This window comes from Lentinula edodes, assembly GCF_021015755.1.
Source record: "Lentinula edodes strain Le(Bin) 0899 ss11 chromosome Unknown C8R40scaffold_83, whole genome shotgun sequence".
In the NCBI taxonomy this organism is placed as follows: Eukaryota; Fungi; Basidiomycota; class Agaricomycetes; order Agaricales; family Omphalotaceae; genus Lentinula; species Lentinula edodes.
In genome coordinates, this window is record NW_025764389.1 from 1 (window position 1) to 115,769 (window position 115,769).

Here is a 115,769-nt window from a genome sequence, read left to right on the forward strand (position 1 = left end):
CGCGCTCACCCGGAGATCAGATGTGTACCCAAAGAAGGGAGCTTTGAGGGATCAGGTCTTAGCGGGGAGGAAAAGGGTACTCATACCTCCAGAACGTCTGAACGCTACCATCCTCATGAATGAAGACCTCCTAGTAAATCGAGTAAGGGAAGCTTCAAAGGACACGGCTATGATTGAAGCACTGAAGAGGATTGCCCGCAACGAGGAGGAATCTCTTGTTTGGGGGAACGGACTGCTAAAGAGGGGAGGTCGTATATATGTTCCAGACGTTGGACCTCTACGAAGGGAGGTTCTACAGTCATACCATGGCCATAAGTTGAGGGGACACCCGGGGGAGAAATGCACCAAGAAGCTCGTAAATCAGCTGTTTTTCTGGAAGGGGCTGTCCAAAGATGTGAGCTACTATGTACGGAGCTGCCACCTGTGTCTAAGAGCCAAAGCCAGTCGCTCCAAACCTTACGGGAACCTCCGACCACTACCAATTGGTCAACGATCTTGGTCCTCAATCTCCCTAGACCACATCACCCAGCTTCCAGTCACAGCAGGTCCAGAGAAATACGACACCATTCTTGTAGTAGTCTGCCGACTCACCAAACAGGCCATATACATTCCTTGCCATATGACGGATAATGCGGAGGACTTTGCCAATCTATTCATAACACACGTCTTCTCAAAACATGGGATGCCCTCCGACATAACTTCAGACTGGGGCTCCCTATTTGTGTCTCAATTCTGGAGGGAGCTTTGTAGAGTACTGATCTCAGGTGGTGGACACCACAGATCGTCAGTGCAGTACACTGGTGTCATAGCCAGGGTTTTGTCCATCGGTGTGCTTTATTGCACTCAGCCGTGTCTTCATTCTTAAATAAACTTTCAGAGATGTTAAACCACACAACTTCGTAATAACACAAACTACTCACATTCTTTTGATCGATTTTGGCACTGCCGCTCCCGTGTTACCTCCTTCTCAAGACGGTAGTCAGCTTGTACCAAAGCAATACTGTTTAGTTCCTTGCGGAACTTGTGATTATATCTCTCCCAAAATTCTCAAAGCCCATGAGCAGGCTCTGGTCACTTTGGAAGTCGAGGATAGCCAGGACCCTGTATTAACCAATGAGGATGAAGTCTACGGCTTAGAGACAGACTGGTTGAGTCTTGGCGCAATGTTGTACGAGATGGCATTACGAGTCCAAAATGAAATGAAGGATTCGTCCTATGGCGGTTTCAGCGTGAGAAAGTCTTACCTCACCTTCCTTTTTCGCTTTTCACCTTCCTTATTCAACGACTTTTTTCCCCATATTGGGACTGTCACTTTTGTGAGTCACCGTGACATCGTTAGAGATTTTTTTTTCCCATCACGATTTTTGTTACTACGTTACTTTCTCAGGTTTCTTCTGAGTTCACCATCGGTGCCCAAGGGCGCCGGACTTCTTGCCACTCTTTCCCATTCATAAACTTGGGAATGCCACAGATCACCATTTCAGAGTCATTCAAAAAATTACTTGAGGACTCGGTTTTGTCACATGCGCAGCGCGATGGCCCGCCTTCGCACGTATGGTGTAGCCCCCTTTTTTGCAGAAGACATTCGATGAACATATTTGAAGATCATGGATCATCAAGTGAGTCATCAGCGTTGTCTGGATTCTTCGAGATACAGTCTAACACCTTTGGTGTTTTCGTCAGAGGAGTCTCAAATTTAATGTTATTGCCGTTTTCAAAATAGTTGGCGCCTCTTCTCACGACGCAAAAATTGAGTATGAAACGGTGCCCAGCGCGAAAACACGATTACAAGCTCAATTCTCCACGGAATCCTTAGAAATTTAGTGTAGTATGTAGCGATAAGTGGACTCTAGTGCGCCCCATGGTTATTTCTGTAAAAATAAATAAATCACACTACTTGAAATTGTTCGTGATCTCATTCTCTAACCAATGACCCGAGGCCATCGACTATCTGATGACCTCCGAAAAACCATTGTATACCTACGGAAAACATGCAGTACCTTGAACGAAATCAGCCAAAAGTCAAATTGCAAGAAGCTGACTATCCAGCGCATACTGGCAGAGCACCGAAAGACAAATGGGCCTGGTCATGAACTCACAGCAGAGCTTCGAGGAAGGAAGCGTATACTATCTTTTGAGGATCTCCGAGTATGTGCTTTCATGTTGTTGATATAATTCTACTGATCTCATAATTAGTTTGTTCATGGACTGTTAACACATACTCCAGATATGTATCTGGATGAGATTCGTAATGTATTAAATGAACGGTGTGGTGTACTGGCGAGTACTCCGACCCTTTGGCGTGTCTTGAAACTCAGTGGATATACCCTCAAGAAGGTGTGCTAATGGGCCGTGTAATATCTACCTTCAACTTGACAATTCAGCCACTTGCCGCAGATAACAAAAGCTGCCATCGAATGTGATGCACTCAAGCGAGCCCAATTCCGACTAAACTATGCCCGTCTGTATAGACCATGCCAACTCCTCTTTGTCGATGAAAGCTCATTTGATCGACGAACACCATATCGTCGATGCGGTTGGGCTGTCAGTTGGAGGCGGATATATAAAAGTACTTTTTTTGTTTGCGGTCGTCGGTGAGTGTTGATTATGTTCAAGTGTACCCTTACTGATCATTTTATTGTTCTTACAGATATTCACTACTACCGGCCCTATCTAGTACTGGTATTGTCTATGCAAAAATTGTTGAAGGTTCATTCACAGCATCGAGGTTCTATGGGTTCATCGAAACCCTCTTAACCCGTATGCAGCCATTTCCTGCTCCGAAGTCAGTAATTGTGATGGACAATGCTCGTATTCACAAAGATCCTAGAGTTCTAGACCTTATCACATCTCGGTATGCTCAGTCTTCGTCTTATCCTCGCAGTATCATTCAGATCCCTGTAGTGGAATGTGCTATTTTTTCCTACCACCCTATTCACCTGATCATAATCCCATCGAACTTGGATTTTCTGCTATCAAAGCTTTTGTTCAACGCAAGGGAGAGATTGTCAGGCAGGCCATTCACCCAGCTATAGACAATACCTATGTATATTTACACCTCATTTGTGCTACATATTCCATTAGTAGTGATGATGCTAAGGGATTTTTCAATCATTGTGGGTATACCGTACTATGAACTATTGTCCAATACGAGCCTTCTTTGGTAACTTTATACCCATATCCTCCCGAGCGTAACGGAGAAGACGATCACAAAACCCATATGCCATTCCGGTAAATGCTTCAAGGCGTTCACTAGTGAGTCGAACAAGATCATCAAGATCAAAGATCCCTTTTTCAGTCAAGATACCACCATATTGCACATAGCTTGCATTCCGTTTTCCACATTCCACATCTGCATCAACCTTGGGAAGCCAGATGAGTAGCTCTTCATTTCTGGATGGAGATGCCTTGTACGGAGATGATGCAGGAGCTGGAGAGCTATCTGCATGGTGGCGCTTCGAGGAAGAAGTACGTGGAGGGGAATGCTGTCGGGAGCCACAATTTCCATTCATTAGCATCGCGAGAAGCGGTGTGACTGTGCCCACCATTGTCATGGCCTGTGCAATGGCATCAGTAGCTGGAGCGGGTGCCAAAGGAGTTTGCGGAGGAACAGGTGGCACAGATGGTGGTGGTGGCAGTGTAGGAGCATTGCAATGCTTTTGGTGACCAAGCTTTTCACCAAGCCTTGCAAGGATACAGCTTGGTGGATCATTGACTGTTGCCTGGTGTCGGGACTACTGTTGTGAGTATAAGGTAAAGGAAAAGATAGCTGGCACTCACTGCAAGTTGGACCCACGTATTCATATCTTCATCATTGAAACAATAATGATCACCATTAGCAAGGACGTAGCATGCTGTCTGACATGTGTTGCAGTGATTTTTGCCTTGAATGGCTACCAGAATTCCTGCATCAGAATGCGATGCGGGAAGCTGTTCACTTGGTACAGTAGCACTTGATTTCTTCCTGCTCTGAACAAAGTTCAGTGATACGCCGTTACGAGAAAACTGTAATTGATTGATACCTTTGCACAATCATCATTTTCCTTTGCTTTGCCTGTTTCTGTTGGGCTTTTGTCAAAGATACGGATTGTCCACGCCTTAGGTTTTCTTCCACGCATATTCTGTACATGGTCCCAAGCATCCTTGATCAGCATGATCCAGTCTTCTTCTCCTTCAAGCATCACATCAGTTGTCCGGGATTTTGGTTTATAGGAAGGAAGATATGAGATATTTGACAGGAGTGAAAGTCGAGTATTCATTTTTTTCGCTAACTCTTCAATGAATACAGTGAACACAGTGTGAGAGGTTATACCAGTGAGGTTTTGCTGCGAAGATTTGTATGGGACCTCGAAGATGATGTCGAACTTGTCAACACTCCCAACAACCTCATTCCATGCCTTCTTGTTAAGATCATGCAACCCGTGTAACCGTGCCAAAGCCACAAGGTGTCTAAGTGCGGAAGACGAGTGGGACAGTAGTGAAGTTATTAACAACACCGCCGTTATGCCGTTAGTCCCCGGAGAGCGAGAGTAGAGAGAGAGAGGCTAAGTAGCAGCCAGGTCGGAGCGGCGGTATCGCCAATGACGAGGAGCGAACCAGAGGACGTTCAAGTCCTAAGGTCGAGGGGAACGTACTTCGAGGCGTTGAGCCTGAAGACTTAGAGAAGAGTTAAGTTGAGAAGGGAGATCTAAGTTGATAATTAAACTGAGGAACTACAGTAGCGTACAAGCAGTATTTATATCTACGGAGCGGCGCAGCGGGGCGGAGCGCCAGACTAACTACTAGGAGTTGTACGTGTAGTCCTGCAGGGTAAAGTAAAAGACAATAAAGAGGGACTAGAGTGAAAGGGTATGTGTAGCGAGAAAGAACAATAAGGAAGAGATTACAATAAAGGTGGATCTTCGGAATACCGAGCGGCGGAATGGAGGCCCGAGGCATGGGCTTGACAGTATCCCCCTCTTAGGCTTGAGCCCTCGAAAGCCATTAATACCGGGAGTTGATTGGTCAACAAGGAAAAATTTTAAAGGCCGTCAGCATCGGGAATTTGGCCCATCAGTCAGCAGGAAAATTTTCGTAAGCCGTTGGTACCGGGGATTGTTTTAGTCATGCAAGAAAATTTTCGGTGCACCGTAGACCAAGTACAATTCGAAGAAAAATTTTCGCTGGCCCGTGCGCCGTTTTGTCCCTATAAAAAGGGCCAAGATTTTGCCGCTAGGGCCCTAACTTTTTCCAAAAACCCAAGTCCTCAATGTCGACCAGTCGTACTCAAACTCACACCACTTCCTCTTCTACCGCCGGTCCTTCGGGACACCGACGACTAGTACTATCAGTCAATCCCACCGAATCTGCCGATCCCGACTCCCGTGAGGAAGAAGACCTGGAGGAGGATGAAGCCGAGGTCCTGAGGAAGGCACAGGAGAAGGTTCGTCGGATGAAGGAGAGGAAGGCAGCAGCAGCGGCAGCGGCAGCGGCGAAACAAAAAGCCGAAGAGGAGGCAGCCAAGAAGGTAGCGGAGGAGGCGCGAGAACAAGCCGCGGCGAGGGAGGAAAGGAGGAGGAGAATGGCAGCAGCAGCTACTGCCCGCAGTCGGCGAGGATCTTCGCCAGAAGAGACTTCGGGGTCCCCTCGGAGGCCCGTTGTGGAGATCCGGAGGGAGAAGAGCAAAGGGAAAGGGAAGTCCAAGGCCCAGGTGAGTAACAATGTCCTGGTGCTTCCTGCCTTTACTAACGTTCTGAGTTCCAGCCCGTGGATGAGGATCCCGACGACGGCGGAGACGGCGGAGACGACGATGACGAAGAAAACGAAAGGACGCCCTGCGAACGATGCAGGAACAAGAAAATCCCTTGCCAGATGCAGGCTGGCAAGAGGAGTTCAATAATTTGCAAACCCTGCCACGACGCCAAGGTACGGTGTTCGTACTCCAACCGGCCCTTCACAGTCAAGCGAGAGGGAGGATCCAATCCGACCGGCGAGCGCCTGGCGGTCCTTGAAAGTCAAGTAGCCCAGCTCCTCGCCGATAATCGACAACTTCGAGATGGTCAGGTAAAGGCAAATACCTACCATCGACACTTCAACCGCAAGCTGGACTGGCTGATAACGGACGCCGCGAGGAGGAGGAGGACACCCCCTGAATTACCGGAAGCCGGACCGTCGGGATTGTCGAGGAAACGGAGAAGGGTCATGGACAGTGACGAGGAAGAGGAGCAAGAGATGGAGGAAGATGGGGAAGGAGAGGCGGAGGAGGTAGTAGAGGAGGAACCGGCGCCGGCGAAGGCGCAGTCGGAGAAGGGGAAGGAGAGGGCCGTAGAGTAGTGTAACTACGGTCATCGGACATCGGACCTCGGCCCTCCGGCCATGTTCTTGTATTTCTTGTAGTCTTCTTGTTGTCTTCTTGTAGTCCTGCCTCTTCTGTATATTTTTTTTTGAACTTTGTATATAAAAAAAAATGTTCAACGCAATTTTGAAATCGGAGAGCGAATGGGCCGCAAGCGGCGTAAGAAGTAATTAGTTTTGAAGTATAAGTAGCTTAAGTGTGATTGAAGAATAAGTAAAATAGTAACTAAGAAACAAAGTAAGCAATTTAAGAAGGAGAGGTAAACACTCAATTTGCTATCATCGTGTTTACCCTCTAAACACACGAAGTAAACTTCGGCGGAGCATGGCGAAAAAACGGAGGAAAGGAATAAATGTTTTTTGTGTGATCAAGGTCCAGGCTTGTGAGGGTATCGGGCGTGGAATGCCGGTACAAGTTCGTCAGCATGTAGTTCATCAGCAGCAACCCAAGAAAACTCATCGTCGGTACCTTCGTAACCGGCCCACCGAATGTAATAACGTAGAGGACAACGTTTGTACCTTCTGTCCAGCTTGGAGTCAAGGATTTCGGCAACGTTGTACTCCTCTTCACCATCAATTTCAATTGGAGGTGGAGGAGATTGAGTTCGATTCGGGAAAGGGTTCGGCGTAACCGGCTCCAGCTGTGAGACATGGAAAACCGGGTGAATTTGGCGAAGGTAGTCCGGGAGCTTGAGTTCATAAGACAAAGTACCAGGTCGACTGACGACCTTGAAAGGACCAAGATATTTTTCAGAGAATTTTTCAGTAGGACAAGTAGAGCGAATATGCTTAGCAAGAACAAATACTTCAGAGCCGATCGGGAACTCCGGGTGCGAGATTCTTTTCCTGTCAGCTTGTTCCTTGTAACGAGACTGAGCTAACAGAATTTCCTCTCGAAGGAAAGCGTGGAGTTCATCAAGGTTGACGACGAAGTCTCTAGCAAGATCAGACTTCATGTTGACCTCGGGCCGAACGGTGATATTTGGGCGGTATCCTTTGTTAGCGAAGAATGGAGTAATACCTGTGGAAGCGTTGGGAGCGTTGTTATAGGCGAACTCGGCGATCAGAAGTAGCGGCGACCAGTCATCTTGTTGGTAGGAACAATAGATCCTGATGTACTGTTCGAGAGTCTGATTGACACGCTCGGTCTGCCCATCGGCTTCCGGATGATATCCAGAGGTATAATGAAGTTCCATGGAGAGCGCTTTCCCGAGAGCCCGGAAGAACGCCGAAACAAATTCGGAACCACGATCAGAAGTGACATGATTAGGAACACCATGTTTAGAGAAGACGTGAATAACAAAAAGCTCAGCTAATTGTTCGGACGTAATGGTGTCGAAAGTAGGGATGAAAATAGCTTGCTTGGAAGATCGATCCACAACGACGAGGATGGCTGTATAACCATTCGACATTGGCAGTTGCTCAATGAAGTCCATGGAGATGGAATCCCATGGTCGGACCGGAACTGGCAGAGGCTTCAACAAACCGTAAGGCCGATGACGGCGAGGTTTGTTGCGACCACAAACAGTGCAAGAGGTGACATAGTCACGGATGAAGTCTCTGACCTTGGGCCAGGTGTATTGACGATGTACAGCTTCTAGAGTGCGGTTCTGGCCGAAATGGCCGGAGAGTGGATGATCATGAAAGTAGCGGAGAACTTGAAGGCGAAGATCGCCGTGATTAGGAACATAAATACGGTCGTCAAGGCATAGTAGCTTGTCACTACCTAAGCTCCAACGTTCATTGGAAGGATCTTTTGCAAGTTCCAAGCCAACAACGAAGCTCGGGTCGGCGGGAAGGGCGAGGATGATAGCCTGGTGTAGGGCTTCGATATCCATGATAATCGAGGCTCGTAAAACCGGGCCTTCCAAGAAGGTAGCTCGAAGAGACGCAGTGAGTTGTTCGTTAGTAAAGATAGGACGGAAGTTGTGAGGGTTCACTTGGGCGTAACCGATATCCCCCTCTTTAGGGTAGACGTCCCAGCGTCTAGTTATCGAGTCGGGTTTCTCGCCGAGTTTCCCCGGCCGGAAGCGAATGACCATATTGAATTGATGCAAAAATTCTGACCATCGGACCTGTCGGCGGGTGAGAACCTTGGTAGTAGAAAAATACTCAAGATTTTTGTGATCGGTGACGACGTCCACCGGATCACCCGAGCCTTCCAGATAATGACGCCAAGCTTTAAAGGCCTCGAAGATGGCCAGTAGCTCTTTGTCGTGAGTATCGTAATTGAGTTCCGCTGCATGAAGCGTTCTGGAAAGGAAGGCTAGAGGATGAATTTCACCGTCAGCATATTGGATGGAAAGAATGGCCGCAATGGCGTAGTCGGAAGCGTCGGTCTCCACGATAAGTGGGCGATTCGGCTCCCAATGGGCCAGTATCGGCGCAGAAGTAAAAGTGATTTTGAGGTTTTCGAAGGCCTCTTGACAGCTGCTGTCCCAGATCCAGGGAGCGCCTTTTCGGGTAAGCCGAGTCATCGGCACAACGATATCGCTATAATTATAGATAAAACGACGATAGAAATTTGCAAAACCCAAGAAGGACTGAATGTCCTTAACCTTCCTCGGGACCGGCCACTCTAGAACTGTCTGAACTTTCTCCTTGGACATAGTCAATCCGTCAGGAGAAAGAATATAACCCAAATACTCAACAGTATCCATATTGAATTCGCACTTCTCGGGGTTGGCGTAAAGCCGATGTTTCCATAACTGCCGAAGGACTTCCTTAACGTGTTCTCGGTGTTCTTCTGGCGTATCAGAGTAGATTAGAATATCGTCAAGATAGACGATGACACAAACATCGAGCATGTCAGAGAAGATGTTATTAACAAACCGCTGGAAAGCCGCAGGGGCGTTCGTAAGGCCAAACGGCATGACCTTCCATTCGTAAGAGCCGTAACGGGTCCGAAAGGTGGTCTTCCATTCGTCACCCTCAGCGATTCTGACTAGATGATAAGCGTGAGCGAGATCCAATTTGGTGTATATTTTAGCTCTTTTCGGAGCGTCGAGAAGGTCTGAAATGAGTGGGAGTGGGTAACGATCCTTTTTGGTGATACGATTGAGTCCACGGAAATCGACGCAAAGGCGAAGTTTGCCGTCTTTCTTCGGGACAAACAGGACCGGAGCGCCGTGAGGAGAGGATGATGGGGTGATGGCACCAGTAGCCAGCTGTTTGTCAATAAAGTCTTTAAGGGCGACTAACTCCTTTTCAGACAAAGGATAAATACGGCCGAGCGGCGGCGAAGCGCCTTCTTCCAAGTCAATCTTCAGGTCGTAAGGTCTGTGTTCAGGAAGTGAATCTGCAGCAATCTCGTCGAAGACGTCTGCAAACTCTGCATACTCTGCTGGGATGGAAGGAGGAAGTGGAGGGACAGTAGGAGCGGTGGAGGAGCGGTCGGCGGCGCGGGCCGCGACCTCAGAGTGAATAGCACGAAGGAGTATGGGTTCCATACCAGCGTCCTTGCAAGCCCTGTTAAAGACTGCAGCACTCACCAGTGCAATGTCAACCTCGGGAGTTTCCAGCTGAGCAGCAAATTGAGAGACTGTAGGATAAGAATAGATGGGTTCAAAAGGGAATTTAGATGAAAGGGGCTTGGCCCGTAAAGTCCGAGAGCGGGAGCGAGAGCGAGAGCGAGGTGAGTCCCCAGGAGGGGTCTCCAGAATTGTCGGTAGGACCGACGGCGAAAGTTCCGGTAACGGAACAGCGACCTTTGCAACAACAGGGTTGATAGCAGAAGGCACAGACGTCTGTGGAGAATCAGGATGTGAAGTGTTACGGAACGTAATGTTTCGAGATGCCCAGTCAATCAACGGATTGTAGCGGGATAAGAAACTGTAACCTAATACTGCTTTACAAGATGAATCTAAATGAGTAACATAAAAGGGTAATAGAAGCAGCTCGCAGAAGGGAACCGAACGGCAATATTCGCCATATCGGTAATGGGTTTAGAAGATAATGAACCATCAAAAAACGAAGATTAACAGGAGAAATTTTGGTTGTAGGAATAGAGTTCTGAGAAACATAACGAGTATCGATGAAAGAGTCAGTAGAACCAGAATCAACAAGAGTAGGAAATTTGAGAAGAGCAGAGATGGGCTCGGCCGGCGCGGCTGAATCGGATAACGAAAATTCAGTAGTCAAAGATATTACAAGAGATCGTTCAATAGAGGAAAGAGCGGACGCGTTGAGATATAACTCCCCAGGTGAGGTACGAACCTGATCAACGCAGCTCCCGTTTCGTACCGGGGAACAAGAGCTGCGGATTAGTTTTCCGAATCCTCTTCAACAACCTCAATGGTTGCTTCGGGGGTTTCTTCCACCTCGGCAGCGCGGCCCTTCGATTCTCGGGCCTTTCGCTTGTTGCAGTCAGCAATCTGGTGCTTGTCATAAAGTACGCAGCCCCTATCATTTTCCTTTTCTCACCGTCTCGACGCCTTTACTTGTACGATACATCATCCCATCACTGTCAAACTCCCATCGATTACTGATCCATCGATTACTGATCCACCTGACCCATCTTCTCCTTCTATTGGCTTCCGCCACCTTCCTTGTTCCTAAACTGTACAGTATTACATCGTTGTTTCTCGCAGACCGGATTATGTATATATAGCCAACCCTCCACAGCCTGGTCCCTTATCTTGACCTCTCTGTCATTATCTGGGACCAGGTATGTGCTTACTTATTATTACCTATGACTACGATACTCAATATATCTCTGTCATTATCTGGGACCAGCCTGCCGCCATTCTGCTTAGTCGCTCCGCCTTGTTGCCTTGTCCAGTTGCTCCGCCTCACCGTTCTGCTTAGTCGCTCCGCTTTCCCGCTCCGTTAGTCACTCCGCCTCTGCCGCTTCGTGACATTAGGTCAAGATCCATTACTGCACTGACAGCCTACCGATAAGGTTGTCCTTGCAGGGTCTATAGACACCACGTCTTCCCCAGTTCCGCCCGACTCTGAAACACCTGTTGCCAGTATAGACTGCTCCGCACTCCCGCACGCACTTGACCCCAGAGACCAAGCTCACGCCCATAACAACGACGATACTTGGCGCGATTGCCAGTCTCAACCTTGCCCCAACGCCCTTTCGAACTCAATCCGAGAGCCACTCACTGTGAGCAATATAACCTTCCTGCCGATTCCCCAGCCCCGATTGCCTACTCCCATCATGTCGACTCCTATCCCGCCTGCCCCAAACACCTCTGCGGAGGATCTCATGGCTCAGCTCATCAGACAAGTAGCTAACCTTGCTACAGCTATGGAGGAACGCTCATCCTCTAAGTCAAGCATGAACAAACCCGAGGTTTTCAAGGGTAAAGATGGCGCTGAAGCCCGTTGCTTCATGGCTCAGTTCCAGAATTGGGCGTCAGAACAACCGGATCTTGCCAAAAGCCAAGTAAAACTCATCAAGTCCGCCTTGGGCTTCTTCACAGAAAGTGCCGGAGATTGGGCAACTCCCCATCTGCTACATTTCAATGCAAAAAATCCCCCTTTTGGAGGAAATTGGGAGGCGTTTCTGAAGGAATTTAGCCAACGGTTTGAACCAATGGACCCGGGTATGGAAGCCCGTAGCGAGATCAAGAATCTCAGGCAAAGTAAAGGACAGACAGTTGCGGAATTCGCTCAGAAGTTCAAGGATATCGGAGATCGGACTGAAATGTCTGATATTGACTTGCGGGAACGTTTCTTCACTGCATTACTCCCAGAGATCCGACAACACCTCATCACCGTAAACATTGCCCAAGGAATTGCTCCGACTCTGAAGGAGGCAATCAAATGGGCCATATCGGTGGATGTCTACCTGCACGATCCCACCATGACTGGCCGGAACTCTGGATACCCTCCCACGCATACCGCTCATACTACCCCTGCTGACCCCACGCTATGGACATTGATGCAACCCACACCAGTAATGGGAATACTAGGGAGGCATTCCTAGCTCGCATGCGAGGACAATGCTTTGGCTGTGGTGCCCAAGGTCATGTCAAGCAAAACTGCCCACACCGAGAAACCACCTGCCGCTACTGTGGACGCCGAGGACATCTGGAAGCAGTCTGCCAAGACAAATTCATGGGACTCGGACGAGACCGAGGCCGACGCCAACAGATATCCGCTACAGGACCCGCGCCATTCTCCCTATTCCCAAACGAATCCGTCCAAATCGCGTCCTCGACCCCAACGTCTGCTCCTGCACCCGTAGCCGCTACTCCGAGCCCTCCTAACCAGGACTTTTCCAACCAGATTGGTCAAATAAGGGAATTACTTGATCGTGCTAACGCTATGTCCTCCTCGTCCTCTGGCTTTCAACAGGGTTTTTAAAGAGGGTACCCACTTCGGCTGCACCGAGAGTACCCCATAATCAGTTTGTTATGTTCGCTACTTCTTCATATGACTCGCACCCATCATGTACAATATCGTCGATCCGGGAATTAAACTCCACTTCCCCACATTTCCGAATTCATGCGAGACTAAGAGGAAGGAATCACAGTATAACAACTGCAGCCATGGTAGACTGTGGAGCTACCGCCCTGTTTTTAAACCAAGACTTTGCCACCCGGAACCACGTAAGATGTGCACCCCTCCATAAACCAATCGACGTTTTTAATATCGATGGAACACCTAACCGAGCTGGACGGATAACCCATTTTGCACGTCTAGCACTCACAGTGGATAATCAAGAGCGATGGATGGACTTTCTGATCACCAACCTAGGAGGTGAAGACATCATCCTTGGACTCCCCTGGCTACGGAAGGTAAATCCGGAGATTGATTGGGAGAAAGGACGACTTTCAGTAAAGCCTCCTCGAGTAACGATAGAAGAAGTCCCAGACGAGGAGATCTTGTACTCTCATCTAGCTGCCACTCACACAGAAACCCCGATCCTCGAACTCCCGGAACTGGAACCTCCCGCAGAAAACCCCCACATTGAGGTGCCACTAGAAGCGACCCTTGAACCAAGTGAATCAGCAGCGGTGGAAGAACCACCAATACACCGAATTCGAGCCAATCATAAAACTCGCTGGGCATGGGTAAAAGCAGGAATTCTAGAGGAACAGACGGAGGAAGTCTGGTGCGCCGCAGGATTCACTTACTCCCAGCAGCTAGCAGAGGAAGCCAACCGAGACAAACCCGTTAAAACCTTCGAAGAAATGGTCCCTGAGCAGTATCGTGATTTCAAGAAGGTTTTCTCAGAATCCGCCTCCGAACGATTACCTGCCCACCAACCTTGGGACCATGCGATTGATCTCGTACCTGGAGCACCGGCAACCATGCGTACCAAGATTTATCCCATGTCCCTAAACGAGCAGGAGGAGTTGGATCGTTTCCTAGAAGAAAACCTACGGAAAGGCTATATCGTCCCCTCAAAATCACCAATCTCATCACCGGTCTTCTTCGTAAAGAAGAAGGATGGGAAACTCCGTTTCGTACAAGACTACCGGAAACTGAACGAGTACACTGTGAAGAACCGATACCCTCTCCCATTAGTTGCTGACATCATTAGCCGACTTCAGGGAGCCAGATACTTCACGAAGTTTGATGTCCGCTGGGGTTACAATAACATACGGATTAAGAAGGGGCATGAATGGAAAGGCGCGTTCGCAACAACCCGAGGCTTGTTCGAGCCTAAGGTCATGTTCTTTGGTCTCACAAATTCCCCTGCCACGTTCCAAGCACTTATGAATGCTATATTTGCTGATCTCATTGCAGCCGGCAAGGTGGCAGTCTACCTAGATGACATCCTTATCTTCAGTAACGATCTCGAGGAACACCGACGAATGGTACGGGAAGTATTAACCCGGTTAGAAAAGCACGACCTCTACCTACGACCAGAAAAATGCGAATTTGAACAACAACAGATTGAATACCTCGGACTCATCATCTCAGAAGGGGAGGTGAGAATGGATCCGGTAAAAGTAGCGGCTGTTCACGACTGGCCAGTCCCTACTAATCTTCGGGAACTACGAGGGTTCTTGGGATTTGCAAACTTCTACCGACGCTTTATCCGGAATTTTGCCAAAATAGCACGACCTCTGAACGACCTGACGAAGAAAGACACCAGCTTTACCTGGACCGACACTCGACAGAAAGCATTTGATACCCTTCGAGAAGCCTTCATCTCCGCACCGATCCTTGCTCTATGGACACCAGACAGGCCTACTCGAATCGAGGTAGACGCATCAGGCTTTGCCACGGGAGGCGCCCTTATGCAGAAGCAAGACGATGGCCAATGGCATCCGGTAGCCTTCAGATCGGCATCCATGCAGCCAGCGGAACGGAACTACGAAATCTACGATCGAGAAATGCTTGCTATCATTGAAGCACTGAAGGATTGGAGGAACTTTCTAGAAGGACTCCCTCAACCATTCGACATCATTACGGACCATTCGAACCTCGAATTCTGGCGCACTGCACAAGACCTCACCCGCCGACAAGCCCAATGGGCCCTCTATCTGTCACGGTTTGACTTTCATATGATCCACCGCCCTGGCAGAGTAAACACCCAAGCTGATGCTCTCTCCCGCATGGCAGTTCATCATGTATCGGACAGCGATGATAACCGACAACAGACAGTCCTTAAACCTGGCCACTTCGTAAAAATTGCAGCTTCGATCCTACAGAACCCCTTAGAGGATCGTATCCGGAAAGCCTCAGAACGGGAGGCACAGGTATTGGAGGGTCTCAAAACAGTCAAAGAGCACGGACTACAGCGCTTGGCCAATGGGATAGCCGAATGGGAAGAAGACAATGGGTTGGTCTACTACCGAGGTCGAGTATACGTACCAGCAAACGACGACCTACGCACTGAGGTACTCCGTCAATGCCACGACAATCCAACTGCAGGACACCCCGGACTACACGGGACACTCGACTTGGTCAGTACCCATTTCTGGTGGCCTACGTTGCGCTCTTTTGTGGAAAAATACGTTGAGGGATGCGAGGTTTGTGCCCGTAAGAAGATCCAGCGACACCCACGGGCCGTAACTCAACCATTAGATGTACCATCCGGTCTATGGGAAGAGGTAGGGGTTGACCTGATAACACAGCTACCTAACTCCCAAGGCTACGATGCTGTCTTGGTTTGCACAGACCTGTATGGAAAACAAATTCACGCCATTCCTTGCACCAGCTCCATCACAGCCGAAGGCGTTGCCGATATTTACTACCGAGAGATCTTCCGTCTCCATGGTCTTCCTCTTCACTTTAAATCCGACCGCGGACCCCAGTTTGCAGCTAAACTCATGCGATCCCTTCTCGCTAGGCTAGGAATTAAATCAGATCTAACCTCCGGATACCGTCCTCAGTCTAATGGCCAAACCGAACGAGCAAATCAGGAAGTAGAGAAATACATCCGCCTCTATGTAGGACGACGACAAGATGACTGGGCAGAGCACCTTCCCATGGCGGAGTTTGTGATTAACTCACGGACTCATTCTGCGCTAGGCATGTCCCCGTTCGAGCTAACCTACGGCTATCTTCCCCTGTTCAATATCCCAGTGGGCCAACGCAGCGGTATTCCAGCTGTGGATGACCGTATACAGATTCTCCGAGAAGCGCGACAAGATGCCGGAGCTGCCTTACACCTAGGAAAGAAACAACAGAAGGAGGGATACGAACGCGGGAAGCGGAAAGCTCATCAATTTAAAGTTGGAGACCTAGTCTGGCTCAGTGCAGAGGACATTAACCTTCAACTTTCCAGTGAAAAGTTAGGAGATCGACAGCTTGGCCCTTATCGCATTCTGGAGAAAATTGGCCCTTTAGACTACCGCCTTGACCTTCCCCTATCCCTAGATCGCCTCCATCCCGTCTTCCATGTCGATAAACTATACCCCTGGAAAGGTAACTCTAATGGCGAAATACCAACACCACCAGAGCCGGTATACTTAGAGGATGAAGACGAACCGGAATACGAAGTAGAGGAGATCTTAGACAGCCGGGTTCGATGGAAGAAGTTGGAATATTTGGTTAAGTGGAAAGGTTACGACGCAGGGCACAACTCTTGGGAACCCGCAGCCAACCTCAGTCGAGCACCAAAAATTGTTCGGGCCTTTCATAAAAAACACCCAACAGCGGCAAAGCCTTGACCATCGAGGGCAATGGTCATAAGGAGGGGGGTAATGTCATAAAGTACGCAGCCCCTATCATTTTCCTTTTCTCACCGTCTCGACGCCTTTACTTGTACGATACATCATCCCATCACTGTCAAACTCCCATCGATTACTGATCCATCGATTACTGATCCACCTGACCCATCTTCTCCTTCTATTGGCTTCCGCCACCTTCCTTGTTCCTAAACTGTACAGTATTACATCGTTGTTTCTCGCAGACCGGATTATGTATATATAGCCAACCCTCCACAGCCTGGTCCCTTATCTTGACCTCTCTGTCATTATCTGGGACCAGGTATGTGCTTACTTATTATTACCTATGACTACGATACTCAATATATCTCTGTCATTATCTGGGACCAGCCTGCCGCCATTCTGCTTAGTCGCTCCGCCTTGTTGCCTTGTCCAGTTGCTCCGCCTCACCGTTCTGCTTAGTCGCTCCGCTTTCCCGCTCCGTTAGTCACTCCGCCTCTGCCGCTTCGTGACAGTGCTTACCACCGCAGAAGAGACAAAGATTGTTCTTCATCCTTCTTTCCCGTTCGGAGGGAAGTACCTTACCATCTGCTCCTAGATGGTTGAACGCGGGGCGCTGACCGCCGGATTGGCCGGAATTTGAAGAGTTCTGGGGCTTACCATTATTGTTAGGCTTACCACCAGAGAAGGGTTTAGGCTTCGGCGTGAACGGCGCCGAAGAGCCAGATGGCTGAGAGTTGTTTTGCTGGTTAGTAGAACCCTTCTTTGGGTTCCGAGCAATAAAAGGCTTACCAGCCTCACGCTTCTTGGTTTCTTCGCGCTTCCAATAACGGTTGTCAATACAAAGAACTTCTAGACGATAAGCGGCGAGCGTCGCCGGCTCGGGCAACCGCGCCATTTCGTCCTTGATACGTTCAGCCAAGCCTCGTCCATAAGCCCATTTCAGGGCGGCAGAATCCCAGTTGGTGCTAGCAGCCAGGGTGTTGAACCAGATGTTGTACTTCCGGATATTCTCGGTTTCCTTCATCTTAAGGTTACCAAGGGCGTCCTCGGCCTCGCCTTGGGCGTCGTAAACGCCGAAGTTGTCCTGTAGCTCCTTTACAAGGGCCGTGAAGGACGACGTCCAGGCCGGCAGCGAGTCGAGGTCCGGGTCGAGGATATCAGGGACAAACCATTCTTTGGCTGACCCACTGAGATAAGAAAGAGTATAATTCACCTTCCGTTGGTCGGTGAAGTACTTGGGACGGTCATTAAAGACCAGGGCGAGATTGACGAAGAACGTCTTGAGTTTTCGGGGGTCCGAACCGTCGAATACCTCTGGCTCCTTGACTTTGCTCTTAGATTCAGAGCTATCAGAAGGACGGCCGAGAGTGGCGAGGACGGTGCCAAGGGTCTCAATGGAGCCCTTGAACCCCGAGAGGAGTTCCAACATAGCACGTTGCTCGTTGGGGATGTCAGGAGAGATTGGGGAACGGGGTCCACTAGGTCCACCAGGACCGCCGGGACCACCGGGACCACCAGGTCCACCAGGTCCACTGGGGCCACCAGGTTCACCACGCGGTAAACCGCCGGAATCGTCATCCAGATCGTCGTTGTTATTATCGACGCCCGGATCGTCGGGGTCGACAGGAGGGTCTTGATCATCGTGATCACCAGTGTCCAAATCGAAGTGAGGAGGTGGGTCACGAGGAGATTCAGAAGCAGCGCGACGTTGGGGTTGTTTCCCCGTACGGCGGGCTATGGCTTGGAGGATTGGAGAATCAATTCGAGTAGTAGACCGGCCCCAAGCCGGAGCGACCACGGGGGGTTGTCCACGGCGAGGGGTCAGGACTTGAACAGGTTGTCCGTCAGCAGTGTACAAGGTGCTGTACTCAAATTGTTGTTCTTCTTCCATGGCTTCAGGAAGAGTCGACGTAGTAGGAACTGTGGCTGGACCGAAACCGCGATTACGGCGACGTGGTTGACCGATGGCAGAGATAGAGTCGGAGAATGGGGCAAATGATTGAGCTGTAGTGAAGAAAGTATTTTCTTCGGAGTTAGCTCTACACGGGTGCAGCTGAAAGTTAGAAGTTATCTAAACAAGGATTTTGATGCTAAATCTAAACCGATCGAAATAATCTCCGGATCAAATCCTGTCCTACATATGACTATCCTCCACGAGATGGAATAATAGTAGAATTTGTAATAGACCTGTGTGTATCTTGGAGCCAACGTCGAGTCATTCTAAAATTCGCAGTCTATCGCCTTTCCATTCTTCATTATTTGGGTTATTTTTTGGACTTGTGCCAATCAACATATAACACCGCTGCATCTGTGACAGCCCCTAAAATGAAGCCTTTCCAAGATCCTGAATGTAAGTCCTCTCTGAATCCTGCCGGGCATGACACTTCCAATTGATGAATTTATAGTCTGGGAGCCAGGAACTGGCTCAAAGCGCAGTCAATGGTCTTGCTTGGCCTGTGATGACCACGTATGGAGAGATGCAAATTTAGCCCGGCGGCATGAAAATGGGAAAGGTCATCAACAAGCAGTCAAACATCATAGAGAAGCTTCACATTATTCTGCCCCCGATCCGTTTGTCCCTAATCCAGGGACCTCACGCCGTGTGTCTCCGCCACTAGAATCTCTGTTGATGGACCTTTCCGAGGGTCCCTACGAGACCCAAGGTCATGACGAGCCATTCGATTTCGAAAATGTGCAGCCTTCTTCTGATAGGAATACTCAGCCTGTTTATGGCATCACATTTGACCCCACAGAGGATTTCACGCTTCAGCCTTCCGATGTAGAGCGTGGCATGGCACGTTTTGCAGAAGAAATGCATGCCTGGCTTCTTGAAGAGCCTGACTCAGAAAACTCCGAGGATGAAATTGAAGAATGTGATGACCTCGAAGACGACGCATTTGGTGCTTTCAGTCATTATCTTCCAGAATTATGCAGCTCACAAAATGCCATTCACAGTTGGGTATGAATCTGAGGCTGATCATTTGAGATTTGGATCTCAAAGGCCTGCACAACGGATTCGGAATGATCGACCTGAATGGTTTCCCTGGTCAGATAAAGAGGTGTGTATGCATGCATTATCAGCACCACCACTTGCATTCATCCAAAAACTAGAGCTGCATTCTGGATATACTTCGCCATCTTCCCCGATCACTATTTTCTGATGCACAAATGGATATAATCCTTTGGGGTGTTGCTTCCTTTGGTGTTCGGAACCTTCCATCAACTGATGTAGCAAAGAGTGTCGGAAAGTATCTACAGTCTCTCTGCGGTATCAAGACTGAGCGTCAGAAAGGCCCTTTGGGGCATGTATATTACTTGAATGAGCTTGACGGATTGATACGCCAGGTCTGAGATATATCCAAGTTTATTTCTAACAAAAACATCATTGACCATTTTTCTAAAGGAAATGGGTAATCCTGATATACGACCTCACATTCGCCATTACTGTGAAGATAGTGGTCAACATCTTGAACATGCATGGCAAGCGCAAGCTTGGAAAGAGCTTGATCCGACCCTTGCAACACCTATGGTTCGAAAGGGTAATCAGGACTTCTTTGTTCATGAGCTTGCACGCCTTGACAATGGAACCCTGGTTATGCCCTTTCGATGGTTTACACGGAGCTCAGGGGTTCCAGGAGACCAGAAGACGCAAGTTCTGTTCGGATTGGCATGGACTGTCAAAATTGTTCATGTTAATGGCCAAAGTGGCTATATTATTTCCCAGACTAATACCATCCAATTTCCGGTGCATCAACTACAATCATCCTTTCCGTACTTGGTTGAGAGTTGCAACTTGGATCAGATTCCTAGCCCACATAATATTCTTGGTTTGCTTTCTATACTGCTTATCTGATCTGTTGTCCTGATTTATTTGTAGGGATTCTTTCAGAGAATGGCTGCGAGTGTCTTCCTTGGACACTGACTTCCTTCGAAGATGGTTTTGCCAACCACTGGAGAGTGTTGGCGAAGGGCCATGAGGTCTTGACCTTTGCCATGTGGCTATACTGCGACGATACCTCGGGTAATGTCTCAAAAAAGTGGAACAAGCATAATTCGTTCCTATTTACAGCAGCTGGTTTACCTCATGAGCATGTGCATAAGGAGAGCAATGTTCAATTTCTTTGTACCTCGAACCTCGCTCCTCCTCTAGAAATGCTTGACGGAATAACCACCCAACTAGAGTGTGTATACATTACGACCTTCATAACTATTTTGCTTATTCATCCCATCAGACATGGCCAGAAGGAAGGGTTTTGGGTCTGGGATGTTCAAAAGAAGGCAATGGTTTTGATGATCCCTGCCGTTCTTGCGATGCTAGGGGATAACCCAATGCAAAGCGAGTTCTCTTGCCATGTTGGACTGGTTGGGAAGTATTTCTGCCGTTGCTGCTTTGCAAAAGGTCGCGACGCTAATGATGAACAATCAGCTTCTGCAACAAAAGATGTAGCTGACGACACCTCCATTCATTCCAACGCATCAACCGAACAAGAATCAGACTCTGGTGCTGAGAAGAAAGGTGGACGTCGGAAAGAAACCATTCAAGAATTGATCTCCCGGGCTAAACGGTTCATCACGGTATGCATATACTGAAGTATCAATACTGTAATCATCATGGGATCTTTACAGGTTCATGAATCCCGATACCCTCAGAGAACAATTGACACACTCCACAATATGTTCATTACGTCCAGTCAGCTTGGTGGCAAAACCAAAGCCAAAGAAATGACAACAGGAACGGGAGTCAAGGACACCTTCTTTGGACATTTTCAAGATAAAATATTCGCATTTATCAGAAGAATTCCTCATTCGACTCCCACAGAAGAACGACAGGGCCTCGTTGATGACTTCATTGCTCAAAACATACCACCAGAGCCAAGTTGTTTTAGTCCGATCTGGCGTATGAAAGGCAATTCCTTCATAATTTTACTCTTATCACCATGAATAAAATTTAATGTAATTTTAGGCCTTGATCCTCATCGTGACACCCCAGTTGAGATACTCCATGTTATTCTCCTTGGTTTTGTGAAGTACTACTGGCGCGATGCCATAACACGGCTCGATGATCACCAAAAAGAAACACTCAAACATCGCCTCTCTTCATTGGATGTTTCGTCAATGGGTCTTTCTCCTTTGGCCGGGGAAACACTTGTAAAATATGCACGTTCCCTCACAGGTCGAGACTTTCGTGCTATTGCACAAGTTGCGCCCTTTGTTCTTTATGACCTTCTCCCAGCAGAGTGTTATGAAGCTTGGTTAGCGTTGAGTGCACTAATCCCTTTAGTATGGCAACCAGTCATTCTTCATCTTGACACCTACTTGGTATTTTCATCTTATCTATTTGTTATTCATTCTAACCCATGGTCAGGCTACGCTCGAACTGGCTATCCAACGTTTCCTGAATTGTGCTGCACACTGGACACCTCGTTGGTTCAATAAGCCGAAATTTCACATTATCTGTCACCTGCCTATGCATATACGTTGGTTTGGCCCTGCCATGCTATATGCCACCGAAGGCTTTGAATCATTTAATGCTATTATACGTGACCACAGTGTTCATAGCAATCACCAGGCTCCCTCTCGAGATATTGGCAGAGGTTTTGCCCAGTGCAGCCGTGTACGGCACCTATTACACCGAGGGGTCTTCTTCCGGCCTGTTGAAAACCAAGTTGAGCCACACCATCTGCGCTTTAGCGATGACAGCACGCAATGGGTAACAGCTGCAGCTTTGCCCATCGTTTTGGCTCGAACCGGTTTTGGAAAATGGTGCAGCCCTGTTGCCTCTGCTTATGGTCTCAACGTGATTGAAAAAACTGAGCTTCCAATTGGTGAGTAGGCCCTACTCTACCTGGATTTTGAGAGCTAATGCTGCAAGATTCAAGGTCATTGCGTTCACACTAAGCTCACAAAACGGAATCAAACTGTTGAACAGCTACTCACCTCCCAAGTTTTACCCAATCATATTCCTGACGGCCGATATCATGTATATGAACAAGCCATCTCATACACACTTGAACCCTACAAATCCGGAGACTATGTGATTGCTGGGGCCTCAGCAAATATTGATAGCCCCGTTGGTGTGGCTCGTGTGCATGAAATCCTGGTCAATCCCCAATTTTCCTCAGCCACTCTCACTGCCTCAGCTATACTTGTGCAAACGTTCAAACTCGGGCCAATTCATCCTAAATATAAGCTTCACCAACTCATGCCTGCACAATGGGCATTGTTACCTCCACAGGTATGATTACCTGTTTTCGTGTTAAGAATTTGACTGAATGTTTATTATCTAGAACATATTATGTCCTGTTGACACTCAACACAACTGTGCAGGGAACAACTGCGATTTGTCAAACTTTCGTGCAGTTCGTCAAGAACGAGAGCTTACTGAACATCGTTTGCCTCGAACTTGTCACCATAATGACACGGAGCATCAACGGTTGCTCAACACCAACCAAATGCGTAGTGGGGTATTTGTCCAGAGACTTCGTCCAACTATTCCACCATTGGATCCTGATTTGATGATATCCGAAGGAGCAACTCGAGAAATAAAAGCTCAGATGGCAGCTGCCCATAAAGGTAAGACCCGAGCCCAGCCTCTGGTTCGGAATCAGAGTCCTCTGGCTGCAAGGCCTCAAACAGATGCCTTGTCCAGCGGTCCACCTACTAGTAATCCAATCTTGCAGAGGTTTATCGAGGGACAACAGGGTCGACGTCGGGTGGTTACTTGTCAGACATGTGGGCAGCTTGGGCACAACAGCCGGACTTGTGGGAGGAGAGCAGGGGGTGGGATATAAAACAATACATGGAATTTTCAGCCCTAAATAGCCCGATACACACCAAATAATGTACAAAATGAAATAGAGGCTGGTACTTTACTCCATCGATCTGGCGTTCCCCCGTAGCTCCGGCAACAGGACAGGTACCCAGTTTGAGACAAGTGCCGGAAAGACACACAGCTCAAGCACTGTGAGTGGACGTGGTTTGCGAAAGACAAAAACGTTGGGACATAATCGGAAAAACAAGCGTCCATTAAGTGTGGCGCAGGGTGCACATGACATGGTTCACGCGAGTCTGTTTTGTTGACCCGGCGCCTTTGAACTTGCCTTCACTTGTCCTCAAATCTATCCACCTCGTATTTCAGGTTTGTGTCGCCCTCTACCAGGTCTCAGACGCGTCTCGTTATCCTGCAGAAGGACTCGCCGCTGCGTTCACTACCTGGATGTGGCGGCTGAGCCTCTGCAGTCCAACGTTGGACGTGTCTTTCATTTTTGTGTCATCTACATCTTGGCCTGAGCTTATGCGGCGTACACCACAGATATTACTCCCTGATCTGGCTTTTCTCAGCTGCTGATTGCTGCCAGGTGCGTGACCAAGTCTGTAAAGCTTGTATCAATTGCTAACATGCTTCTTCCGCATCTCCATCCACCCTACTCTACATCGCGTCCCTTGCTCAACACCCCATCGACCTCAACGCCGAATCCATCGACCTCAACGCCGAATCCATCGACCTCAACGCCGAATCCATCGACCTCAACGCCGAATCCATCAACTCATTGCCGAACTCGTCGACCTCCAACGCCGAATTCATCCACCCTTCCAAACGTCTCTATCCACGTCCTCAGCGTCTCACAACAAGACCCCTCTCGTGTAGCCTGATTCAGCAGTGGCTCAGAACGGCTTCATGACCTCCACAAGCGCCAGCCTTTCCGCCTGGACGATTTCCGGCAAGACTACGTCGTGCACCTCGTTTGACCATGCGATATCAACAGACGTCCACCTCTCAACACTTCTTGCATCCGTTCATAGCCGCGATGAGCCGACGAGTGAAGACGAGGAGCTCAACAACAGCTCAGTAGATGACCTGCTCTCCGCGTTCTCTGCCGAGAGCCAGCGTGTCTCTCCGGAGCAGGAACCCCGTCTACCACCTGAGGCAGCTTCTAGGTTCACCTCAGCCCGTCCCTCCGTCGAATTTTCCCTCAATCATCTCCCCTATTCCGCCCCTTTCCCTCCCTTTCCGAAAACGTCCCCGCGCGAAACCGCACATGCCTCGGGCAGGCTTCTAGAACCCCCAACCACTCTGTTCCCCTTTGACAACTCCCAGTGCGAAACGAGACGCGTGTCGGGCGGACTTCCAGAAACCCCCTCGGCTCCATGTTCCGTCGAAAAAAGTTCCAACCCCAAACGCCATACCTCTGTTCCAACGAAGCGCCAGCGAAAACGCAAGACGAAACACGCCCCGGACATGGAACCGCAGGCTCCATCCCATGCTCCCTCGCTTCCCTCTCCACCCCCCGCTTCTTCTTCTTCCTCGAAACGAAAACTCGACGCTCTTGATGGATGGCCCTCTCTGGAAGATGAGGCGGAGTCCAAGCAGCGGTACAACAACAAACGTCGTCGTATACGACGGAAGGAGCAAGCGGCGTTGAAGGGGGTCACTCGTGGCCACGAACTGGCTTTCAAGAAATACGTCTTACCAGCCAAGTCTCAGGAGACGGCCCTACGTAGTGAAGAGCTTCCCTTTGCTTCGGGTGGGTACCTCGCCGTTGACAACGCCTTCCATGGTGCACAGGTCCGCCGTGACCTAGAGAGGATGAAGGCTGAAGGGTTTCGGCTGGTGACATCGGAGGACGGGTGGGAGTTTTCAACTCTCCTGAGGGTTTATATTCATTCAATGATTTGTAGAATGTCCGTTCCTCTCACCGACGGGGAAAACCGTATCATGGCTTGTGTGCTCTATGGGTCTTCCAGCAAGAGCTATCGAGATTCAGTTCAGACCATGGCTGATGCAATCCTCGATACGGGAAAGCAGACCAAGTGGAAGCGAGCAGAGAAGAAGCATAAACGCGGGCACTTCCCTGCACTTGCTCGAGGTATTTCATTTGGGAAGGGTCAACCAGAGCCTATGCGGTTGAGTGATGAACGCCAACCCCTGATGGAAGAGCTTCTGCAAATGCCTTGCTTTCGACAAGTTGCTGGTCATCAGAGTGGTGAATAATACAACTACTTTTACCTACTGCCTCACTGACGTATATCACCAGCTGCATTAGCTACGTGGTTCCCGAAGAGCTATCTTGAGCACCAGCGCATCAACCGGGAGCTCGAAGAGAAGCTCCCACACCTGCAACGCAATTTTGACAACAGTGTTTATCAGAGTATGACGGTCAACTTTGGGCCAGCTACATGGACCCATATTCATACAGATTCTATGAACGACGTTCGGATTCCATGTGCAATAACCTCTGGTGGAAAGTACAACTACAAGCTCGGTGGACACCTGATTCTTTGGGACCTCAAGGTTGTCATAGAATTTCCTCCAGGCGCAACCATTCTTCTTTCTTCAGCTCTCCTCCGACATTCTAATTTACCTGTGGCACCAGGGGAAACTCGCATTTCGGTTACTCAGTATACAGCTGGGGGTATCCGACGCCGGTTGGACTACGGAGGAAGGACTGAAGAGGCATTTCAGGCTCAGGATCCTGAGGGGTTTTCTATTGCATGGGCTAAACGCCGTGAAGGCTGGAAGGAGAGCTTACAGTTCTTTGGCACTCTGGAAGAGCTAAAATTGAATGCATTGTAAACCAAGTTTCTAGATACAAACGACATTGTAGATAATATATGAAAGCTTAAACTCTCCATGCCTCGTCCTCAAGTTCGAGCAACTGTTTGGCTACTGCAGTGTGGAACAAATTTGGTTGCTGTTCAGCCTTGATGGAAAGGCCCTCGGCAGTGGACTTCGAGAAAATTTCAGATGAAGGGGTCAGGAGTCGGAGAGACTCTGCCACAGCAACTGCAGGATTGTGCTCATTGAGTAGAATTCTGGCTACATTCCCACGAAGAAGCTTTTCGCGGCCCAGCTGAACCTTCAACTCCTCGATATTTGACAGATATTTGTTGTTCTCAGAGGTGCCGAGACGTCGTTCCAAATCCTCGATGGTCTTCAACTGCTTCAGATGCTGCTCCCTATGCTCGACCTCTGCCTCCATTTGTGATTTATAAAGACGCAAGCCCAACTCCTTTATGACATATACTTGCCTCTTGTTGCGGTGAAGCGAGTCCGAATGAAATTTCCTGTTTTCAGCAATCTCATCCTCTTGGAGCATTAGCTGCATCTGACTTCTCCGCAGATCTTTCTGGGCATGATGAAATGCAACCTTGTACTGGACCATCTTCCGTGCTTTGTGAATGTCATAAACCTCTTTTGATGAGATGGCACGAACAAACTTGTCGAGTTTGCAAAGTCGCTTCTGCTGGGATTTGTTGATGCTTTGCTGAGCACGACAATGGGTACGGAGGTTATGAAGCTCGATCAGTGCATCTTCCAGGTCTAAACAAGAAAATCAGATACGCCGGGCGGATTATATCAAGCTCAATTACCAGAAGGAACAGATGATCTGGGTTTGATATCACTGATTAGGCTCTCAGGCGCCTCAAGCCCAGAGTTGTAGGAGATATTGTCACCATCCATGTCGAAGTCCTCAACATCGAAACCGCAGGTGTCAGCAACAACGCCCAAGTATCCTCCTGAACCTATATCTGCATTTTCAGTGCCGCTACATAATCAAAAAAAGTTAGCCAATCAACTTTATAGCTGTAAGTTTTCCTTACATGCCAGAGTTCGTGAGTGCCTCATTTAATCCAGGATAAATCATGGAGGAAGGCATCTCAAGGACGACGCTGTCATTTATAGACTTGATCTGCTCTAGAGACGGGATAGAGTTGTTCTCATCTCTGAGCTGCTGAACCGGCATCGAGGAGGAGCTTTCGAGAGAGGTTATAACTGCAGAGGACATCACAAAGATTCCGATATGCACTTTGGGCTTTCGCAAGAGTATACGCTGTGCAGTTGAGGCCACGTGTTTTTTGAAACTTGTTCCATTTTCTTTGTTGACTCCTTTCTTTCTGTCTGCCATGTCGCGGCCTGTGTTCACTTTCAGTGACTCTCCTTTTCAACCCCCTCAGCTTCCCATCAATGCTCTACCAAATACACCGAATACTGGTACAGTACGATTCAACACTGCTTCGCCATATGTGTTGCCTCAGCCTCCCATCTCAAACCCCGGTTCACGTCTTCAGACTTATTCTGACTCAAGCCTTGATCATCACGGCACATCGGAAATGCAGACTCCTGGGGTAGAACATGGTAGCTGCGCTTTTTTACCCTCTTTATGGTGCTCAAAAAAATTCACAGGAACATGGGAGGATGAATGTGATGAGCTTAATGAGGACAATACGAGCTACTCCGCTGCGATAGGCCCTGATGAGAATAATTCCAACATAAGTTTGACCCCCCAAAAACGTTCAGAAGGAGAGACCACAGATCTCATGAGTTGGGTGGATGGCATCCAATCTCACTATTCTCTAACCCCAATGCAAGTTCGGGAGCTCAAAGGGATGGTCGCAGTATGAATTTTCATTGAATGCCCTTACGGTGCTGATTGTTGTCTAGATTGCTGGCTGGGTAGAGACGGGACAACTCAAGATAAACTGTCTGCAATATGCAGCGACCTGCCGTATCGAAAACAAGTTCGAAGCGCAGCATACAGATTCAACTTCAGTCAAAGAAGTTGTCAATGGAGCTCTGAAGCAAATCAACAAAGGGTATGAGGTTCCCAGACATGTCAAGGTATTCCTTGTTCAACAGCGATTCATTGACATTGTATCCACTGACACCCACCCACAGGCAATCATTCGATCCATTGCACGGGATGAATGTGCGAAGCCTACACGTCTGAGTTACGGCGACATCATTCCTGCAGTATGGGTAGGTCAACGACGTTTTCATGAGCCATCAGTTTTAACTCTCCTTATGTTAGGAACGTTGCAAGACTGAAGCAGGGCAGCATGAATTTACAGACATATTGGCAAAAACAGGATCGGCCACTGCATTAAAAAAAGAAGCGGAGTCTCTTACAGGAAAAATGCTCCAACAATTCCGAGACGATGCAAGTTTTTGTGACGTCGATATGTTGTTGTATTTGCTAACACATGCTTAGATCTTTGCAACCATTATTGACGAAACCGGAAAAAGGGGGCTCTCAACGCTGGAGCAGGCAACCGTCGCCTTGGTTCAAAAATATGTCCAAGGAGGCTTGGGATCGAGTAATGGGCATCTGTACCAGTTCCGATTTGCTATCCTGGTGAGTTCCCGAGCTCATACTCACATTCTTGCTAATCATAAGTTTTTCAGCGTCGATTTTTACGTGAACGGTGTTGTGAGGAGGATGGTCCAATTCTCAAGAAGCAGAAAAACCTCGCGGGTAAACAAGCAAAGGAGGCTTCATTCTGGGGCCGCGTGGATGCATTCCTTGACGGACTCAAATGTGAATTCAAAAGTAATGACCTCCGGACAGATAAGTGGACGGCGTGAGTGCTTTGTATTGTGTCTCGCCATTTTATTAATCGTGCTTTGACAGATACCTTGTCGAAACTATACAAGAAGATTGGAAACGATTCGGAAACCCGTCACGAGCTTTACCACCCCTTCCCCTTTCCATTGATTCATTGGAGAGCCATTCACCTTCACGCAATGGTGAACCACCCTCGCCGGAAAACTCGACCTCATCGCTACAAAGCAACTTTCGGGAGCCATTACAGACTCTAGCAAACGAGGTCAGCAAACGCAAGCGAGGAGCCATTGAGAAGAATGATTATCTGGCATTCTGATGCCCACATATAGTCCCATATATATATGTTTTGTTCGTTTGTAGTCTGATAACCTTTCAATGCAATCGTTCCATCTTTTTGTGCTATATTGTATACACCAGAAAGCCGGGAAGCTTCGGAATTTTCGGGATTTATAGGAAATGACATGAATCTGCAGTCTATGTTACTTCTATATACTGCATACAATCTATCTGAGTCGCATAGAAGGAATTCATCGGCAGTCTATCAAATGAGTATCTTTCTGAGTATCATCTTTAGATAAGTTCGTGCAAGGATGGCTTTGATCTATTCAACCGAAAGTCTGTGAATCAAAATTCCAGATATCATCAAAAGATGAAATTCTGCCGCGCCTGTGTAGATTGAGCTCGAGTTTTCGGAGGCATAAAAAATGATATGTCAGTACGACGTTAACGGATTGAGTTTAATTATACTGTTAAGATCATGCAACCTGTGTAACCGTGCCAAAGCCACAAGGTGTCTAAGTGCGGAAGACGAGTGGGACAGTAGTGAAGTTATTAACAACACCGCCGTTACGCCGTTAGTCCCCGGAGAGCGAGAGTAGAGAGAGAGAGGCTAAGTAGCAGCCAGGTCGGAGCGGCGGTATCGCCAATGACGAGGAGCGAACCAGAGGACGTTCAAGTCCTAAGGTCGAGGGGAACGTACTTCGAGGCGTTGAGCCTGAAGACTTAGAGAAGAGTTAAGTTGAGAAGGGAGATCTAAGTTGATAATTAAACTGAGGAACTACAGTAGCGTACAAGCAGTATTTATATCTACGGAGCGGGGCGGAGCGCCAGACTAACTACTAGGAGTTATACGTGTAGTCCTGCAGGGTAAAGTAAAAGACAATAAAGAGGGACTAGAGTGAAAGGGTATGTGTAGCGAGAAAGAACAATAAGGAAGAGATTACAATAAAGGTGGATCTTCGGAATACCGAGCGGCGGAATGGAGGCCCGAGGCATGGGCTTGACACTTCTGCAGTTCGTCTTCTATGGAAGAATCATCAGCTTTACCCCAGAAAAATGACAGGTTTCATACCTGTGTCACTTGAAACACCGTCATGATCATCATCGAAGGTGTGTCCTACTCCTTCGAAGTCTTCGAAATCCATTGAGGGTGGGTTATCCTCAGCAGGGCTAATGCTTTTGAATCTTTTCCTCTGCTTCGTCCTTTGTGTAGACACCCTCTGAGAGGTATCTTCGTCCTCCTCAGGTTCACTAGACATATCCTCAAGCCCATACTGTCTCTCGAACTCTCTCTGTTGTAGCATATCTGCCTTGGACAATCCCATCGCCCCAGCAAAGACTTGTTCATCGAGGGTGAGAGGCAGTTGGTCCGCAGTCAGAGGTTTCGATCTACGTGCACGTTGAGCTGTTTGGGATAAGGTTTGATTTTGGAAAGCCATAAGTTGCTCTGCTGCTGCAATGTCTGTTTCGCAAGGGGTTTTTGGGTGCAATATTTGCATCTGTTCATAAGCTGGGGTGCCTTTGTAAACAGGAATTGGTTTGGGTCGTGCTTTTTGTGAAGGAGGGGGAACAGGTGCAGGCCCTGATGAATGCGGCATGTCTAGCTGGCCATGCAAATTGGCCCTACTATTTCTTTGCTTTCGAGTCCCTGTCCCGCCTTTGTTGCCTCGTTTATGGTTACGATCATTTGCCATGGAAAGAGGAGGCAAGCAGGTTGGAGGTTAGTGATTATTAGCCGCTTGCCTCAACATCTCTCATCACAGAATTTCATGCTACTTTTTACATGGGGCGCACTACATGCACCCTCTATGCATATCATATTCGAAGAGCTAATAGAATTGTTCATTATTGTCTCAGTTATCATGTCTCCGAAGCTGAGGAGATGCAAAAATCCTAAGTAGTGTGATTTATTTATTCTTACAAAAATAACCATGGGGCGCACTGGAGCCCACTTATCGCTACATGGTACACTAAATTTCTAAGGATTCCGTGGAGAATTGAGCTCGTAATCGTGTTTTCGCGCTGGGCACCGTTTCGTACTCAATTTTTGCGTCGTGAGAAGAGGCGCCAACTATTTTGAAAACGGCAATAATGTATCCTTATCTGTACAGTATCAAGATTTCCTGCGAAGGTGTGTCACCAGTGTTGACTTGATTTTCCACACTTACGGATTTGCAGGTTGCTTACTGATGCAGAATTCCGCCTCGGTCGAAGAGATTTCGCAGAAATTACTAACCATCCGTTTTTCGTCGGTGTGGATTGGCATACTCTTCCCCAACGTGTGTCTATGCCTTTCATGTCATTCACCGTCATTTCGCCGAACTGAACCTCATGCAGAAACGAAACCATCAAATCTTCATCTTCCGCAGTTCACATACTCAATACCTGAAGCCAAAGTTGATACGTCCGAACGACCATCAGAAGAATTCTCCCAACCTTTCGCATTCTCAGCTTTATTTCAATCTTCGGCAGCGTCATCCTCCCCAGGACTTTCTATCTTTCATGACACTCCCTCATTCAAGGGAAGCGGTCCCCTTTCTGAAAGCAGTACTAGCGCCGCTTCTTTTATCGGTTTCTCTTGGGGACCTACCAAGGATGCTTTCCCGGATGTGCACATGACAGAAAACGCTGAGAACGAGCAACGAAGTCCCACCGGACTATCACCCGCGCCGTTACCCAAGTGGAATAGTACACCTCGTCCTCTTCGTATTCCCTCGGCCTGGCTTACTCCGACTCCGCAAGGACGAAGTTTGCCCCAGCCTATTAGTAACATGGCCCGCCTGACAACCCCTTCGATTCCAAGTCATGCTCACGCGTTCAGCACCCCAGTCCGGCCTACAACCACAGGTATTAGATAATGATAAGTGTATGAACTGGTGAAATGTTCTACAGGTGAAGGTTGGTTTGTGTATCTACATGAATGGATTCAAGGAAAGTGAATGGAACCAAAGGAAGAGCTTAGCAAGTCACCTAAGCAGAGCCAATGTGTCATCACTGACAGAAATTTACCCGCTCTGAGTGTGCCCATTCTTGAATGCATCAATCTGTCGCTCCAGCCTTTCCCTCTCTGCTTTCCACTCTGCCCTCTCTGCCTTCAGCTCCTCTTCCTTCTTCTCAAGCTTGTCCTCCTTCTTGTGGATTTTCATCTCCAGCTTTTCCCTCTCCTCCTTCCGCTCCTTCTCCAGCTTCTCCCTCTCCAACTTCCACTCATCCTCCTTCTTTTCCAACTTTTCCCTCTCCTTCTCCAGCTTTTCCCTTTCCTCCTTCCGCTCCTTCTCCAGCTTTTCCCTCTCCTCCTTCCGCTCCTTCTCCAGCTTCTCCCTCTCCAACTTCCACTCCTCCTCCTTCTTGTCGATTTTCATCTCCAACTTTTCCCTCTCCAACTTCCACTCATCCTCCTTCTTCTCCATCTTCACCTCCAGCTTCACAATATTCTTCTCCAGCTTTGCCTTCTCTTCTTTTATCTCAACCTCCCTTGGCTTCTGACCAAAACTTGAATGACCCTGTACGGAGCTAGAGTGAAATGAGTCAGGGCTTTGAGGCGGGTGCATGTCCGTCAGATCCATGGTCCTGGACTCGTAGGATTGAGACTGCGACCGAGAGTGGTTCTTAGGTCTCGATAAGGACTGCTGGGGAGAGGAAGCTTCCAGACTGGGATTAGCTCGCTAGAGAAGAAACAAAGAAAAATGAGCATACATGCGGGGCCGAAATTTTGCTGGTAAGAGCTGTGCATCGAGCTCGAGCTATCCGTCCCGAAAGAGTCGTGATTTCCAATACTAAAAGGAAAACTACCCCCACTCGAGTCCGTACTACAGTTGCCAGATAGTTGCGAGATTTCAGGTCCCGAGGTATTGTCCGGCGTGTTCACCGTGATAGATGAGAGTGGTGAGTGGCGGGGTGGACGATAACCAGATTTAGATCTTGTGAAAAGATGCGGGGCGATATGGCGAACGACAAGGGACATGCAGCGCGTGACCGTGACCACCCTCGACCACGTGGCCTCTCAATTACGATTTCTCATCCTTTCGTCTGAATTCTCTCCCTCCTTCCTAATTTGACTCGAGTATTTCAACAACGATCTGGGACCGATTCGCAAGAGAAAGAGAAGGTAATTGAACGGATTGGAGATTGGGTCGGATGAGTGACGAGAAGGCGGTACTGAAGGCAATGGGTTAAAGGTTGTGTTGTGGCGGGTTCGCGTGGATTTATCTTGGGTAGCGGGTGCGCTTTGCAGAGGATCCACCTGGGATCCACGAGTCAAAACTGATGCAAATGCTTCAGTTTTATGTCCATTGGAATCAGGTTGAAAACTATTACCTTATCCATTCTACTATCTACAAGCGAGGTGTTATGTAACCTCGCAAGGGTGCGCTAGTTCAAATCGGCTGAATTCAAATTGATTTCCGTCTCGGCTATTGTCGATCTATCCTGGACCGTTTTCCGGTTTAATTTCTATAATCATCCTAAAGCCTGTTTGAGAGCATTGAATCCAATCCGTGTTGCATAAATCACAGTCGATATCTTGCTCTACTGTTAGGTGGGTGTTTGCCAGACAATTTGGCACTATCCTCAGCTAGCTACAGTATCCCGAGAACTCCAGCACTCCGAAAATAAACTGCAGAATCGATGCTTCTTTTCCAGCTCGGCGAGTGACCTCATCATTTGTAATTCAAAAAAAGTTCAGGCAATACTCAGAGTCTCGGCGAACCTGTGTCATTCACCCCCGAACGTTGACCGAGGTAGTAGAAATACCTGATCAGAATGTTTTTTGACGTTCGCAGTGAATCCGTCCCTCTCACCATTTTGGTTTTTCCATTCTCCCTTGGAAATGTCCCACTCGCCAGAGCCGAAGAACCCTGTTGAAAAAGAAACTAGCAGTCAGGCCGTATCAGAGACAGACGCCTCGGCGTCGAACAACGAGATGAAGAAAGAGAGCCCCGCTAATCCAGTACCCTTGGACTTTCCTGAAGGTGGCCTTGCTGGATGGGCCACGGTTTTGGGAGCGTGAGTACCGCATCTTGGCCCAGTTAGGTTGTGAAAAGTCGTTGAACGTACAATAGATTTCTTGTGCAGTTCTGTGGATTTGGGTGAGTATTTCATCCCGATAGTGCTTGTGCTTTTTTCTAAACACTCTGTCAAGTTATTCGGCATCCTTTGGTGTTTACCAAGGTCTGTTGAAACATCCCATGTCCCGCAATCGCGTTTACTTAACTTCTTCGCTCAGCTTATTACACCACGGTATACATCACTAATGAGACCGCCTCTACAATTTCGTGTGTATCATGTTAAACATATACAAGCTGTGTCGAAGGGGCTCATAAAGACTTGATATGAAGATGGATCGGTGGCGTAAACGCGTCAATGTCAATATTCATCGGTTTGGTATCAGGAAGGCTTTTCGACAAAGGATACTTGTGAGTTCCATATTCTCATCTGGTCCATCCATACCTAACGCTGTTTCCTCTATCTGTTAGTTATCACATGGTATGGGGAGGCGCTGTACTGGATATCGTGTGTCTATGGCTTTTATGTCTTGCTAAACCAGATAGCTTCTACCAGGTTCGATGCTGATTTCCTTTTTTATCATGATGCCTCGATTCACCTCTTCCCCTTAGAATTTCCTCGCGCAAGGTCTCGGTTGCGGAATTGCGCAAGGAATGATGTACCTTCCCTGTATCGCCGTCGTATCACATTATTTCAGACAACGACGCGCACTCGCTATGACCATAGTCGCATCTGGATCGTCAATGGGGTCTATCATACAACCTATCATGCTTAATAACCTTCTGAACACGAATGGGTTCAAGACTGCGGCCGTCGCCAATGCTGCTTTGCTCACGGGTATACTGGTCATTGCGTGTGCCCTGATGCGCACGAGGCTTCCCCCTCCGCCTACGTTGATGCCTTTCAAGACCGCTATCATCAAGTTCTCTAAAGATGGAGCCTATGTCATGGGCTGTTTAGGGTTTGTTTTTTTTTCTTGTTTTCGAACACGAGTGTTGATCTTTGTTGCGTAGTCTGATCATCTTTTCCATTGGCTACTACTATCCGTTATTCTACATCCAACTCGACGCCGAGAAACACGGTCTTTCCTCCCACATCAACTTCTACGTCGTGAATACTCTTTCCTCCTTATATACATCATGAAATGAGACTGATCATCTTCGTTGTCTTTTTTTTTCTTTCTTTATCGTTGCGGTTGCAGTTGGTCATTTTGAACGTGTTCAGCTTCCTTGGACGTCTCAGTCCTGGTTTTCTCGCTAACAAAGTTGGTGTGCCAAATCTCATTACGATGGGCATGTTCGGGTGCTCCGTTGTAATGTTAGGCATGATCGGAGCGAAATCTGTAGGCAGCTTCATCGTCATTGCTATTCTCTATGGATATTGCGCAGGAACATGTGCGATTTGATATCTCTGTCCCCCCCTCTAACCCTTCTGATTCTTTTGAATTCACCAGTTATATCTCTTGCTAATCCCCTCCTGGCTGGATTCGCTACAGACCAGATGGAAGTTGGGTGAGTGCTTGTTCAACACGAAGAAGGCTGCCTTCGACCTGCGTTTCCTGTGGCTGATGATTTATTCAGCGCTCGTATGGGCATTGGCTTCACTCTTTCCGGTATCGGTGCTCTAGTCGGTGCGTAGAGCTTGACTCAACACTCTCATTCCTAAAACTTCCGCTCATTTATTGGCGAAACAGGTGGATCTATCGAGGGAGCTCTTCTGACGACCGAGTACGTTTGGTGGAAGCCTGCCGTGTTCAGTGGTGTAAGTCCCTCATCCATTTAATTTCCTTGCTCTGGGCATGTCACGGACTTCGTACCTTATCTTTTTGATTCAAATGACTGATCGGTTCATTTCATTAGGTATTCGCACTCGCTGGAGTAGCCCTCATGGTAGTAATGCTGATCATGATTTACGAGCGCAAAAAGGCAAAGGCAAAAGCGGCCGCTACTGCTAATGCTTCTGAGAAGGCATAAGTTAGGCAAGCGATCCTCGAAATCTTTCGACTGGATTGTTGATATTTTCGACCGCTTTACAAATGGCATACACACCGCATACATATTACCCCTATCTCACAGTACCTCTGCTATACCTTCCGTGCAATTGTATAAACCTTTTCCACCCCCGTGCAAGTACGCTTGCATTAGAATATCTATATAGTCCATAGTCTGTCATACTTTAATTTCGACCCAGATACTTGTATTCGAGACGTGTTTTGCCTCGGGCTGTCAATGACGCGTACTGCTGTGTGTTTGTCCGAGAGCCACGTCTACTTGCCTCTCCCCTCTTATCTGTAATATGCCCATGTCCTGGTGAGACATATTACCTAGTTGCATAATTACAAGGCCCGCGTGTTTCAGATTGTCGGTAGATGGCTGCTGGACATCTGCGATCTGATCTTGCACAGGCGATCCCTCTCCCAAAAGCCACATGGATTGTAGGAGGCCAACCATGTTCAGCTGTGGGTTTATCATGCTGGGATTAGGTTCGGAAGTGACATAAATTTGCACAAATGATTGCGAAGTTTTGAGACAATTGATGAATCACGCCGAAGAATTGGACAAACATTGAGATGTTCATTGGAAATATAAGCAATGACAGGTGTGAATGAGATACGTACTTGCAAGTTCATTAGGCAACTCCCCTGGATCCGTTAAACGTACTGGTACTAGATTTATTCGGTCGGTTCTTTCTATACCACCACCATCACCCCCCCTACCTTCGGCTCCTCCTTTTCTTCACAAAAACCGACCAGCTCCCGACCCTCCTCGTCATCCATCACCCCATCCATCATCATCACATCCATCACATCCACATCCACATCCCCTGAGGAGATCGTATCTTCTCCACTGTCTTGGTGTTTCTTGTCAGCTCGTATTTGTTGTTCATCTCGCGCATCTACATCGCTTCTTGCTTCTCTGAGAAAGGAGGGAATGGAGGATCTCCTTATTCCTCTACCACCACCACCACCACCACCGCCGCCACTATATCGACCAATCCTCGACCTCGGTAGGTACAAAGCCTCGACACGTTCGGGGACTGGGGATAGGTTTGTTGTGTGGTTCTCTGCAGGTGCAGGTGTAGTTGACGTACTAGCAGTGGTAGCACTTGTAGAAGGAGTGGTATCTGTGCTCACAGAACCCCCCGGAGGATGTGTACCGCGAGAAAACTGCCAAACAGGGGCAAGAGGTGGAACAGGAGGAGCGAAGGAACTACGGGGCACAAGGACACCCAAACGCGGCTGTGCAAGAGGGAGAGGGAGCGGGATGAATGATTTTCGGGGGATGGGGAGGGGTACGGAGGATAACGCAGTTGACAATCGTCGCGAGGAGCACGAATTTAACGATGATCGCAAGGGTCGCGAGGATAGTCGGGGTAAGGAGGACCGGGAAGACCGGGACGATGAGATCGAGGAACACGGTAGGGAAGAACGGTGTAAAGACAAATACGAGGGGTTTGAGTTCGAGTTGTGGTTCGAGCCTGACCCTGACCGGGTTCGGGAATGGGTGTGGACACTCAGACGGGTGCGGGATGGACGGGATGGACGGAGGAGACGGGGAGGACGGGAAACAGCTGATGTTGATGTTGATGTTGACGTTGTCCTTAACGTTGATGTCGAGGAGGATGAAGGCAAGGCGGTGTTGGAAGACCGAAAAGGAACAGCAAAATTGAACGTCTTGGACGATGGGACGGTGGGTTTCTTCGATATCGATGAGAGGGGGGTGGTTGCTGCAGGATGCGCAGGTGGAGGGGGTGGGGGAGGGAGTTTATTCTGGATTCGTTGTGCTTTGGAGGCGAAGCTTTAATGTAAAACGAGTAATCAATTAAAAGCAAAGAAGGAAAAAAGGACGTTCGTTGAACTCACTTAACGCTCCTAACGAGATCACCCCGGAACTTAACCCCCGGAGCCAGACATACGATGAGCAGCGCTAAAGAAGTGCCGCCTAGAGCGTCGGAGAGTAGACGCGTGAGGTTGGAGGAGCGGTAGGGGATTCTTGCACCACTCCCCCCACTCTTCTCATTCAACGCCCCCACGACCTGTCCCAACGCCGACAAACTCGTATTAATCGCCGCGCTCTCCCGCATCCTCTGTGGATCGTTCCCCGTGAGGTTGTTGTTCTCTGACCCAGCCAGGTCCAGGAGGTGCAGTTTACCTCTCGCTCCGATGTAGAACGTCAACACCGCGTGGCTGCGGGAGGAACCGGAGTTCAGCAGTGTTGCCCCGGTGGAGCGGTGGCGCACTCCTCTTTGGTAGAGGGTGTGGAACTCCGCAACGGAGGAGATCGGGTGCGTGGACAGGTGGGGGAGGTGGATTGTGTGTCCGAAAGTGGTATTTTTGGGATTGGGATTCGTCCCACGCGATACGGTAGATAGAATTTGGAGTTTCCTCCGTTGAGTGGGGGGTACAAGGAGGTCATAGGGTGCGTCGAGGTATAATTCCAAATATGACATTGAAATATCCAATTCCCCTTCTCCTTTGAACAACTCATCCACAACCATCCCGATAATCCCTTCCTCCCCCTGCATGGTGTGTGTTTTCCCGGAACTCGTCACACCATATGCGAATATTGTCACTGTCGACCCACCCAATACGTTGTTGAGCAGCGGTAACACGTCCCGCGTGAATAGCGCCGCGGAGGTGGAGTGCGGGGTGTACGCAGAATGAAAGGGGTAGTGCTGGGTTTGTTGGGTTAAACTCGATGATGAAGGGTCTTTGAGGATTAGAATTCCGGGTGCGAGGTCGGAGGGTTGGGTGTCGTTCACGTTCTCTTTTTCCTTCTCACCACCACGATGCACATGCGAAACAACACGCACCCCATCATCACACACTTCTCCAGGTAATGGAGGCCGGAGACGTGCGATAACTCGGACTCTTGCGGCTGGGGTTATTGCCATTTGTCACCACGCGACGACGCGAGGGAGATACTAGACCACAAGAGGAGGGTGCCACAGCGCAAGGGAGAGATACAAACAGCGCAAGAGGGAGACGCGATACGACGCGACTGACGGTGTATAGAAATGTCAAGTTGGAGATGAGGGAGGTCGAGAACGCGTGTGTGTGCTCTGTCGCTGCGAAGGGTTTGTTGAGAAAACGCAAGCAAAAGAATAGGAGTGAGAATAGGAAAAGAACAGTTACGGAGTGGAGTGGTTTACAAAAAATTTGAATTATTGAACGATCACGTGTAGTTCACGCCACGCTAATTAAATACAGCTCCACCGTTGTTTATATGTGTACGTGTAGTAGTACAAGTATCATATGCAGCGAAATCGAGAGTCGGTACCCTTCCTTCAGGGCCGATAGATTGCTTTGTAGATGCCTTGGTCGTCGTGTGCGTCGAGTCCAAAAGAGTGGCTTTCGACTCGTCGTCGGCGAGGGTTTGGACAGATCTTTCATCTTGAGACATCTACAACAGAGAAGGGAAAGGAAGGAAAGACTTTGCAAAACCACGCAAGAGACTCGGGGAACTAAATAACTGTCAATGGCGTTGCTGTTCCAAACCCAAGTCAATAGGCGCCACAGGACGGCAACACTGGTCGTCGAACATGTAGCCAGATTTCTTTAATCGAGCAAGGGCGTATATATAACTTTTGGATGCGAGAGAAGACGATGATATGCGGAAGGTAATATGACCCACGAAGAGACATATTTAGGCTTGTAATTGCGATCGCAGTGTAATTGGGCCGCCTGAGGTTGAAGGTGATGAACAACGAATGGAAAGTAAAGCGGGAAAGAATCTCAACGGATGCAAACACAGTCTAGGTCTGACCTCAGTATCTCGCGTCCTTCCTCCGATGTTTACCATGTCCATGCCATGCTATAGAGAAATCAAATAAGTTGGCGTGATTGAAGCGGTGTGAAGATGGAAATCCTTTGGGTCTTTGGATATTTGAATCCTTGTCAATGATCACTCTAGCAGCACAATCGACAACCTCGAGACCTCTCCAGACGTCGCCACGTCCACACGTGGCACCCTATAGGGCTTCCGCCATCTGGACGAAATGAATAGCGGATTTCGAGCATGAACAATGAGGGGACTATTATGATTTTCGCGGTAGTATGTAATAGATAGCGAAGTGTTGAAGCATCGTCGGAAGAAGCACGAAAAGGTCGGACTTGACCGTGTGAATCATCATCCTGAGCTTGTTCTCTACGATGCGTGTACACCTTATAGATGCTTTGACTGGTACGCGGACTGCTTCGTAGCTCATAAGTTTCTTCGAGCGCTAATTAGCCGCCAGAGTCACAGATCGACGAGGCCGTTCCGCTTATAGTCAACACTTTCTGCAACGACGAAGGAGGTTCATGTGGTTTTCATTGATTATCCAAGGCTAGTTTACGGGAGAATACCAATACTTATTTTTCGTAGAAATCGAGGAACTCGTAATGAAATGCTACACCGGCAACGATATCGACATTCTCAAGCTCTATGCGAGAGCCATTGTGCAAGCTGCCAACTTGGTGGGCCATATTTTCGTCACAACTGAAAGGGATCTATGGCCTGCCCCCATGATATCTGCTGCTTTCTGCTGGGAGCCGGGTCAATCTCTTTGGGCAACGTATGTCGGATCTGCTGATCGCTCTCTCCATTTATTCACTAACCTCTTTTGAAGGAAGGAACAACGAGAACTTGGCTTTGACCAACTTTCCGCCGCTATATCTCCGGATACTCGCGCATTTTGGGGGGAGGTTGGAATCTCAAACTAGTTGGCTCTTCGACTGAGTTTATATTCACCGCATAGGTCAAGCAAGTAGGCGATACACTCAAAGCCGAGCACGGGCTCTCCTTAGTATGCTAGGTTAGTTTCATATAACAAGAAACGAGATCAAGAAAAATTCTAGATGCCAACGGATACGTTCTACGTGAATATGCTTGTCACAGATCGCCACTTCCAGAATCGTGGGTTCGGTACAGCAGTCATGAAGGCCGTACTAGCATTCGTACGTCCGCTGTGTTGATATCATCGTGGTAAACTCACAATATCCTAGGCAGCTAAGGACGGAAGAGGGTGGGATGTTGGTCTTATCACTCAGAGTCCTGAAAATGTGCGTGATTCTGCACGGAGGGTCCAGCGTTCTAATTCACTCCGTTTCAGCGAGATTGGTATGTAAGCCTAGGCTTCAAGAACGTGGGTTCTTGCAAAATATCTGCAGAGCCGTATGGCGATTTTGTGACCATGTTCGTTTTTGATCCTTACAAGACTAGGTATGAGGGGAATTTATCTAGCGTGTGTGCCGCCATTCATGCTGTTTGACTTTCGTGGCAGTTGAATGGATGACACGTATACCTGCAATTCTTCGAATGGCCAATACCTGGGTGTATGAAAGGAAGACAGTCAATTACAAAGAACGAGAGAGAACGACCTCCCGATATATCGTCACAGTTTCCATGCTAGTACATTAGTCCTGATGGTCATTCTCTTATCAGAATGTGGCACAAAGAATCCATCGATCTTATGAGAGCAATCCATTCGACTAGACCTCCAATTTGCTTGTGATATAAGAGTATGAAAGCCGCGAGCTCTCTGAAACTTGCTTTCCATCAGTCACACCTACAACATCGACCAGGGTGATATCAAAGCTACGGCTTCTTCAAAACCCCAATGTGATTCTTCAACGCCGCTTTCATGAATGCAGCATATTTCTTTATTAGGAGCCGCAGTAGCTCAAAACGTGGGTGAGCCATGCTCAGCTGATCAAGCTGGTGGTACGTTGAGCATCGTCGTTTTTATAGCCTGTAGTACAGTGTACCAGCGATATGTTAGTCGGGCGACTTTCAAAATTGTTGAATGATTCTTCTATATGTATCTCTCTACACACACCGGAGACGTAGGGTGCGCCAACACCCTGAGAGTTGACAAATGGCAATGCGTACAGCTTCATTTGCAATGGGAAGGAGTTTGTGCTATTTGCCCCCTGTGGAAGCGATTATGGGTGTAAAATCGAAGGTGTAAAGAACACTGTCTGCACTAGACCACCGCTAGACCTCCTGGAGTCACAGGCCATTGGGCTTAAGGATGAACCCTAAATTTCATTTTGACCTCATAATGTCAATGGATACTCCAAGCTTTGATCAGTACTCCAAACTAAAATTTTCCCCCTATTTGCATAGCTATAGCAATCATAGACCGGGTTCACTGTCAAGCAAGCTCAAATTTTCACTCTAAAAAAATTCCTTTGTAACAAACTGGAAAATTACTAAACCGAAGTTTCAATAAATAAAGTTGATGAAATCCACTCATCAATACACCAGCCCAATAAGATGTTGTATCAAATTTTGATCACCCAGAAATTTACTATCAATTGCAGCACAACACATTCCAAACAAAGCTGCAAGCACATCTGAATCATCCCACCGGTGTGATCTTTGCCCGCCAGGACCGTTATAGTTATGCGTTGTAACTGTCAGCTCATCCACACCTGTGCGTAAGACAATGAGGATATGCTCTCCATTTGTCCAAGTGGCGTAATAAGTATCATTGTATATCATCTGCATCAGTTTCAACAGCATAGTAAGTATGCCACAGTCCTGATTGAGATTGACAGACCTGTTTTAGAGCCTTAGTGGCCGTACCCCGCAAGTTCCAATCAAGCACATCAGTTTCACCTGGAATTTGGGCAAATACTTTGTCTTTATGATTTGCATCCTTTGTTCCATTTGAAGGTCCGGAGAGAGCATGCATATGTTCACTCTTATATGCCCAGAATGTTTTAACTTCACAGAGTGCTGCTAAGCATTGCCTATATCCTCCAACATTCAATGCATGATCACTGAATCCTGCAGTATGTTTTCCATGTTCGCCTTGCCCCAGATTGGATCCAATAGTCAAACTCCCCCATCTAGGGTAGTTGAACCATGTTCCATCTTTTTGAACATCACATTGAAGTTGATCAATCACACCATTTTGAGGGTTGGCATGACTTATCATTTGCCAAAAATATGGTGTTTGGGTTTGAAGGAATGACCGTAAATGTTTTGGATACCTTGTCTATCAGGATGTCGACAATGGTGATCACTTGGCTTCCAGGCTTGCTTGGGCTGCTCACATGTAAAAGCAAATCCAGTGGATTAAGTAGCTGTTGTTTGACTTCATCTTGGACCGCTGGTTCACTTTCTACCTCAATATGAGATGGCCTTGTGCATCTTTCCTGATGTTATGCCCACAGACCATGAATTGCATTAATCTGTGGTTCTCGGGAAGGTAGAGGTATCACAGGCAAACAACGAGGAAATTGTCTTGTTGTACATCTCGGACCTGGTGGACCATCCATGTATCCGTAAGATTTTATTTATACTTATTTCACAGTAAATGGAAGACGGGCGGAATTATGCACATGTGATTGCAGGCCACGGTGGCACCTCTAGCCGTGGCAGGGAAAAAATTGGAAATGCGGCGCAGGATGACAACAGCAACGCCGACTTGACTGCTTGGAGCTGGAGCCATCAGACCCATTACATTGAGACTACAGTCGACTCCCTCTTAACCCATACCCCTCCGTGGACGTCCAGACCTATGGGTTATGGGAGAGTATGGGTTTATGGGGTGGTCACACTAAGTGACATACGTGACAATTTGCCTAATCGGGAGCTGTAACACCCCATACATGGGTTATGTTAGCTCAAAATTAGTGTAAATCGACCATTTTATTGGTTTTGTATTGATTTTATGCCAATTGTTTACTTACTGATCCCATTTTGGGAGTATCAAATGCAATGATAGCAATCAAGGTATGGGTTATGGGTAAAAATATAGCGGAGAATACCCCAAAAAGGTATGGATTATGGGGTATGGGAGAGTTATGGGTTATGCATGGCATTTCCCTGCAAACGAGGTCGGTAACCCAGAAAATGTATGGAGTATAAGGGAGTATGGGTTTATAGGGGTATGGGTTAAGAGGGAGTCGACTGTAATGATTTCAAAACAGTAGTCAGAGGATGAGAGTTGACACGGATGTTCTTTTAGATTCGGGATGATCCATCAATTAGCAAAAGGTGATGAGGAGGATGTTCTGATCAGAATAGCAGAAATTTGTCTATCCGCAATGTGGTGTGTCTATTGGTTAAAATTTAAGCATGAGTATTTGGCACTGTAAAGCAGGATGAGACCTGAATGAGACCAGAGTGACCGATTTGCTTGATATACAAATCTGAGTAAATCATTAAGGCAATGACTCGACTACCATTCCCATGGTTCAACAATACAACCAAAGGGAACGTTATCAAGCACTCGGGACAGGTAAGTATTATAGTAAGTTTGAACACCCCATAGATCTTGGGCAGTCCTGTATGCACAGTCCAAATCTACAAGTCTCCATTGATATGACTTGCCAGATATCGGGGATGGGAGACTTGGAATTCCACCTTGTTCTTGGCTCAAAACACAGAGTATGTTGGCATAACGTAGATCATTGTGGATGATGTGTAGGGAAGCTAAATCAGAGCACAAGGTCTCTAATTCAGATCTTGCCCCCCCAAAATGAAAACGGTATGAGTTTAATGTGATGGAGAAGCAGTGTTTATCACGCACTCTGCTCCGTCTGGTAAGGGTTCACCAAGGGTAAGATGTCTGCCGAGCTTCTCGAGGAGTAAAAGGGACATTGGTCCAAAGTCAAAGAAGTCAGTTGAGCTGAGGAGCTGTGTCAAGAGGCAGCCACAGTACCAGCTACACAATCCTTACCGGAACTGGAAAAAGCCATAGCATCTAGGTATAGCAGAGCCTTGTAAGCATTGCAGACCCTCATACATGATTGCTTCTTTGGTCAAATCCTCACTATGGTACTGTCTTGCAAGCTTGACCACAATTGGTGGAATCTGATATCCTAATGTCTCATTCCCAGAGGGAACCGAGCATTCACAGTCAAAGAGCATGCCTGTGCGCCCTGTCGATATCATTTTCCCCAACCGGATATGGAGTGAAAGATTCCCAGGTGGTGGAAGTTTGAAAGGTGGATCAGGATGTGGCTTAAGAACATCTATGTTGTGGGTGTTTTCAGGTTTTTTTGCGTAATCATCATCGAGAATCCCGCTGTCTAGTGATGGAAGGCTTGGCCGACGCAAGACAACTGGTATGTCAGGTCCTTTCCAAGCATCGTTGGTAGTACCGATTTCGCCAGATATAATGATGACGGCAGATACAGCATTGAGGGGCTTACAGTGAATAATGGCGGTCAATACTAGCAACAGTCCAAAAGAACCAAAGACGCACCAAGATATTGCTCATGGTTTCCTAGCTTCGAGATGATGATTGTGGCGAAGAAGAGGAAGTAACCGTCACACGTGATATCGCATGGACAACTTCAATTGGCGAGATGCAAACATTTCAAAACCCATCCTTCATCGTTTACCGTGTGCATTGCACCTTCTGTCAGCCACTAATATTAATTGGACTTCTACATAGTTGCTTCTTTTCTTTTTACTTAACAGCTATTAACCTAAGACTATGGTACTAAGGCGTGGGATACATAGTTGCTTCATCGTCAAGTTTTCCTACATAGCTGTAAATGGCTTCGCCTCTCAGGTGTGACGTGAGATATACTCGGGAGTTATCGAACATCTTTGCAAATGCGGTGAGTCACCAGTCATAATTACCATGCAGTAGCGCCCCGGAGAGATAGACATTGAGTATATCCAACTATGCTAGAACATGGATATGCGAATGAGTGAAATGCTGGTCTGAGAAAATTGACAAGTCCTTGTAGACGGATGAAAGAAGAGTGGAGATCGTGGCTACATGTGTTGAAGACTGTAGCAACAGGCGATTGCGAACGAGATCTGAACGTTGAACACCAATGACTTTCGTTGTAAGCGTTCATGAATAATGATATCTGAGTCGCTTCTCCTGGGATATCATGGGTATACATTGAATACATAGTACATAGGTACCAGCAGCGATCATCAATCACTGCCTCTGAGTTGGAGAAGCCAGATCGCTCAGAGCCACCCAGCTATCCGAAAAAAACTTAGCTCATCTTCAGTCTTTAGTTACATTAAAAGCACGTACCCAATGGACTAACTTCAGGTTTAACCGGTTCAAAACTTCTTCACATGGCTGTGACTCTCCGATTATGATCCGTTTCCATCGTGAAGCGTATGAGAGCCCGTGTTCGGTTTTGGGTGTATCGCCTACTTGCTTGACCTATACAGTGAATCCTTATTAATTAAGTGTTAGATCTAATCGGATCGAAACAATTGCCCCATGTGATTCTGACTACTCTCTTTCAGCAGCGACCATCTGGACTCTTCATTAATTATTGTCCTTATACACACATCTTTTGTAACGCAATGGCCAACTTCTTGGTATGTAAGTCCATTGCTTTGAAGAACCGTACAGGTCACTAATGATCCATCCGCTGTCAGCCACTCAATGCCGTCTCCAATGTTATCATTGTATCCGGCGAGATTGGCACTCCCAACGAAACTTGGAAAGGTCCTACCATACCAGTTGTCTTGCAACGGCAGAGCGTTCCATCTTTGGAAACCGGAGTTCTCGATGACTACGCCACGAAGATTGAGAATCGAACTTTTTCTGACTACTGCAAGCCTTATCCTGATCCACCTTTTGAAATCCCGGCGCCTGCAAATTTGACCCTTCAGATCCGTTTGGGGAATGTGTTATCTGAGGGCCAGAGCAGTATTGTTTTCAAGTGCGAATGCTTTATCCCCTACGGAAATGAGACTCTGGAATATATCATTCCTCCAATGGTGGTCAAGCTTGCAAAACGATACAAGAGTGATGATGTGAAAAAGGAAGCAATCATGTATGAGGGAATAAAATGTTTACAAGGTTCTTCTATTCCACGTTGCTATGGCTTTTTCCAGGTTCGGTGAGATATGATGGTTTACTTGCATGTTTGAATAATAGCTTGACTCATTCGCTTTTCCAGCGCACTTGAATTCTTTGACTTCGGACCTATGTCAATTTTACTGCTTGAGGAGCTTGGAGGACTTCTCACTCTTGATCAACCAGTGACAGATTCCGCAAAGTACATAATATATTTTACAATACTTATGGACCATCCTGAAATCTACTTCTTGCTTTTATTAGGTCCGATATAGAGGGCTTATGCTCTGATTTGGCTCATTTGCGCATTGTTCATGATGATATGGGATATCAAAACATTCTCTCTACATTAAGTCTTGAACAAGGTGGTCTTCCCAGTCTCCCGTCTCCAATCTCAGGAAGGACATATGGCTGGAGGCTAGCGGGATTTAATGGTGCTTTTAGAACTTCCACAACTCTGGAAAATGTTCAGTCATTTTATGATTATCATCTTCCCGGAGTTTTAGAGAATGTTTACAAGCCATTCGAAGAGTAAAGATGTGGAATTTCTAGGCTTGGATAGATAGATCAATTGATAAATGGTGTTTACTCCGAGTCATTAGAAGAACTTGAGTAAATGGAATATGTGTAGTTTAATAAGGGACTAGAATCTTGCTACCATTAGTTCCCCGCAGGTGCCGTGCACTTTTAAGTGCAAATTCAAATTTTGATATATGGTGTCTCCAACTTTGATTGGCCAAGAGATAAATTTCACGAGCCATGCCGAAGACTGTAGTCAATTGAACGATCCACTGAATCAAATTGAGCTTTCTCTATTTGGGCGCTTATGGAAATTTCTTGAATTCGGCGGAATAGAACAACTTATCCTTTACTTCTGGAGCCCTACAATGACGAGTGCAGCAAAAGCGGCAAACATCAGAACACCTGTTAACAGTTTCCGAGACGTGCCTGCACTACCCCTAACGCCACCAGCTCCGGCAGAGTCGATTGCAGTGATCTCCGCGTCACTGAGAGCTATAACGGTGTGGAGGTAGAACGGTCAACATCGAAGGGATATAAATAGGATAAAGAAGGAAGACGCACATATATCACCCGCGTCAAGGTATCGTTGGAGTCTGTCTTTCTTTGAGCTGGTACTACAGTGAAGGAATCATCGACTTAAGTACCCTCGCAGAATATTCGCACATCAGAAAGACGTACGTGACAGCGACAGCCCCCTTGGCTTTCACCCAGGCTAATAGAACTTGTTCCGGCGCTACGTTAAGTTTTTTGGCGAGTTCCTTGACTGGAACGTCGACTGGACCACCTGGGCGCTGTGTCAAAGGGCTGATGTGAACACAGTGCAGGAAGGTACAGGTACACAGTGCAGGAAGGTACAGGTACACAGTGCAGGAAGGTACAGGTACACAGAGGTATTTTGAAGGAAGTACGTTAGTGAATGATTAAACCAAACCGGAGCTCAAAGTTTGAATACTTACATGAGAGCACTATAAGCTTCAATCACAATGTTGTGCTTCTTCGCGTACTCGATAATGGGAGCTTGGGTAGCGTAAACATAGGGATGCAGCAATATCTGCCAAACACAAGTTTTGAATAACCTATGCTGGTAATTAACGAGGCGCAAGGTTGAAACACATACCTGATTCGCAGCTGGGGGAACCTTTGCTGAGGCTAAAAGGACAGCAAGGTCATTGACACCAAAGTTACTAACACCAATGCTCCTAAAATCGGAGGTAAGAGGAATAAGAGTAAGACGACGTAAACATAGGGTGGAAAATGCCAGTGATTCCGAGTCGGAAGGCATCATGAAGGTGAAGACGGGACAAAGTGCGGAATATACGTAGCCTAGTCGTCCGTGAGTTCTGACTTACTTGACAACACCCTGTTCTTTCAACTTCTCCATCTCCTTCCACGCAGTTGGAATATCCGGAACAGCGAGGCGGGGGTGGTGGATAAGGTATAAATCAACGTAGGTGACTCCAAGCTAATGTTCATGATTAGTATCCGGTTATATCGCAAACACAAACGAAACCAAGAGAAGGAATAGTGAACGAAAAAACCTACATTTTTTAAACTATTCTTGATCGAAGTCTTGATATCAAGCCCGTTCAAGCCGGAATATTTCGTAGTTATGAATATCTCTGAGCGCTTCAGCCCGCTGTCGAGGATGGCTTTACCTGCCTCAGCTTCATTGCGGTAGGCTTGAGCGGTGTCTGGGTGAAGTCAAAGGCAGCGAGAGGAGGCGTCCGTTGAGGAAGGTGTAGTGATAATTGAAGGAGAGGGCGTCTTTCGTTAGCTTCAAGTTCATTAAACTCAACTAACAAACCAAAACTCATTCACCGATATGACTAAAGCCAACATTGATAGCCTGATCCACTTGGTTTATAGGACCATCCCCATTGCCTAATTTCCAAGTACCGAACGCGATAGTGGGCATTTCATAGCCTATGCATGAAAAATGAAAAAACATGACCAATAAATCCATTGATTATACACGCGTGGGGTAAACGAATTGAGGTACTTACCACTGTTCAGTTTGACAAGATCCCAAGGCATGGTCGTCGACGTTTATGAGGAGGTTAGCTGCGATGATGGTGGAAAGAGTTCAAGCTGACGAATTCGTGAGAATCATGAGGATATCACTGTCATAAAGTATCGTGCGACGACGTGGGGTTTAAGAAGCACTTAATCTATTTTGAGAAAGAGCGCCTTGGCCACGACGACCAGAGGGCGCTTATCTAGGTACGTTGACATTGGACGGCATAGTGTAATGTGGTCTGACAATCACTGAAAATGTTTAAAAAAGGACCGAAGTAGACCACTCTATATACTGTATTCCTACTTCCCTTTCCTACGTTCCTTCCGCTTCCTCCCGATGACAAAACCAACACTCTGACCTGGCTTTTTCAACATTTTTCCATCCTTCACGTCCTTATCCTTCACGTCCTCTATACTCTTCAGTCTGTTCACTTCGTCAACCTTGCGTTTCTTCCTTGGGGCCGGTTCTTCAGATTCCTCTTTCCAAGTTTGAGAAGGGACCACCGCCGCCTTCTTTGGATCCCTCTTTTGTGTCTTTTGTGTCGGATCAGCCTGTGAAATGAAGAGCACAGTCACAAATCAACGTCAGGGTTCGAAATAGCATAGGAACGCTGCCCACCTTCCTCCGTTCATCCTGCATGACCCTTCTTCGTTGCACAACCTGTACATTCTCAATCGAAAACTCCACTATCACCGTGCCTCTGCTTTTCTTCAGCGCAGTACCACCACCACCAGCACTCTCAAGTTTCTCGATTTCCCCTTCGACTCTCTTGATCCTCGACTCCTCCTTTTCATTCTCAGGTTTACTTTTCTCCGCCTTCAACAATGCCACTAATTCCTCCTTCCACCATCCCTCCCAAAGTTCGGCAACACTCGGATTGTTATTCGCCCAACGTAAAACACGGAGAGCGTCCGCATGGGTGTTCAGCTCAAGGAATCCATATCCTTTACTTCGGCCTTTACCTGTAATCGGATCAACGCGTTCTTGTTGTCGGACAAGTTTGGCTTGTTTGGTGAGGTTGGGTTTACTACGACCAAACGTTTTACGTTTCTTGCCCTCCTTATCGTTTTTTTCCTGAATGTCGGCGTCGCCCTCCGCCTCAGCCTCTGGTTCGACAGTCAATTCATCCTCCGTCAGCCCTTTTCTCTCCCCACCCTTCACTTCCTTGTTGAACATCTTCACTGCATGAGCCGCTAGCCGTCTAAGCATGCGTTCAGTGACAAAGATCGGTATCTGTCTGATACTGAGACGTGTTTTGGAGATGTATAATGAAGGATTTGTTTTGAGAAGGTTTTTCCTAGCAGTGAAAGAAGACGAACGCCGTTCGAGGTCTGCAGGAGAAAGGAGGGTTGCTGCTGGGGAGTTTGGTAGAATAACTAGATGAACGAAGGTATATGTTAGATTGTTTCAATGTACAAACAAAGATTGAAAGTGAAACCCACCTCCTTCGCGTAAAAGATACATGTTCCTTTTGTCTGCTTTCTCTCTCCGTCTTTCACCCTCTTCTTTTAGTTTTCCCGCTTGATCGCGGGTGACGGCCCGTACGACGTCGAGAGTTCGACCTTGTAAGACGAGGCTGCGGGCCAAACTCGAGGAGGGGTCCGGAGTAAGTATAGAGGGAAGTTTGAATGGATTTTGTTTTGGCTATGGGGTTGAATCGAATGAGTAATGAGATGGAAAATCGATAGCTACGGGAACCTCACGGTCTCGTTGGAACCGGTTTCTGCTCGCAACAAATCACTCTGAGCAACGACTTTATCCGCGTCCTCCTTGTTCCAGAAGCAAGCAAACCCAGTTCCTCGAGAACGTCCTGTTTCGGGATCCATGGTTATTCGAGCATAACGAAGAGGTCCGAACGCTCGGAATCTAGGTAATGAGAAAAAATGGTTCGTAATGGGTCGATGAAAAACAGGAAAACACGTACAGCGTTCTGAGTTCATCTTCGGTTGCAGTAAAGGGCACGTTCCGAACAAACAGCGTAGTACCAGCTTCAGGGGCAGGCAGTTCTGGTTTAACGGGAACCTCCTCCTCTCCATCGCTTTTGTTATCATCGTCACCGCTGTAATCCGATCCCGACTCGTCCCCGTCGTCGTGAAGCCCGATACCATCTTCATCTTCCGAACCAGTACCGCTAGACGAATCCGAGCTGCTCCCGCTACCCGAAGCTGCATCGTCTTCCATTTGGTCACCGTCGTCATCCGCCTTGCCAAGTTTGGCTTTTTCCTCCTCCCACTTGTCTTTACTGAGTGCCCAATCGACAGCGATGATTCTCTCATCCAAGCTGTGCTCATTATCTTCTTCTTGGTCGGACTCTTCCCCTTCATCCTCGTCTTTCTCTTCCCCAACAATTCCTTTCTTCATCCTTTCCTTCATCTTTTTCTCCACCCGCCTCTGCTTCTTCCTCTTCTGTTTATCGCTAATCATATTCTCCGCCATCCCTGCACGTAGTACAGTTCCATTACATCCTTCCATGGCCCGTTCCGCGTCCTTTTTACTATTCATCCATACGAACGCGAATCCTCGGGTTCGGGATTGTGACCTCGGTTGAGAATTCGATTTTTGAGACGGCTCCTCTCCGTCGTTGGCAACGTTGGCGTCGTCGGTTTTGGTTTCGAGAGGAATGTGTATAGAGTAGATAGGGCCGTAAGGAAGGAACAAGGCACGAAGGTCCTGCTGTGAGGTATTGAATGGAATATTCCTCACAATCAATCGTGCTGCACGAGTAGGAGCAGCAGCGGTGGATGTGGTGGAGGCCTGGTTTGGATTGACCATAGATTTGGTCAAGTTATCCAACCGTTTCTTGAGTTCGACCGAGAGTAGATTCCCTTTGAATACGTGTGCGTGAAGTTTAGTGACAGCTTCGAGTGCGTTTTGGGGAGTAGCAAACACAACATGAGCTTTGGAATGAAGTTATTGAGATAATGCAAGATGAGCTATTTACGAAAAGGAAAAAATAAAATAAACACACCTGTATCAGCCTGTTCCGAAGAATGGCTCACCGGCCAATCAACCTTCTCCGCTCCTTCACATTTTCTAAACTTTTTCCAGAGGACTTTCGTGTCTATTTCCGCAGGAATTCCTGATACGACAATTGTACGGATCGCGAGAGGGTCATGAGTAGCTTTAGGATAACTCGGTCTAGGTGGAGGTATAGGTTTCGTTTCCTTCTTCACTTGTTCGCCTTTTTCGCCTTTTTCTTTAGGCTATCCAAATCCAAGTACGTCTATGAGTGAACCAATATAGTTGATTATGACAACCCACTTTGCTATCAGCCCACTGAACACGAAGACTCCGTCCAACGAGGTTCAATCCATCCGTGGATATTTTATCGAACGCAGCTTCAGCATCTTCTTTGATAGAAAACGATACATAGCCTACGCCTTTGGATACACCTGTCCCGGATTCTGTGACAACAAAAGCGCTCCGTACAGGTGCGATATCCGAAAAAAGTGTTTGCAGATCGGTGGAAGTTGCTGTGTAGGGTAGATTGGATACAAATAGTGTGGATCTGGAAAACTGTTGTTTTAGCCAAAGACGACAAACTATTGAGATGGTACGCACCCGTGTTGCTTGAAAGCATCTTTCTCGTCTCGTTCTTTTCGTTTTCCGAGCGACGCCGACATTGATGAACGAGGAAGAACGAGAGCGGGAAAGGTGGACAGTAAATCATAAGCGCTCAAATAACGGAAGCGCTTAAACCTGTTTTCTCCAAAGCGGTCACGGATCGTCTCGGGACCGTCTTGACAAGGTGGCAAGTTGTAAATGAAACACCAGGTCTCTGAGTCGCACTTTACATATCGATTCCTGGCCGTGCGCTATACCTGCTCCTCAATAGTTCTCGATATGGTCCGTCAAACGTATTCCTTCGTCGAAAAGTTTCTTGAACTCAAAGATCTAATCCGACAAAGTCAGCCTTCAAGCTTCAGGGATCATTGCTACGTCGTTCCATTGAAAGCGGAAGCATATATCATTCAAGAATCTTTTTTCCTAGGGGGAATGAAGAACTCACAAAAAATGCCTGGCTTAGCTTTTATTTTGAGGAACCACTTAGAAATTCATCGAAGGTTTATAAAACCCTTATTCTTATTCTCGTCATTATGGAAGGAAGAGCGTTCTAGGTCACCCACTTAGTCATTAGCACGGATTCAACAAGGTCAAGGATGCTTCTAAATCTGAAATTTTCGAAAAGGTCTGTCACTCTCCCCGTAAACATCCCAGACCTCCCAATGATAATCTGCTCTAATGATATTACTCAGCGAGCCATTTCGTGCCAGTGAACCTTGACTGTTTCATCAGTTATTCCCATGTATCCTGAATGGAGTAGCAAGGATGGGATCTTCACCAATACATATGTCTCTGTTATTTATGGTCCGAGTCTGACCCCTCTCTGTTCTCCGTCTCCCGTCCCGCCCTTAATCCCACTCCTACTACCACGTTGAAAGAATCTCCATGGTCAGGCGTCCACACGTTAACGCTCAAAATCCCCAAACGACTCTCCATCAACACCTCCCCACTGCATCAAACAACTGGGATGTGATATATCCGCGTCTGAGACGCTCTAGTCTTGTGTCTCATCGATGGGTCGTTCCACGTCGTGTATGGCATCGCTGGGGTTGTTTGTAGTGCCGATACTGGATTATGATGACGATATCGCTGCTGCAGGCTCTAGGTCAACGAACAATACGATGGGGACAACGCCAAATGTGTCAGGTGCGGCTACATTTGCGGTGGTTGATATATCATGACCTCTAAGAAGTGAGAGTCTATCGACCGCTGCTTGCGGAGTGTTCGATCGTATTGAACGGGCTGCTGCTGCTGGTTCTCATTATAATTCTGCGGGGGGTGATGAGAGCGAGTGGGATCGTTTGTTATGATGGAGGCAGTGGGACTGTTATGTGGATACATGAGTGACTTGTCTTCATTCTTCCTTCATCCGCTTATACTCCCCCCCTGCCTCATACCTCTCCATCCCTCATACCCCTCCCTCCCTCTCAAGACCCACCCGTCCCGCAGATTTCAGCTACGAATACGACGCGAACCATATTAGTATCCTTACCGTTACGAGGCTTTGGGATGGAATCGTCGGAACTGCTCATCACCCTCTCGCATCTGATCTTCCCGAGCTAAATGCAACGGTAATGAATCCAAGTGTCCGAATAAAAGTAAGCTCCCCTTCTACCGAATGTGGCTCGTGCTCAACTCACCGCCACTATATAGCATTTTCTCTATTGAATGAAGTATACTAGCCGAAGTAGTGTTGCGGTGGTTCACGGGAGGTGGGATCCATGTGTAAAATCCAATGCTGTCTGTCTTGCGCATTTCCTTTTCTCTGCTAACATCATTATGCAAAATGTGTTGACAACCTCATTTCAACCTCTGCCTCAAATTTCAAGAGGTAACTTTTGAGTCGCTTCTCAGCTCCCATTATGCATCAAGGCTTGTATCGTGACAGGTGATACTATTTACTAGTAGTGTATATAACGTAATGAAAGAAAATTCCTTTGAGGGTCTCAGGCTGATACTATTCCAAATATCATCGGACTCCGATCGGAGATAGTTTTGCGGGCCAGAACTCACAACGAGTGAAGAAGATTCATTCCACAATGATCTAAGTAAGCTCAGAGATTGTGTTCTTGAGAAAGGAACTAGCAATCAGTACTTAGTTCCGCTGTGGGCGTGGCGGCGTTATCTAGCCAATCGGTAGCTGGAACAAACGGTCGCGTTTATGCATATCACGTGAATGAAATTCTTGACCACAATCAACAACTTGAACCACCATCTCGAAACCGACCATGGACAGTATGTTGGTTTGTATTGAACTCTTCGACTGTTATGATGAATATTGACTGCGATCATTCATTGTCAGCCCCTCAATGCGGTGTCCTCCGTGATCATCATATCTGGCGAAATTTCTACCCCCGAAACCGCTTGGAAAGGACCCGACTTGCCAATTGTCCTGCGCCGCCAAAGCCTTCCATCTCTAGAAAGCGGAATACTCGATGATGATTTTGCAAAAGATCCTGAACGTGCACTTGAGGTAGAGGTTCTCAAGCCGCATCCTGATCCACCCTTTAAACTTCCGACACCTGCGAATCTTACACTTCATATTCGTTTGGGGGAAATGATATCGCATGGCCGTACGGGTATGATATTCAATTGTGAATGCTCAGTCCCTTATGGCAATGAGACACTGGGATATCAGATTCCCCCGATCGTGGTGAAACTCGCAAAACAGTACCACAGTGAGGATTTAACCAATGAGGCAATCATGTATGAGGGTCTACAATGCCTGCAAGGCTCTGCTATTCCCCGATGTTATGGTTTCTTCAAGTTCCGGTAAGCTTTGTGCAGACTGGTTTTGTGCTTGCCTTATCACTCAGCTTTGCAGCTCGGTAGAGTTGTTTGACTTTGGACCAATGTCACTTTTACTCCTTGAGAAACTCGGCGGACTTATTACTCTTGGAAAGCCATTACCAGATGGAGCACGGTGTGTAACAAATACTGCATTCTGCTATACATTATTCTCATACCATATTTGTTTTGTGGGAGTAAGATCTGATTTAAAGACCTTGTGCTCTGATTTGGCTGCCCTACACATCATCCACAATGATGTACGCTACAATAACATACTCTCTGTCTTGAGCAAAGAAGAAGGTGGACTGCCAAGTCTCCCATCTCCAATATCTGGCAAGAAATATCAATGGAGACTTGTAGATCTGGATTGTGCTTATAGGAGTCCCCGAACATTATGGGGCCTCAACACTTATTATAATACTTACCTGTCTCAAGTGCTGGATGACATTCCCTTTGCTTCCGATGTTGAACCATGGGAAGTTTCTAATGTCAAACAATGGGAATGACTGGTATAGCTCAATTATATATTGTTGTTGTACCAAGTTTTAATCAGAATAATCAGAATAATCTTGCTAATAGTGTCAAATGTCATTCAAGAGTTTACATTTGAATGCTGTATTCCACAAGACTTCATTGGGATCAGTAATTTGCTCTAGTGTACGAGTGGGTGAACTATCAACTATGATACGGAAACCCACTTTGGACCTGCATAGGAACAGTACGGATTCGGAAAGGAAGTAAACTGACAGTCCCCTCGAGGAATGTAAATGAGCTATATTGCTTTGACATGAGGTCTTAAAATGTATCATATTGAAGACTAGATCTTATCCTTCAAGTTAGCGGTATCTTTATTCTGTCTTCTACAACATCTGCAAAACATGGATATTCGGCTAAGGGCTGAGAGCAGATCCCAGCAGATCCCAGTACCGAAAGCACTGAGAGCAGGCTGCTCTGAGTGCTTTCACTGCTGGGAAATGCTTTCAACTGCTTTCGGACCCTTAGCCGAATATCCAGGTTTTGCAGATGAATCCCTTGACCCACATGAACTTCAACCAACCACCACACCAACCACATCCACCCCTTGACCCACATGAACTTCAACCAACCACCACACCAACCACATCCACTTTGGCCTTAGGTCCAGGATCCACCACTCCCACTGCATATCAATGCTCAAAATGCTGCACTTTACCTTCCTCATCGCCTGGAGCTATCAATGGGATGGATCCTCCCGCTTTGCATTTCAGCCGCTTTCCATACTCTGCGGCTCTGAATCTTGTGCCTAACGCGCCTATACATCTATTCCAAGCAGTTCATCTAGGGAATCTTCCTCAAAACCTGCAACAGAATGTTCTGCAGATCACTCAACGGTTTCCATTACCATTGACACTAAGCCTTGCAGCAGTTCATTGGGATTATAATCTGGATCTTGGTTCTCAGTCATCAGTAAGTTCCTGTTTGTATAATATGTATGATATCATACACATCATACACTATTAGCAGGGTTCGAAGTGAAAAACACTTGACCATTGGAGACAGTTGACAGAGGGAGATGTGATGATAGTGGGCACATTCAAAGATGTATAAATGGTTGAAGACCCCATCGACTTGCTGCTCCAGTGGTCCACTAAACCCGTACTTCGCGTTCTTCAGTCTTTACGTTTGGTGTTTTTGAATCAAAAATAGCCCGACCAAAGGATAGGGAAAGGGTTCACGAGTCACGACGACAGAGGTGCACTGTGCTGATGAGCGTTCAGTAAAGAAAAAGAAGCAAATGCAATCACGTGTGATGTCAAAGCTGGTTTTACCAGACTCCCATGCATATTGCTCTTTCAAAGAATGCTGTGCATAGTGGAGCAGGGAGTCTCCACATACACAGGCATGTAATTCTATCCAACAGTGGTTAACCCAAATATGTTGAGACTGAGACTCATCGAGATGAAATCCTGTTGCCAAATGGTATGTAGGAGAAACTACAACCAAATGCAGGGGGAAAAACTGCCATACATAAGGACAAGGCTTCCCTAGTAAACTACAACCTTGTAACCTCATTGTTAACCAATAGGCATAAATAATTTACATCTGGGTTTATTGACTGACACATCAAAATCGGTCAGGATTCAGACACAAGTTTGACTGTCTTATATGGAGGTCCTCCCTGCCAGTTTGAATCTCCCTGATATACAAAAAGCTTTTTCACAGTCACACCTTTCAGTCCATCATCTGCTACAATAGCCAGTTGGGTCAAGGGTTTTCCAGTAACCCTGCTTGTTTCTTGAGCATATGATCCAGATCCATCTAATATGGTCAAAATTAAAGGGAGCACCTCCTAATCAGACATAGTTCATACCAGTGTAAGACATAGGTCCCTCAATCACTGAATAATGTTTCCCTTCAAGTAAGGGTCGATCCGCACTTCTTGACAATGACGGATTGTAGTTTGCGCTTATAAACTAAGCCAGGTTAGGGATTAATAATGGATGAGTAAAGGCATCATAAAGGAACTGTAATCCATCCACATACTGTTGTCCACTCTGAGTTGGCTGATGGAAAACTACACAAGATATGACAATAGCTCAATACTATTTCTTAAAACTAAATTCCCCAATCTCACCTGTAGAAGGTCACTCCAGCAGGAAGGGAAAAATCCAGCTCAACCATGCCAAATTGATGAGAGGCATCAGTTTTGTGCTGGTTACCCCAGAACATAGCATCTTCTTTGTCCTACAAGAATTTATGTATCAGTTTTGTGTTTGAATTCATACCAAAATGGCAGCCCAGCTTGTGCATACAGGGAACATGTAATAGCCCCATTGGTTAGAGAAGTCACCTGCCTTGAGTTCTGGCTGGGTAGGATGGGTCCCTACTTTGTTGCTTGTATTATCATCCAGTTTGATGGCACGGTAGTAGGTCTGTGTACCGCGGGTGGCCAATGTTGTGGCATTTCCCTGGATGCTGAATTCTCTGGGTACAGCAACAGGAGCCGATTTGCCTATGTGAGTACATGAAAGTGTAAACAGTAATGCCCATATAACTGTGGACTGAAAAAAGAACTTCATTCTGATTGTGATAAGCTGTGATAGGGTGATTGGAATGGGTCAACTGGCCAGCAGATGACTGAGGAAACTGCAGTGTAATATTTGAGTAACACGTTTTTATATTCACTCCCTTGCACTCCAGGTCATAGCAGGTGTAACGAAGCATACACTCAGTGACTGCTGCAATATTCAAATTGAAGTTTCCGTTTTCATGATGACTGAGGAAACTGCAGTGTAATATTCGAGTAACAACTTTTTATACTCACTCACGTACACTGCAGGTCATAGCATGTGTGACGCAGCATATACACTCAGTGACTACTGTGATATTCAAATTGAAGTTTCAGCTTGCATGCAGTTTCCTGTCCCTCCGGGCAAGCTGGATGAGTTGGGCAATTCGGCAATGGGATCTCCGGGCAAATTTTACTTTACTTCTCAGTGCATGCATGGTCCTCTAATTTGGATGCTCATACATTAGCAAGGATTAGTGATGTTGGGTCGGCAGCGGGCATACAGGGCAAGTTGGAGGTTATTTTCCAATATTGTTTGCACTTGCATGTGTTATTCCCCCCATTTGACCAATGAACATGTATCGGACATGCTGGGCAAGTCGGAAGTGACCCCACTAGAAGACACACGTAAGTTGAATAACCAGCAGCAGATTGAAAGGTCTGGATCTAGGATATCATTTCCGAACTTCCACAAACATCTGACCACATGGTTTCACGAGTGCAGTGCAAAACAGAAGATCTTCTGATTTACTCAGAGTAACTCAATGACAAGTCATTGGCATCTGTCCTTAAATACATGACCCAAAGCAAGCCAGGGAACAAAAACCCTTTCACAGGTTGCTGCCTTAACTCTTAGTGTCATTCCGATAGCCAAGGTTTGCATTGCCAATCTCACAACCATGGACAATGGACAGATAAATGACCTTTGATCCTTAGAATGGATGATCTACCCATTGAAATATTTCAAGAAATTGTGCTGATTGCAGCTAAAAATCAACCAACTGCTATATCACTGGTGCTAGTTTCCAAAATGGTCAATGCCTGGATCACACCTGGCTTATACAAAAGTGTTCATCTCCGGTCACGACACCATGTGTTATTACTGCAACGTACCTTGGCAGGAGAATCTGGATTGGCCCTTGCATCTCATATCAATCATGTGTACATGGATGATTTTACAGCAGGACTTGGAAAGCTTATGTCCGCCCTGTGCACAAATATTACAATGGTTGTTGTTCCCCAGCGGACTTTTCATGAGCTGCTGTATTTCGACCCTAAATGTGGTATTCCTTGGCTTACTATCACTGGTCTGCTCCGGGTAGTCCATGGCTATAACTTGCCAGTGATGAAGACAGTGACTCACCTGCGCTGTACCCGGGATACTCCAAATCAACAATTCTCACCCCAGGTCCATAAATTATCTCTGACGCACTTTTCATGCTGTTACTGGCCCATTGATCACATCACCATGCATAAATTCTTGCCTTACAATTTGGCAAAGTTATTGGATACCCAGATCCAAGCTGTGGTAGTTTGTGTTGATCTGAGGGGCCAGTATAAATATACAGCTGAGGAGAAGATTCAGGAGACTTTGGAGAATCTCAGCCAGTTGGAGAGAAAGGACAAACGGGTATTAGTTGTAAGATCCATGGATCTAGTAGAAGGAATGGATGATGAAGAGTTCTGGAGCTATGTTGAAGCAGCCATTGCAGAGAAAGAGTAGACTAGATTGTTGACATCATTATATATTTCAGCCAGGCCCTTTGGTTTATATAATTGTATTTATGTAGTTAAAAATTGCTCACCCTATGTTGCTGCAGAATTTAGAGCCAGTGCTACAGTACATGCTTTGGATTTGGTCCCCCTTGCCAATCTGCCCCATTGTATACTGGAAAAGGGCCTCATTCTGAGGGACTCACCTTGCTTGCTCAAGGCGACCTTATTCAGGCCTGGAAGAGTCACTGAGTACATGATGATCATATATTTCTGAAGTCAAAAGTCTCCAAATTAGTTCTCAGATCTTACTGGGTCTACTTACATAGTACGATTCATTCTCAATCAAGTATGCTAGGCTACTAGCATTATTAAAATCTGCTTCTTGAATCTGATATAGTAATTGGGTTGTTGAAAAACCAAAAGGCTGAACTTGAAGCTTTGAAGCATGGCCAAACAGCACACGTATAGTGCGCACTTATTGTGGGAAAATCACTGATTTGTTTGTGCATGTGTACAAAGACACCAGAAACTGCTTCAATTGTCGGTGGTAGATAGACCTTGACAAGCAAGGTGATTTCTACATTTTTCCTGTCAAGGGTTTAAGTCAATTAACCAGTGGGTTTTCATTTGTGGGACAATGACACTATGTATGTTGTTACAGAATGTTGGATGTCATTTATGTGAGATTTCAGGAAATTTCATTGCCACCTTGCACAATGCGCATATACTATTCCTGTAAATGCTCTTCCTGAAACTTGTTCCAAAATCAGTGCCGTGCCTCGGGGAATCATGGAAGGGCTTCAGAATAGAAGAGGCTTGACAGTATAAGCAGGGTATGTCCATCTATTGCACTCGATTGTGAGCAGTGCACCGGAAACCCTGAAAGGCATTGCCCATTTTTATTACTCTGGATCAGGATGTATTTGGTGCTGTAAACCAGTGTGCCGGAACCCCCGAAGGATACTGCACATTTACATCACTAGGGAGATCCCATCACAAAAACTCATGAGTTTTGATTGCCATTTGGTGCTTACAAGAACCTCCTCTTTCAGAGTCGGTGATTGGGGCATGGGCGAGGCCCTGAAGCTTTCCAATGGATCAATGCTAGTCTAGCCTGCCCAATTGTTTGAATAGTATTAGTAAACACACTCCTGTCAAAGAATAATACTGTAGACCTACCTGTTTCATAGATAAGGCCAATAATTATCTTGAAGCAATTGTGGGCCACTGCACAGTGGTGCATGAAATTTGCTTGCCTTTCAAATTAAATATTGATTAATTTTAGCATGGCAAGTATAAATACTAGATATTTTAGGGAATGTGGTGGGCAGTGTGGGTGATGGGGACAAATGCTAATGGCCCACATGGGACTAGCTTCATTCCTCCAAACATGTATACAGCAGTGCAAAGAACACCAGCACCTACGCAGGAGAGGCAAGAAGAGACCCGGAACTGAGCAATAGTAGTAATTCGGGAATGGTCACTTGCTGGTCATGTGAAGTTGTGTGAGGATCACATTCAAATGAATGGTTCTAGAACTCTGTAACTATGCTAGAGAAAGAGGTCTAAAAAGGAAGTCTGGCACTTGATTTTGGCATGTAGCAATATGCATAATTGCAATGAAAAACTATGAGCTTTGTTTGATTACATAAGTATTTGCAAAACAATCAAAAGTTGTGCTTTACATCCTGGTCAATAATATCTCCTCAGCATATCTCCAGAATTCTTCATCACACATGTTCTCATTTAATTCAGGTGTGCTAACAACAACTCTTCTATCCTTCTTCTCCGCAGCTTGTAGGTATTCCACCATGTCATTGATCTCACTCACAGAAACATAAGATGATGGCTCCCTGAGATCAATGCAAATTACCAATACCTCTATGGTTTTCATCTTCAACAGTAATTGTATAAGTCTGCACAAATATGGTATTTGACCTGCAGCTCCTCGCTTGATTGGTCTGTAAACACATGCAAAATGTGTGAATGAGAGCTTCTCTACCTCTCCAAAATTTCCGTAAGGTGTGTCCCATAGAAACCGCAAATGTGTTACAGTTTTGAGCACTGGCATACCAATTGTCGAAAGATGAAGAGGGCGTAATGGTCCAAGGATGGTAAGCCAGGGAATGCCACTGGGAGGGTTCAAGTTGAACAACCAGTGAGCTTTCATTTGTGGGACAATGACACTATGGATGTTGATACAGAGCTTGGACATGATTTCTCCAAGTTCTGCAGTGAATATTCCCATGTATATAGTCTTTACGTAGAGTGCAAGCTATTTGCCTGACGGTCCCTCCAAAGTTCTTTGCAGTAGTTCAATGTCCAAGTCAGTTCGGAGATCAATGGAGCTGTATAGGATAGGAATAATCCACAAATTGACTGCTTTTGAAACACGAGCAAGTAATGTACCCGTATCCTTGTCCTGAGCTGCGTATCTGGCAATAGCTTCAAACAGCTCAATGGGGGTGGTAGCAGTAGTATGAGTGCACTGGGCGGCGTTGTTAGCTATTGCAAGTGAGGAAACTCTACATGCATGTTCACAGACCTTCAAGGCCATTGAGAAAGTTTACAGCATAGAGTTGAATATGCCCAATTTAAATCACTGCGCACGGGGGAAATGTATAAATGTCCATCACTAATCAGTATGCAGATTTGATTGTAAATCAATACATGACCTGCTAGGGCCTGCCACTGTGATGTTGTGAATTGATTTTAGCCTGCCAGGTGGGATTAGAGACGGGAGATTGGATAGACCACCCCATTCAGGACTCAAAACAGAGATAATGTTGAATTCTCAATTCCTTTTCTGTGGATCATATGTGCATGCTCATCATTGATCAGCATGCAAATTTGATGTGAGTGACTTATGAAATAGCTGTTGGCTGATGGTGGTGATGATCACTGGACAGACCACCCTGTTCAGAACTTAAAACAGATGGAACATTAGCATAACATAAATTATTGTGGGGGATGCTGAGAGACGTGCGGGTAACCCAAAACAGAGCAACATACCAATTTGATCAGCAGGACAAGGTTTGCCTTCGTCTTGAGCAAATTTGGCTCCAGTGAAGAACGATAATGCGAGGATGAGAGGGGTGTTCAAGAAGAATCACATGATGGGTTAGGTAGAACTTGACATAAAGTAGCTCCTTGTCTCAACTTCTTGCAAAATTCTGAAGGTTTTATACCCTCAGGCTTGGAAGTGGTGTGGAACCACCTTCCAGCATCTGACATTCGCGTGTTGAATGAGTTAGTACAAAGTAATGCGAGTAAGTTGCGATCCATCTCTAGAAAGCGGAATACTTGATGATGATTTTGCAAAAGATCCCAAACGCGCACTTGAGGTAGAGATTCTCAAGCCGCATCCTGATCCACCCTTGAAACTTCTGACACCTGCAAATCTTGCACTTCATTCCCGTTTGCATCTGTAAAACCTGGATTTTCGGCTAATAGCTGGAGAGCAGCTGAAAGTGCTGTCCAGCCAGTATCCTTGCTCTGGTGAACATCCATGTTTTGCAGATGTGGGGGAAATGATATCACATGGCCATACAGGTATGATATTCAATTGTGAATGCTCAGTCCCTTATGGCAATGAGACATTGGGATATCAGATTCCCCGATCGCGGTGAAAACTCGCAAAACAGTACCACAGTGAGGATTTGACCAACAAGGCAATCATGTATGAGGGTCTACAATGCCTACAAGGCTCTGCTATTCCCCCATGTTATGGTTTCTTCAAGTTCCAGTAAGCTTTGTGCAGATTAGTTTTGTACTTGCCTTATCAGTCATCTTTGTAGCTCGGTAGAATTGTTTGACTTTGGACCAACGTAACTTTTACTCCTTGAGAGACTCGGCAGACTTATTACTTTTGAAAAGTCATTACCAGATGGAGCACGGTGTGTAATAAACACTGGATTCAGTTATGCATTATTCTCATGGCATATTTGTTTTGTGGGAGTAAAATCTGATTTAAAGACCTTGTGCTCTGATTTGGCTGCCCTACACATCATCCACAATGATGTATGGTACAATAACTCACTCTCTGTCTTATGCCAAGAAGAAGGTGGCCTGCCAAGTCTCCCATCTCCAATATCTGGCAAGAAATATCTATGGAAACTTGTAGATCCGGATTGTGCTTATAGGAGTCCCCGAACATTATGGGGTCTCGCTACTTATTATGATACTTACCTGTCTCAAGTGCTGGATAACATTCCCTCTGGCTCTAATGTTGAACCTTGGGACGTTTCTAATCCTGCACCATGGAAATGACCAGTATAGCTAGGTTATATAGCATTGTTGTACAAAGTTCTAATAATAATGATCAGAACATTTTTGTTAACAGTGTCAATTGTTGTGTCTGAGAGCTTACATTTGAAATGATGTATTCCACAAGATTCACATTCTGCTGCTATTCAAGTACAAGAATGAATTCTATTTCTGGGCTTCAAGTGGAGCGGACAGTCCGAACTTGTAGTAGTGGCTCTTTGTCACCTAATGTTGAATGAGCACACAGTCACAGCAAATTGCTAACGGCTCCTATCATTCCCATGGTTCAACAATGCAACCAAAGGGAACATTCTTCAAAATCCGGGGGAGGTAACTATAATAATAAGTGTTAACACCCCCTAAATCTTCAGCAGTCCTATAAGCACAATCCAGATCAATGAGTCTCCATTGATATGACCTGCCAGATATCGGAGATGGGAGACTCGGAAGTCCACCTTGCTCTTGGCTCAAAACACAGAGTATGTTAGCATAACGTAGATCATTGTGGATGATGTGCAGGGAAGCTAAATCAATGCACAAGCTCTCTAATTCAGATCTTACCCCCACAAAACAAAGCTGGTGTGAGTTTAATGTGATGGATGATGAAGTATCTATCACGCACTCTGCTCCATTGGGTAAGGGTTTACCAAGAGTGAGATGTCCGCCAAGCTTCTCAAGGAGTAAAATGGACATTGGTCCAAAGTCAAAGAAGTCAGTTGAGCTGAGGAACTGTTTCAAGAGGCAGCCACAGTACCAACTACACAATCCTTACCGGAACTGGAAAAAGCCATAGCATCGGGGTATAACAGAGCCTTGCAAGCATTGAAGACCCTCATACATGATTGCTTCTTTGGTCATATCTTCACTATGGTACTGTGTTGCAAGCTTTACCACAATCGGTGGTATTTGATATCCTAGTGTCTCATTGCCACAAGGAATCGAGCATTCACAGTCAAAGACCATGCCTGTGCGCCCTTCTGATACCATTTCCCCCAACCGGATATGGAGTGAAAGGTTCCCAGCCGATGGAAGTTCGAAAGGTGGATTGGGATGTGGCTCAAGGACATCTAGCCTGTGGAAGTTTTCAGGTCTCTTTGCATAATCATCATCGAGAATTCCGCTTTCAAGAGATGGAAGGGTTGGGCGGCGCAAGACAACTGGTATGTCCGGTCCTTTCCAAACATTTTCAGGGGTACCGATTTCGCCAGATATAATGATGACGGCAGATACAGCATTGAGGGGCTGATAATAGATAATTTGGTCAATCCTTGCAGCAGTTGAAAAAGTCGAAGACGAACCAACATATTGTCCATATTGACTAGGATGGTTGTGGCGAAGAAGAGAGAAGTACCCGTCACACGTGATACCGTATAATATAGCTATTAGCAGTGATTCATAATAAAATCTCAAGTTCAACTTCTAAAGTAGAGAATAACTCCAATTTTTGAAAGCTGCAACAGATTCCAGACGAAATACAAACATTCCGATGCCCTTTCCTTCCTCGGTCGTTCGCCGCACCGCTTGTTAGTCACTAATATCAAATAGACTCCCGCATACTTGCTTCATCATCAAGCCTTCCTACGTAAATGGCTTCACCTCTGCGTGACGTGAGATATACTCGGAAGTCATCGAAAATATTGACGAGTCACTAGTCGTGATTACCGCACAGTAGCGCCCCGGAAAAATATTGATAAGTCGTCAAGTATATCCAGATATGCTAGAACATCGATATGCGAATGAGTGAAATGCTGGTCTGAGCAAATTAACGGTCATTGTAGAAGATGAAGGAGAAGTGGAGATTGAGGTTACATTTGTTGAACGACGAGCGGCGGGTTAGTAATACTGTAACAGCAAGCGATTGCGAACAAGATCTGAACACTAGTGACTTTTGTCGTAACGCTCATGAAAAATGATTTTGCTTCTCCAAGTGGGATACAATGGGTCCATATTAAACGCAAACCAGTAGCGATCGTCAACCACAGTTGCTGAGTCGGAGAAGCCAGACAAAACCATTAGCCGAAAAAAATCAGCTCATATTCAGTCCTTGGTTACATTGAAAGCACGTACCGAATGAACCAACTTCAGGTGCAGCTGGTCCAAAACTTCTTCACATCGATGTCACTCTCCGATTATGATCTGTCTCCATTATGAAGCGCAAGCTGGTGAACCGCGGTAAAACCCAGTGACACCGTCTTCATCTTGCCAACCGCTTTCAACATTCCATACACAATATCAATTTTCATGACTACTTCCACGACAGGAGCACAAGCAGCTGCCCCATAATGAGTCTTTAACCTCCACGTCGTCGGTGTTATAATTATCATGGAGGTCAGTCGAGGTATTTGTGAAGGGTAAGTCGAGGATAGACATAGATCTGGACTGATCTGGATTAATTGAATGGATAGGGTAGGTAAGCTTATGGATGGTATAACAAAAGCTAAGCTCTTTGTCGCTTCCTCATCCTATTCTTCTCTTTTTCGGAAAAAGTCGGAATTGATGAACGAGGAAAGGAGGGAAAAAATACGGCGATAGTTCTCTACAAGCGCTCGCCAACATTGGGCGTCTGTACATTCTGTCGCCGTGACTCACGAATCTTTTTCTAGGCGTCATATATCATATCCAGTCCTACAAAACAGTGAAGGTAGGACCGACAATCACGAACCGGTGGTTGAGAGACCAAAAACGGGTCCCAATACTAAATTCCTTTCCGAACTCAGCTTCTGAGGCTGATGATACTACGATTGCCAATACTAATCTGGCCTTGGGTCAACAAGCGGTACGGTGACGACGATGACGACGACAATTGGAACATGCGGTTGCGGTTGCGATTGCAGTGTCAGGATCAGAGAACGTGGATAGATCGCGATCTTTGAGAAGCGATGTTCAACCAACAACTCCTCGAGGGGTGTTTACCTATTCATTCTTCCTCTTCCTCCTTGCTTCCGGTGTGCAACTTGAACTTGAACCTGTACCTGATGGACTTTGCTGGTTCAGAGGACAATTCAGAGCAGTTGAAGCAGATTTCAACGATTAATACAAGCTTAACCGCCTTTTGTGTTAAATGACAGCTCGGATTCCATATATCATTCATCTAATTTCACTCGTCTACTGTCCGACGCCCTACGTAACACTTTCTTACCATTGCCCAGTCATCTCGTCAGGAGTGTGAGGTGTGTTCAACTTGGGGTACTTTTTTCTGATTTCAACTTACTTTCATACAGTTTTGCTTCTAAAGCTCTGCTAGCACCACTACAAATGTCGGCGATCCAGCGGTCTTTTCCTAGTCCTTTGGTACTGGTGTTTCCGGCAGTGACAGTAGTAGCGGTGTGGTAGACGTGTGTGTCGTGGTTCCACTACTTCCCATACAACATCCAACACAACCCAAAATACTAACCTTGCACCCTCTACATCTTCCACCACCACCACCACCACCACCTCCCATCAAACCCATCCGGCTCACCAGACTCGTCCTATTCGCCCTCCTTGTATGCTTCGTCTAGCTCGTCCTGTCCTCGGACTCCACAGGGACACCAAATCCTCCTCCTCCCCTTCAGCGTCGCTGTCGTTGTTACTCTTTTTTCCCTCTTATCCACTTGACACCTATGACATGGAGATTGAAGCTAAGTTCTGAACTTGCAGACGCCTCAACTCCTCTTTGAGCTGTCATCTCGGTGGTTCTCTCGTCCACACTTCGCGACCATGACAAAGGAGGCTCGATAGTGAAGCAATAATGTTAGAGTCAATTCGAAGTAGTATTGTAGTGGTTAAAGGGAGGTGCGATACACGGGGTGAGTAAAAGCAAATGCCGGCAGTTCTGCACATTTCTTTCTTTGTCTCCCTTCCTTCTCAACTTCCACGAGCCTGACAACATCGGTTCAAAATATCGTCAATTTCGTCAATGACTAATGTTGAGTATGTCGTTTCAACCTCCACCTTTCGAGAGGTACTTAGCTTTCGTGAGTCTGTATCAAGGCATGATGGTTTATCGGGGCAGGTAACAGTGTCAGTATAGTATAACCTAATGAAATATGAATGGTCTCAGCGGGGTATACCAAATATCATTAGAGATAGTCTCGCGAGCCAAAATCCACGATGAGTGAGGGAAAATTTCACTGATGAGAACTAATCTGGGTAGGGGATACACAATGATATAAAGAGATTTGACGATATTATTGAGACAAGAACTGGTAATCACCTGTGCTATCATCTACGAACACACTTCCACAGTCCACTTGCATGATGATGGGCGTCGCGCTCTGTCGCGCTTCCCCCATCTAGCCAATCAGCGTCATCGAACACGCGCCCGCTGCATATCAAATACTAATGGAATTCTTCGCCGTAACCGCAAGCATCATTCTCGAACCGATCTCGAACCTAAACAATGGATGATGTTGAGGATATATTGGTTTCAGTTATCACCTAATGTCCTGCCCCCTATGAATGGGCATGCTTCAGTTATGGCTGTCGCAGCATCTTGAGACTTCATATGTTATGTGAAGACTCTCCGCTCCATTATGCACAGCAATCTTTGAAATTGAGCAATATTCATGGGAGTCTGGTAAAACCAGCTTTGACATCCCACGTGATTGAATTTGCTTCTTTTTCTTAACGCTCATCAGCACCGTGAACCTCTGTCGTCGTGACTCGCGAACCCTTTGGCTATCCTTGAGTCGTACTATTCGTGATTCAAAAACACCAAACCTAAAGACTGACGAGCGCGAAGTGGAGCGACGGCTTTGTATTGAAAAAGTATTGCGGGATACGGGTTTAGTGGACCACTGGAGCAGCAAGTCGATGGGGTCTTCAACCATTTATACGTCTTTGAATGTGCCCACTGTTATTACCTCTCCCTCCGTGAACTGTCTGCAATGGTCCGAAGATGGTCAAGCGTTTTTTACCTCGAAATCTGCTGTTTATATCATGGTACGGAATCCGAGCAAGATCGACAAGGGTTTTTCTTGTTTGAGTGTTAAATTAATCGTATTTCTGGTTCTTCTTCTGACAGACTCCCGAACACGGTATCAACTTTGACGTCGACTCAGTTCTGAAATCGTCTGTTGATGAGGACACGGATGAAAACCCTTTGTCGGGATGGTTTAGAACTATGATAGCGATTGATAAAACAGACGCGTGCAGGTGGACTGATTATTCGCAAGGTAAGATACATGCGTGAGTTTCTATATAACGTTTGCGTTGGCTCAATTCATCACTGTCGTCGAGGATAGATTGGAGTGCAACGTCCTTGGGTTCTATGGATATTAGTGTCTGGGCTATAACACTTTCACCGAGCCAATTAACACCGGATGCGGGGTGAGCTGTCTTCCATTCCTGTGTCTTTTGTTATGTTTTGAGCTTTCGCGTCGTCGTCTTCTCTCTAGATGCATCCTCGCTATACTCAGTAGCAATATGGACTTGACCCTATGGATAGCCGGTAAAAATGCTTTGAAAGGTGAATGGAAGAAGGTATATATCAAATGGATGTCATTTTTTATTTGCGGAGTGATGACTGACATGCTGAACCATTTTTTCTATCTCTATCTCTCCGGAAGATCACCTGTGTAACGACCATGTTATTGGATCATTTTATGAAAGACACCTCTCTTTCTGCTACCGCTAACACCCTTGCTGCCCAAGTCCTTTGTCAGTGATCTTTTTTTGACCATCACTCACTATATAATGATAATGTGATATCACAGGCATCGATTGGTCCTCTCAGCCGAATTTCGCACTTTCACCTGCGCCCGGATTGGATAATTCCTTCTTGGTATGCGGAAACAGGGCTGGAACACTCTTGTTCATTAGGTTCGTTTATACATCATTCAGCGCAAACGCCGCATTCGAATGTTCACTCAAATGATTAGACATGCCGACGGAAGCAAAGATAAGATAAACCTCGAGTACAAGCTCACCGTGACAGATCGGTGGATTTTACAGGTCGCTTTTTCGAAATGGATACTTGTTCAGCCTTTGACATGTAAGTTTATTATGTAGGATCAGATTACTGACTCATGAATCATCATCCAGGTATCGCTCTCGTAGCCTATTCAACTCCAGATGGCACCATTGGGTTCGTCAGAGTCACACAGACTCTTCAGCAAACCTCGAAGCAAACCCCGTTTGCGCTACCGTTTACTATGTCCACTGCATTTGAACAGCTCGAGACGAAGGTGCTGGATACCCGAAAGGGAGCACTTACGGCGTTGAAGTGGGTTGATGTACCTGGGCGTTTAGTATGTTGTCTCTAATAATTTCGTGTCTATGTGCACTTCATTGACCAACAAACCTATACTCTATTTTTCCATTCTTTATCCTCCCCTCCCCTCATGCTCTTTTTTATATTTCGTTCCAAAGCCAATCTTAGCATATACTCGACCTGGGACGGTTCATCTCTGGTCTCCGTCTGACCCCTCCCCGTTCTCCATCTCCCATCCCACTTCCACCACCACGTTATATCACCCTTCATGGTCAGGCGTCCAAACCCTAACGCTTAAAACCCCCAAACAACTCTCCATCGACTCCTCCCCTCTCCACCAATCAACCGGTATGCAATATATCAGCGCCCGAGACGCCCTAGTCCTGTGCCTCGTCGATGGGTCATTTCACGTGGTGTATGGCATCGCTGGGGTTGCTTGTTCAGTACCGATACTGGACTATGAGAACGTTGCTGCTACGGGCGTGAGGACGACAAATGTAGGTACGGCTGCGGTTGCGGTGGTTGATAGACCACGATCTTTAAAAAGCGAGAGTCTATCGACCACTGCTCGCGGGGTGTTTGTTCGTATTGAACGGGCTGCTGCTGGTTCTAATTCTAATTCTGCGGGGGTTGGAGGAGGCGCTGGTACGTTTGCGGATGCGATGAGGACGAGTGGGATGGTTTGTTATGATGGAGGTCTTGGGACTGTTATGTGGATACATGAGTGAGTCTGTTAGTCTTTTCTTCCTTCATCCACTCATCACCCCTCAAGACCCACCCGTCCCGCAGATCTCAGCTACAAACACGACGCGAAACATAACAGCATCCTTACCGTGACAAGGCTTTGGGACGGAGAAGATTCTGATGAAAACGTATTAGGTGCTCTCGAGAGGGTTTTGAGTGACTCGCAACTCGGTGTGTCTTGTTAATGAAATTGAATGGGTAGATAGACCAGTACTCACTGAGATAGGCCCAGCACCTTTACACCACCTCCGCCCCATCTTTTTCCACCTCAGACAACGAGCGAGGCTTGCACGCTTACATGATCGTTTACTTGAGATTTTGGAGATTGGTGATAATGAGGGTGGAACGGAGCAACCACATCAAAGTACAACCAATGCTTACCAAGATCCCATGAATATACACCTAGACCTTCGAAACAGTCTGAAAAGACATTTATTCGGCGACGAACAGTTGATGCGGTTGAGGATGAAATTGTCCTTGACGGATTTTGCGTGGGTGAGTATGGTAAATTTAGGATGTTGTTGATGTGGGCTGATTGAACGTTTTCTTTTCCCTTTCCTCACCCCCTTACACCCCTTCCTTATTAGAAATTATCCTCCCTCGATACCATCAAACAATCCCAATACGGCGCAATAGCCCAACGTCTCCTCGCACGGATATCTCACGAAAATCTCAAAGTCGTTATTCAGCATTTGATTGGTATTATTAATGTTATTGGCAGAGTTAGTAGTGGGGGTAGGGCGGTTGGTGTGTTTGTTTTTTTGTTATTGTTTTTTTTTCTTCTGGTTTAATCAATCCACACAATAGCACCCAACATCCCCTTCATCCTCCGGCTCATTCTCCAATCTTCCCTCCCATCCTCGTCACCACCACCCCTCTCCTCATCTTCTCCCCCATCCCCGGAAGACTTGTCGTTGATTGCTGAAGGCCAAAAACTATTGAAGGCAGTGAACGGAGTTCTACCTCAAGGACATACCAACAACCACCTTAACCTAAGTGAAATATGTCCTGCATGTGGAGTCGAGGTGCCGTTCCAGAACATAATCAATGCAGCATGTGAGAATGGACATAGGTGGTGTGAGTGTCTTGTTTTTAGGGATTTCTTTCAATTTTTTTGGGTGGGTATCATTATGATATTATTGTGATCTTCCACACCATTCTCCTCTTCCCCCCTGTACCACTTTGTTGTATGTGTAAAAAAGATGATTTTTCATGATTTTATCTTTTTTGCTCTGATGATTTCTGATTTTTTCCCCCCTGATTTATTTGACACCCACATGCACATGCTCTCCAACAGCTCGATGTTCTATCACAACGTTTATACTGTCTACGGCACATGTGCGGACGTGTATTGGGTGTACGCGGAAGGCGTTTTTGCCCCCGCTTTCGGAGTTTAGAGAAGATGGAGAAGATAGTGAGCAGGGTGGTGGCGAGCATGCGGAACATCAAGGACAAGAAAAAAAATTGTTTCCCAAACACAGCTCTCTCCCTCATGCAGTCTGTGAAAGCTGGTTTGTGGTAGAGCTACTAGAAGCAGTGCATAGATGTTTGTTTTGTGGGAATGCATTTGTTAGTGTGTTGTAGGTGCTTGTAGGGTTCCAGGTGTATTGTAGGGTTGTAGATAGTTGAGATGGTCAATGCAGATTGATGAAAACTATGGAGCATTTCCTTGCCATTTGTTCGGATCTGAACAGTTCTTTAGCTCAATTGATTCCTTTACTTCAGGTAATGTTTATCACACTATTCCTTGGGAAGCTCGGTGGTCTTCTCGCGCTTGGTGAAATGACTTCTTTTCAATGACAATGAAACACAGCATGTAAACAAACTAAGAGAAATTATCCCCTGACCCACTCTGAACTTGTTTTGTGGGGCAAGGTCTCCAAGGTCCCATTTGAACACCTCGTGTTTTATTTCAACTCACCTATGCCACAATGATTTTGTTGAATTCTGAACAAGGTGGTCTGTCCAGTTACCATCTCCAACATCAGGGAGTATTCCATAACCCATTTATACCAAATTCGCATGCTGATCAATAATGAGCAAACAAATATGGAGAAACATGCAAAGTAATTTAAATTGAGCATCCTCAAACTTTATGGTGTAATTGTTCCCAATGGTCTTGAAGGTCTGTGAATATGCATGTGGTATTCCTCACTGAGCTAATGGTGGCTCCCAGTGCACTCCTACTACTATTAACACCCCGATTGAGCTGTTTGAAATGATTGCCAGATATGCAGCCCAAGACAAGCATACGGGTACATCACTTGCTCGTGTTTCGAAAGCAGTCAATTTTTGGATTACCCCTATCCTATACAGCTCCATTGATCTCCGAACTGACTTGGACATCGAATTACTGCAACGAACTTTGGAGGGAACTTCAGGCCAACAGCTTGCACTCTACCTCCAAACCTTATACATGGGCATATTCACTGCAGAACTTGGACAAATCATGTCCAAGCTCTGTATCAACATCCATAATGTCATTGTTCCCCAAATGAGAGCACACTGTTTGTTCCATTTGAGCCCACCCAATGGAGTTCCTTGGCTCACAATTCTTGGTCCACTGCGCCCACTTCATCTTTCAACAATCACTATCCCAGTATTGAAAACTGTAACACATCTACGGTTCCCTTGGGACACACCTTACGGGAATTTTGGAGAGGTGGACAAGCTCTCATTCACACATTTTGCATGCGTGTACAAACCAATCAAGCGAGGAATCACAGGCCATGAGTACTTACGAAGCCTTATACAGTTGCTTCTGAAGATAGATACTATAAAGGTGTTAGTAATTTGCATTGATTTGAGAAAGCCATCGGTGCATGTCTCTTCAAGTGAGATCAATGGCATGGTGGAATATCTCCTAAATTTTGAACAGAAGGATAGAAGAGTTGTTATTTGCACATCCAAGTCCATGGAACTGGTGGAAGGGATGTGTGATGAAGAATTTTGGAGATATGCTGAGGAGGTAATATCCCTCAGGATGTAAAGCACATGTGTAGCATCAAGCATAATCAATGAAGGTCGAATTATACCTCTGCTTGTCATCCAATGAATGTAAAATGATGGACAAGCATACAGAGGCTTTGATAGCTGTATGTCAAGTTAGCCCAGACAATGCTACATGCGATTGTAGGCCACTGCACCACCGTGCATGGCAAAAACTCGGCTCCTTCCTTGTGGGTTATTAAATATTAATTGAATATTATGGAATCAAAAAACAGGGGCGCCTTTCAGGCGCCGACATTGATTTTCTGAGAAAAGCAGAATAAAAGTAAATTTACTTAAACTATCTATGGAGTAACAGGGAGTAACCGAATGAGACGAGAAAAAGTAATCGTGACAGAGGGTGACAGTCCCGTGATATCCCGTGCCAGTCACATTTAAATGAATGTATTCCAACAGAATGTGACTGAGTACCATATATGGAGAAACTCCTTCCAAGTAAGCAAAGCAAAATAGCATGACGCGACCTACATAAGGACGAGTCTTCCGTAAACTACAGCCTCGTAACTAATTGCTGCATTATCATATCAGTATAGCAATCTAAGTCACCTTCGGGGTTGAGGGCCTTCATGGCAACGCCCATGACCCGGGCTGGCCATGTAGGTCAATCCATACTATGTGATCTTCCAGTACAGTTGGGCATTGTGGTTGCATCAGATTGTTTTCAGTATGATATATTTGTTACCAGCTCTTTGCTGACCAACATTTATCCATGATTGTTTACAAAGCCATATTCCTTGTCCTATCTCATGCTTGACAATGACTTGACCAACTAGCTGCGCGGGCAAGAGAAACGTACTATCATGTAATTGAGGTAGTATCAATGTCAACCAATCAAGTTTGCCATCATTCTGGTAAACTAAATCCTAAGCCAGGTAAATCTTCCAACCAATGGGGATATTATAGGATCAATCTGTGATTCAAGGGACCTATGTCTTTCAGTCAGTTCAAATAAAGAGATTAGGGACAATTGCTTACATTCATTACTTATTGCAGATGTGGACCCTTCAGATGGGGCAGCATTTTCAAAACCTTTTTTTGTCGGCTAATTTTCAGAGAGCAGCTGAGAGCGCTTCCCAGCAGCCGAAGCACCCAGAGCAAGTTAGAATTTTTCACAGGAAAAAAGTCAGGTCACTGGTAAACCTTTGACTCAATTGGCCATTGTTGCAGTAGATGGCTTGAAAAGAGTGACAAAAAGAATGTTGAAATATACAATGGGGTGAATTGGCAGGGGGATCAAATCCAAAGTGTGTAAAATCTGTGGCAACATAGGATGGGCAATTTTAACTACATATATACAATTATACAAACCAAAGGGCCTGGCTGAAATATATAATGCTGTTAACAACCTTGTCTACTCTTTCTCTGCAATGGCTGCTTCAACATAGCTCCAGAACTCTTCGTCATCCATTCCTTCTACTCGATCCATGGATCTCACAACTAACACCCGTTTGTCCTGTCTCTCCAACTGGCTGAGATTCTCCAAAGTCTCCTGAATCTTGGCCTGAGTTGTGTATTTATACTGGCCCCTTAAATCAACACAAACTACCACAGCTTGGATTTCTGTATCCAACAACTTTGCCAAATTGTATGGCAAGAATTGATGCATGGTAATGTGATCAATGGGCCAGTAACAGCATGAAAAGTGCGTCAGAGATAATTTATGGACCTGCGGTGAGAATTGTTGATTTGGAGTATCCCGAGTACAGCGCAGGTGAGTCACTGTCTTCATCACTGGCAAATTATAACCGTGGACTACCCGGAGGAGACCAGTGATAGTAAGCCAAGGAACACCACATTTTGGGTTGAAATACAGCAGTTCATGGAAAGTGCTCTGGGGCACAACAACCATTGTAATATTTGTGCACAGAGCTGACATAAGCCTTCCAAGTTCTGCTGTAAAATCATCCATGTACACATGATTGATATGAGATGCAAGGGCTGATCCAGATTCTCCTGCCAAGGTACGTTGCAGTAATGACACTTGGAGCCGTGTTAGGAGATGAACCGTTTTGTATAGGCCTGGGGTGATCCAGGCATTGACCATTTTGGAAACTAGCACCAGTGATATAGCAGTTGGTTGATTTTTAGCTGCAATCAGCACAATTTCTTGAAATATTTCAATGGGTAGATCATCCATTCTAAGGATAAAAGGTCATTTATCTGTCTATTGTCCATGGAAATGCAAACCTTGGCTACCGGAATGACGCTAAGATTTAAGGCAGCAACCTGTGGAAGGGATTTCCTGACTTGCTTTGGGTCATTTAAGCATAGATACTAATGAATTGTCTTTGAGTTACCCTGAGTGAATCAGAATCTGATCTTCTGTTTTGCACTGCACTGAATTTTAATACCAATCCTGTAATGATGCGGTAGGATGTCAGCCTTGATTGATGTCTGCCGAAGTTCATCAATGATATTCTAGATCCAGATCTTATAATCTCCTGTTGGTTATTCAGCTTATGTGTGTCTCCTGATGAAGTCATGTCCGACTTGCCCAGCATGTCCGATACACGTTTGTTTGTCAAATGGGGGGAATAAGTTAATAACATTTGCAGGTTTGGAATACCACTATCATGCATGATGCAAACACAAACAATATTGTCAAAATAACCTCCGACTTACCCTGCGCGCCCACTGCCGACTTGCCCACTATTACTGATCTCCTTGGGAATGTATGAGCATCCAAATTAGAGGACCAAGCATGCATTAAGTAAAATACAATTTGCCCGGAGATCCCATTGCCGAATTTCCCAACACATCCAACTTGCCCGAGGGGACAGGAAACTGCATGAAAACGGAAACTTCAATTTGAATATTGCAGCAGTCACTGAGTGTATGCTTCGTTACACCTGCTATGACCTGGAGTGCAAGGGAGTGAATATAAAAACGTGTTACTCAAATATTACACTGCAGTTTCCTCAGTCATCTGCTGGCCAGTTGACCCATTCCAATCACCCCATCACAGCTTATCACAGTCAAAATGAAGTTCTCTGTCCAGCCCGCAGTTATATGGGCATTACTACTTACACTCTCATGTACTCACATAGGCAAAGCGGCTCCTGTTGCTGTACCCAGAGAATTCAGCATCCAGGGAAATGTCACAACATTTGCCACACGCGGTACACAGACCTACTACCGTGCCATCAAGCCAAATGATAATACAAGCAACAAAGTAGGGACCCATCCTACTCAGCCAGAACTCAAGGCAGGCGACTTTTCTAACCAGTGGGGCTATTACATGTTCCCTGTATGCACCAGTTGCAGATGGCTGCCATTTTGGTATTATGAATTCAAATGCAAAACTAATACAAAAATTTCTGTAGGACAAAGAAGATGCTATGTTCTGGGGTAACCAGCACAAAACTGATGCCTCTCATCAATTTGGCGTGGTTGAGCTGGATTTTTCCCTTCCTACTGGAGTGACCTCCTACAGGTGAGCCAAATTGACAAATTTAGCTTTAACAAATAGTACTGAGCTAAGGATATATTTTATGTAGTTTTCCATCAGCCAACCCAGAGTGGACAACAGTATGTAGACAGATTACAGCTCCTGTCTGATCTCTTTACTCATCCATCATTAATCCACAACATGGCTTAGTTTATAAGTGCTAACTACAATCCATCACTGTCAACAAGTGGAGATCGACCCTTACTTCAAGGGAAACATTATTCAGTGATTGAGGGACCTATGTCTTACACTGGTATGAACTATGTCTGATTAGGAGGTGCTCCCTTTAATTTTGACCATATTAGATGGATCTGAATCATATGCTCAAGAAACAAGCAGGGTTACTGGAAAACCCTTGACCCAACTGGCTATTGTAGCAGATGATGGACTGAAAGGTGTGACTGTGAAAAAGCTTTTTGTATATCAGGGAGATTCAAACTGGCAGGGAGGACCTCCATATAAGACAGTCAAACTTGTGTCTGAGTCCTGACCAATTTTGATGTGTCAGTCAATGACCCAGATGTAAATTGTTTATGTTTATGCCTACTGGCTAAAAATGAGGTTATGAGGCTGTGGTTTACTAAGGAAGACTCATTCTTATGTTGCTGCATGCAAGGACCAATAAGTTTGTCCAGCTTAGCTAAAACTTATGAGATGCTGTGAAAAAATGATGGCCCGAGAAGATTGCGGATTTATCTAAGAACCTATTTAATGAAGACATATGTGACAGGGTTGTCACATATGTCTTTTCTAAGAGACACAAACAAATGCAGAACTTATTCAAAAATTGGATTTTTTGCAACAATAAGTATCAAATAAGATCACATACTTTTAATACAATAGAACAAGACTTATAGGAAATATCAGTTGGCCAAGTACTGAATAAATAGGGTTAAATGTGGTACAGAAGAGACTTATTTGATACATCTTAGGTACTGATGTGACATGGTAACAAAGAAGGGTCTCCAGTGTGTCAAAGCTTGGACAGTCTTGGTTGTTGAATGTGGCTATGCTGTTCATGCATCACTAATGTGGTCATATGTTATATTAGTCTATGCTCAGTGTATACTGACATTATATACCATGTGGATTCCTCAGTACTTCCTTGTGTAATACTGTCATACATTTGTGTATATATACTGACCACATAGTATGCTGGAATTCAACTCAATTCTTTGTCCTTCTGAGACTATAAGCTATTATATCCAGATTGGTGTTGAGAGTGTCACAACTATATAGCCTGCTCAGCATTGGTCTCTTCCAGTCTTTAATGCTCAAATTGTGGTTATTGAATTTGACAAGGATGCATTTCTTTGACAGTATTTTGAGATCCTGACCTCCCACTAAACTTTTGATCTGTTAAGATCATGTACACTGTGAAGCCATGCCAGAGGCCACAAGGTGTCTAAGAGCAGAAGGTCGAATGGGACAGTAGTGAAGTTATTAACAACACCACTGTTACACTGCTAGTCCCCGGAGATCGAGAGTAGAGAAGTGGGTAACTAGGAGCAGCCAAGTCAGAACGGCGGTAACACCAAGGATGAGGAGCGAACCAAAGAACATTTAAGTCCTGAGGTCAAAGTAAGGAGAACTTCAAGGCAACGAGCCTGAAGACTTAAAGGGAGAGAGACGAAGAGAACAGTTGGAGAGGATAATCTAAGTTGAGAATTAAACTGAGGGACTATGGTAGAGTACAGGCAGTATTTATATCTATGGATTGGCGCATCGGAGCAGAGCGCCAGACTAACTACTACGAGCTATACATGTAGTACCTGCAGAGTAGAGAATAAGACAATAAGAGGGAGGATAAAACAATAAAGGAGAGACTAGGTAGAAAGGGAATGTGTAGCAAGAAAGAACAATAAGGATGAGATTACAATAAACGGTGGATCTCGGAATACCAAGCGGCATGACTTGACAGTATCCCCCTCTTAGGCTTGAGCCCTCGAAAGCCAAAATCACCGGAGATTGATCCCATCGACCAAATATTAGTTTGTTGAAAATTAAAACTTGAATATACCTGCGGGCCACTGGTTTAATTAAATAAACCTATTATTTGGTTTTCGAAGGGTCTAAAAGGCCCAGGGTTTTCCGCTGAGGACCCAACTTTTCTAGAAAGAAAGAAGGCAGTGGCGAGAGAGAAAGCAGTGTGCGAGGTGCGAGAGCGGGCCATCCAGGCTTGACAGCAGGAGGAAATGGTGATAGAAAGGAGGAAATGGTTGGCTGAGGTGGCGGCGGCCAGGAGTCAACGGGGAACCTCCCCTAGCGAGGTTTCTGTTTCTTGACAATGACTGCAGGTGGAAATACCCCAGAGGGAGAAGGGAAAGGACAAGGGAAAAGGAAAGGCTAAGGCCCAGGTGAGTGCTTTTGACTTCGGGTTAGTTCTTTCATTGATATTTTTTTTTTAGCCTGTTGGCAGGGACCCCGACGACGGCAATGATGGCGATGATGACAATGACTGGGCACCCTGCGAGCGATGCAAGAGCAATGCAAGAGCAAAAAACTTCCTTGCCAGATGCAGGCTGGCTGTTAAGATCATGTACACCGTGTAACCGTGCCAAAGTCACAAGGTGTCTAAGTGCGGAAGACGAGTGGGACAGTAGTGAAGTTATTAACAACACCGCCGTTACGCCGTTAGTCCCCGGAGATCGAGAGTAGAGAAGGGAGGAACTGAGAAGCAGCCAGGTCGGAGCGGCGGTATCGCCGGTGACGAGGAGCGAACCAGAGAACGTCTAAGTCCTAAGGTTATAGTAGAGAGTACTCCAAGGCGTTGAGCCTGAAGACTTAGAGAAGAGTTAAGTTGGGAAGGGAGATCTAAGTTGATAATTAAACTGAGGAACTACAGTAGCGTACAGGCAGTATTTATATCTACGGAACGGCGCATCGGTGCGGAGCGCCAGACTAACTACTAGGAGCTATACGAGTAGTACCTGCAGGGTAAAGTAAAAGACAATAAGAAGGGACTAGAACGAAAGGGTATGTGTAGCGAGAAAGAACAATAAGAGTAAGATTACAATAAGGAGCAGATCCTCGGAGTACCGAACGGCGGAATGGAGGCCCGCGGCATGGACTTGACACTGGCAAGGGAAGTTCTGTAATTTGTAAACCCTGCTATGATGTCAAGGTGAGGTGTTTGTACTCAGGACGGCACATGGTGCCAAAACAACGGGGAGGGGGGTCTAGAGAACACATCACCATGATGGAGAGTCAGATGGCACAAGGATTTGCTGATCTACAGGCCTTATGGGAAGCCCATTCTTGTTCCCAACAATACCTCCGTCAGGTGTTGAGGAGACAGGACGAGGACCACGCCCGGCTCATAGCTATAGAGACAAGGCTGGCCCTGATGGGTGCGGGCTTGGCGACTCCGGGTCCCTTGAGGATAGTGTCAGAGAGGCCGAGGGTTTTGAAGAGGAGGATAACCGTAGAAGGAAGTGATGAAGAAGAAGAAGAGAAGAAGAAGCAGAGGGGGAGGAAGTGTCACAAAGCGGCAGAGGTGGAGTGACTAGCGGAGCAGGAGAGCGAAGTAACTAAGCAAGGCGATGAGGCGGAGTGACTAAGCAGGTCAGTGAGGTGGAGCAACTAAGCGGAGTGGAGGCAAACTGGTCCCAGATGATGACAGAGATATATTGAGTATCATAATCATAGCTAATAGTAAGTAAACACATACCTGGTCCCAGATAATGACAGAGAGGTCAAGATAAGGGACCAGGCTGTGGAGGGTTGGCTATATATACATAATCCGGTCTGTGAGAAACAACGATGTAATACTGTACAGTTTAGGAACAAGGAAGGTGGCAGAAGCCAGTAGAAGGAGAAGATGGGTCAGGTGGATCAGTAATCGATGGGGGTTTGACAGTGATGGGATGATGTATCGTACAAGTAAAGGCGTTGAGACGGTGAGAAAAGGAAAATGATAGGGGCTGCGTACTTTATGACAGAGGGGAAGGCCATGGAGACGGAAGATCTCTCGGTAGTAGATATTGGCGACACCTTCAGCTGTGATGGAGCTGGTGCAAGGAATAGCATGGATTTGTTTTCCATACAGGTCTGTACAGACCAAGACCGCATCGTATCCTTGGGAGTTAGGCAGTTGCGTTATCAGGTCAACCCCTACCTCTTCCCATAGACCGGATGGTACGTCCAGTGGTTGAGTTACAGCTCGTGGGTGTCGTTGGATCTTCTTGCGGGCGCAGATCTCACATCCCTCAACATATGTCTCCACAAAAGAACGCAGTGTTGGCCACCACAAGTGGGTGCTAACTAGATCAAGTGTTCCGTGGAGCCCAGGGTGTCCAGCAGTGGGATGGTCATGACATTGACGTAGTACTTCAGTGCGCAGGTCATTGTCTGCTGGCACAATACACTCGTCCTTGGTAGTAGACCAGACAATTGTCCTCCTCCCATTCAGCGATTCCATTGGCCAAGTGCTGTAGTCCGTGCTCTTTGACTGTTTTGAGACCTTCCAATACCTGTGCTTCCCGCTGTGAGGCTTTCCAGATGCGATCCTCTAAGGGGTTCTGTAGGATAGAAGCTGCAATTTTGGTGAAATGGTTGGGCTTAAGGACTATCTGCTGTCGATTATCCTCATTGTCTAGTACCTGGTGGGCTGCCATACGGGAAAGAGCATCAGCCTGAGTGTTTATTCTACCAGGGTGGTGGATCATGTGGAAGTCAAACTGTGAAAGGTATAGAGCCCAGTGAGCTTGGCGGCGGGTGAGGTCTTGAGCTGTGCGCCAAAATTCGAGGTTAGAGTGATCAGTGATGATGTCAAATGGCTGGGGTAGTCCCTCTAGGAAGTTCCTCCAGTCCTTCAACGCTTCTATGATGGCTAGCATTTCCCGGTCGTAGATCTTGTAGTTTCATTCTGCTGGTTGCATAGAGGCTGATCTGAAGGCAACGGGATGCCATTGGCCGTCATTGTCAAGCCCATGCCTCGGGCCTCCATTCCGCCGCTCGGTATTCCGAAGATCCACCTTTATTGTAATCTCTTCCTTATTGTTCTTTCTCGCTACACATACCCTTTCACTCTAGTCCCTCTTTATTGTCTTTTACTTTACCCTGCAGGACTACACGTATAACTCCTAGTAGTTAGTCTGGCGCTCCGCCCCGCTGCGCCGCTCCGTAGATATATATACTGCTTGTACGCTACTGTAGTTCCTCAGTTTAATTATCAACTTAGATCTCCCTTCTCAACTTAACTCTTCTCTAAGTCTTCAGGCTCAACGCCTCGAAGTACGTTCCCCTCGACCTTAGGATTTGAACGTCCTCTGGTTCGCTCCTCGTCATTGGCGATACCGCCGCTCCGACCTGGCTGCTACTTAGCCTCTCTCTCTCTACTCTCGCTCTCCGGGGACTAACGGCGTAACGGCGGTGTTGTTAATAACCTCACTACTGTCCCACTCGTCTTCCGCACTTAGACACCTTGTGGCTTTGGTACGGTTACACGGGTTGCATGATCTTAACAGTCATCTTGCTTCTGCATGAGGGCACCGCCGGTAGCAAAGCCTGAAGCATCTACCTCGATTTGGGTTGGTCTGTCCGGTGTCCATAGGGCTAGGATGGGTGCAGAGATGAAGGCCTCTCGGAGGATATCAAATGCTTGTTGCTGGGTGCTCATCCAGGTGAAGGATATATCTTTCCGAGTGAGATCGTTCAGGGGCCTGGCTATCCTTGCAAAGTTCCGGATAAAGCACCAGTAGAAGTTAGCAAATCCAAGGAACCCTTGTAGCTCTCGAAGGTTAGTGGGGGCTGGCCAGTCGCGAACTGCAGCTACCTTTACCGGGTCCATCCTCACCTCCCCTTCCAATATAATAAGGCCTAGATATTCAATCTGTTGTTGTTCGAATTCACACTTCTCCGGTCGTAGGTATAGATCATGCTTCTTCAACCGGGTTAGTACTTCCCGTACCACTCGTCGATGCTCCTGAAGATCACTGCTAAAGATGAGGATGTTGTCTAGGTAAACTGCTACCTTTCCAGCTGCAATGAGGTCTGCAAATATAGCATTCATAAGTGCTTGAAATATTGCAGGGGAGTTGGTGAGACCAAAGAACATAACCTTAGGCTCGAACAGCCCTCGTGTGGTTGCAAAGGCCCCTTTCCATTCATGACCTTCCTTGATTTTGACGTTGTTATAGCCCCAGTGTACATCAAACTTGGTGAAATATCAAGCCCCTTGAAGCCGACTAATTATATCAGCCACCAATGGGAGGGGGTAGTGGTTCTTCACAGTATACTCATTCAGTTTCCGGTAATCCTGTACAAAACAGAGTTTCCCATCTGTTAAGATCATGTACACCGTGTAACCGTGCCAAAGCCACAAGGTGTCTAAGTGCGGAAGACGAGTGGGACAGTAGTGAAGTTATTAACAACACCACTGTTACGCCGTTAGTCCCTGGAGATCGAGAGTATAGAGGGAGGAGCTAAGTAGCAGCCAAGTCGGAGCGGCGGTATCGCCGATGACGAGGAGCGGGCCAGAGGACGTTCAAGTCCTAAGGTCGAGTAGAACGTGCTTCAAGGCGTTGAGCCTGAAGACTTGGAGAAGAGCTAAGTTGAGAAGGGAGATCTAAGTTGATCTAAGTTGATAATTAAACTGAGGAACTACAGTAGCGTACAGGCAGTATTTATATCTACGGAACGGCGCAACGGTGCGGAGCGCCAGACTAACTACTAGGAGCTATACGAGTAGTACCTGCAGGGTAGAGTAAAAGACAATAAGAAGAGACTAGAACGAAAGGGTATGTGTAGCGAGAAAGAACAATAAGAAGAGATTACAATAAAGAGTGGACCTTCGGAGTACCGGGCGGCGGAATGGAGGCCTGAGGCATGGACTTGACACCATCCTTCTTCTTCACAAAGAAGACTGGGGACGAGATGGGTGATTTGGTGGGAACAATGTAGCCTTTCCGCAGATTTTCTTCCAGGAAGTGATCCAACTCCTCCTGCTCATTTAGGGACATGGGGTAAATCTTGGTGCGCATGGTCGCTGGTGCTCCAGGTATGAGATCAATTGCATGGTCCCAAGGTTGGTGGGCAGGTAATCATTCGGAGGCGGATTCTGAGAAAACCTTCTTGAAATCACGGTACTGCTCAGGGACCATTTCTTCAAAGGTTTTAACAGGTTTGTCTTGGTTGGCTTCCTCCGCTAGCTGCTGGGAGTAAGTGAATCCTGCGGCGCACTAGACTTCCTCAGTCTGTTCCTCTAGGATTCCTGCTTTTACCCATGCCCAACAAGTTTTATGATTGGCTCAGATTCAGTGTATTGGCGGATCCTCCACCACTGCTGATTCGCTCTCTTCAAGGGTCACTTCCAGTGGCACCTCAATGTGAGGGGGTTCAGCTGGAGGTTCCAGGTTCAGGAGTTCAGGAATTGGGCTTTCTGTGTTAGCGGCGGCTAGATGAGACTATGCCATCTCCTTGTCTGGGACTTCTTCTATAGCTACTCGAGGGGGCTTTACTGAAAGTCGTCCTTTCTCCCAGTCAATCTCCGGATTTACCTTCCGTAGCCAGGGGAGTCCAAGGATGACGTCTTCACCTCCTAGGTTGGTGATCAGAAAGTCCATCCATTGCTCTTGATTATCCACTGTGAGTGCTAGGCGTGCAAAATGGGTTATCCATCCAGCTCGGTTAGGTGTTCCATCAATATTAAAAATGTCGATTGGTTTATGAAGGGGCGCACATCTTACATGGTTCCGGGTGGCAAAGTCTTGGTTTAAAAATAGGGCGGTAGCTCCACAGTCTACCATGGCTGCAGTTGTTATACTATGATTCCTTCCTCTTAGTCTCGCATGAATTCGGAAATGTGGGGAAATAGAGTTTAATTCCCGGATCGACAATATTGTACATGATGGGTGCGAGTCATACAAAGAAGTAGCGAACATAACAAACTGATTACGGGGTACTCTTGGTGCAGCCGAAGCGGGTACCCTCTTTAAAAACCGTGTTGAAAGCCAGGGGACGAGGAGGACATAGCGTTAGCACGATCGAGCAATTCCCTTATTTGCCCAATCTGATTGGAAAAGTCCTGGTTAGGGGGGCTCGGAGTACGGTTGCAGGAGCAGATGTTGGGGTCGAGGAAGCAATCTGGACAGATTCATTTGGGAACAGGGAGAATGGCGCAGGTCCTGTAGCGGATATCTGCTGGCGTCGAGGTTGCTGGCATCGGCCTCGGTCTTGTCCGAGTCCCATGAATTTGTCTTGGCAGACTGCTTCCAGATGTCCTCGGCGTCCACAGTAATGGCAGGTGGTTTCTCGGTGTGGGCAGTTTTGTTTGACATGACCTTGGGCACCACAGCCAAAGCATCGTCCTCGCATGCGAGCTAGGAATGCCTCCCTAGTATTCCCATTACTAGTGTGGGTTGCATCAATGTCCATAGCGTGGGGGTCAGCAGGGGTAGTGTGAGCGGTATATGTGGGAGCATGTCCAGAATTTCGGCCAGTCATGGTGGGATCATGCAGGTAGACATCCACCGATATGGCCCGTTTGATTGCCTCCTTCAGAGTCGGAGCAATTCCTTGGGCAATGTTTACGGTGATGAGATGTTGTCGGATCTCTGGGAGTAACGCAGTGAAGAAACGTTCCCGCAAGTCAATATCAGACATTTCAGTCCGATCTCCGATGTCCTTGAACTTCTGAGTGAATTCCGCAACTGTCTGCCCTTTACTTTGCCTGAGATTCTTGATCTCGCTACGGGCTTCCATACCTGGGTCCATTGGTTCAAACCGTTGGGCAAATTCCTTCAGGAACATATCCCAATTTCCTCCGAAAGGGGGATTTTCTGCACTGAAATGTAGCAGATGGGGAGTTGCCCAATCTCTGGCACTTTCTATGAAGAAACCCAGGGCAGACTTGATAAGTTTCACTTGGCTTTTGGCGAGATCAGGTTGTTCTGATGCCCAATTTTGGAACTGAGCCATGAAGCGGCGAGCTTCAGAGCCGTCTTTACCCTTGAACACCTCAGGTTTGTTCATGCTGGACTTGGAGGACGAGCGTTCCTCCATAGCTGTAGCAAGGTTGGCTACTTGTCTGATGAGCTGAGCCATGAGATCCTCAGCAGAGGTAAGTGGGGCAGGCGGAGCAGGAGTCTGTAAGACGTAGATTTCGTACTAGAATGATAATGAGACTCAGAGATGCATGAAGGTGAAGGCAATCGTCTTATATTCACCTAGAATGATAACGAGACTAGGAAACATAAGTAAGTATAAAGCATTAGGTATAAGTAAAGTATCAGTAGCTTACCTCAGAGATGCACGAAGGTGAAGGCAATCGTCTGAGGTGGCTCTGTGATAAGTACAGGTTTATATAGACTACGAAATGTCGCATTGACCGTCGAGGTCAAAGCAATGAGTACGGTAAAAGACCATGAAATGACAAAAGAGATAATAAAGACAAAAAAAGGGTATGACCCGTAGTAGGACCAGTCAACGGTCACAACGTCGGATCATGGGTCAACAAGGACCTGCCAGGCTTGATTCCAACACTCCCCCTCAAGCTGAGCGGAGTCCGAGTTCAGAAGCAAAGTGCTTGACCTTCGCGGAAGGTAAGGCTTTCGTAAGGGTATCGGCAACCATATCGTCGGTAGGGCAGTAAATGAGTCAAAGGGAACCTTCAGAGATGATCCAGCGGATGAAATGGAAGCGGATGTCAATGTGTTCCGTGCGTGCGTGGTATTGGTGATCCTTCGCAAGTGCGATCGCGGATTGATTATCGCCGAAAAGTGTCGTAGGAGTGGTGAGAGGCTCGAAGACCTGGGAAATGAGAGAGCGCAGCCACAAGGCTTCCTTTGCTGCGTGTGTCGCGGCGATGTATTCACTCTCGGTTGTGGAAAGAGATACAATCTCCTGGCGCTTGCAACTCCAGGAGACAGCGCCGCCGTGAAGGATAAAAGCATACCCACTGATTGCTCGTCGATCTTCCGCCATACTCCCATCTGCATCAGTAAAACCAACCAACTCCTTCCCTGTCACTCCTCCAAACGTCAACCACAGTTCCCTTGTGCCTTTCAAGTATCGAAGAACTCGTTTAGCGGCTTCCCAATGGACAGGTCCAGGATTCTTTGTGAAGCGCGAGAGGGTGGTGACCGAGAATGCAATGTCGGGGCGAGTTCCGAGACAGGCCCACATCAGAGAGCCTACGGCTTCATGAAACGGGACATCACGCATCTGTGCGAATTCGGCAGTGGTGGAAGGGGATTGAGTTGAGGAAAGGCGGATCTGGGTATCCATGGGTGTGGAGATGGGCTTAGCATCCTCGAGATTGTAGCGACGAAGGGTAGAGTCAATGTATGAGCGTTGGGAAAGGGAAATGGTGCGTGATTCTCGGTTGCGTTTGATCTCAATACCGAGAAGCCAATGAAGTTCACCTAGGTCCGTGATTTCAACGTGTTTGCAAATGCCGGTTTTGAAAGAAGATATGAGGCCAGTCGACGAGGCAGCGATAGTGCAGTCATCCACATGAACAAACACAATCACCAATCCTTCTCCATTGCGTCGAAAAAACACTGCCTGATCCACTTCACACTGCTTAAACCCCAACACCTCAACCATAATCTTTACCAACTTCTGATACCACCTGCGACCACTCTGTTTGAGACCATAGAGAGTTTTGACGAGACGGCAGACTTGGTTGGAAGAATTCGGAGCTGAGTAACCCGGAGGCTGGCGCATGTAGACAACTTCGTCTTCGGCGAGTTTGCCATTGAGGAAAGCGCCCTTGACGTTGATTTGATGAAGTTCAAGGTCTTCGACAGCAGCAATAGCGAGTAGAGCACGAATGGAAGCGAGTTTGGCGACGGGTGCAAAGGTGTCGAAATAATCAACGCCAGGTACCTGCGAGAACCCTTGAGCAACAAGACGTGCTTTGTATCTGACAACGTTGCCAGCAGCGTCTTTCTTCGCCTTGAAAACCCATTTTGAACCAACGATGTTGGCCTCGGCAGGCTTCTCGACGAGCTCCCAAGTCCCCGCAACCTTCAATGTGTCCAACTCCTCCAAGATCGCCTCCTCCCACAAAGGCCATGTCATGCCCTGACCTACCTCCCATAGCCCCGACCGACTCTGAAGAACCTCCCTCCCTTTACCTTAACTCCCCATGGAACTGCTTCACTCATCCCAGGACCTCCCGGGTCCTCCATAAGCCTCCCCGCCTCAACCCAGCCTCGACAATACACCCCGAGTTTCCATGATACATCATTCCTTAGACCTTCCGCCGCAACAAACCCCATTTAGCCCTAATCTCGATCAGTTACCTCACACATACCAGATTCCCCAAATGCTCCCATGTTCACTTCCCGTACCTATTTAAGTAGTACCGCAATATCCCCAAGCTCCAGCTTGGTATATTTTGAACACACACCCTTTTGCATAGGTCCAGTCCCTGTCCCTTTGTACCTGCTAACCATACGGATTTCTCTTTACTCTCTGTTTCACTACCTCTGTTTCTCTCAACTCTTGTTTATCGTCTCTGTGATCGTCTATACGATCTAATACACGCTTTTACTTCACGTCTAAGCAATCCGAGTGAGTTCCCGAGCTCCCTCGAACAATACTAAAGCTCCCCAACGCCTACCGCCTTGGTGAGCTAACCTCCCCAAACCTCCTCGAGCTCCCTAGCTATTCTATAGGCTTCAGGACCTTGATCTAGGTAACGTCGAAGCTACCCCTCACGTCGAACTACGTACTGCTTCTCCGTTACCACCTCCCACACTCGAGGACGTCCATCCTCAAGCCTAGCCCCCAGGGACCTACCCTCCCTGGCACATCCCTTCTCGGGAGCTTACACCCTCGAGACCCATCTACACATACGACCTACTCGATCCTATATTGACGTTCTAGCGAGTACAACTCCTACTACGCAATATCGTATGGTCCCGCACTCTTCCTTAACCTCCCTACGCCTTAGGGACCTCCCTGGACCTCCTAGGAACCCCTCAAGGGTCACCATCCCGTCGTTTCAGCCACTACTAGTTCATTCCCGTCCTCGGTCGCGGTTCTCGTAGCTCCCTTCGAGCTCCAGCCTGCTCCTAGCACGCTACAACATAAACCTCTACATACCAAAACCTACCCTAAGACCTATTTTGACCCAGGTCTTACATTATACCAAGCTCTCCCGTCACCGAACGGACTCGTCGCGACCAAATGTCGGCGACGTCAACGGAACGACCTTCTAGTTCCAAGACCAAATCAAAGAAACAAAAGAGCGCCTTATCTCGTGGAAACACAACACAAGCTCAAAAATCGAACCAGGCTGTTAGCTCCACTGTCATCACAGTGGCAGCTGGTCAACGCCTGATGTCCATCCCAGAACAGTTGTTCGGGGATGAAACCGCTAGCAACATCCGGACCCCAGAGGGACGTCAACCGGAGGTTCAGGGGCCCCCTCCAGTGGAACCTGGGATGGGACCATCACAACGGAGGTATACCTCCATGGGTTACGCCCAACCTGGCAGTAGTCCCATGGGAGGTTTCGCATACTCCCCTACCTGGGGAACGAGAGGACCTCCCCCTGGACCGGTACCGCAGCTAGACATGGAGTCAGCTTCGAACGCGGGTGGAAGAGTCAGCGGTCAAGTAGCCGCTATCAAAAGGATACAAGTGGGAAGTACTGACCCTCTCACAGTACGACAACAGGAGAAACTTCCAGAGAGGAGGGTATCCCCTGCCGTATCCGAACAATCTCGGACGTCATCCCGGAGGTTACCAACGCCTCCAGTACAGTCCCTTAACCTTCCTCCCCCGAGACGAGGAAGTTCGCTCTCCAGTCTCCTGAAGAGGCCAGCTATGAATACACCCAACTGGGAGCGTACACACGCAATACACCATAGCAGGACCAACTTCCCAGTACAACCCTTGTCCGAAATGACATTGCGTCTAGAAGACGTCATTCGAATTCAGGAGTGTATCCCGGAGGATGTAGCTATGGTCCTAAGGGAGGTATTGGAGTCAATGGGGATCGAAATATTGGGAGACGGTCTCGAATTCTCAGACCTACGAGTACAGTTCCTGACAGTGGGAACTCAACTGGAGATAGACCTCCCAGAGAAGGCCCAGCAGTGGCTAATGACTCCCGCGAACCGATCAGATTTTCTCTGGCTGTACAACGTCCTGTTGGACCCAGAGAGGATGTTGGAACTGTTAGAGGCAGAGGCACGTTACGGGCGATTGTTCCGAAACTCGAGGGGAATACTTCCCCTCCTCCCTCATACCCATGGAAGGGAAAAGGAATTCTGTGGAGAAGCAGGGCTGCGTATATTGTACCGAGCCTCTAACTACAGATCAGGAGCTGTACGATTTGAACCTCCCCCTTCGAGGGTTAACATTCCAAACTACCAAGCGATCCAAATACTTCGGAACGCAAACCTAGCGGAGGCAGCAGCTAAAATCGATGAGGAAAGTAACGAGGATGCTAACACAATCGCTGCAAAAAATCGTAGGCGCAGGAGGTACACCACAGCTCACCTCCTGGCCCCAGTAGAGTCAATGCCTGATCAGGATAGTCCCGTCCGGGTCCGTAGCAGACAGACGGTATACACGTACACGCCCATGAGGCATATGCATCAGCTTCTGGTGAGGAGTGAGGAATCTGAAGCGATGTTGTGTTCGCAGGAGACCCGACACTGGATGTTACTAGCGGAATCAGACACTCTGATGCTGTTGGAGGAACTTTCTGGATCGAATCTAAAAAGAGCTTTGGAATTCCGTCGCAGACTGGTCGCGGATAATCGGGGAACCTCATATATGGTTCAATGCGAACCAGAGAGTGTAGGGGAGTTCCCTCCGGAGCAATTTGACCAGAAAAGGCAGCTCCATGGATCTGATGGTCGTTTCCTGACACAGAATCATTCATTGCCCAGGAATATTGAGGTTCCTGAATTCCTTAACCCTGGTAACACGGCCACGAGGAGCCCCCAGTTACGCTCGGGGACCTCCCCCACTGTACATGCCTTGGCTCAAAATTCGACTCCTCCCCCCAGAGTTAACCTGCAAATGAAACCGGTAACTCCAGTTTTGACGCAGCGATACCAGTTTGGCGAGGTAAGGATGGATGGCGAGCAACATTCATCCCGGATCTCCGGACATGATCTGACAGCTCGGTTGGTTCCCAACCCTGTACACGTTCCTCCAAGACTGAGCAATACATCAGTCGTGCCCTATCAAGGGTCGGTATCGATGCAGTCTCAGGTAGTAGGAACGGAGAATCCAAGGGTTCCGAACCAACGAAGAATGCGGGCCGTGCACGAGGAGGCGGCACCCCCGCAGGGAGCTCCTTTTGGAACTCCCTTTGTAACGGGAGCTCAGACGAACCAACCTGGCATGGTTGTTGACTCGGCACGCTCTCAGGAATCGGTAGCAATGATCCAACAACAGGCTCGGGTCATTGAGACGCTCCAGGGACAACTCCGTGAGGTAAAGAAAGGATTCACAGCGGGGGAAGTACCGACTGGAGGACCTTTTTCCAAAACAGGAAACACGGCGGGATTATTCGGGCGAGCACCTAGGGTAATGAGAGAATACACGAGGGAAGGTCCTTCTCCTGTAGTTCCCCAGCCAAGGAGCTGGCAAGCTACGGAACCAATATCCTTTAACCGAAACACTCCTACAGGAGCTAAGGATGGAAACCCCCAGGTAGAACAAGCAGGACAGATCCCGGATACTCCGAGTGTGGACCGACGACGTATTCACGAGTGGGGAGCCCGAGTGCAAAGAGCTGAACTAGGGGAGTATGGGAGACCAGAAGGAGGAGCGTACGTGTTGGAAAACGAGGGAGGAGGCAAGGGCGGTTTTAACCCCCCTCCTAGAGTACCTCCCCCACATTTTTCTAGTCAATCGAGAGATCGAGAACGACCTCTGAGTCAAGGGGGACAGGGTCAAAGAGAACAGGGAGGAAGGAGCGGGGGAGGGGCACCACCTCCGCCTCCTCCTCCTCCACCACCTTCCGGGGGACCGGGTGATAGTAATTCGGAAGGTTCCGACGAGGGGGAACAGAACCAATCGAGTAGGAATGGTGGAAGGAGAGAGGAGGACAGAGGAGAGCTCCCCACTGGAGCTCCTGAGGTACCTCCAACACGCTATGACCCGGACCAACCCTGGTACTACGATCCAAGACAAGGTTGGCACCGTAAGGCAGCTCCTAGACCTCGGAGTACGTGGGAGAGCAACGAAGAAAAAAATCGGATTACCATTGAGTTGAAGCTCGACGTCAGTAAGATCGAAAGCTTTGCAGGTGACGACCGGTCTGCATGGAAGACGTGGGTCCTCAGTTTGGAAAGGATGTTTGGAGTACGTCCTACCATCTATGCTCGTGAAAAGGACAAGTGCGCTTCGGCAGCCAGCCATCTCACCGGTGCAGCACTCTCCCACTTTGACACGTTGAATCGGCAACGACTGAAGGGGGAGTACACTTGTCTCGAGGACTGGACGGAGTTTAAACAAGAGTTCGGTTCCAAATTTGGACCCATTGACGAAGCGGACGAGGCAAGGAGGCGATTGGCCTGGATGAAGCAAATGCCGGAGGAAAGCTTCGCCAACTTCTTCATTCGCTTCAACGAATACGCTCCTCTGACCGGGTTTAACGACGAGGCTCTGATAACATACCTCAAGAAAGGGGTAGCTCCCTGGTTGCCTCTACAGGTTGTTACCAGAAGGGAAGAACCTCGATCCTACGACGAATGGACTCGAGTGTTCACGAAATTCGATGGAGCTGTACGTGCGCAAGCGGAGAGTCTGAGGAACCTCCACGGAGAAAAACCACTGCAAGGATGGCTGAGTCGCTTCCCCGGGTTGGAATTAGCACCTGAAGCTCCTTACAAGTCCCCCTTGCGGAGGGAAAGAGAGCCAGCTGATGTATGGACCTCCAATCCGAAACCAGCTGCGACAGGGAGGTTCCAAAACAGGTCCAACTGGAAAGAGGGACGACAAAGGGCGTCTGCAGCTTGGGGGGAAGGAGAAAGTTACGATAGCGAGAATCAAGAGGAGGACGAAGACTGCTGTCACTGCAGGGATGGAGGAGAATGGACTGAAGCAGTCCTCCAAGCAGGAGTTACCGATACCGGGAGGAAATGGACTCCTGAGGAAAAAGCGGAGAAGTGGAGGAGACGAAGGCAGGAGCTCTGCATGCGTTGTGGACGAAAGGAGCACTGGGCAAAGGACTGCCCTAACCCAGAATCGTTAGAACGTCCAGCGGAGGATCAAGGGAGCTCAGAGAGAGCTTCCAAGGCCGATTCAACTCGAGGAAGAGGGACGGCCAACCAAGGGAGAGGTCGTAAGGACGATTCAACTCGTCCTTTAGAACGGATTCGCGCCGGGATCGTGGTGGAAGAACGGAAGGAATGGACGATCTGTGGAACGTCCACATCTTAGACTCACCAAAGGGAGGTGAGCAAGAACTGTTGGACGAAGTGGGAAATGGGCAGGGGGCTTCGAGGTAGATCAGGGCGAACTGCGAAGCCCCGCAACACCTTCGCCTACCACAATAAGAGCTGCACTCGCGGGGAGTCAGCCAGCTCGTCTCACATCCCGATCCTACAATTCCTTCATCATCCTTACACGCTTTCCGTTCTCCGACCTGGATGAAGACAAAGAATACACCACACTAGTGGATAGTGGAGCAACTAGATGCTTCATAGACAAAACCGTCGCTATGCGACATCCAGAGAATTTGGTTGACCTAACAAACAGTATCCCTTTGGAGCTGTTCGATGGGAAACCTACCTCCGCAGGATTGATAACTCAAACCTACACTGACCAGATCAGTTTTGCGGATGGAACAATTCACAAGGTGGAGTTCCTAGTAACTCGATTACACCCCATGGCTCCAATTGTGCTAGGACTGCCGTGGCTACGCATGCACAACCCAGTAATTGACTGGAAGGAACTTTGCCTGACATTCCAGGACCGAAACGTCCGAATCTCAGCAGCCCTTGCGTCGGAAATTGTCCAACCAGGCGCCGAGGGAGGTACTGAGGAGCTAGGAAGGGGGGTAAATGGCGAGGAAATACATGAAGGAACTCCCAACAACGTCCTGAAGCTCCGCAACCACCTCCAGAAGTTCCTCAACAATCTCCTGAAGCCCCGCAACCACCTCCAGAAGTTCCTCAACGATCTCCGGAAGCTCCTAGAGCTCCAAGGACAGGGGTGAAACTAGAGGAAGTAAAGGACGAAGAGTACGAGGCGAGTCTACCAGGTCCACACGAGCTATTCCCTCGGACAAGAATCTAGGGCCAGACAACCCAATCCTTATGGGGATCAACGAATGGCTAGCATTCGCGAGCGAAAGCACGGAAGAAGAGGTGGAGGAAATCCTCGAGGCTGGACGATCCGCCATAGAGAAAGTAACCCCGAAACCAGCGAAGGATTCAGAGGAGGCCTATCAAAAGTGGAAGAGCAGGGACACGGAACGGTCCTCCTCCTGGCCCGGAGCTAAGCAAAAAGTCTGGTGGAGGAAGAAAAGGAGGGAACATGGACCTTATCCCGACCTTCCCACCTCAGACATCAAAAGCCTGAACATACCCAAGATTCCTTCAAGGTCTGGTCTGACTCCCAAGGGTTCAATAAGACGCAACAACTTCCGGAGAAAGCAGCTCATAGCGGGTACCCATGTGGTGGAACGAAAATCGGACCCCACCATACAAGGGAAACCCATCAGCTTAATAGGAGCTGCTGGGATGGACCGTCTACTGAGGGAGGGAACCCCAGCGTACTTCCTTCATATATCACCCATGAAGGAGGAGTCCCCTACTGAAGAAATGCTCTGGGCAAGTGATAGCAGCGCCCCAGAGGGAGTGCAGCAACCAAAGGATCCTGAGAGTGGGAACCCTAGCCCGGAACAAGGGGGGACTGTCAAGGAGCTTGACGAAGAAGCACTGAAATGCCAGGAGACAGAGGAGTTAAAGAAATCCATTCCCGTGCAATACCAGGAATACCTGGACGTATTTTTGCCAGGAGAAGCAAGGACGCTACCTCCACACCGACCCTACGATATCAAAATCGAAACGGAAGGTGATGCGATACCTCCAATAGGGAAGCTCTATAACATGTCTGAGAAGGAACTGAAATCTCTCAAGGAGTACATCGACGAGATGTTGGGAAAGGGGTTCATACAATCCTCCAGTTCCCCCGCGGGAGCTCCTGTCCTGTTTGCCAAGAAAAAAGATGGTACCCTGCAACTCTGCGTCGACTATCGAGCTCTGAACAAGATTACGAAGAAGAATAGGTACCCTCTACCACTAATAGGCACCTTAGTGGACCAACTCCGGAAGGCGAAGATCTTCACAAAGATCGACCTCCGCGCAGGATACAACAACGTCAGGGTAGCCCAGGGACACGAGTGGAAAACTGCATTCCGAACTCGGTATGGGTCATTCGAGTACCTGGTAATGCCCTTCGGGCTCACGAATGCACCCTCCGCATTCCAATTCTTCATGAACGAGATCTTTCACGATATGGTGGACGTCTGTGTGGTGATTTACCTGGACGACATACTGATTTACTCAGACGATGAGGAGTCCCATGTGGAGCACGTCAAGAAGGTCCTGGAACGATTACGGGCCAATCACCTCCATGCAAAGCCGGAAAAATGCGCATTCCATGTCGACACTGTCGAGTACTTGGGGGTGATCATATCACCATTGGGAGTATCCATGGACCCAGAGAAAGTCAAGGCGGTAATGGACTGGCCAAAACCAAGGACGGTTAAGGAGCTCCAGGCGTTCCTAGGATTCGCAAACTTCTATAGGAGGTTCATAGACAACTACTCGGGAATCACCAAGGTGTTCACGAAGCTCCTCCGAAAAGACTCAGTGTGGAATTGGACGCCGCAGTGTAGCAGTGCCTTCGAGCTTCTGAAGTCGGCCTTCAGAGAAGCCCCAGTCTTGGGACATTACAACCCGGACCTACCGGTAGTCCTCGAATGCGATGCTTCCGACTTGGCTATAGCGGGGATCCTATCGCAGCTGAATCCTGAAACAGGGGAGATACACCCCATTGCCTTCCATGCACGGTCAATGATCTCCGCAGAGCTGAACTACGACATCTACGACAAGGAGCTACTAGCTATTGTGGATTGCTTCAAACAATGGAGGGCGTACTGCGAAGGGTCCCGACACCAGATCCAAGTGTACTCAGACCATAACAACCTTCAGTACTTTTCCACTACGAAACAGCTGACAGCATGGCAAGCCCGGTGGGCAGAGCTCCTTTCAGGATACGATTTCGTTATCAACTATCGACCCGGGAGGTTGGGAGCCAAGCCGGACGTGTTAACCCGGAGATCAGACGTGTACCCAAAGAAGGGAGCTTCAAGGGATCAGGTATTAGCGGGGAGGGAAAGGGTACTAATACCTCCAGAACGTCTGAACACTACCATCCTCATGAATGAAGACCTCCTAGTAAACCGAGTAAGAGAAGCTCCAAAGGACACGATGATGATTGAAGCACTGAAGAGGATTGCACGCAACGAGGAGGAATCTCTTGTTTGGGAGGATGGGCTGATAAAGAGGGGAGGTCGTATATACGTCCCAGACGTTGGGACTCTAAGAAGGGAGGTCCTACAGTTGTACCACGACCATAAACTGAGGGGACACCCGGGGGAGAAACGCACCAAGAAGCTCGTAAATCAACTGTTTTTCTGGAAAGGGCTGTCTAAAGACGTGAATTACTACGTACGGAGCTGCCACCCGTGTCTGAGAGCCAAAGCCAGTCGCTCCAAACCCTACGGGAACCTCCGTCCACTACCAATTGGTCAACGACCTTGGTCCTCAATCTCCTTGGACTATATCACCCAGTCACAGCAGGCCCAGAGAAATACGATGCCATTCTCGTAGTAGTCTGCCGACTCACCAAACAGGCCATATATGTTCCTTGTCATACGACAAATAACGCGGAGGACTTTGCTAACCTATTCATAATGCACGTCTTCTCAAAGCATGGGATGCCCTCCGATATAACCTCGGACCGAGGCTCCCTCTTTGTGTCTCAATTCTGGAGGGAGCTTTGCAGAGCGTTAGGAATCGAGTCTCGCCTATCCACGGCATACCACCCTCAAACGGATGGACAAACGGAACATGTAAATCAGTCAGTAGAAGCATACTTCTGAATTTACTGCGCTTACGACCAAGACGATTGGGACCTCCTGCTCCCGATAGCAGAATTCGTGTACAACAATACCCCCAACACCACGACAGGTGTCTCACCTTTCTTTGCCAATAAAGGATACCACCCGAAGTTGTCAATCACACTGGAACGAGTACAGGGAGCGGAGGTCAACGAGTACGCCGCCAACCTTAAGGAGCTACATACGTACCTCCAGGAACGAATTCGAACAGCGAATGAGGTATATACGAAGTATGCGAACCAGAAACGACAGGAGGCTCCGGACTGGAAAGAGGGCGACCGAGTCTGGCTGAATATGGAGAACGTTAAGACTAGACGACCCATGAAGAAACTGGATCACAAATGGACTGGGCCGTATTCAATATTGTCGCAAGTAGGAAGTCATGCCTACAGACTGGACCTCCCGGGAGACCTCCACAAGATCCACAATGTGTTCCACGTGGATAGATTGAAGCCTCATTTCCCTGACAAGTTCAGACGACAGAACTCCCCACCCCCTCCAATCTTCGTCAAAGGAGAATCGGAACACTTTGTGGAAAGTATCCTAGACTCGAAGCCCATTAAAGGAAAGCCCGAGGAGGTGGAATACCTTGTTAAATGGGAGGGTTATGATGAGGACTTCAACTCATGGGTGGGATGGGAAGGAATGGCGGGCTCATTGGAACTTATGAAGCAGTGGCATAGGGAGCACAATAGAAAGCGTAAACCAAAGCGGGACCAATGGGAGCTACTGGAGAAGCAGGCCAAGGACGATAGGGGGGAGGCAGTGGGATCAACAGGGGGCACAGGGAACGAGAGGGAAAAGAAAGACGGAGGGAGGCGGAGAAACACGAACTAATGACCAAAAGACTTCAAGACACGACGAATAATTATGATTTTCTGAATTTCCATTGCAAACTTCACTTTTTTTTATTTTCATTATTCACTCCTCACTTAGTGCGCTACTCCCAAATTCACATCGAAAGAATCGAATTACATTCAAGAAACGAACTACGGAGTACGTGACACTAAAAGAATATAACAAAATCATACTACGGATTACACCATCGTCATCGATCATTGTGAGGTCGATGATGTGAGGGACGACAGGGACTGACGGAGGTAGAAGGGGAGACGAGGGGGAACGAGAGGCAAGGAGGAAAAGAGGAGTCCGAGCCATGGCAGGAGTCTCCGAACCTCCCACAGGAGGACCCCTGTCGTTCTCCTCCGCGGGTGTTGCGACGTCCGCACCTGCCTCCCTGTTACCCCACAACCTCCCTAGGAGCATTTTCGTCATCTTGCTCCGCTAAAACAGAACCTTCTAAAGGGGAAGAATGTCAAGTCCATGCCTCGGGCTTCCATTCCGCCGCTCGGTATTCCGAAGATCTACTTTTTATTGTAATCTCTTCCTTATTGTTCTTTCTCGCTACACATACCCTTTCACTCTAGTCCCTCCTTATTGTCTTTTACCTTACCCTGCAGGACTACACGTATAACTCCTAGTAGTTAGTCTGGCGCTCCGCCCCGTTGCGCCGCTCCGTAGATATAAATACTGCTTGTACGCTACTGTAGTTCCTCAGTTTAATTATCAACTTAGATCTCCCTTCTCAACTTAACTCTTCTCTAAGTCTTCAGGCTCAACGCCTCGAAGTACGTTCTCCTCGACCTTAGGACTTTGACGTTCTCTGGTCCGCTCCTCGTCATCGGCGATACCGCCGCTCCGACCTGGCTGCTACTTAGCTCCTCTCTCTCTACTCTCGCTCTCCGGGGACTAACGGCGTAACGGCGGTGTTGTTAATAACTTCACTACTGTCCCATTCGTCTTCCGCACTTAGACACCCTGTGGCCTTGGCACGGTTACACGGTGTACATGATCTTAACAGTATAATTAAACTCAATCCGTAACGTCGTACTGACATATCATTTTTTATGCCTCCGAAAACTCGAGCTCAATCCAGAGCTAATTCCGAAGAAAACACTTTCTTCACCACAGCTCAATCATTTGCCCCATTCTCTGACTCTATCTCTGCCATCGGTCAACCACGTCGCCGTAATCGCGGTTTCGGTCCAGCCACAGTTCCTACTACGTCAACTCTTCCTGAAAGCCATGGAGAGATCAGCAATTTGAGTACAGCACTTTGTACACCGGTGACGGACAACCTGTCCAAGTCTTGACCCCCTCCGCCGTGGACAACCCCCCGTGGTCGCTCCGGCTCGGGGCCGGTCAACTGCTCGAATTGATTCTCCAATTCTCCAAGCCATAGCCCGCCGTACGGGAAAACAACCCCAACGTCGAGCTGCTTCTGAATCTCCTCGTGACCCACCTCCTCATTTCGATTTGGATACTGGTGATCACGATGATCAAGACCCTCCTGTCGACCCCGACGATCCGGGTGCCGACAACAACAATGACGATCTGGATGACGACTCCGGCGGTTTACCGCGTGGTGAGCCTGGTGACCCCAGTGGGCCTGGCGGTCCCGGCGGTCCCGGCGGACCTGGTGGTCCTCGTTCTCCTAATTCTCCTGACTCCCAACGAGCAACGAGCTATGTTGGATCTTCTCTCGGGATTCAAGGTTCCATTGAAACCCTCGGTACCGTTCTCGCCGCACTCGGCCGTCCCTCTGACAGCTCTGAATCTAAGAGCAAGGTCAAGGAACCCGAGGTATTCGACGGTTCGGATCCCCGAAAACTCAAGACGTTCTTCGTCAATCTCGCCCTGGTCTTCAATGACCGTCCAAAGTATTTCACCGACCAACGGAAGGTGAATTATACTCTTTCCTATCTCAGTGGGTCAGCCAAAGAATGGTTTGTCCCTGACATCCTCGATCCGGAACCTCGACTCGCTGCCGGCCTGGACGTCGTCCTTTACGGCCTTGTAAAGGAGTTACAGGACAATTTCGGCGTTTATGATGCCCAAGGCGAGGCCGAGGACGCCCTCGGTAACCTTAAGATGAAGGAAACCGAGACAATCCGGAAATAACAACATTCGTTCAACACCCTGGCTGCTAGCACCAACTGGGATTCTGCCGCCCTCAAATGGGCTTATGGACGAGGCTTGGCCGAACGCATCAAGGACGAAATGGCGCGGTTGCCCGAACCGGCGACGCTCGCCGCTTATCGTCTAGAAGTTCTTCGCATTGACAATCGTTATTGGAACGCGAAGAAACTAGAAGCGTGAGGCTGGTAAGCCTTTATTGCTCGGAACCCGAAGAAGGGTTCCTCGGACTTCAAGACTGGTTCTACTAACCAGCAAAACAATTCTCAGCCTTCGGGCTCTTCGGCGCCGTTCACGCCGAACCTAAACCCTTCTCTGGTGGTAAGCCTAACAACAATGGTAAGCCCCAGAACTCTTCGAATTCCGGCCAATCCGGCGGTCAGCGCCCCGCGTTCAACCATCTGGAGCAGATGGAAAGTACTTCCCTCCGAAGGAAAGAAGGATGAAGAACAACCTTTGTCTCTTCTGCGGTGGTAAGCATCAGATTGCTGACTGCAAGCGAAAGGCCCGAGAATCGAAGGGCCGCGCTGCCGAGGTTGAAGAAACCCCCGAAGCAACCATTGAGGTTGTTGAAGAGGATCGGAAAACTATCCGCAGCTCTTGTTCCCCGGTACGAAACGGGAGTGCGGTTGATCAGGTTCGTACCTCACCTGGGGAGTTATATCTCAACGCGTCCGCTCTTTCTTCCATTGAACGTTCTCTTGTAATTTCATTAACTACTGAATTCTCGTTATCCGATTCGGCCGCGCCGGCCGAACCCATCTCTGCTCTCCTCAAATTTCCTACTCTTGTTGATTCTGGTTCTACTGACTCTTTCATCGATACTCGTTATGTTTCTCAGAACTCTATTCCTACGACCAAAATTTCTCCTGTTAATCTTCGTCTCTTTGATGGTCATTGTCTTCTAAACCCATTACCGATTATGGCGAATATCGCCGTTCGGTTCCCTTCCGGCGAGCTGCTTCTATTACCCTTTTATGTTACACATTAGATTCATCTTGTAAAGCAGTACTAGGTTACAGTTTCTTATCCCGCTACAATCCGTTGATTGACTGGGCATCTCGAACATTACGTTCCGTAACACTTCACACCTTGATTCTCCACAGACGTCTGTGCCTTCTGCTATCAACACCGTTGATGCAAAGGTCGCTGTTCCGCTACCGGAACTTTCGCCGTCGGTTCACGACAATTTGGCAGACCCCTCCTGGGGACTCACCTCGCTCTCGCTCTCGCTCCCGCTCTCGGACTTCACGGGCCAAGCCCCTTTCGTCCAAATTCCCTTTTGAACCCATCTACTCTTACCCTACGGTTTCTCAATTCGCTGCTCAGCTGGAAACTCCGAGGTAGACATTGCACTTGTCAGTGCTGCAGTCTTCAATAGGGCTTGCAAGGACGCCGGTATGGAACCCCATTCTTCTTGGCAATCCACTCAGAGGTCGCGGCCGCGCCGCCGACCGCTCTTCCACCGCTCATACTGTCCCTCCACTTCCTCCTTCCATCCCAGCAGGGAGTATGCTGAGTTTGCAGACGTCTTCGACGAGATAGCTGCAGATTCTCTTCCTGAACACAGACCTTACGACTTGAAGATTGACTTGGAAGAGGGCGCTTCGCCGCCCTCTTGGTTGAATTTATCCTTTGTCTGAAAAGGAGCTAGTTGCCCTTAAAGACTTTTATTGACAAACAGCTGGCTACTGGTGCCATCACCCCATCATCCTCTCCTCACGGCGCTCCGGTCCTTTTTGTCCCGAAGAAAGACGGCAAACTTCGCCTTTGCGTCGATTTCGTGGACTCAATCGTATCACCAAAAAGGATCGTTACCCACTCCCACTCATATCAGATCTTCTCGACGCTCCGAAAGAGCTAAAATATACAACCAAATTGGAATCTCGCTCACGCTTATCATCTAGTCAGAATCGCTGAAGGTGACGAATGGAAAACCACCTTCGGACCCGCTACGGCTCTTACGAATGGAAGGTCATGCCGTTCGGCCTTACGAACGCCCCCTGCGGCTTTCCAGCGGTTTGTTAATGGACATCTTCTCTGACATGCTCGATGTTGTGTCATCGTCTATTTGGACGATATTCTGATCTACTCTGATACGCAGAAGAACACCGAGAACACGTTAAGGAAGTCCTTCGGCGGTACGGAAACATCGGCTTTACGCCAACCCGAGAAGTGCGAATTCAATTGGATACTGTTGAGTATTTGGGTTACATTCTTTCTCCCGACGGGATTGACTATGTCCAAGGAGAAAGTTCAGACCGTTCTAGAGTGGCCGGTTCCGAGGAAGGTTAGGACATTCAGTCCTTCCTGGGTTTTGCAAACTTCTATCGTCGTTTTATTTATAATTACAGTGATATCGTTGTGCCGATGACTCGGCTTACCCGAAAGGCGCGTCCTGGATCTGGGACAGAAGCTGTCAAGAGGCCTTCGAAAATCTGAAAATGCTTTCACTTCTGCGCCAATACTGGCCCATTGGGAGCCGAATCGCCCACTTATCGTGGAGACCGACGCTTCCGATACGCCATTGCGGCTATTCTTCCATCCATATGCTGACGGTGAAATTCATCCTCTAGCCTTCCTTTCCAGAACGCTTCATGCGGAGGAACTCAACTACGATACCCACGACAAAGAGCTACTGGCCATCTTCGAGGCCTTTAAAGCTTGGTCATTATCTGGAAGGTTCGGGTGATCCGGTGGACGTCGTCACCGATCACAAGAATCTTGAGTATTTCTCTACTACCAAGGTTCTTACACGCCGACAGGTCCGATGGGTCAGAATTTTTACATCAATTAATATGGTCATTCGCTTCCGACCGGGGAGGAAACTCGCGAGAAGAACCTGATTCGATAACTAGACGCTGGGACGTCTACCCTAAAGAGGGGGATATCGGCTACGCCCAAGTGAACCCTCATAACTTTCGTCCTATCTTTACTAACGAACAACTCACTGCGTCTCTTCGAGCTACCTTCTGGAAGGCCCGGTTTTACGAGCCTCGATATATCATGGATATCGAAGCCCTACACCAAGCATCATCCTCGCCCTTCCCGCCGATCCGAGCTCCGTTGTTGGTTTGGAACTTGCAAAAGATCCTTCCAATGAACGTTGGAGCTTAGGTAGTGACAAGCTACTACGCCTTGACGACCGTATTTATGTTCCTAATCACGGCGATCTTCGCCTTCAAGTCCCGCTACTTCCATGATCATCCACTCTCGGCCATTTCGGCCAGAACCGCACTCTAGAAGCTGTACGTCGTCAATACACCTGGCCCAAGGTCAGAGACTTCGTACGTGACTACGTTACCTCTTGCACTATCTGTGGGCGCAACAAACCTCGCCGTCATCGGCCTTACGGGTTGTTGAAGCCTCTGCCGTCCGGTCCGACCATGGGATCCATCCATGGATTTCCTTTTCCTTTCTTCATTGAGCAACTGCGATGTCGAATGGCTATACAGCTATCCTCGTCGTCGTGGATCGATCTTCCAAACAAGCTATATTTATTCCAACTCACACCATTACTTCCGAACAACTAGCTGAGCTTTTTGTTATTCACGTCTTCTCCAAGCATGGTGTTCCTAATCATGTCACTTCTGATCGTGGTTCTGAATTTGTTTCGGCGTTTTTCCGGGCTCTCGGTAAAGCGCTCTCCATGGAACTTCACTATACCTCTGGATATCATCCGGAAGCCGACGGGCAGACCGAGCGTGTCAATCAGACTCTCGAACAGTACATCAGGATCTACTGCTCCTATCAACAAGATGACTGGTCGCCTTTACTTCCGATCGCCGAATTCGCCTATAACAACGCTCCCAATGCTTCCACTGGTATTACTCCATTCTTCGCCAACAAAGGATACCACCCAAATATCACCGTTCGGCCCGAGGTCGACATGAAGTCTGATCTAGCCAGAGACTTCGTCGTCAATCTCGATGAACTCCACGTCTTCCTGCGAGAGGAAATCCTTTTAGCTCAATCTCGTTACAAGGAACAGCTGACAGGAAAAGAATCTCGCACCCGGAGTTCCCGATTGGTTCCGAAGTATTCGTTCTTGCTAAGCACATTCGCTCTACTCGTCCTACTGAAAAATTCTCAGAAAAATATCTTGGTCCTTTCAAGGTCACCAGTCGACCTGGTACTTTGTCTTACGAGCTCAAGCTCCCAGACTATCTTCGCCGAATTCACCCGGTTTTCCACGTCTCACAGCTGGAGCCGGTTACGCCGAATCCGTTCCCGAATCGTACTCAATCTCCTCCACCTCCAATTGAAGTTGATGGTGAAGAGGAGTACAACGTTGCCGAAATCCTCGACTCCAAGCTGGACAGAAGGTATAAACGTTGTCCTCTACGTTATTACATTCGGTGGGCCGGTTACGAAGGTACCGACGATGAGTTCTCTTGGGTTGCTGCTGATGAATTACATGCTGACGAACTTGTACCGGCTTTCCACGCCCGATACCCTCACAAGCCTGGACCTTGATCACACAAAAAACATTTATTCCTTTCCTCCGTTTTTCGCCATGCTCCGCCGAAGTTTACTTCGTGTGTTTAGAGGGTAAACACGATGATAGCAAATTGAGTGTTTACCTCTCCTTCTTAAATTGCTTACTTGTTTCTTAGTTACTATTTTACTTATTCTTCAATCACACTTAAGCTACTTCTACTTCAAAACTAATTACTTTTACGCCGCTTCGCGGCCCATTCGCTTCCCGATTCAAATCGCGTTAATATTTTCGTATATACAAAAGCAAAAAGAAAATAATCAAAGGAAGACAGGAGGCCACAAGAAAACTACAAGAGATACAAGAAGGGCCGAGAGGCCGATGTCCGATGTCCGTATATCCTACTCCTCCCTCTCCTTCCCTTTCTCCGACCGGGCCTTCTTCGGCGCCGGTTCTATCCCTTCCTCCTCCTCTACTTCCTCCTCTCCTTCTCCATCTTCTGCTCCTACTATTCTATCCTCTTCCTCCTCCTCGCTATCCACTACCCTTCTCCTCTTCTTCGGCAGCCGCGACGGTCCTGGTTCCGGCATCTCCGGTGGCGAATCCCTCCTCCTTGCGGCGTCCCTCATCAACCACTCGAGCTTCTTGATGATGTGGCGGTCGTAGGTGTTGGACTTGATTTGACCCTCGCGGAGAACCCGGTTATCAGCCAATAATTGAGCCACCTGGCTCTCCAGGACGGCCAACCGTTCGCCGGTCGGGTGGGAAGCGACCTCCTTCTTCACCGTGGGGGGCCGGTTGGAGTGCGAGCAACGCACTTTTGCATCATGGCAGGGCTTACAGGTGGTGCTGCTCCGCTTGCCGGCCTGCTGAAGGCAAGGGATCCTCTTACTCCTGCAACGTTCGCAAGGAGTTCTGTCGTCTTCGTCGTCGTCGTCATCATCCCCGTCGTCGCCGTCATCGGGGTCCCCGCCAACAGGCTACAAACAAGAATGTTAGTAAAAAGTTAATTGCGAGGCTCCACGCCACTCACCTGGGCCTTGGCCTTTCCTTTTCCCTTGTCCTTACGGATTTCCACCACGGGCCGTCGTGGGGAAATCGAACTTCCTCCTGGCGAAGACCCCCGCCGACTGCGAGCGGCGGCCGCCTCCGCCATCACCCTCCGGCGCTCCTCCAACTCTCGGGCGGCAGCTTCCTTCTTCCTCTGCGCCTCTTCTGCAGCCTTCTTGGCCGCTTCTTCTTCGGCTTTCCTTCTGGCCGCCGCCGCCGCCTTCCTGGCTTTCATCCTGCGGACTGTTTCTTCGGCCTGTCGGATGGCTTCGTCGTCGTCTTCTTCCAAGGCCTCGTCGTCGTCGTTAACCGGATCGGCGGGAGGCGGGTTTAAAGGGCGCGACCTTGAAGGGCCGGCCGTAGTGGAGGAAGGAGTGGTGATTGTCTGAGTACGGCTGTGTGACATTGTTGACTTAGGAAAGTGGGGAAAAGTTAGGGCCACATCGGCAAAACCTGGCCCTTTTTATAGGGACAAAATGGCGCACGGACCAGCGAAAATTTTTCTTCGAATTGTACATGGCCTACGGTGCACCGAAAATTTTCTTGGATGACTAACAACAATCCCCGGCACCAACGGCGTTTGAAAATTTTTCTGCTGACTGATGGGCCAAATTCCCGAGGCTGACGGCCTTTAAAATTTTTCCTTGGTGACAAATCAACTCCCGGTATTAATGGCTTTCGAGGGCTCAAGCCTAAGAGGGGGATACTGTCAAGTCCATGCCTCGGGCTTCCATTCCGCCGCTCGGTATTCCGAAGATCTACTTTTTATTGTAATCTCTTCCTTATTGTTCTTTCTCGCTACACATACCCTTTCACTCTAGTCCCTCCTTATTGTCTTTTACCTTACCCTGCAGGACTACACGTATAACTCCTAGTAGTTAGTCTGGCGCTCCGCCCCGTTGCGCCGCTCCGTAGATATAAATACTGCTTGTACGCTACTGTAGTTCCTCAGTTTAATTATCAACTTAGATCTCCCTTCTCAACTTAACTCTTCTCTAAGTCTTCAGGCTCAACGCCTCGAAGTACGTTCTCCTCGACCTTAGGACTTTGATGTTCTCTGGTCCGCTCCTCGTCATCGGCGATACCGCCGCTCCGACCTGGCTGCTACTTAGCTCCTCTCTCTCTACTCTCGCTCTCCGGGGACTAACGGCGTAACAGCGGTGTTGTTAATAACTTCACTACTGTCCCATTCGTCTTCCGCACTTAGACACCCTGTGGCCTTGGCACGGTTACACGGTGTACATGATCTTAACAAAGAACCACCCCCAACGACGGTAAGATCCGCGGAAGTGGGAAAGAAGTAATGGGGTCCTGGGGTTTCAATCATATCGCGAATATAATTCGCGATGAGATGTTCCCAGGAAACCATAATAGAATCCATGGCAGGGACGGCCGGGAGGTGATCGAAGGTAGGAGAAGGCGCAATGGGAATGGGGTGATCAAAGGAAAAGAATCTCCTATGGAGAGGAGGTTCCAAAGACCCCGGATGGGCATTGACGTATCCTGCATGCTGGGCGGCGGTGAGGAAGGCGTCGTGAGAAGGGAAACGAGAGTGAGTCAACATCTCCTGGTAGAGACCCTTGACTCGGTCTGCTGCGTTGGAGTAGTAGTACAAAAGACTACTTGTTGACCGAAGATGCAATTCACCATGGGTAAACCGAGCCTGGGACAAGTAACCCAAAACAAAGTCGACGACGGAGGAAAGACGTTCGGGAGTGTGATGGAGACCACGATACAGTAGGAGGGTGATGGCCTCCAAAAGACCCCCTACATACCGGTTATGGTAATGGAGCAAGTTTGCAGGATCGGCTCGATAAAGTCGGTGAGCGAAAGTGGCCAACCGACGAACTAAGGCTTCCGATGCATCGAGTTTCCGCTGGACCTCTGAAAGGGAGGGCAGTTCGACCTCGTACAAACCCTCATCTTCAGGGTATTGCCTAATCAAACCCTCGGCAACATGAGCCCTATCCCGGTAGCTGCAAACCATTTCCTCCAACTCCTCCAGACGATCTTGTTGACGCAAAGCGCGAGCATTAGCAGAATCGAGCTCCGCGTAAGCATCGGAGGAACGACTACTAGCATCATCAACCTGCTTACGGAGCTTCCCGATCTCCTGCTTTTGACGATTTGCCACCTCCTTGTAGGCATCCACCTCGGAATGGGCGATGCGGAAACGGGTTACAAGGTCCTGACAAGAGAAAGCTGCTCAGTCAATAAGAAACAAAGGAAGGGGGAAGGAAACATACCTCGGACGCAGGCTCAGGCAGTTCCGCTTCGATAGCCTGAAATTGGGACAGAACTCGTTGATACTCAACACGGTCCCTTGCAACCTCCTCCAACGACCGACGACTGGCCTCAAGCTCCTGGCTCCTAAGGTCCAACGAAGACGAGGTGTCTCGAAGGAGGGAGGTCAAGGTTGAAACCTGACCACGAGACTGCGCAAGAAGGGTTCGGAGCTCCTCCACTTCAGTCTTCAGACGGTCATTTTCGACCCTTAGAGCGGAGGAGGCTTGGGAACGAGGATAGGGGCGCATAGGCTCCCGAGAATGCTGGATAGGCATATCAGACAAAAGGGAAAGGAAGGAAAACCAGTTACTGACCTGTTGAACAGGGGGGGTTTTTATTCTGCCCCGAGAAAAGTCTTCCACCTCGCTTGGAGGCGCGAACTGCTCAAACAAACCAGCCTGTGGGACACGATGAGGGATCTCGGCGTAACCCTGAGATCGAGATTGCTCGACAACCGACCGATGGGAGGAATCCTCAGGGACGAGGTGTCCTAATCCCGGCAAGGTGGGAATCTCTGAATTGGGAACGTGGGGAGGACGGAGGACGAGGACCACGCGATGATAACCTGACTCTCCCTCGACCTGTGGAACCGGAGGGGCGATGGGGGACGACCTATCCACAGCGGGTTCGGGACGTCGACGCTTGGGGGTAAAACCAGGATCCACCTTGGCGGGTCGTTTGCGTTTTTTCGTAACTGGAGCAGGAGGTAGGAGAGAAGAGCTGCCAGCTAACTGGGAGGTGCGAGGAACCGATGTCGATGGTACTGGAACCAGCGGTTGGCACTGACGAAACTCCCGAAGCTCCTGACGATCCAACTCACGCTGATCCTGATCATCCAAGGGGTTCAACTCAAGAAGTGCACTGGTCGAGTTCGTAGTCTGCTCAACACGATCGTAAAGGATCCGCCACTGCTCAGTGGGGAGAGAGTAGCGGGTGCGCTGACCCGGGTCTCCGTGGACCTCCAGAAAACGACGAGCAAAAGCTAAATCGCGAGAGCACTTGCAGGAAAAGTACCGAAAGTGTGCTAGCCGTCCAAGAACACATGGCTTTTTATCATCACAGTTGCTACACCTAGCAAGATGAGGAACAAGTGAGCAACCAGCTTCCTTTTTACCTCGAACGCAGGTTGGACACGGCAGACCCGCAGCAGCCAAGGTTGACCACAAGGGATCATCGACAATGTAACGGGCGAGCGATACACCTACACCAAAGACGGACTTGAACAGCGATAGCTGCCCAAGGGAAGGTTCCTCCACGTTACTTACAATCTCGTCCACATTGGAGTCGCGGCGATTTGGAGAGGAGGGAGGTCCGCCAAGAGCATTGGCAGAAGTAGAAGTGTGAGGTGCAGTCATTGCAGTCGAGTTCTACTCGGGTGATGACAGGGAGGAGGATAAAGAAGGCGGACGGGGAGGGAAAACGGACTTATAAACAAGAAAAAAGTCGATCACGTGGAACCCACGTGATATTTCGAAGTAAAACCTCCTCGGAGGCTCGGAGGAGTAAAGGGGGGGGTAATGTCATGCCCTGTCCCTAAAAAGCTCCCCTCATTACCTCCTAGACATCCCAGAACCGCGTATCAGCTCCTTCCCACCTCCCAAATAACCTCCCATCCCATGACGGAACCCTAGCCAACCTTCCGACCAATGCTAACCTCCATCTGAAGTGACAGCTCCGCGACTCGTGTATGCCGCCGGACAATCCCCTATCAATTTAGCCTCATGGGTTCCGCACTTCACACCATCCCCATTGAATGCTCGTTTACTATAATGGTTCCTTGTCAACTCCTTTCGCCTATATAAGCACCATCGTAGCATAAACGTCCCTAGCTTGGTATATTTTGAACACACACCCTTTTGCATAGGTCCAGTCCCTGTCCCTTTGTACCTGCTAACCATACGGATTTCTCTTTACTCTCTGTTTCATTACCTCTGTTTCTCTCAACTCTTGTCTATCGTCTCTGTGATCGTCTATACGATCCAATACACGCTTTTACTTCACGTCTAAGCAATCCGAGTGAGTTCCCGAGCTCCCTCGAACAATATTAAAGCTCCCCAACGCCTACCGCCTTGGTGAGCTAACTTCCCCAAACCTCCTCGAGCTCCCTAGCTATTCTATAAGCTTCAGGACCTCAATCTAGGTAACGTCGAAGCTACCCCTCACGTCGAACTACATACTGCTTCTCCGTTACCACCTCCCACACTCGAGGACGTCCATCCTCAAGCCTAGCCCCCAGGGACCTGCCCTCCCTGGCACATCCCTTCTCGGGAGCTACACCCTTGAGACCCATTTACACATACGACCTACTCGATCCTATATTGACGTTCTAGCGAGTACAACTCCTACTACGCAATATCGTACGGTCCCGCACTCTTCCTTAACCTCCCTATGCCCTAGGGACCTCCCTGGACCTCCTAGGAACCCCCTCAAGGGTCACCATCTCGTCGTTCCAGCCACTACTAGGTCATTCCCGTCCTCGGTCGCGGTTCTCGTAGCTCCCTTCGAGCTCCAGCCTGCTCCTAGCACGCTACAACATAAACCTCCATATACCAAAACCTACCCTAAGACCTATTTTGACCCAGGTCTTACAAGGTGGCGGAAGCCGATAGAAAGAGAAGGTGGGTCAGGTGGATCAGTAATTGATGGGGGTTGACAGCGATGGGATGATGTATCGTACAAGTAAAGGCGTCGAGATGGTGAGAAAGGGAAAATGATAGGGGCTGCGTACTTTATGACAGGTATGTTCAGACTTTCGATATCTAAGGTGGGGAGGTCAGGATAAGGTCCATGTTCCCTCCTTTTCTTCCTCCACCGGACTTTTTGCTTAGCTCCAGGCCAGGAGGATGATTGTTCCGTGTCCCTGCTCTTCCACGTTTGATAGGCCTCCTCTGAATCCTTTGCTGGTTGCGGGGTTCTTGCCTCCATCGCAGATTGTCCGGCTTCGAGGGTTTCCTCCACCTCTTGTTCCGTGCTTTCACTCACGAACGCTAGCCATTCGTTGATCCCCATAAGGATTGGATTGTCTGGCCCTAGGTTGTTGTCTGAGGGGAATAACTCGTGTGGACCTGATTGTCTCGCCTCGTACTCCTCGTCCTTCACTTCCTCTAGTTTCACCCTCATCCTTAGAGCTTTAAGAGGAGCTTCAGGATGTTGTTGATGTAAGACCTGGGTCGGACTGGGTCTTATGGTAGGGATTGGTATATGAGGGTTTATGTTGTAGCGTGCTAGGAGCAGGCTGGAGCCTAGGAGGTCCAGGGAGGTTAGGTAAGAGTGCGGGACCGTATGATATTGCGTAGTAGGAGTTGTACTCGCTAGAACGTCAATATAGGATCGAGTAGGTCATAGATGTAAATGGGTCTCGAGGGTGTAAGCTCCCGAGAAGGTATATGCCCGGGAGGGTAGGTCCCTGGGGACTGGGCTTGAGGATGGACGTCCTCGAGTGTTGGAGGTGGTAATGGAGAAGCGATACGTAGTTTGACATGAGGGGGAGCTTTGACGTTACTTAGATCGAGGTCCCGAAGCCTACGAAGTAGCTAGGGAGCTCTGAGAGGTTTTGGGAAGAGTAGCTCACCAAAACGTTTAGGCATTGGGGAGCTTTAGTATTGTTCGAGGGAGCTCGGAGACTCACTTGGATGGCTTAGACTTGAAGTAAAAGCGTATATTTGATCGTATAGACAATCAGAGAGACAATAGACGAGAGTAAAGAGAAACAGAGATAAAGAAACAGAGAGTAAAGAGAAATCTGTATGGTTAGCAGGTACAAAGGGACAGGGACTGGACCTATGCAAAAGGGTGTGTGTTCAAAATATACCAAGCTGGGGCTTGGGATGTTGCGACGCTACTTAATAGGTACGGGAAATGAACAAGAGAACATCTGGAGGACATGAGGCAACTAATCGAGGGATGAAGGTAATCGAGATTAGTACTTAATGGGGTTGGCGGTTAGGAGGGTTTTGTATGCGTGTTGGGGTGATCGTGAGGACGTTGGGTAGATATATCAGGGCAATGGTGGTACTGTCTTGGAAGGTGCATGGTGGTGGGAGGTGCGTGGTGGTACTTTGGGGAGGTGCAGAGGTAGGTAGGAGTTGGACGATGTGTGGCTGGTACTGGAACTGGTCTGGTGTAGCCAGGGCATGACAGTACCCCCCCCTTGTAACCCTTCGCACCCTCGCGAAGGTAGGCGCGTTTTTCTGGGAGGTCACCTGACATTCACGTGGTGCCCGAAAATTTTCTTGTTGAAGTCCGTTAGGTCCTTGCTTTTCCCCTTCTTTCATCACCTCAGTTTTACGGGTCCAACTCTTATTACTGCGATGTCCCCTGCTCCTACTTGCCCTACTTCTCACACCCTGTCTCCTCTGCTTCCCACTCTTACTGCTTTGGGGGAGGTACCTTCCCCGGGTCCCGAATCTGATGGGGAGGTCGAAGCAGATCAGTTGGCCTTCACTATCGATTCACCATCTCATCCACAGCTTCAGCTGTTCGAGACAGTATTTAATACTGGCAAGCCGTTATCAGGATACTGCCAGGACGATCCATTGTGGCTTCTTCTAGCGGAGGTAGCCTCTCCCTGTACCAACTGTTCGAAGACCCCGAGTAAGTGCAAGGTGTTGCCGAACTCCCCCCGATGTACGAACTGCTCTACCAAGAAGACTTGCAGTTTGGGGAAGATCCTCCGATATAGGTATTTCGCTCGTCGGTGCAACCAGGATCTGGCATACAGCTGTCGATTTTTGGAGCTCCATGGGACCCCTGCTCATCAATCAACTTGGGGTATTCCCTTGAGCGTATGGCGTGAATATGACGCCGCGCTCCATGCATGTACCTCTTCTACTTCAATCCTCCTCGAGTTGAATATGCTGGACGAGCGGGACACCATCGATGCCGATCAGCAAGAGTTGCAGAGGTTTCTCGCCTTACAACAGAATGAGACAGTTGTCGCAGCTAAACGTAAGCATGATTGTTCTCCTATGTCTGTGGCTGGTCCCTCCAGCAAGAAGGTTCGGTTGGAGGTTCCCAAGAAGCATTCTCATCAGAAGTCCCATGTGGTAGATTTGAATCCGGAGCCTTCCCGTTGTGTCCGGTTGGTGGTTCCCCCGGGTCGGCCAGCAGTAGCGTCCTCTGCCCTTCGCATTTCCCTTCGTGCCTCCCCTTCACTAATGGAGGTATCTAACAGGGACCTGCCGATGCAGGGTCCCAATGACCTGGTTCGGCTGGCAGCTGTTGCGGAAGTCCATTCTGGTTTGGTTTGGCAATCCACCTCTTCCCCTGCTGCTCGAACACCTATAAAAGGTGCTGAATCGGACTCTCTTTTCTCCAACATGCCGCCCACTCCCCGTTCGACATTGGTACCTCGCTCTCTCACTGCCCATCCTTATCGTGTCAAGAATCAGCGTCTTCTTGATCGGGTGCGGTCATTGGAGTCCCAACTTGCTGATTCCCAGCGGGAGAATTCCTCCCTTACCACAGCTCTTCGGGACACCTCCCACGCCCTTGAGGCTCGTCAACGGGAGGTCGAACAACTCAGGACTTCCCATCAAGAGGTCCTTCAACACGAAGTCGAATATCGTACTGTATTGGACCAGTTCAGGACGTTGAATAGGTCTTTATCGGGACTTCCTGGTCAGGTAAGTCGTGATCCACCAGTGGTCACCTCCCTTTTCATTTGACTTCCTCTTTTATAGACTGTCCTCCAGCGTTTTCAAGCATTGGTGGAGGAGCTTTGTGTTGCGAAGAGGGATCGTGATGCCGCTGTCCGGAAGCTTTCCCCTGCTTCTTGCAAGAGTTCGGAGTTGACGACAGCTTTGCTGCAGCAACAGGGTTTAGTAGACGAGATGAATGCCTTGGCATCACGTCAACGTCTGTCATAAAGTACGCAGCCCCTATCATTACGCAGCCCCTATCATTTTCCCTTTCTCACCGTCTCGACGCCTTTACTTGTACAATACATCATCCCATCGCTGTCAATCTCCATCGATTACTGATCTATCTATTACTGATCCACCTGACCCACCTTCTCTTTCTATCGGCTTCCGCCTCCTTCCTTGCCCCTGAACTGTACAGTATTACATCGTTGTTTCTCGCAGACTAGATTATGTATATATAGCCAACCCTCCACAGCCTGGTCCCTTATCTTGACCTCTCTGTCATTATCTGGGACCAGGTATGTGCTTATTATTACCTATGACTACGATACTCAATATATCTCTGTCATTATCTGGGACCAGTTCGCCTCCGCTCCGCTTAGTCGCTCCGCCTCACTCACCGCTTAGTCGCTCCGCCTCACTGCCTGGTTTAGTCACCCCGCTTCCTGCTCCGCTAGTCACTCCGCCTCTGCCGCTTGGAGGAACTACAGGAGGAGGTTCATCGCACTCGCGATCGTGCCGCATTCGTAGAACAGATGATCAAGGAGTATCCAGACAAGGGTTTCTATGAGGTGGTTTTACCTCCCCTTTCGCACCTGGAGGGAGATCTCAAAAAGGCCCACAAGGATATTCGACGTGTCGCCACCTTTGCCCATTGCCTCTATCGTTCCGATCCCGCCACGGTCCTCCACCACCATAGTTGTTATATTGGTGCCATCATCGAAGCCGTCGTCGTTTCTTTGGCGTGGTCTGGATTCCTCCGACCCGGATGTTGTTGCTCACAACTTCCAACTCGCCCTGGACTATATGCAGACTGCTCGAGGTATTCATGGGGACCTCTACATGTGGTCCGTCAGCGCATTCGGTGGTTTTTCAATAATGCAGTGGACGAGGATGAGGGTCTCCATCAATTG

The 115,769-nt window shown here is 47.8% G+C and overlaps 26 protein-coding genes across 26 annotated transcripts; 13 read left to right on the forward strand and 13 right to left on the reverse strand.

Moving 5' to 3' along the window:
* Positions 1–872: 872 nt before the first annotated feature.
* On the forward strand, positions 873–1,178 carry C8R40DRAFT_1007399 (uncharacterized protein; the record flags this gene model as incomplete). The annotated part of the gene is made up of 2 exons (XM_046222815.1): positions 873–1,070; positions 1,140–1,178. Coding segments are annotated over 2 exons (237 nt in total), but the record flags the coding sequence as incomplete, so codon positions are not given.
* A 751-nt stretch (positions 1,179–1,929) lies between these two features.
* On the forward strand, positions 1,930–2,250 carry C8R40DRAFT_997671 (uncharacterized protein; the record flags this gene model as incomplete). The annotated part of the gene is made up of 2 exons (XM_046236795.1): positions 1,930–2,148; positions 2,197–2,250. Coding segments are annotated over 2 exons (273 nt in total), but the record flags the coding sequence as incomplete, so codon positions are not given.
* An 887-nt stretch (positions 2,251–3,137) lies between these two features.
* On the reverse strand, positions 3,138–4,259 carry C8R40DRAFT_1075212 (uncharacterized protein; the record flags this gene model as incomplete). Its single annotated transcript, XM_046226826.1, has 3 exons — positions 3,138–3,734; positions 3,781–3,969; positions 4,023–4,259. 3 exons carry the CDS (start codon positions 4,257–4,259, stop codon positions 3,138–3,140), a joined length of 1,023 nt encoding a protein of 340 aa, XP_046079005.1.
* A 15,321-nt stretch (positions 4,260–19,580) lies between these two features.
* Positions 19,581–22,213, forward strand: C8R40DRAFT_1164165 (uncharacterized protein; the record flags this gene model as incomplete). The annotated part of the gene is made up of 9 exons (XM_046230455.1): positions 19,581–19,757; positions 19,816–20,004; positions 20,137–20,239; positions 20,290–20,593; positions 20,645–20,987; positions 21,063–21,318; positions 21,376–21,731; positions 21,778–22,050; positions 22,130–22,213. The coding sequence occupies 9 exons, from the start codon at positions 19,581–19,583 to the stop codon at positions 22,211–22,213; spliced, it is 2,085 nt and encodes a 694-aa protein (XP_046079006.1).
* Positions 22,214–25,092: 2,879 nt separating this feature from the next.
* C8R40DRAFT_1063304 (uncharacterized protein) lies at positions 25,093–25,986 on the forward strand (the record flags this gene model as incomplete). The annotated part of the gene is made up of 2 exons (XM_046225517.1): positions 25,093–25,396; positions 25,448–25,986. The coding sequence occupies 2 exons, from the start codon at positions 25,093–25,095 to the stop codon at positions 25,984–25,986; spliced, it is 843 nt and encodes a 280-aa protein (XP_046079007.1).
* Positions 25,987–26,032: 46 nt separating this feature from the next.
* C8R40DRAFT_1178450 (uncharacterized protein) lies at positions 26,033–27,199 on the reverse strand (the record flags this gene model as incomplete). Its single annotated transcript, XM_046232869.1, has 3 exons — positions 26,033–26,733; positions 26,784–26,959; positions 27,015–27,199. 3 exons carry the CDS (start codon positions 27,197–27,199, stop codon positions 26,033–26,035), a joined length of 1,062 nt encoding a protein of 353 aa, XP_046079008.1.
* A 118-nt stretch (positions 27,200–27,317) lies between these two features.
* C8R40DRAFT_1178451 (uncharacterized protein) lies at positions 27,318–29,072 on the forward strand (the record flags this gene model as incomplete). The annotated part of the gene is made up of 8 exons (XM_046232870.1): positions 27,318–27,549; positions 27,598–27,809; positions 27,856–28,032; positions 28,090–28,170; positions 28,223–28,366; positions 28,403–28,546; positions 28,597–28,772; positions 28,823–29,072. The coding sequence occupies 8 exons, from the start codon at positions 27,318–27,320 to the stop codon at positions 29,070–29,072; spliced, it is 1,416 nt and encodes a 471-aa protein (XP_046079009.1).
* A 778-nt stretch (positions 29,073–29,850) lies between these two features.
* Positions 29,851–30,887, reverse strand: C8R40DRAFT_1136935 (uncharacterized protein). The gene is made up of 3 exons (XM_046229401.1): positions 30,863–30,887; positions 30,108–30,729; positions 29,851–30,058 (listed from the first exon to the last, which is right to left on the reverse strand). The coding sequence occupies exons 2-3, from the start codon at positions 30,727–30,729 to the stop codon at positions 29,976–29,978; spliced, it is 705 nt and encodes a 234-aa protein (XP_046079010.1). The 5' UTR covers positions 30,863–30,887; the 3' UTR covers positions 29,851–29,975.
* Positions 30,888–30,911: 24 nt separating this feature from the next.
* On the forward strand, positions 30,912–31,981 carry C8R40DRAFT_889048 (uncharacterized protein). Its single transcript, XM_046236586.1, has one exon. It carries the CDS (start codon positions 31,225–31,227, stop codon positions 31,891–31,893), a length of 669 nt encoding a protein of 222 aa, XP_046079011.1. The 5' UTR covers positions 30,912–31,224; the 3' UTR covers positions 31,894–31,981.
* Positions 31,982–32,115: 134 nt separating this feature from the next.
* C8R40DRAFT_888983 (uncharacterized protein) lies at positions 32,116–33,431 on the reverse strand. The gene is made up of 3 exons (XM_046236585.1): positions 32,732–33,431; positions 32,285–32,678; positions 32,116–32,187 (listed from the first exon to the last, which is right to left on the reverse strand). Exons 1-3 carry the CDS (start codon positions 32,997–32,999, stop codon positions 32,178–32,180), a joined length of 672 nt encoding a protein of 223 aa, XP_046079012.1. The 5' UTR covers positions 33,000–33,431; the 3' UTR covers positions 32,116–32,177.
* A 525-nt stretch (positions 33,432–33,956) lies between these two features.
* C8R40DRAFT_1063370 (MFS general substrate transporter) lies at positions 33,957–36,012 on the forward strand (the record flags this gene model as incomplete). The annotated part of the gene is made up of 13 exons (XM_046225519.1): positions 33,957–34,039; positions 34,096–34,122; positions 34,176–34,204; positions 34,260–34,308; positions 34,372–34,449; positions 34,510–34,594; positions 34,651–35,000; positions 35,053–35,149; positions 35,241–35,433; positions 35,493–35,550; positions 35,620–35,669; positions 35,733–35,800; positions 35,899–36,012. 13 exons carry the CDS (start codon positions 33,957–33,959, stop codon positions 36,010–36,012), a joined length of 1,281 nt encoding a protein of 426 aa, XP_046079013.1.
* A 168-nt stretch (positions 36,013–36,180) lies between these two features.
* Positions 36,181–36,619, reverse strand: C8R40DRAFT_889198 (uncharacterized protein). The gene has a single exon (XM_046236588.1). It carries the CDS (start codon positions 36,508–36,510, stop codon positions 36,265–36,267), a length of 246 nt encoding a protein of 81 aa, XP_046079014.1. The 5' UTR covers positions 36,511–36,619; the 3' UTR covers positions 36,181–36,264.
* On the reverse strand, positions 36,620–39,083 carry C8R40DRAFT_889197 (P-loop containing nucleoside triphosphate hydrolase protein). Its single transcript, XM_046236587.1, has 2 exons — positions 37,902–39,083; positions 36,620–37,836 (listed from the first exon to the last, which is right to left on the reverse strand). The coding sequence occupies exons 1-2, from the start codon at positions 38,930–38,932 to the stop codon at positions 36,729–36,731; spliced, it is 2,139 nt and encodes a 712-aa protein (XP_046079015.1). The 5' UTR covers positions 38,933–39,083; the 3' UTR covers positions 36,620–36,728.
* A 1,085-nt stretch (positions 39,084–40,168) lies between these two features.
* Positions 40,169–41,522, forward strand: C8R40DRAFT_1136951 (uncharacterized protein). The gene is made up of 8 exons (XM_046229402.1): positions 40,169–40,221; positions 40,277–40,594; positions 40,649–40,724; positions 40,778–40,825; positions 40,878–40,976; positions 41,025–41,081; positions 41,132–41,241; positions 41,303–41,522. The coding sequence occupies exons 2-8, from the start codon at positions 40,422–40,424 to the stop codon at positions 41,304–41,306; spliced, it is 567 nt and encodes a 188-aa protein (XP_046079016.1). The 5' UTR covers positions 40,169–40,221; positions 40,277–40,421; the 3' UTR covers positions 41,307–41,522.
* A 2,506-nt stretch (positions 41,523–44,028) lies between these two features.
* On the reverse strand, positions 44,029–45,300 carry C8R40DRAFT_889261 (uncharacterized protein). Its single transcript, XM_046236589.1, has 4 exons — positions 45,242–45,300; positions 44,714–45,183; positions 44,564–44,662; positions 44,029–44,498 (listed from the first exon to the last, which is right to left on the reverse strand). Exons 1-4 carry the CDS (start codon positions 45,254–45,256, stop codon positions 44,213–44,215), a joined length of 870 nt encoding a protein of 289 aa, XP_046079017.1. The 5' UTR covers positions 45,257–45,300; the 3' UTR covers positions 44,029–44,212.
* Positions 45,301–46,127: 827 nt separating this feature from the next.
* C8R40DRAFT_889385 (uncharacterized protein) lies at positions 46,128–47,440 on the forward strand. The gene is made up of 4 exons (XM_046236591.1): positions 46,128–46,332; positions 46,393–46,859; positions 46,920–47,018; positions 47,081–47,440. The coding sequence occupies exons 1-4, from the start codon at positions 46,318–46,320 to the stop codon at positions 47,349–47,351; spliced, it is 852 nt and encodes a 283-aa protein (XP_046079018.1). The 5' UTR covers positions 46,128–46,317; the 3' UTR covers positions 47,352–47,440.
* A 77-nt stretch (positions 47,441–47,517) lies between these two features.
* On the reverse strand, positions 47,518–49,499 carry C8R40DRAFT_889275 (Aldo/keto reductase). The gene is made up of 10 exons (XM_046236590.1): positions 49,342–49,499; positions 49,157–49,261; positions 48,881–49,029; positions 48,688–48,800; positions 48,456–48,537; positions 48,295–48,389; positions 48,017–48,142; positions 47,900–47,952; positions 47,774–47,830; positions 47,518–47,698 (listed from the first exon to the last, which is right to left on the reverse strand). The coding sequence occupies exons 1-10, from the start codon at positions 49,370–49,372 to the stop codon at positions 47,685–47,687; spliced, it is 825 nt and encodes a 274-aa protein (XP_046079019.1). The 5' UTR covers positions 49,373–49,499; the 3' UTR covers positions 47,518–47,684.
* A 402-nt stretch (positions 49,500–49,901) lies between these two features.
* C8R40DRAFT_1063334 (uncharacterized protein) lies at positions 49,902–52,978 on the reverse strand (the record flags this gene model as incomplete). Its single annotated transcript, XM_046225518.1, has 7 exons — positions 49,902–50,731; positions 50,798–50,999; positions 51,059–51,221; positions 51,280–52,252; positions 52,324–52,558; positions 52,617–52,863; positions 52,917–52,978. The coding sequence occupies 7 exons, from the start codon at positions 52,976–52,978 to the stop codon at positions 49,902–49,904; spliced, it is 2,712 nt and encodes a 903-aa protein (XP_046079020.1).
* A 2,122-nt stretch (positions 52,979–55,100) lies between these two features.
* Positions 55,101–56,292, forward strand: C8R40DRAFT_1241926 (uncharacterized protein). The gene is made up of 4 exons (XM_046233558.1): positions 55,101–55,162; positions 55,222–55,691; positions 55,744–55,842; positions 55,909–56,292. The coding sequence occupies exons 1-4, from the start codon at positions 55,148–55,150 to the stop codon at positions 56,213–56,215; spliced, it is 891 nt and encodes a 296-aa protein (XP_046079021.1). The 5' UTR covers positions 55,101–55,147; the 3' UTR covers positions 56,216–56,292.
* A 1,530-nt stretch (positions 56,293–57,822) lies between these two features.
* On the reverse strand, positions 57,823–58,768 carry C8R40DRAFT_1241928 (uncharacterized protein; the record flags this gene model as incomplete). Its single annotated transcript, XM_046233559.1, has 5 exons — positions 57,823–58,007; positions 58,060–58,162; positions 58,233–58,263; positions 58,324–58,433; positions 58,502–58,768. The coding sequence occupies 5 exons, from the start codon at positions 58,766–58,768 to the stop codon at positions 57,823–57,825; spliced, it is 696 nt and encodes a 231-aa protein (XP_046079022.1).
* A 927-nt stretch (positions 58,769–59,695) lies between these two features.
* C8R40DRAFT_1075226 (uncharacterized protein) lies at positions 59,696–60,481 on the forward strand (the record flags this gene model as incomplete). The annotated part of the gene is made up of 1 exon (XM_046226827.1): positions 59,696–60,481. The coding sequence occupies one exon, from the start codon at positions 59,696–59,698 to the stop codon at positions 60,479–60,481; it is 786 nt and encodes a 261-aa protein (XP_046079023.1).
* A 1,674-nt stretch (positions 60,482–62,155) lies between these two features.
* On the reverse strand, positions 62,156–63,031 carry C8R40DRAFT_1075227 (uncharacterized protein; the record flags this gene model as incomplete). The annotated part of the gene is made up of 2 exons (XM_046226828.1): positions 62,156–62,703; positions 62,884–63,031. The coding sequence occupies 2 exons, from the start codon at positions 63,029–63,031 to the stop codon at positions 62,156–62,158; spliced, it is 696 nt and encodes a 231-aa protein (XP_046079024.1).
* A 1,877-nt stretch (positions 63,032–64,908) lies between these two features.
* C8R40DRAFT_889477 (uncharacterized protein) lies at positions 64,909–66,098 on the reverse strand. The gene is made up of 3 exons (XM_046236592.1): positions 66,039–66,098; positions 65,513–65,982; positions 64,909–65,461 (listed from the first exon to the last, which is right to left on the reverse strand). The coding sequence occupies exons 1-3, from the start codon at positions 66,051–66,053 to the stop codon at positions 65,014–65,016; spliced, it is 933 nt and encodes a 310-aa protein (XP_046079025.1). The 5' UTR covers positions 66,054–66,098; the 3' UTR covers positions 64,909–65,013.
* A 3,246-nt stretch (positions 66,099–69,344) lies between these two features.
* On the forward strand, positions 69,345–73,341 carry C8R40DRAFT_1241930 (transcription factor IIIC subunit delta N-term-domain-containing protein). Its single transcript, XM_046233560.1, has 14 exons — positions 69,345–69,663; positions 69,746–69,896; positions 69,966–70,050; positions 70,119–70,203; positions 70,290–70,380; positions 70,437–70,542; positions 70,602–70,714; positions 70,765–70,970; positions 71,092–71,657; positions 71,706–71,848; positions 71,904–72,172; positions 72,265–72,424; positions 72,485–72,754; positions 72,975–73,341. Exons 1-14 carry the CDS (start codon positions 69,535–69,537, stop codon positions 73,259–73,261), a joined length of 2,661 nt encoding a protein of 886 aa, XP_046079026.1. The 5' UTR covers positions 69,345–69,534; the 3' UTR covers positions 73,262–73,341.
* Positions 73,342–76,037: 2,696 nt separating this feature from the next.
* C8R40DRAFT_1225305 (uncharacterized protein) lies at positions 76,038–76,825 on the reverse strand (the record flags this gene model as incomplete). Its single annotated transcript, XM_046233306.1, has 1 exon — positions 76,038–76,825. A coding segment is annotated over one exon (788 nt), but the record flags the coding sequence as incomplete, so codon positions are not given.
* An 841-nt stretch (positions 76,826–77,666) lies between these two features.
* On the forward strand, positions 77,667–78,624 carry C8R40DRAFT_1075231 (uncharacterized protein; the record flags this gene model as incomplete). Its single annotated transcript, XM_046226829.1, has 5 exons — positions 77,667–77,933; positions 78,010–78,119; positions 78,184–78,214; positions 78,285–78,387; positions 78,464–78,624. 5 exons carry the CDS (start codon positions 77,667–77,669, stop codon positions 78,622–78,624), a joined length of 672 nt encoding a protein of 223 aa, XP_046079028.1.
* Positions 78,625–115,769: the final 37,145 nt, after the last annotated feature.

Excerpts from the sequence above, each read along its gene's own strand:
- C8R40DRAFT_1136935 (XM_046229401.1), bottom strand. The coding sequence starts at position 30,729 with ATGGCAAATGATCGTAACCATAAACGAGGCAACAAAGGCGGGACAGGG. Across the intron at positions 30,059-30,107 it reads CGGTGTTTCAAGTGACACAG|AAGACGAACTGCAGAAGTGT; the intron begins GTATGAAACCTG and ends ATTCTTCCATAG.
- C8R40DRAFT_889048 (XM_046236586.1), top strand. The coding sequence starts at position 31,225 with ATGCAGAATTCCGCCTCGGTCGAAGAGATTTCGCAGAAATTACTAACC.
- C8R40DRAFT_888983 (XM_046236585.1), bottom strand. The coding sequence starts at position 32,999 with ATGTCCCTTGTCGTTCGCCATATCGCCCCGCATCTTTTCACAAGATCT. Across the intron at positions 32,679-32,731 it reads GCAAAATTTCGGCCCCGCAT|CTTCCTCTCCCCAGCAGTCC; the intron begins GTATGCTCATTT and ends CCAGTCTGGAAG.
- C8R40DRAFT_889198 (XM_046236588.1), bottom strand. The coding sequence starts at position 36,510 with ATGATAAACCCACAGCTGAACATGGTTGGCCTCCTACAATCCATGTGG.
- C8R40DRAFT_889197 (XM_046236587.1), bottom strand. The coding sequence starts at position 38,932 with ATGGCAATAACCCCAGCCGCAAGAGTCCGAGTTATCGCACGTCTCCGG. Across the intron at positions 37,837-37,901 it reads GATCTCGTTAGGAGCGTTAA|CTTCGCCTCCAAAGCACAAC; the intron begins GTGAGTTCAACG and ends TTTACATTAAAG.
- C8R40DRAFT_1136951 (XM_046229402.1), top strand. The coding sequence starts at position 40,422 with ATGAAATGCTACACCGGCAACGATATCGACATTCTCAAGCTCTATGCG. Across the intron at positions 40,725-40,777 it reads CTCGCGCATTTTGGGGGGAG|GTCAAGCAAGTAGGCGATAC; the intron begins GTTGGAATCTCA and ends TTCACCGCATAG. Across the intron at positions 40,977-41,024 it reads TGAAGGCCGTACTAGCATTC|GCAGCTAAGGACGGAAGAGG; the intron begins GTACGTCCGCTG and ends ACAATATCCTAG.
- C8R40DRAFT_889261 (XM_046236589.1), bottom strand. Across the intron at positions 44,663-44,713 it reads TATGGCTTTTTCCAGTTCCG|CTCAACTGACTTCTTTGACT; the intron begins GTAAGGATTGTG and ends ACAGCTCCTCAG. Across the intron at positions 44,499-44,563 it reads CCCTTACCAGACGGAGCAGA|ATCTGAATTAGAGACCTTGT; the intron begins GTGCGTGATAAA and ends TGGGGGGGCAAG.
- C8R40DRAFT_889385 (XM_046236591.1), top strand. Across the intron at positions 46,860-46,919 it reads TATGGCTTTTTCCAGGTTCG|CGCACTTGAATTCTTTGACT; the intron begins GTGAGATATGAT and ends TCGCTTTTCCAG. Across the intron at positions 47,019-47,080 it reads CCAGTGACAGATTCCGCAAA|GTCCGATATAGAGGGCTTAT; the intron begins GTACATAATATA and ends TGCTTTTATTAG.
- C8R40DRAFT_889275 (XM_046236590.1), bottom strand. The coding sequence starts at position 49,372 with ATGCCTTGGGATCTTGTCAAACTGAACAGTG. Across the intron at positions 48,390-48,455 it reads TTCCCCCAGCTGCGAATCAG|ATATTGCTGCATCCCTATGT; the intron begins GTATGTGTTTCA and ends TGTGTTTGGCAG. Across the intron at positions 47,831-47,899 it reads CCTTGACGCGGGTGATATAT|CTCTCAGTGACGCGGAGATC; the intron begins GTGCGTCTTCCT and ends ACACCGTTATAG.
- C8R40DRAFT_1241926 (XM_046233558.1), top strand. Across the intron at positions 55,692-55,743 it reads TATGGTTTCTTCAAGTTCCG|CTCGGTAGAGTTGTTTGACT; the intron begins GTAAGCTTTGTG and ends TCAGCTTTGCAG. Across the intron at positions 55,843-55,908 it reads CCATTACCAGATGGAGCACG|ATCTGATTTAAAGACCTTGT; the intron begins GTGTGTAACAAA and ends TGTGGGAGTAAG.
- C8R40DRAFT_889477 (XM_046236592.1), bottom strand. Across the intron at positions 65,462-65,512 it reads TATGGCTTTTTCCAGTTCCG|CTCAACTGACTTCTTTGACT; the intron begins GTAAGGATTGTG and ends ACAGTTCCTCAG.
- C8R40DRAFT_1241930 (XM_046233560.1), top strand. The coding sequence starts at position 69,535 with ATGGGGTCTTCAACCATTTATACGTCTTTGAATGTGCCCACTGTTATT. Across the intron at positions 70,381-70,436 it reads CCTTGCTGCCCAAGTCCTTT|GCATCGATTGGTCCTCTCAG; the intron begins GTCAGTGATCTT and ends GTGATATCACAG. Across the intron at positions 72,173-72,264 it reads CCTTGACGGATTTTGCGTGG|AAATTATCCTCCCTCGATAC; the intron begins GTGAGTATGGTA and ends CTTCCTTATTAG.